General features: G+C 37.3%; 2 protein-coding genes across 5 annotated transcripts; both read left to right on the forward strand.

The window, feature by feature from the left end:
* The first annotated feature begins 597 nt into the window (after positions 1-597).
* gaa2 (alpha glucosidase 2) lies at positions 598-20,980 on the forward strand. Of its 3 annotated transcripts, none has more exons than XM_051703828.1 (20): positions 598-742; positions 5,463-6,113; positions 7,043-7,188; positions 7,883-8,048; positions 8,291-8,387; positions 8,870-8,989; positions 9,098-9,216; positions 9,495-9,626; positions 10,703-10,813; positions 11,473-11,586; positions 11,669-11,753; positions 12,959-13,076; positions 13,185-13,318; positions 13,793-13,944; positions 14,248-14,396; positions 14,669-14,810; positions 14,940-15,038; positions 16,068-16,232; positions 16,552-16,698; positions 19,608-20,980. In XM_051703828.1, exons 2-20 carry the CDS (start codon positions 5,472-5,474, stop codon positions 19,668-19,670), a joined length of 2,901 nt encoding a protein of 966 aa, XP_051559788.1. In that variant the 5' UTR covers positions 598-742; positions 5,463-5,471; the 3' UTR covers positions 19,671-20,980. The 3 variants fall into 3 exon arrangements, with proteins under 3 accessions (XP_051559788.1, XP_051559787.1, XP_051559789.1); XM_051703827.1 differs by having other exon boundaries at positions 608-750; XM_051703829.1 differs by lacking the exon at positions 598-742 and adding an exon at positions 4,613-4,779.
* A 7,614-nt stretch (positions 20,981-28,594) lies between these two features.
* On the forward strand, positions 28,595-59,521 carry micall2b (mical-like 2b). Of its 2 annotated transcripts, XM_051703831.1 has the most exons (17): positions 28,595-28,918; positions 31,010-31,058; positions 37,235-37,376; positions 38,058-38,206; positions 39,014-39,144; positions 41,822-42,277; positions 42,419-42,742; positions 44,212-44,378; positions 45,424-45,475; positions 46,617-46,807; positions 48,644-48,711; positions 49,049-49,166; positions 52,124-52,226; positions 52,335-52,408; positions 53,525-53,639; positions 57,092-57,138; positions 58,444-59,521. In XM_051703831.1, exons 1-17 carry the CDS (start codon positions 28,776-28,778, stop codon positions 58,527-58,529), a joined length of 2,415 nt encoding a protein of 804 aa, XP_051559791.1. In that variant the 5' UTR covers positions 28,595-28,775; the 3' UTR covers positions 58,530-59,521. The 2 variants fall into 2 exon arrangements, with proteins under 2 accessions (XP_051559791.1, XP_051559792.1); XM_051703832.1 differs by lacking the exons at positions 28,595-28,918; positions 31,010-31,058 and adding an exon at positions 34,572-34,748.
* The last annotated feature ends 84,658 nt before the right edge of the window (positions 59,522-144,179 follow it).

Below are 144,179 nucleotides of genomic sequence, written 5' to 3' on the forward strand. Positions count from 1 at the left end.
AGACACTTATTAGACTGAGCTGCCATCTGCTGGACTGATGTTACATAGACACAACAATGATGCGGCTTTTAACTCCGGCGTCCAACGACGTTAAAAGTTTGATTTCTCCAAATATGTATCGCAATCCCGGCATATATTTTTTTCTCTCTTAAAATTTGTTCCAATTTTCATTGCCCTTGTGAATAAGTAATGAAATATAAATGTATTTGTCATATTTTAAATAAACGCTCCAGTCTCCAGGTCGGCAGATGGCAGTAGTGTTCTCACAGACGTGTGAGTGTTACAGGCGAAGAACGCACTAGAGATGTCCGATTCATGATTAAATCGCTCTTTTCGTAGGTTCGTCTGAACCGATTCCCAAAGTGATATGAATCATTCGACTGAGGAGAATTTAGGGAGTGAAACTAATAAGCTCGAGACATGTTGAAACGATTTCTATAACGTATATGAAAATATGGTGATAAATAGTCAGTTCAACCTAATATCTGTTTCACCTCTAGAAATGGGGATAATTTGAAGTTGATGAATTAGTGAATCATTCTTAACCGGCTCATTTAAACGAACCGTCCAAACGAACCGATTCTCTAAAATGAATCAAATTTCCGCAGCTAGGACGCACATAACAACACCAACTTCATAAGACATTAAACACTCGTGTCACATGCACATCAATGTACAAACACGAGGATCTTCACTCGTTTAATGGAGTCTCTTAATTTCCTGAATATACTAACTACATAAGGTAAGAAGGTAAGTGATAATTAATTTGAGTATACTGAATCTAAATATGCAGGTTTGCTTATGTCTGTGCTGTTTGATGTGATATTAGTTACTTGTTTATGTTATGTGTATCAGTGCAACAGAAGTTGCCAGTATAATGTTGACCATTATAACGAAACTACAAGAATATATCGTTTGTTTACAATGTCTCGACCTGTCGATTTGCAAAATATAGTTTTACGCATCTCTTTCCAAGACTTGACTCATTTACATATACAGTATCGTTAATTTAATCTAGCTTTCCTTGTTTTATTGATCATGTTGCTAACCAGGCCTATATGCTCTTTTTCAGGACATATTTAACTTGTGGTTAATCCATACCATGTTAAAGTGACGGTATCAAATGGCTATACCATGGTACTTTGATGTATACCATGGCATTATATGATTACCACATTCATATACCCTGGTACCATGATACTGCCATGCTACATAAACTGTTGGATTCCTTGACTTTTCAATCATGGCAAAAGATTTAGAATAGTCAAGAAACCCCATTAAAAAGGCATCATTCTATAACCTAACCTTTTATTAAATAATATGAAATGGTTTGACATTTATTAGAAATTGTATTTAAATTTGTCAGTTGCTTGGATAAAAAAATAAAAAAAACCTTATCCCCTTCATCTGGTACACCACTTCTGTGACATTTACAGTTTATGTTTTTTTTTACTCATTTTGTTTTCTCAGGTCAAGCATTAGTGCAAGGCCTAACATCTGTGCAAAAAGCAAAATAAGTAATTAATCCTTTAAATAATTAAAAAATAGTGTTTGTCCCTTGATTTCATGTCATTGGTGTTATCAATATTAAAAACGTGTATTTTGAAATTACGAAGAGTTGTGGAAAAGAACTTCCAAGGTCAAAGTTCAGGGAAAGAAGAGGCTGCTCAAATGTGCATACAGTGATAATCCCACATGTTGAAAAAGATATTAATTTACATTTGAACTAAAAAAAAAAAAAAACACAAGGTTAATTTCAATATTTCAATGGTGTTGCTTTGTAACATTCATCTTTTAAAAGAATTTGTCACTGGTGTTACAACGTTTGCTTCATTCGTTAAACAAATTTAAATAATAAAATAAAGAGCAACAGTAAAGTTGCACTTTTCGAAAAATAACGGTAATAATGTCAAGATGTTAAAACAAATGTTTATCCTCAGCTTATGGGTGAAAACTGAACTGAATTGAAAATGTAAAAATTGTGTAAGTCGGAAAGTCTTTTTTTGAGAATGACGCTGTAATGGCCATTGTTTGCTTACTAGCTCTTTTCCACTTTCCCCAATGATTTTATTTTACCATTGTCAGAACAATATGAACAAATTCTAACCATATCAAATTACTGTATTGATCCACCTCTTCATAAAGAAAACAACATACAAAAAAAGTAGGTTACTAAAAATTATGTCTTCAGAATCACCGTTGTGTTTACACTTGTGAATGTGACATTAGTTGCAAGAGTTTTATTTAATGTTGGCCTGTCTACACTTTTTTTCATATAATTCTAACGTATGATACCTATGTACTTACAAAACATTTCTTTTAACATTAAATAGAATAACTTCTACAGGAATGTGAAAAATCCCATTTAAATATGTCAGTATTTGATACTAAAGCACAGCAGAATGAGAGATAATCAAGAGGGCTACATACTTTTTGAAGGCATTGTGAATCCTGAGTATTTTCAAACAATGGGAACATTTCTGTTTTGAGTCAATGAAATTCAATGGGTCCAATCCAACTCTCTGTGTGTAATGTATTAGGCTATGTCACAGTCTTCTTGTGGCCAGTCGCTTTAGTGTTAGTTGTTGTATCATTGTCAAACTGCATTTGACAGGATGTAAATAGAAATGCCAATTTTTGCCAAAGCCACAATTTGCAATTCACACAAAGTTCCTATTGAGACCAGTTATACTCAGACAGCCTCAGTTTTATGTAAAATATTAGATTAGTGTTTCAACTTTAACTTTGTGACCCAAATTGGCATTTAACAAACCAGTGCAACAGACATACTCCAGACAGGTTGAGCCGTTGTGCATATGCGGGAGTCGCAGATTTGAATCTGTACTACGTCGAATCCAGATCCCATTCCCTGCCCTCTCTTTCTCCATAATAATTTTCTATCTACTTTATCACTAAAATGTGATAAAACAAAAGATGTTTTCATAAGGGCTGTGAATCGATTAAAAAGTAATTACATCGATTTCTGTGATTTAATTGCGATTATTCATGGTACATAAAACAATTAAAAAATATTATAAATATATTTACTTTATACTTTGTCTCAAAGAACTTGCAAGATATTTGTAAGTCATCATTTATTTTAATTAATTAATTATATACATGTTTAAATGTTTTCTGTTTTCTTGCGGATAGTTGCATTTGACAAATGTTTACATGTATGAATTTTTGATACAAGTAAATGTTTACATGCCATAAAATCAGTGGACATGCTGTAATTAAAAGCTGTTTTCCAGTGGACTTTTTATAGTAGGATCAAATGGGCAGATCAATTCATATATCAAGCTTTTCTGGCAAGAAGTGTACACTGCCAATGCATTTTTAAATACTACAACAACAAATTGAATGCTAAAGTTTAATTTGCTGAAGTTTAAATTCTAAAATTATTTTCTCTGGCTGCATTTCAGTCTCTTATGCACACGTTGGGTCTCTCTGGTGCAGTTTCGCTTTTGAAACTGTTTAGGTAATGCAGTGAGTGAGCGAAGTGGGGAAAAACATTAGCGAAGTTTCAGGAAGTGTAAAAAAAAACAAAAAAAAACATACTGCGTTAATTAAAAACCCTCCTTTTTGTTTATTACGCTTTTTTATTTGACGTTTCAGATTTCAATTTTTAGAAAATATTGATTTTAATCTTACGAATATTGTCTATGAACAATGAAATACGGTGTTGTATTGGTCAACTCATGAGATTTATTTCCTCAAGTATCATGTGATAACACTATGTAACACAATTTTTGTTCCTGGGTTGTAAGTGTTATTTCCTAATTGCTTATGCCTCAAAAGTATAGAAAATGGCTATTATTCCCCACAAACTTTGCTTTTGTGACCAGGACAGTGATATTTTGGAATGTACCTATTTCCAATGAGAAAACAGGTGATTTGTGTCTTTTCATACACAAAGTCAGGAAAAAAAACAACATACGAATTCAAATGAACATGTATTTATACTAAAGTAATAAAAAATGAATACAAAAGATTTAGAAGTGAGTAGTTTTTCGAAATTTACGATTATACTGTAAATCACTTTCACGAATCAGCCCCCAAATGTACTCATACTTCAAGGTGTCCAGCAAGGTCTTGATGCTGTTGTAATCCTCTTTGAGGTGCACCGAGTGAGCCAGGGGAAGAGACAGGTACTTGTTACCATTATGGAGCAGCATGGCTTTGAGGCTTCTGGATGAGCTATCAATGAAGAGGCGCCGCTCATTCTGGTTACAGGTGATTCCGATTGCGTCGAACAGACTGGTCACATTGTGGCAGAAGCAGAGCCCATCTTGATGGGTGAAGAAGCTGGAAAAAGGTTGGTGAGGCTTCCTCTGATCTGCGACTTGCACACTTTCATCCAACAAGTTCCACTGCTTGAGCCTAGACGTCAAAAGCTCTGCATTGGACTTGGTGAAACCAAGATCTCTAATCAAGTCATTGAGGTCTTTATGGGTTTCTCTCCTCAGCTCCACCTCTGAAATTGTCATCTGGATCTACAATGTCTTCCTCGCTCTGACTTGCTGCTCTCTTGTAAAGATGGCTGCTCTCTCTCCGGAGGAGTGGGTACGGGGGCGATGGATGGAGGAAGGTCCGGATATGTGATAACAGGTGCATTCTTGCCAGTCTGACGTTTGGAAGGGTCCACCATGCAGAAGTAGCAGTTGCCTGAGTGGTCAGTGGGTTCCCGCAAAATTCTTGGGATAGCGAACTTCAAGGCTCTCTCTTCCCCTCTGTACCATCCTACAAAAACACATTTATTTCACCCATGACTAATGTGTAAGAGATTCTTGCAACATGTTTCATATATGCTATATTTTTTCAATAACATTGAAAATTGTAAAACATTTTACAAATTTTATTAAATAAAATTCTGAGCAGCAATTGTCCATCTTACCTTCCAGAGGTTTTTTGCAGTGTTAGCAGGTGAAATGAGGTGCCCAGGGTTTGTCTTGATCCCCGATAGGCATGCCGAAATATGCCTTGTAGGCCTCACACATCTTAGCAGATGCTTCCACGGAGTACTTTTTCACTCTTGTCTTGATAAATTGGCCGCAGACATAGCAAAATGCGTCTGCCGGATGCTTGCTGCCTCTTGATGCCTTCTCAGAAAAATGCAGATATGTATCCACTTAGGCAGCTGGAACTAAACTGAACTGGTGGGCTTAAGGCCCCTGTATTTATACTAGTATTTATATTACTGGAAAGTTCTAGAAGTTACTCCAAGTTTACTCAGCACTGAATCTATCTGGAATGTTCTGAAAAATAGGTACATTTCAAAATATCACTGTCCTGGTCACAAAAGCAAAGTTTGTGGGGAATAATAGCAATTTTCTATACTTTTGAGGCATAAGCCATTAGGAAATATCACTTACTACCCAGGAACCAAAAAAAAAAAAAAAACTTTGTTACACGGTGTAATAAGAAATTAACTTATATTTTTATATCCTATTTACCCACAGACGTTTGAAATGGTGTCGTACAAGCGACTTACCCCAGAGGAGGTTCATTTCTCGGGAGCTGCGTTATTAGATCCCTCTCCTGATGATTCAGCAGACCCAGAGGTGAAGGAATTAGACCCAGAACTGCCCCTGCTGCCCCAGAGCCCTCGCTGCTCCATCACTGCTGCCCTGTTGACACTCGGAGGACTTATTCTAGTGCTCTCTGTTGTTTGGCTACTGGGAACTATATTCTGGTTACATAATCCTCCTTCCACAGAACCTCATAGACCCCTACCGCCTGCTGCAGCTCCAAGCCCAGACAGAGTTCAGGGTTATGGGGCATGGCTGCAGCCGGAGTCCTGCTCTAAAGTTCTGGAAGGTTGGAGGTTTGACTGTTATCCAGAGAGAAGTGTGGTGGTTACAGAAGAGTTGTGTCATGCACGAAACTGCTGCTTCATAGCAGGATCAGAGGGTAAGAAACCAGGATGGAATGGAGTGCCATGGTGTTTCTACACACCTGACTATCCGTCCTATGAGTTGGTATCTATTAGTGACACTGAGATGGGGAAGGTGGGAAAACTGCTTCGGAACAAAAACACATACTACCCTAAAGACATCGACGTTTTGCAACTTGAAGTGCTGTATGAGGAAGACAACAGACTGCGTGTGAAGGTGAGAGAAATTAAATTTTTCATACTGGGCCCTATTTTAAGAGTGCTATCGCTAAGCGCAGTGCTGTGCCATAAGCCATACACACAAAGTCAATTTGCATGGCCATGAAGTTTTGGTGTTTTCGTGCAAGCATGTGCTAAGTCTAAGTGCTAAGTGGGTTTGGTGAAATTGCGCGCGCAAAACACTAATGGGCTGGATAAAGTGCAATTTAATTAGGAGGTTCTTCTCTGGCAGCATCTGCCTCCTATTATATAGTCCTTTCCCTACATACAAGACAGCAATTCATGAGAAGTTGGTAGTTTAAATTGTCTGTATTAAATGAATCAAAAGAATAGAAATATGGACTTGCGTTCTTTTGTGCATTAACTGCATCCTTGAATGTCAGGCATATTTCTGTGACAGTGACACGCTCCTATTATACGCATGGAAAATGTGGGTCTTTTCAGGATTTGGATTTACACCGTTAAATAATGGGTAATGTAAGTATTGTTAATCATTTTCATCTGACACAAAAACCATGGCTAGTATTAACAGTGATTGTATTGCACTTCACTTCTACCTAAAAATATTTCTAAATTCAAATTACACTTCAAACAAAACAAAAATATAATCAAAATAGCAAAGTGGTAAAAAAAAATCATACCAAATCCAAACATTTTAATTGTGCTTTGCACCACTTCATTAACATACAGTACACCCCCAGTTTGTGCACATACACCCACAGATAGCGCAAACACTCCCACCTACGCCCACTTGCGCTTTGCGCTGGCACGAAAATTGCACTTAGAATTGGCGCTCTCACGAATATTGAATAAAATGTTGTGCACGGTCATAGCGCCTAGCGCTGTGCTTTTTCACACTCATGAAAATAGAGCCCATTAGCTGCCTGTTATTTATATTGTTTCATAATGCTCCTTTGTGTTGTACAGATAACAGATCCGGCTCAGAAGAGGTATGAGGTGCCCATAGATGTTCCTGTGGTTCAGAAAAGAGCAGCAAACCCGTCTTACACTGTAGACTTTATCAAAGAACCATTCGGGCTGATTGTCAAGAGAACACAGACAGGGACTGTACTGTAAGCACTGTTTACTGTTAACCAACGTGAAAACATTGGCCCACTTTTAGACAAGTCTAACACCGTTTCCATCCAAGGTGCAAATTTAATTTCTGTGAAAAATCGGAATATCAAAAATGCAATCCCATGTGTTAAAGAGAACAACATTGTCACTTCTGGGCAATTTGGTGCAAAATAGTAATGAAAATGGAAGCTGAAGCCACTTTTTTTTTTTTTTTTATTAAATGCAATAAATGACTTGCAGTTTTTAGTGTTAAGCAGCAGATGCCCAATATCTGGACAGATCTGGGAGAGAATAGTAGTGAACAATTTTGATGACCGACTTTAGCTCTGGCATTTGAGAATAACCATAGCAACATTTGAGATGCGATAATATTGTCTGAGCGAATGATGTATTCACATGACTTGTTGAGGCAAAGTCACATGACTTTACTTGATGCGCATTTCTATATACATTTTTTTACATTGTAGTTTATGTGCATGTATTCTTACTAAGTAAAATATGTATCCACCTCAAGGGAGCGTATACATTTCTTATGTGCATTTTGGAAACTTAATTTGCATCTTGGTGATCTCAAAATGTGCAAAAAAATATGTGGATGGAAACCCAGCTATTTATACTTTTACTGATACTGTTTTTCAAACCAGTAATGTGATGGCTGTGTTACTAACATGCATGTTTATGTGCTGTAAGGCTGAACACTTCCGTAGCTCCTCTATTCTATGCGGATCAGTTCCTGCAGATGTCCACGTCTTTACCATCAAGTTTCATTTATGGTTTGGGAGAACATCGCTCCAGCTTTCTGCATGATGTCCAGTGGAACACTCTCACAATGTGGGCTCGAGACGTCCCACCAATGGTAACAACTCAAAAGTGTTTTGTCTTTTTACTTTAGATTCCATAAGTGCTTTTGATAACTCATAACAAGACATAACAAATTGAAAGCAAACATTTTAGCACATTAACAGTACAGCAAATATCACTTGATATTATAGCTAATGGAATGTGTAATTTTTTTTGAAGTTAAAATTCTTTCCTGCATCCCAGCTTAATACAACAATAGGTCTTGACTTGATTTATCAGCTTGTCATTTTCTTGTAGGAGCTGACCAACCTCTATGGTGTCCATCCCTTTTATCTCTCTATGGAATCTGGTGGAACAGCACATGGGTTTTTCATGCTCAACAGCAATGCAATGGGTGGGTTCAACAAACACACACACACACACACACACACACACACACAAGTACATTGCTTCTAGATGACTTGCATTCTTCACAAGCAATTAATCACAAACCTGATTGAAAAGACGAAATGGATCATATCAGCACCATCTCATATCCTCAAACATAAATGCCAGCTTCTCTAATGAAAACATTATTCCTTTACCTTCACAGGCTGGTTAATTTGTGCGTTGACCCGATTGTGCAATTTAGCTGAACAACAGGGTTGTTTATTCAAAAGTGTTTTCCTCTGAACAGTTTCTGAAAGATTCTCAATGTTTGCCTTATGGGTCCATGCTGTTACTGCTGTGCTAAGATGTTCTTTCTGTTTGAAAGCAGCTCTTTCCTCTGTAACAGCCTTCGGTTTTGAAAAGTAACCTTTACCAACCAAGTGTATTTGCTGCTGTCAGAAGAGTACAAACAGCATGTTAACAGTGTGTAAATAATCTTTCATGTAGATGTGGCTCTGCAGCCCGCCCCCGCACTCACCTGGCGTATGATTGGTGGAATTCTAGACTTCTACGTTTTCCTGGGACCGGATCCCAGCTCTGTGATTGGTCAATACCTGGAGGTCATAGGTCAGCACATATGTTTAGGAATTTCAAAGTATTAATTGCTGAAAAGAGCCAAGCAAGGAAATAAAATATAGGAATTCACCAACTATTCACTTTCCTTTTTCACATTAGGTAAACCTGCAATGCCAATCTACTGGGCTCTGGGATACCACCTCTGCCGATGGGGCTACAAGTCAAGCAACAAAACATGGGATGTTGTGAGAGAAATGAGGAATTATGGGATACCTCAGGTACTGCAGTTTTAGCTAATTTTCACACATGGTTTGGTTTGGTGTAGGTAGTTATTGTTCAGATTGGGTTCATAGACATAGTGTAACCCTTACTATAACAACTGATCGATTGAAATACAGTGCAGGTTTTAATGTCACTTTGTGAATGTTCCACAGCAAAAAAAAAAAAAATTAGCATTATTAACACAGCAATTATGACAGTAAAAAAATATGCAAAATTAGAACGTTTTCACAATTGCAATAATGCCATACTTTGTCATGTCATTTTAATCTTTCAGGATGTACAGTGGAATGATATCGACTACATGGATCGTGCTTTAGACTTCACTTATGAGCCTGTGAACTTTTCCACTCTACCTGACCTTGTAAAAGATCTTCATAGACATGATCAGCACTATGTCATGATTCTGGTACATATTTTGATTTACAGAATAAAATGTCTATTTTAAGCTTTTGCATCCGCAGCATGTTTTCGAAAACCCAAAAAGAGTTGCAGTGTTCTTTGCTGTACTAGACTTTGAAAGCAGACTGATCATACTGTGAATTCAGCGATTCAGTAGGTCAAAAGATCTGCTGCTGAAATCAGTTTTTATTTTATGCTCTTCGAAATTTGAATCGCTGCCCCCAGTGGCTGAAGCTGGAAGTGTTGTTGAACATATGGGCTCATGTGAGCTCACGTTTCCGGGTGAAATGTCCAGAGAGTGGCGCTAAAAGCGAGTTTATATTTAGTTGAAAATAACGCAGTTCTGTCCACAGGAATGCATATTTTATTAAACCTACCCCCTAACCCAAATCCCAATGTTAAACCTAACCATCAGTTGAGTAAAAATGTAACCTCTGAATCTCTGAAATACCTACTTGGGTGGCTGCACCCAGTTTGGTAACCAGTGCTGTATTGACACATTTTCTAATGAAACAGGAAGTTTGAGCAGGACATATTGACATACTTTTGTTTTTTTTTGTTTTTTTTTTAATAGCTGATAGCCTTAGTTACATTACAGCCTAGCAAGGCTGTGATTTACTACTTGCTATAGCTATTTAAATCTTGATATTTCTAATTTAGGGGAAGTAACATTCTCATTCTGTTTTATTAGACAACATTTATATAGTGAAAAATGAGTCGTCAATATATTTGGTCCACTTTCCTGGAAGAGAAAAACAGTACATTTTAAATGTGTATATCTGCTAAAAGTTAGTTTGATTGGATTGGATTCATTAAAAATGTCTCTCCTGCAAAACATGACAAAATCCATATGACACACTTCCTCATTTTGTCACCGCCTCTTTTGCGTTGATTAAGAGTCACATTGACAGTCATGAGGCTGATTTGGAAACTGCAGTTGACATGTTTTACCAAGCTGCATTTTACATTAAACTTTACTAAACCATTTGGATATGTCAGTGTGGATTTAATTGAAGTGTGTTTTATTTGTGCAACAATCATTTTAACAATACATTTGTGTGTATTTGTATTCTTACTCATCAGGATCCTGGTATTAGTAGCTCTCAGCCATCTGGCTCCTATTGGCCGTTTGATGAAGGGGTGAAGAGGGGCACTTTCATCAATGACTCGAATGGAGACATACTCATTGGGAAGGTATATACTGTAGCAGACCCCAAAAAACAGAGAGAAACATCACAACGGTCAAAGATGTCCATTTAACGCATATTTACATAGAAAATTCCAAAACAGTGCAAACAACATGTCGTGTGTGAACGGCCCCTTAAAGGGTTAGTTCAGCCAAAAATGAAAATGATCTCTTCATTTACTTGAGTTTCTTTCTGCTGCTGAACACAAAGGAAGAGTTTTAGAAGAATATCTCAGTCCATTCAGTGCAAGTGAATGGTGGCCAGAACTTTGAAGGTCCAAAAAGCATATAAAGGCAGCATAAAAGCAATCCATACAAGTGCAGTGGCTAAATCCATAAAATAGATATTCTTCTAAAAATCTTTGTTTGTGTTCTGTAGAAGAAAGAAAGTACTACAGAACTGGGATGGCGTGAGGGCGAGTAAATAGTGAGAGAATTTTAATTTTTGGGTGAACTATCCCTTTACAATGCCATGTTTAAATCTTAGATTTTAGAGCCACAAAAAAAAACTTTGAACTTGAACCTTTAAGAGTGCTTAGCCAGTAACACGTTAAAAGAAATATCTTCTCATCAATTAAATTAATCAAAATATAACAATAATAAACTAATATACAGTAATTGCCATATGTGACTTGGGCTTAAATGCAAATGTTTTGCTGTCTCTTAGGTCTGGCCAGGACTCACAGCCTTTCCAGATTTCTCCAATCCAGACACGCACGAGTGGTGGTACCAGAATCTGCAAAGGTTCCATGGCAAAGTGCCGTTCGATGGCGTGTGGATTGTAAGTGCATTTCTGTCTTTTCCACAGTGAAAAGTTGATTATTAATTTTTTACCCCCCTATTTCCATTCCATCTTTCTCAAGGATATGAATGAGCCATCTAATTTCTTCGATGGATCATTGAATGGTTGTCCAGAGAATGAACTGGAAAATCCTCCTTACACCCCAGGTATCAGTGTGTTTGTTGGGCAGGTCTACATTATGTAAACTCTCTTCCATTAATAAAGACAAATATGTACATTTCACTTTAAAAGTAAGTGTTTTGACAAGCGAAATACTGGTAAAACTGATTAATCAGTTGATATTTGGCCTTTTTGATATTATTGACATGAGAAAATTATTGTTTTCAATTATTTTGAGTATTTTTGTGTCAAATAAATGTGCATTTCAGCAATTTTGTGTCATTTGTGTAAGTTAAATATGCCTTAAAGGGATAGTTCACCCAAAACTGAAAGTTCTCTCACCATTTACTCGCCCATATGCCATCCCAGACATGTATGACTTTCTTTCTTCTGCTGAACACAAACAAAGATTTTTAGAAGAATATTTCAGCTCTGTAGGTCCATACAATGCAAGTGAATGTTGGCAAGAACTTTGAAGGTCCAAAAAGCACAAAGGCAGCATAAAAGTAATCCATATGACTCCAATGGTTAAATCCATGTCTTCAGAAGTGATATGATAGGTGTGGGTAAGAAACAGATCAATATTTAAGTCCTTATTTACTATGAAATCTCCTTCCTGCCCAGTAAGTGGTGACATGCACAAAGAATGTGAATTGCCAAAAACAAAAGGAGAAAGTGAAAGTGGAGATTTATGGTAAAAAAAAAAAAAAACAAAAAAAAAAAAAAAGGGGACTTACATATTGATCTGTTTCTTACCCACATCTATCATATAGCTTCTAAAGACGTATTTAACCACTGGAGTCGTATGGATAACTTTTATGCTGACTTTATATGCTTTTTGGACCTTCAAAGTTCTGGACACCATTCACTAGCATTGTATGGACCTACAGAGCTGAGATATTCTTCTAAAAATCTTTGTTTGTGTTCAGCAGAAGAAAGTCATACACATCTGGGATGGCATGAGGGTAAGTAAATGATGAGAGAATTTACATTTTTGATTGAACTATCCCTTTAATATGCTCTCTGTATAACTGTATCAATTTTTAAAAATGGCCAGGTGCTAGTTTTGATTTTACCTTAATTTCTGCTGGTTTAGACTGATGAATTTATCAGTTTAAATAGCTGTAGATTTAGGTCAGTGAAGTTTATTTTTTGAAATACATAATGATTGATGTCAACATTTATTATGACCTTGGAAGGGGTATGAGTTGAGCTTATTGTAAATACTGAGAGATGGTATTGTCTGCTGCAGGTATTCTGGGTGGAACATTAAAGGCCAAAACTATATGTGCATCTGCACAACAGAAAATCTCCTCTCACTACAACATACACAGTCTTTATGGACTCATGGAGGCCAAAGCCACAGAAAGGTGCATATGCACAATCACACACATGTACATGCATATAAGTGGCATCAATAATAAATAGTTTCATAAGGCGTATTAATAATGATGCATTCAACTTGCTCTGTGTCTCAGTGCTTTGAGGAAGATCACAGGGAAGCGTCCCTTTGTCATTTCCCGCTCTACATTTCCCAGTCAGGGCAGGTACTCTGGACACTGGCTCGGAGATAACAGGAGCCAATGGAAAGATTTGGGCACATCTATACCAGGTATATAAACATGCATGTTCTGTACCAAAACCTAGTGAGCTGCCTTGCTGCCTACATAGGCACCTTCTAAGGCAGCATAAAACTAAAATGGAAACTCAGAAGTGACTGGTTTGGAATGCTTTACAAAGGCAGCAACTCCATTAATGTGTGCCTTACAAAAGCACTCTAGAGTACTGCACAAGAAATGCAACAAATATTAGGTGAAATTTGTAATTCGATCTATTTAATGATACTTTTCACTATTAAAGTATATTTATAATCAATATTTATTACATTTCTCTTGACTCATTATGTTTCGGAACAGAGCCAACATTTAGCTTAAATACCAGAATATGTGTTAAAGTAACCACATTTACATAATTGCTGTGAAATAATAATAGAATTGCCTTATTTTTTTCTTAGTGTCTCATAGTTTTTTTATTGTATTACAGTATAACTTTTTTCAAACGTAATTTTTTTTTTCCTCTTTCCCAGGTATGCTGACCTTTAACATCCTGGGGATTCCTCTGATTGGAGCAGACATCTGTGGTTTTGGGGGCAGCACCACAGAAGAACTGTGCATCCGCTGGACTCAGCTAGGAGCTTTCTACCCCTTTACTAGAAATCACAACTCCATAGATGAACAGGTGTGCATTGTTACATCCACCAAAAACCTTTTATGAATGTTTTTCTTATGTTTTTATTTAAAGATTTAGATCTACCGCAAAATATGCTGGCAGATGGTAAAAAAAGTTTCTTTAGCAGATGCGTCCTACCGTAGGGGGGCTCTGCTTGGTTTTCAAAATGTTTTATCTGCAGTCTTTTATGTTGTCTCAAGGCATTTTTGTCTTCATCTGATTAGTAACCCATCTGTCTATTGCTTTGCCAGTACAATATTATGTTTTTATAATGTTTAATTATGGATTAACAGTTTTATAATTTTACAACAGGATCAGGAACCAACTGCATTCAGTCCTGCCGGACGTACAGCGATGAAAGAAGTCATCCTCCTCCGTTATTCCCTTTTTCCTCATCTCTACACACTCTTCCATCACGCACACATCAGTGGACACACGGTCGCAACGCCACTGCTCTTTCAGTAAGACAAACACACATGACAGAATCTGAAATCTGATAGTACACGCATACACAAAAATAGATCCAGGAATGTAATATGCATCATCTGGCTGTTTAAGTAAGTTCACAGTCACACTCGTAACCAAGTTTCCACAGTTTTATTGTAGTAAACATAACTAGTATGGTGTTTTGGTGGAAACTATGGTTACCATGGTAGATTTTGCAGGAGCACCTCATTATCTCCATTATATGCATTTGTGAACCACTATAAATTCAGACTGTGCTGTATTTCAGGTTCCCTACCGATAGGAAGACCTATGGTATAGATAAACAGTTCCTATGGGGAAAGAGTTTGCTGGTCTCACCAGTTTTGGAGTCAGGCGTGGAATATGTTGTGGGCTATTTCCCTAAAGGTCTCTGGTACGATTTCTACACGGTAAGTCAGATCTGTAAACAAAGACTCTGAAGAAACCCATTTGGGTGTTTTTACTCTGTATTCATTATTCAGAAACTGGCCTTATATGATTGCAGTGTTGATATTTGTTTGCATTTGTTTGACATGCAGGGCGACTCATTAGTCAGCAGTGGCGAAGAGATCAAACTTCACGCTCCACTGGACAAAATCAACCTGCATCTCCGAGAGGGTTCCATCATACCTACACAGGTTAATGCTAGTTCATCACTAAACAATGGAGAAAGACTTTCTTAAAGGAATGGATCACCCAAAAATGTTGGCCAGAACTTTGAAGGTCCAAAAAGGTCAAAGGCAGCATGAACTTAATCCATATGACTCCAGTGGTTTAATCTATGTCTTCAGAAGTGATATGATAGGTGTGGGTAAGAAATAGATCAATATTTAAGTCCTTTTTTTTTTTTTAACTATAAATTCTCCTCCCAGCCCAGTAGATGGCAATATGCCTGCAGAATGCGAATCGCCAAAGAATGCTTAGGATGGCTGTTTGAAAGTGTAGATTTAGAGTAAAAAAGGACTTAATGTATCTGTTTCTTACCTACACCTATTATTAATTGGATTTAACCACTGGAGTCATATGGATTACTTAAAAAAAAAATTTAAATCATAAGATGGAAATAAATGTATTTTAACAGGAAAAGTGTCAAATTTCAGCATTTTAAAAAATCTGTGATTAATCACGATTAACTACAAAAAATTTGATTAATTGTGATTTTAAAAAATGTAATCGACTGACAGCACTAATTGTTTTGTTTTCTTTCATAAGGAAATAAATGCATTTTGACAGGAAAATTATATATATCCATGAATAAATTTCAGCACTTTCAAAACCTGCGATTAATCACGATTAACTATGGAAAATTATGTGATTAATCGTGATTCAAAATTTTGTATCGAATGACAGCACTAATATATACTGTATATAGGGTGAATGAGTAAATTGGGTACTTTTTGTTTGCGAAATGAATGGCAAGAAGTGGTTCAAGTTACCTGAATTCACCCAAAAAACCCTTAAAAAGTAATTCTTTTCATCTAATAACAGGCCTAACTATAAGGCAAAGTTTGTATTTAGGTAACATGAAATTGTTTTTGTAACATTTGCAAATGCTTTATATATACAGTATATATAGGCCTTCCAATAACTACATCCTGTATACCTGTGTATATATAAGCATATTGCAATTGTATTCTGTATATTTAAGCTCTGTGTGTGTGTTTCAGAGACCTAACACTACTCTATGGGTGAGCAGTGGTCAGCCCCTTCATCTAATTGTGTCTCTTAATGAGGAGGGTCTGGCAGAGGGGGATCTGTATTGGGATGACGGAGAGACCCTTGACTCCTACGAGACTGATCAATACGCATACATCTGTTTCAGAGTAGAACAGGTACAGAGAGCATCACCGTTCACATATGCTGTAGCACATCATCATGCTTTAGATTCAGTAAGCATTTGTTTATTTTCCATGCTGCTTTCTCACATTTCATATCTCACCCCTATTAATTTTTCCCATCAAATATTCAATTGACGCCTGAGTGTAATTGCACTCAGTAATATTTTATTAAACACATCTGTTTGCTCTTAGCTACTTCTGTAAACAAATCTGGTGTCGGATAATTTGCATAATATGCATCAGTAACTACCATGCCTGATATTTGGGATAATTTGTCAAATGAATAATAAGCTCCTTTACTAATGTTCCACAGAACACCATGAGGTCAGAGGTGCTGCATAATCATGAAGAGGCCACTTACATCACCATGGAAACTGTTTCCTTTTATGGAGTGAAGGCGGAGCCAGAAAATGTAACCGTGAATTCCCATGAGGCAGCGTTCACTTACCAAAACAATCAGGTAATATATTTAAATAGCATGTTGCTAAAGGACTGGACTGCAGTCTCCAGGGCTATATGAACTAGCTATTTTATACACTACAGTACCATTTTTGTTCCTTTAAATTCAAAGGCTTACAAGTTCAAACCCCTAAACCTAAGTATTAAACCTCAGTGCTTAACTCGTCTCACACCGTTTGTGCTACAGACATGAATGATACTTCAAATTGTGTGGTTGTGTGGAGGAGAGGTGTGCTATTACTTTTCTAAGCCATTGAACATACAATTTTGCCTGGTAGATGATAAAACAGGCCAAACAAGAAAAAGGACCTGAGCTGTATATAGGGATGAGAAGGGTGGGTGAACCGACCAAGCAACCACACAAAACACCATAGCAACCACATAGAAATGTGTTAAAACCACTCAAAATACCTTAACAACCATATAAAAACGTGTTAAAACTAGTGGTAAACCGATATGGGTTTTTTTTAATGGCTGATGCAGATATCCAGAGAGCAGGGTGGCCTATAGGCCGATACAATGCCGATATATCACACAATTTAATATAGTAAATAACATAAACATAATATTGCTAAAAAAATTATCAACTCCTATTTAGCACTATATTTACTCAATTTCACACAAAACTTTGTAAAAAAAAAAAAAAAATTATATTGTATTTTAAATGGTAGATAGCAGTTTCTTCTGATTTCTGTTTACTCATCAAATTTTTGTAATTTATTTGCACATGAAGATTTGTTAATATATTAGGAAGAAGGAAATAACAGTACACACAGTAGTCCAGCAATCATGGATGGCATGTCCTTGTTAGCAATCGCATTTACTAAAAAAATACAGAATCAAATTGACAATTTACTTATAGCACACATGAAGCACTTTTACCTTGAAGTTGCACCAGAGACGGGCCAATTCTATTAAAATGAATGGGAGAAATTAGAATGCCCAACTGCAGCCAATGGTCAACAGATGTAGATAGGAAGTCCCACCTTACAGGTAAAAGAGCCAATCACCTTTTAGATACAGATATCACCTGTCAGTCAACTCGAGAACACGCATGCGCATTAGCTATGAAAGCTGGGAAAATTGCATTTTTCGTGTAATCTGAAGAAGCACCATTTATGAGACCAGTGTTGTCAGATTTTACTGCTGATTTGAAATATGTTTTTTGATTGTAGTCTTGACCAACCATTTTGTAGATTTTGGTCTTTCCCCATTCAAGTAGAAAGGAGCTGCACTGGCATGACTGGAAATAGCCTCCTGAGAGCGTTCCAAACATGGCCGACAGTGGACTGACTTGCTAGAAAGACTTTGGTTGCACTCACGGATCCAGCGAGCAGTAGCAATCTCCTGACAGTTTAAACAGCCTGGATCGCCTGCTTGAATTGTGACCACTGACCATTATGATTTGTGAACATTTGGTCCTGAAGTTTTGATTCTGGCTAATAGAATATGCGCTTCAGAGGAAGATATTAGATGAGCGCTCGATGGGAAGAAAATACTGGATTTTCGTGAGGTTCGTGAATTACATCTATTTAAACGAGATATCTGCTGCATATTTGCAAACAGTATATAATAGAAGTTTATTGATATTTGCCCTTTGTCATTAGAAAAGAAAGTTAAAAGAGGCGGATAGAATACGTGCTTTAGAGGTAAATAAACGAGCACTCCACAGGACGCTGGATCTGCTCAAGTTGTGTGAGGTTGGTTTATTACATCTGTTTAAATTAGATATGTGCATATTAGCAGATGGTATGTGATATTAGTTTTATTGATATTTGCCTTTTTATCATTAGACAAGACGGTTAAAAGTTACAGGGAACTGTTGAGGAGAGAGAGGAAGAATGAAACAGGCGAGCACTTTAACATTATGAGCTCAAAGGCATCTGCCGCGACTCTGATATGCGGACTGTTTAAATGACACTGTGTTGCACACCGGTATATTATTGTAGTTACACGATGCACGTAACAACAAAATGAACCATGACTGGTCTTTTAAGTGTCTCAGTTGCTTCATATGCAAGCAGGCGATTTTCAGCGCCCTCAAGAAAAAAATTGGCCAAACAGGAACATTTATCGGCCGATAATTAAAAAAAGTCAATTTCAGCCGATTTATCAGCCTCTACAATATATCGGTCGACCACTAGTTAAAACCACTCAAAATACCGTCGCAATCGCATAGAGACCCCTTTTCCACCTGGCATTACGATGCGTCTCTGGTGATCTGATCACATGTGGTCAAGTGAGACACATCGCTGTTTACATGTGGTCTCCTGTGACCACTTGTGATCGGATTTGGAGAAGAGAGTCTCTGATTTAATGATGACAAACATCAATCACTATGTCAGTGTATTACTGCATTATATTAAAGCACAACAAGGTCAGAAAAGACAAAGAAAGTGTGAAAAATCGGTGTACTGTTTCTTCCAGATGAGGTTGAAATTGAGTCCAAACACAAACGCAGCATGTCAAGCAGAATTATCCATTATTTTAGTATATTACCTGTATTAAAGGAGCTTCTGGTGTTCGTGCTTGTCACCTGTGTTGATAACTAAAAAAGATCTGTGAAGATCTCGTGATTGTGTATGTATCTTTTTTTTTTTTCTTTTTTCGATTGGATGGTTAGTTCCTTTAAGTCGCTTGTAAACGGCAAAGTTTAAACTCTTGTTTTAGAGTAGCGGTTGATTGACAGGTGAGGGGTGGCGCTTTACTGCTGCTGGGACACATACAGGACGGATTAGCGTTTGCACCTCAAATGCAATTTGGACACATGCGTTTTTGACCACTTTCATATGTGTTTTTTGTGATCCGATCACAAAACATTTTAGACCCCATTTAGAAAGTCATTTAGATGACTTTTGTACAAATAACCACCACCACCATCTAGTTCATTCACTTTTTCTGTCTCTTTAGGTGCTGAGGGTAACAGATTTGGGTCTAAACCTCAGTCAAAACTTCACTATCAGCTGGATGTAAATTTGTAAATGATCGGAATGCCGTTTCAAAGCTGCAAGCTGCTTCAGAAATCATGAACATGTTGTACATCAACGCAACATCTCAACTGACTTTATTCAAGTACAAAGACAGTGTTGGTTCTGGTTCTAGACTGGAATCAAGAATATTGCAGAACATCCCTTTGTTGTATATCTCATGTGCACTTTAAGTGTACTATGTATTATTGGACCAGCCGTAGTCAGTTGCACTCAGAGGAAGCGAGAATAAAGGAAAGAATTCAGTGTGTTTTGATTAAATATGTTGGTTTGATCATTTGAATGGATAGATATTTTTACCTCTGCATTTATGTACTGCCTTTTGTTGCTCATATTGTTTTTAGAGCAGGAAATTTCTTCTGTCAATTTAAGTTTTAGTGGTGAATTGTAAAAATCTTAATCAGGTTTGGTTTGTACCTAAAACTATATAAATTCAGGCTTAATTAGAAATTTTTTTTTTTTTTTTTTTTTTGTGTGTGTGCGTTGCACTTGACCATCAGTAATCATTATCCTCCAATGCATTTACAGATCAACTGTCTTGCAAGTTTAAAGGTGATCCTGCTGAACTAATGTTTCAGAGTATTTCAAATTATGTTTATCGAAATTACTTTTAAATCGCATGTGTCTATATTTTGTTTACAAGCATAACTGCACTGTTCAGGACATACTGATAAGACGGTGTGCAACAGAAATGCATGTTTGAGCTTTGGTATGTATCCATTTAATTATTTACATGTGCTGACAGACTGACAATGAATGTGATCCACTACCTTTAGTCAGTCAGAATTATTTTTTTGTTCTGATAAATTATTTGAAGTTTGTTTTAATGCTCAAAGGGAATCATTGTAAAAGTTTCACACTGCTGACATAACGCGAAATCATGAAAATATTATAGATATTCAAATGACACTATATAGTATTCATCAAGGCGTAAAGATGCATACATATGAGATTTTTTTTATTTGTGTCCGTGCTATTGATATTACAGCTCATAGCATAACATTGTGCCTTATATTTCATCAAAGCTGTGATTCAACATTTAGTGGCTTTACTGTGAATGTATAAAAGTCCTCTGTCAAAACACTGGGCTGCTTTAAACGTTTTAGCAAAATAAAATTAGTAACTGGAATTTAAAGGCAATGACATGTCTAAGTTCAAATGTATAGACGTGCTCCTAAAACGTAGGTTAAAAGGTATGTCTATGAATGTGCTAGGCTGTTAAATTGCCCTGAACAAACTAGTGTACAGAGTTTCAGAGACACACAGGGTAGGTGCAATAAACATTTGAAGTGTTCAGTTTGTCTTGTTTTTTTTGTTCCCATACCTTTTAAATTTCAGCTGGTTAAACTTGATTCATAAACCATATTTACTTTCTTAATACATGCCCATGGACGACTTGTGCTCTATTCATCAGTTTGGAATGCCGAACGCCCACTTTTGGAGTTTGATCTCATGAAAATTTTTGCTAAATTTTATTACGTGGTCCTTAAACATATCGCAGTAGTTCCAAGGTTAAATGTCCACTGAGTGGCGCTAAAAGCAAGTTACATTTCCTCCCAAAGAGTTGAGGTTTTTAAGGTTAATGCTTTATCGAGTTTTAAATCACCAAAGCCTACCTCCCTACCCAAAACCTTAAAAGTAATCCTAACTGATAGTGTCATTAAAAAGCCAATGTGACAGGAAAAAATGCAATTGCTGAAGCAAACACTTCAGTTTTTGGTGTATCTATGACACTTTCTGCTCACGTGTCGACTTGTTTGCACTTCAGGACTCGTATTCCGATCCTTTGCATTGCAGTTTAGTTTTCAAACAAGCTTGATATGTTATGTGAACGTTAAAATGCATCCCCTAACAAGTCCGGTGCTTTAGTAAAAGTGTTTTGATGTCATAAGTTAGCATTGTGTTGAGGAAAAGGGCAAAAAGTGTTTATGACCTGATAATCTGCCAGTTTACTTGTGATTTGTGGGAAAGGGAATAAACGTCATTGTGGTTGTAGCACCTCTAGTGTTCATTTCACCAGCAAACTGCTGTGATTTATTTTACAAAAATGCCAACATGGTAGGACACCATGAAGGAAGATGCTGCTTTCCAACAAAAACATTGCTGTGCACCTGAAATTTGCCAAAGACCACCTTGACGGTGAAGGGAGCATCATGATTTCAGGCTGCTTTGGGGCCTGCACCGCTTGCTATCATCGAGGGAAAAATTCATTCCCAAGTTTATCAAGATGTCCTACAGAATAATGTCATGGTGGTTGTGTGCCAGCTGAAGCTCAGTAGAAGTTGGGTAATGCAGCAGGACAATGACACAAAACATCGAAATAAATTCACTACAGAATGGCTTCAAAAAAGAAAATCAACCATTTAGAGTGGCCCAGTCAGAGCCCAGACCTTGACCCAATAGAGATGCTGTGGAATGACCTCAAGAGAGCCATTCAAACCAGACATCTTGAGAATATGGCTGAGCTGAAGCAGTTCTGTAAGGAAGAATGGTCCAAAAGTCTAATCCGCAGCTATCGGCTTGGTTGAGGTTATTGCTGCCAAGGGAGGATCGAGCAGTTATTAAATCCACTTTTTCCACAGCACTGTGAATGTTTAATGGGATGTGTTCAATAAAGACATGAAAGATCATAAGCACATTTAAGCACATTGTGCTTGTCTATACTTGTGACTTTGATGAACATGAAAAACCAGCTAATTTCAAAGGGTTCACATAAATTTTTCTTGCCACTGTATTTTATTCAGGCCGTGTGCAATCAAGCCCAACTATTAAACAGGCTATTGCATCACTGTCAACACTGTAGATGTGATCTAGTCTGAAAAATGGCTTCACTTCATTTTGTTTCTGCTCCTAACGCAGTGTGAGCATTATCAAGTCCTTTATCATAGAATTTGTTAGATCTTTCAGTGTCAAGCTGGTATTAACTTTAAAACCGCAGCATGTGCTCTGGGGAAATATAAAAAAGAGAACATTCTAGTACCCAGAACTTTAAAAAGTTGATTATTTTTATGTCTCACAGCGAGAGCTATAGTTCTAATATGGCCAGGTTATTGGTACATGATCCTAACTGCATTTTGAGGTGGTCTTTTCACTGACTTAAAGGAAAAAGGCATATTTCAGCACACTGAAATGGCCTGTAAACTGTTGCAAAAGATCCATCTCCATTACACTAAATGCATCTTTCTAGCATTATAATGTTATATTAAATCATTGATTCAGATTAGAAAGGTTTGTATTTTTATATAGACTATACCAAAAAATTACACAAATACTCAAGAGTCATTCTCTCAATAAATGTTTGTTTGTAGTTTATCAACATGACATTTTTTTCATTGTGTCAACGGAGCATTACAAATTACCTATGAGATTTTGTTTAAACCTTGAACAAGTCTGACACTGTTGTTTGAAGCAAAACGTGGTGTTTCTATCTTCAAACACACAAAAAAATATTTTTGTCGTTTAAAAAAAACTTTTTGTTGTAAACCCTGCGCTACAACTCAACAAATGTGACATCCTCTGGGAGTGGATCTACTGCCTGATTCTAAAGCTTTCTTCTCAAACTGACACCAGGGCTGTTTTGAAGATCAAAGCCAGACTTTTGCTGCCAATTGAACAAGAAAATCATAGTTTTCAAGATGCATTCTCTAAAAACAAATTTGAATATCTTGCAGTTTTGTTTCACATGTAACTGTATGTAGTTTTATGTAGTTTAATAAATGTTAAGGCAAAGACACTTATTAAAGGAGTGTTCCATTTGCTTACATTGGAAGTGAATAGGGCCAGTCCATAAACATTAAAATACAAACAGTTATTAAAAAAAACAAAAACAGTTATCACAAAAGTTAAACAGTAAGTTAACTGGAAATATTCACACTATTTGGCACTCAAAATAATGTTTCTTTTGGCAGTAAACACATAAGCTTTTCCTTTCTGCTTTGTTTAGACTAAATGTGCAGGACAATAACACAATATCATATACTCCCCCTCTATTTCTCTGTTTATGGAGGGCACGGCCAAGCAGCCAGAGGTTTAGAGATAACAGCTTCCAGATGTTCCACAAGCTGGCTGTTACATTGCCTTGCTTTATTTCAGCTGCCAAAAAAGTGACATTATTCCATGACTTGTTGTCTTAAAGTCAGTTTCCATCTGTCAACATGTTTAGGTAACTTAAAGGGCCTTCAAGAGGCAGTAACATTTCACATTCGCACACACACAGTAGGAGAGTGCATGGGAAATGGAACAATCATACCACGTGTTCTTTTAATGAGTTTAAAACATATATTGGCAAGCAAACTCAGCATCCCATTATAAATTAATTTCTCTCTTCCTTTTTATTGTACAAATTATGATAAAAGTATGTGTGGGCTGCTAAAAGAAATGAGTCAGGACATCTTATACGTCTAAATAAAACCTCCAGTCGGAGGGAATTAAAACATGATGAAAATTCATAAAACACCCAGTTTTGTGGGCTTCCAGTACTACAGGTGCATCTCAATAAATTAGAATGTCGTGGAAAAGTTCATTTATTTCAGTAATTCAACTCAAATTGTGAAACTCGTGTATTAAATAAATTCAGTGCACACAGACTGAAGTAGTTTAAGTCTTTGGTTCTTTTAATTGTGATGATTTTGGCTCACATTTAACAAAAACCCACCAATTCACTATCTCAAAAAATTAGAATATGGTGACATGCCAATCAGCTAATCAACTCAAAACACCTGCAAAGGTTTCCTGAGCCTTCAAAATGGTCTCTCAGTTTGGTTCACTAGGCTACACAATCATGGGGAAGACTGCTGATCTGACAGTTGTCCAGAAGACAATCATTGACACCCTTCACAAGGAGGGTAAGCCACAAACATTCATTGCCAAAGAAGCTGGCTGTTCACAGAGTGCTGTATCCAAGCATGTTAACAGAAAGTTGAGTGGAAGGAAAAAGTGTGGAAGAAAAAGATGCACAACCAACCGAGAGAACCGCAGCCTTATGAGGATTGTCAAGCAAAATCGATTCAAGAATTTGGGTGAACTTCACAAGGAATGGACTGACACACAGACGTGTCAAGGAATTTGGCTACAGTTGTCGTATTCCTCTTGTTAAGCCACTCCTGAACCACAGACAACGTCAGAGGCGTCTTACCTGGGCTGAGGAGAAGAAGAACTGGACTGTTGCCCAGTGGTCCAAAGTCCTCTTTTCAGTTGAGAGCAAGTTTTGTATTTCATTTGTAAACCAAGGTCCTAGAGTCTGGAGGAAGGGTGGAGAAGCTCATAGCCCAAGTTGCTTGAAGTCCAGTGTTAAGTTTCCACAGTCTGTGATGATTTGGGGTGCAATGTCATCTGCTGGTGTTGGTCCATTGTGTTTTTTGAAAACCAAAGTCACTGCACCCATTTACCAAGAAATTTTGGAGCACTTCATGCTTCCTTCTGCTGACCAGCTTTTTAAAGATGCTGATTTCATTTCCCAGCAGGATTTGGCACCTGCCCACACTGCCAAAAGCACCAAAAGTTGGTTAAATGACCATGGTGTTGGTGTGCTTGTCTGGCCAGCAAACTCACCAGACCTGAACCCCATAGAGAATCTATGGGGTATTGTCAAAAGGAAAATGAGAAACAAGAGACCAAAAAATGCAGATGAGCTGAAGGCCACTGTCAAAGAAACCTGGGCTTCCATACCACCTCAGCAGTGCCACAAACTGATCACCTCGATGCCACGCCGAATTGAGGCAGTAATTAAAGCAAAAGGAGCCCCTACCAAGTATTGAGTACATATACAGTAAATGAACATACTTTCCAGAAGGCCAACAATTCAATAAAAATGTTTTTTTTTATTGGTCTTATGATGTATTCTAATTTTTTGAGATAGTGAATTGGTGGGTTTTTGTTAAATGTGAGCCAAAATCATCACAATTAAAAGAACCAAAGACTTAAACTACTTCAGTCTGTGTGCACTGAATTTATTTAATACATGAGTTTCACAATTTGATTTGAATTACTGAAATAAATTAACTTTTCCACGACATTCTAATTTATTGAGATGCACCTGTATATGGCTATAGTTTTAATTTATCATTTTCTTGCAGTTTTGGTATCCCAAGAACAGTGTTGTGTCGTAACCCTAGGGAGAAGAAATTAAAGGGATAGATAATTATTTACATACTCTCATGTCACTCCAAACCCATATGACTTTTTTCACAAAATGGAATGTTAGTTAGGATGACAGCCTCAGTCACCATTCAGTTTCTTTATATCTCCTTACAAAAAAAAAGTACTTCTGGTTTGAAATGACATGAGGGTGAGTAAATGAAGACAGTATTTTCATTTTGTGAGTGAACTAACCCTTTAATTTGACTGGAATTATATATATCCATTATATGGATTGGAGTTCAACCAAAAATGAATGTTCTCTCATCATTTACTCACACTGATGGCATTCCAGATGTTATGACTTTCTTTATTCTGCAGAACACAAACAAAGCTTTATGGTAGAATATCGCAACTTTGTTGGTCCAGACAATGAAGGTGAATGCTGACCAAAACTTTGAAGCTTCAAAAAACACATAAAGGCAGCATTAAAGTAATCCATACGACTCCAGTGGTTTAATCAATGTCTTCTGAAGGGATCCAATTGGTTTTGGGTGAGAACAGACCAAAATGCAACTCCTTTTTCTCTTTATATCTTTCCATTGCAGTCTCTAGGCATGGTCATGATTTCAAGCTTGATTTCACTTCCTATTGCTTGATGCATGCACAGAGCACTAGATGGCGCTAGGAAGTGCAATCCAGCTTTAAATTATGACCACCTACTTATGATGTGAAGATTTCTAGTGAAAAAGGAGTATTATTATGGTCGGTTCTCACCCAAAATCTGACTAGATCACTTCTGAAGACATGGATTAAACCACTGGAGTGTGGATTACTTTTTATGGATTACTTTTAAGATGCCTTTATGTGCTTTTTGGAGCTTCAAAGTTTTGTTCACAATTCACTTGCATTGTATGGACCTACAGAGCTGAAATATTCTTCTAAAAATTTCAATGTGTTCAGCAGAAGAAAGAAAGTCACACATCTGGAATGACATGAGGGTGAGTAAATCACAAGAGAATTGTCATTTTTGGGTGAACTATTACTTTAAAGGTCTCTTGCTGACATCTAGTGGTCCATAAAGGATTGACAGCTCTCACAGCATTCTACAAATCCAAAACCCTCTCCAGTAAGATATTATGTTATTATCTCTGTAATTCATGCCAACTCAAAATAGGGACTAAATAAATATATGCATAATTTGATAATTAAATGTTAACCATATGGAAAACAAGTACACTTTGAAAGTTGGTTTGTAAATACCTTAGAGCAATTTAGTGTGTGTTGCTTTGTTGTTTCCTGCAGTGTGAGCAGGTGACTCAGCAAGATTAGACAAGTCCAACAACACCTACAGAGCTCGGGCAATTCAGACACACCCATCAAGACATAACGTACAATACCTGCAGCAATGCACCTATTACAGGATGTAAAACATGGTAGAAATATCCTGACAGCTGCAGGTATATAGATTTTCTTGTTGAAGTGTAAACACTATTGCCTCAGAAAGTTACAACACATACAAACAGTGGCCCCAAAAAGTATTTGGACATTTAAGCCACACTTAAAATGAATTAATTTCATTGCATTACAAAACGAAAAAATATAACCAAGTGGCATATTTGAAAGAAAGAAGTTTGCAACTACACCTATGGGTACTCAGCGATAAAATCTATGTGAATTTATAGGGACAGTTCACCCAAAAATGAAAATTCTCTCATCATTAACTAATTCTCAGGCTATACCAGATGTATTTGACTTTTTCTTCTCCTGAACACAAACTAAGATTTTTAAAATAATATTTCAGCTCTGTAGGTCCATACAATGCAAGTGAATGGTGGCCAGAACTTTGAAGGTTCAAGAAGTATATAAAGGCAGCATAAAAGTAATCCATATGACTCCAGTGGTTTAATCCATGTCTTCTGAAGCAATATGAAAGGTGTAGGTGAGAAACAGATCAATATTTAAGTTCTTTTTTGCTATAAATTCTCCTCCCTGACCAGTAGGTGGCGATATGCACAAAGAATGTGAATCGCCAAATACAAAAAAGAAGAATGTGAAAGTGAAAGTGGAGATTTAAAGTAATAAAGGACTTAAATATTTATCTGTTTCTCACCCTCACCTATCATATCACTTCTAAAGATATGGATTTTACCAGTGGATTACTTTTATCCTGCCTTTATTTGCTTTTTGGACCTTCAAAGTTTTGGTCACCATTCAATTGCATTGCATGGACCTACAGAGCTGAAATATTCTTCTAAAAATCTTTGTTTGTGTTCAGCAGAAGTCAGTCAGTCATATGGGATGGCAGGAGGGTGAACACATGATGAAAGAATTTCATTTTTGGGGTGAGCTATTCCTTTAAGGGAACCTGAACACTACAAATGACCTTGAGACAAGTTGGTGAAAAACAATTACAAAAATGGCTAGAAAAGTGAAGTTAGTTCAAATAAATTTTTGCAGATGCTACTTTGTTCATTATTTTGTAATCTAATGCAATTTATACAGTTTTGAGCAGGCCTACATGTCCAAATACTTTTGGGGGCCACTGTTGCGGTATGGCTTGCATGAACAAATTATTATAGGTATGACATTCACTAAATAAACTAAAGTACCAACAATTAAATAAAAAGTACCAAAACATGTACCATCATAGCACCTTGGTATCTCTAGAAGTACTTTAGAGTAACATGTAAATGGTACATGATTGTGCAGTAGCCTATATCATGGTGTAACATCAAGGTATGGGATTTTTTTGGGAGGGGAAGTCCTTATAAAGCACTTACCTTTAACTCCTCCCATGTGGACGTCATTATACTTCTCAGGACTTTCATGGGTTTCTCAACTTCGGATGACGGTAAGATCGCTTGTCGTGGAAGAGTGAAAACCAGAAGCGTTGGTAAAAACATTCAGCGATCCTTCTACGTGTAAACCGCATTTAAAGGGAGCCGAAAACACCGTCCACAGATTGTTGGAGTTTGAAGTGATATTAGTGGCTGTGTAAATCGCATTCGCACCGATGGCAGCTATAAAGGCTCTTCAACAATGGAGCAAAATCAAGTGTGAAGGATACCGGGATGTGTCGATCACAAACATGACCACATCGTTTCGGGACGGTTTGGCTTTCTGCGCTCTAATTCACAAACACAGACCAGACTTGATGTAAGTAGCAACCCCCCATTCACCCAAAGCGGGGTTTGTATTGTAATGCCCTGTATAAAGTACAACTTTAGAACGATTAGGACTCTCGGAAAGAAGGACGAGAGTTGCAATGCTTAAAAATACCCTAAAGTTTGTGTGATGTTCATAGTTTAAAGTTTTTACAACTTAAGACGAAAACTTTACTTAGAAGTTAGGACGCGAAGAGACCTTTTGAAATTGGATGACATCATTTGAGCTTCTACGTGATGATGAGAACTTAAAAACTTTTGGAATTTGGCACTTTCATTGCTTAAAATACTCCAGCTTTCATATGTTCATAATTTATACCTTGTAACAGACGTAGAAAAAGAAAACGTTGGAAAATTAGAAAGCTGGATAAGAACATTAGAGGGTTTTTCTTCAACTTTGGACACTTTTAGCACTGAGGACTTGTAGAAAGTCTCCTTAAAACATTTTTTCTCACTCTTACTAGTTTAAAGGGATAGTTCACCCAAAAGAAAAAATGGAAATTCTCTTATCATTTGGTCATCCCAGATGTGTGACTTTCTGCTGCTGAACACAAAGATTTTTAGAAGAATATTTCAGCTCTTTAGGTCCTCACAATGCAACTGAATGGTGGCCAGAACTTTGAAGCTCCAAAAAGCACATAAAGGCAGCATAAAAGTTATCCACATGATTCCAGTGGTTAAATCCATATCTTCAGAAGCCAATATAATAGGTGTGGGTGAGAAACAGATCAATATTTAAGTCTTCTTTTACTATTAATTCTCCTCCTTGGCCAGTAGATGGCGATATGCACTAAGAATGCGAATCGCCAAAAACCAAAGAAGAATGTGAAAGTGAAAGTGGAGATATGTAGTAAAAAGGACTTAAATATTGATCTGTTTCTCACCCATACCTATCATTATTGCTTTTGAAGATATGGATTTAACCACTGGAGTCCTATGGATTACTTTTATGCTGCCTTTATGTGCTTTTTTTGACCTTTTAAAGTTTTTAGCAACCATTCACTTGCATTGTATGGACCTGCAGCGTTGAGATATTCTTTTAAAAATCTTTGTGTTCTGCAGAAGAAAGAAAGTCATACACATCTGGGATGGCATGAGGGTGAGTAAATGATGAGAGATTTTTCATTTTTGGGGTGAACTATCCCTTTAATTCGCTGCTAACAATGTCCAACATTGGATGAACATGCACTACAGATGATTTGTAATTTTTTTTTTTCTGAAAGTCATGAACATTACCATCACGGTGTCATTTCCACCACATCTCTAAATCTGTATTGTATTTAATAGAATTCTGTGGTGGTAATGACAGTGATGGAGCTGACTTTTTTTTTTTTTTTTTTTTTAATAAAAATGTCAGACTCCTTTGCTAGGGCTAATTTCATAGCTAACATTTTATAAATCCTAAATATACACAATGAAATAATATTTTCAATTTTTTTGTATAATTTTTTTAAATTACATCTTGACTGAAAATGATGCCCAATAAAAATATTTTGTTCAGAGGTGATATTTACCTTGATTTTAAACTAACTTTGTAGTTGGAAAAAAATGTGTTATGGGCAAAATTAATTGAAATCATTTTCACACAAATATTGATGTGGTTTATTATTATGTCGCTTGTTTCGATTATCATAATTTTAAACATGCAATAATTTTTCATTTGAATTAAATTAGTATTAATTTAGTATAACTCTGCAACAAGGCTAAAACAACTAAATCTATACATAAAAGGTATTTGAAAAGTACCTAAAATAAATGAAGGCGTGGTAAGTCAGTTTTAACTTGATTGCCAAATATCAAAAAGAAAAAGGTTGAAATCTGTTAGTTTTAATAAAAATCAACCACTGAGACATGAAATTGCTTAAAGTTGAAGAAACATCCTTATTGCTGCAATATCTGCCATTTGTTCTCTATACCTATTGATGTGGCAGTAATGCACAGCTATGATTGTGTTTGATTTCATAGTGTCAGATTTTACAGCGCACTTATTGTTAATATTTGTTCTGGGGAAATCCCTATTGCACACTGATAAGTGTCATGTTCACTAATGCACATCTGTCTCTAAATGTTTGCTCTCTTGCAGAGACTTTGACTCTTTGAGCAAGGAAAATATTTATGAAAACAATCAACTGGTAAGACTGGGTTTGTTTTCCATTATGATTTATTTATTTAACAATTGTTATATTTTTACAGTCAGTAGTTGTTATACCCACATTTGGCTATAGAGTGGTAACATCGCATCCTTTTAGGAACTTCTAGGGTCTTTAATCCTAATGTCTTAAAAATAAACCCTCTTCATATCAAGAACCATTTTTTTTTGGCTGTATACGGTTCTTGAGTTGCGTAGTAGTGTATTGGCTTCTGGTTGCTTTAAAGCACCAATACATTTGTGGATTTCTAAAGAACTAGAAAATAAAAATATCTTTGTGGTACTTATACATGTTCTTCTACGGCATCAGCCAGTGAACTCCTTTTTGGTTCTGACTGCAACCTTTATTTTTATTTTTAAGAGTGTAGAGCAGCTCAGCAACTGAATCTCCAAGTTTCCTGGGAAATGCTTAATTCCAAGCAGATCACTACCCCGTCATTTTAACTGTGAATACGTTTTATTGACCCCTCATAGTGTTAAGTGACCTCTGTGTGGTTGACCAATGCTGCGATCTGACCGATTGGCTTAAGAATGCATTTTTTGAGGCCTATTCTCGTAGTTTGAGCTGTTCTTTGCTGCAGTTGAATCACATTTTGTGCTGTTTTAGACTATTATAAATCATCTACTGCACACTTTATTTGTTCCTGTTTCCATGGAAAAGGAATGCTGTCCAAATAGGGTATTTTTGTAAAAGAGAGAGAATAATACTAAAGGATAATGAAACTAATTGCAGTAGAAGCAAAGAAATGCAAATGGATGGGATTTTCAAAGAGAGTGCCATCCTAATATACAGAGAGAGTGAAAGCAAAGAGCCAGAGAAAGTGAAAGCATTATGAGAAGAAAAGATAAAGGAATGGGGTGGATTTAAGGGGTGGAGATTGTCTTGCTTTCTAACATATGAAAGGGGAAACTGGCATATCATAACATTTGCAGTTATTAGCCCGGAGTAATTTTGGCATGTAATGATACTTACTGATTACTTGATACACATCAAGTTGTGTTCTTAGAATTGCATTACCTGTTTTAAAACAAAACGAATATTTACGGAGAAATGCATCTTTGTTTTATCTAGATTTTCTCTCCTCGGTCATGTCTGCTCTTGTTTATTTTTGAACAAAGTTTTTTTCCCCTTCCAAAATCTTCTCTGTATAAGAAAGACAGGCCACATTCACATTTTTGTGTTTGCATAATGCCATGGTAGATGCCTTTTGCAAGAAAAATCACCAACTGACAAAGATTTGCCCAACTGTTCTTCATCATTGTAATGTTTTAGAACTATACAGAAATCATGCATAAAAAGTTGATCTACAGTAGTCACATTATATAACCATAATATATATAACATAATGTGACACTATGAATTGAGTAATACTGATCAAAATAGATGTGAATGTCTTGCATCCATATTTGGGAGAAACCTGTAGGTCTTCAAGTTAGAAATCTCTACTTATTCTACTATATACAGTTGAAGTCAGAAGTTTACATACACTTAGGTTGAAGTCATTAAAACTCATTTTTTAACCACTCCACATATTTCATATTAGCAAACTATAGTTTTGGCAAGTCAATTAGGACATCTACTTTGTGCATGACACAAGTAATCTTTCCAACAATTGTTTAGACAGATTGTTTCACTTTTAATTGAATCACAATTCCAGTGGGTCAGAAGTTTACATACACTAAGTTAACTGTGCCTCTAAACAGCTTGGAAAATTCCAGAAAATGATGTCAAGTAAAGAGGCACTGAGTTTGAAGGAAGGCCTTAAAATACATCCACAGGTACACCTCCAGTTAGGAAGCTAATTGGAGACAATTGGAGGTGTACCTGTGGATATATTTTAAGGACTTCCTTCAAACTCAGTGCCTCTTTGCTTGACATCATGGGAAAATCAAAAGAAATCAGCCAAGACCTCAGAAATGTTTTTTTAAAAAAAACCTCCACAAGACTGGGTCATTCTTGTGAGCAATTTCCAAATGCCTGAAGGTACCACGTTCATCTGTACAAACAACAGTATGCAAGTATAAACACCATGGGACCACGCAGCCATCATACCGCTCAGGAAGGAGACACATTCTGTCTCCTAGAGATTAATGTATTTTGGTGCGAAAAGTGCAAATCAATCCCAGAACAACAGTAAAGGACCTTGTGAAGATGCTGGAGGAAACAGGTAGACAAGTATCTATATCCACAGTAAAATGAGTCCTATATCGACATAAACTGAAAGGCTGCTCAGCAACGAAGAAGCCACTGCTCCAAAACCGCCATAAAAAAGCCAGACTACAGTTTGCAAGTGCATATGGGGACAAAGATCTTACTTTTTGGAGAAATGTCCTCTGGTCTGATGAAACAAAAATTGAACCGTTATGGCCATAATGACCATCGTTATGTTTGGAGGAAAAAGGGTAAGGCTAGCAAGCGGAAGAACACCATCCCAACCGTTAAGCATGGGAGTGGCAGCATCATGTTGTGGGGGTGCTTTGCTGCAGGAGGCACTGGTGCACTTCACAAAATAGATGGCATCATGAGGAAGGAAAATGATGTGGATATATTGAAGCCACATCTCAAGACATCAGCCAGGAAGTTAAAGCTCGGTCGCAAATGGGTCTTCCAAATGGACAATGACCAAGCATTCCTACAAAGCTGTGGCAAAATGGCTTAAGGACAACAAAGTCAAGGTATTGGAGTGGCCATCACAAAGCCCTGACCTCAAACCAATAGACAATATGTGGGAAGAACTGAAAAAGCATGTGTGAGCAAGGAGACCTACAAACCTGACTCCATTACACCAGATCTGTCTGGAGGAATGGGCCAAAATTCCAGCAACTTATTGTGAGAAGCTTTTGGAAGGCTACCCAAAACATTTGATCCAAGTTAAACAATTTAAAGGCAATGCTACCAAATACTAACAAAGTGTACATAAACTTCTGACCCAGTGGGAATGTGATAAAAGAAATAAAAACTGAAATAAATAATTCTTTCTACTATTATTCTGACATTTCACATTCTTAAAATATAGTGATCCTAACTGACCTATGACAGGGAATGTTTTGTTATGATTGTTTTCTACGATTAAATGTCAGAATTTGGCTAAAGTGTACGTAAACGTCTGACTTCAACTGTCACAACATTAAAACCACCTGCCTAATATTGTGTAGGTCCCCCTCGTGCCGCCAAAACAGCTCTGACCCGTCGAGGCATGGACTCCACATGGCCTCTGAAGATGTCCTGTGGTATCTGGCACCAAGACGTTAGCAGCAGATCCTTTAAGTCCTGTAAGTTGCAAGGTGGGGCCTCCATGGATCAGACTTGTCGGTCCAGCACATCCCATAGTGCTGGACCAATGCTCAATCGGATTGAGATCTAGGGAATTTGGAGGCCAAGTCAACACCTTGAACTCTTTGTCATGTTCCTCAAACCATTCCTGAACAATTTTTGCAGTGTGAAATGGGGCAGTATCCTGCTGAAAGAGGTCACTGCCATCAGGGAATACCGTTGCCATGAAGGGGTGTACGTGGTCTGCAACAATCTTTAGGCAGGTGGTACGTGTCAAAGTAACATCCACATGAATGCCAGGACCCAAGGTTTCCCTGCAGAACATTGCCCAGAGCATCACACTGCCTCCGCTGGCCTGCCTTCTTCCCATAGTGCATCCTGCTGCCATCTCTTCCCCAGGTAAACGACGCACACGCACCCGGCAGTCCACATGATCTAAAAGAAAATGTGATTCATCAGACCAGGCTACCTTCTTCCATTGCTCCATGGTCCAGTTCTGACGCTCGCGTGCCCATTGTAGGCATTTTCGGCGGTGGACAGGGGTCAGCATGGGCACTCTGACCGGTCTGCAGCTACACAGCCCCATACACAGCAGTTGTGTTCTGACACCTTTGTATCATGGCCAGCATTAAGTTTTTCAGCAATGTGTGCTACAGTAGCTCCTCTGTGGGATCGGACCAGATGGGCTAGACATCGCTCCCCACATGCATATATATATATATATATATTACACACACACCGATCAGCCACAACATTAAAACCACCTGCCTAGTAGGTCCCCCTCGTGCTGCCAAAACAGCGCCAACCCCCATCTAAGAACAGCATTCTGAATAGCCGTCCACAGAACTGCCACTCACTGGATGTTTTTTGTTTATGGCACCATTCAGAGTAAATTCTAGAGACTGTTGTGTGAAAATCCCAGGAGATCAGCAGTTACAGAAATACTCAAACCAGCCCGTCTTGCACCAACAATCATGCCACGGTTGAAATCACTGAGATCAATTTTCTTTCCCCATTCTGATGGTCGATGTGAACATTAACTGAAGCTCTTGACCCATATGCATGATTTTATGCACTGCACTGCTGCCACCCGATTGGCTGATTAGATAATCGCATGAATGGTTATTGGTGCCAGACGGGCTGGTTTGAGTAATTCTGTAACTGCTGATCTCCTGGGATTTTCACACAACAGTCTCTAGAATTTACTCAGAATGGTGCCAGAAACAAAAAACATCTAGTGAGCTGCAGTTCTGTGGTAGGAAATGCCCTGTTGATGAGAGAGGTCAACAGAGAATGGCCAGACTGGTTTGAGCTGACAGAAAGGCTACGGTAACTCAGATAACCACTCTGTACAATTGTAGTGAGCAGAATAGAATTTCAGAATGCACAACATGTCAAACCTTAAGGCGGATGGGCTACAACAGCAGAAGACCACGTCGGGCACTTTATTAGGACCATAGTGTTCCTAATAAAGTGCTCAGTGAGTGGACATACAGTATATAGTAATGCAGTTGAAGGGATAATTCACTCATTCCCATGTTGTTCCAAACCCATATTACTTTTTTCTTCAGTGGAATGCAAAAATAAATGTTAGAATGTTAGCCACAGTCACTGTTCAGTTTCAGTGCCTAATTTAATTTCTTCCATGCAATGAAAGTGAATGGTGAATGAGGCTAACGTTCTGCCTGACATCCCCTTTTGTGTTCCACAAAAATCTAACAGGTTTGGAACATGAATAGTTTAAAGGAATAGTTCACCCAAAAATGAAAATTCTCTCATGATTTATTCACCCTCATGCTATCCCAGATGTGTATGACTTTCTTTCTTCTGCTGAACACAACCGAAGATTTTTAGAACAATATCTCAGCTCTGTAGTTCCATACAATGTAAGTGAATGGTGCCCAGAACTTTGAAGCTCCAAAAAACTCTTAAGGCAGCATACAAGTGATCCATAAGACTCCAGTGGTGTAATCCATGTTTTCTGAAGCAATTTAATCAATTTTGTGTGAGAACAGACGACAGTATAACTCCTTTTCACTGTCTTTCACTTTCTTGCCATTGCAGTCTCTAGGCAATCATGATTTCAAGCTTGATTACACTTCCTATTGCTTGATGCATGCATGGAGTGCTAGATGGCGCTAGGAAGTGTATTCGAGCTTGAAATCATGATCACCAAGGAGACTGCGGATGTTAAGATTTTTTGTGAAAAGCAGTTATTATATTTTGGTCTGTTCTCACACAATCGATTGGATGGCTTCATAAGGCAAAGATTAAACCACTGGTGTCGGATGGATTACCTTTTATGATGCCTTTGTGCGCTTTATGGAGCTTCAAAATTGTGGTCACCATTCACTTGGATTCTAAAAATCTTTGTTTGTGTTCTGCAAAAGAAAGGGTCATACACATCTGGGATGGCATGAGGGTGAGTAAATGATGAGAGAATTTTCATTTTTGGGTGAACCATTCCTTTGTTTTATTTCAAAAAGTTTAAGTGAAAAAAGACAATCTCACAAGTGCAGACTAGTGTCAGTACCTCATCAACATGTCTCAAATGTTGTATGAATTGTGGCCTTAAATTTCCTCCAAGTTAGTTACATATTATTGTCAAGTTCTTTGTCAATTCCAAGTTAATATTTATCACCTGCATTGATTGCTCGAGTGCTTTCCCTTTGCAGCGTTAATCTACTGAAGTCTTTTTTTGTTGTTGTTGCAGCAAATCTGGCACTTGATAATAGGGTTGCATTTGTTTCAATAGAAAATCATACAGTTGTGCTGCCACACTGACCTTCAAGTGATATTGTTCCACACATTGAAATGCACTTTTTACAGAAAGCTCAATCCTCCTCATATAATTCTTACCCCACCCTCACATATTTTCATTTCAGGCTTTCCAGGTGGCAGAGAAGGAGTTGGGTATACCTGCCTTGCTGGACGCAGAAGACATGGTGGCTTTAAAAGTGCCTGATCGTCTTAGTATTCTCACCTATGTCTCCCAATATTACAATTATTTCCATGGACGCTCTCCTAGTAAGACACATGCACATAAATATTAGCATTCAATGCATAGCTGTTACCTAACAGATTTAGAAAATTTGGATTGTTTTCAAACTTACAGAAGCCCACAGTGGCCAAGAAATAAGAGAAAAAAGACTAGTTATAATCAGAATGGAATACTAGCATACTGCGTACTGTACAGTTTACGCTGAATACGGCCTGTGCATAATACAATGTTTCAAACATTAGTATGCTTCATTGTTGTTACATGACCCAAATTGCATGTGTATTCAGAAGTGTCCAGTTATGCATTTTAATCCAGTTTTGTGTAATTTAAAAAAAAAATAATATCAATGTTGATATTATTTTTGGTTCATTTTTCATTATGCTATACAGTACTTGGTACAGTGTGCTCTGAAGTTTGCTGGATTTTGGCAAATGTAATGGGCCATACATGTATTCTATCCATACAGAAAATTTGCATACTGTATACACAGTATATTGTAGACAGTACCGTATAATGTAGAAATAATAGGATGGTAGTATGCTATTCCTAACGGCCAATAAAATATATTAATAATGCATGGACATTGTGAGCTTCTGTATGTTTGGAAACAATCATTATTTCACTATTGCAAATTTGTTGCCATAATTGCATTACTTTTCTCATTTTTTAGCATTGACAAAAATGTTTCACTGTGTGTGGATGTGCAGTTGGAGGTATGGCAGGGGTGAAAAGACCGGCTGAAGAATCTAATGAAGAACCATCTGGGAAGAAGAACCAACCTGTGACAGCTAAAACTTTTACATCGCCTAAACCAGCAACAGAGATTAAGACACCAAAACCAGCAAGTGAAATTAAGGTACACAATATAACTCCTCATAATTGACCTGACACTTTCGGTTCTTTTAGGAACCATTGTTTATTTCAATGCTTAGTAATTAAATATGTTGGTGTACTGCGTATTGCAAATTTCTAAAATTAAAGGAATAGTTCACCCAAAAATGAAAATTATCTCATCATTTACTCACCCTCCGTGCAATGCCAGATGTGTATGACTTTTTCTTCTGCAGAACACAAAGATTGTAGATTTGTAGAAGAATATCTCCATTCTGTAGGTCCATACAATGCAAGTGAATGGTGACCAGACTTTTGAAACTGCAAAAATCACATTAAAACAGCATAAAAGTAATCCCTAAGACTCCAGTGGTTTAATATATGTCTTCTGAAGTGATGCAATCACTTTGGGTGAGAAACAGATCAACATTTAAATATTTGCTTTCAGAATGTGAAAGTGAAATTGGAGATTTATAGTAAAAAAATAACTTAAATATTGACACCTATCATATCACTTCTAATGTCAGATTGAACCACTGGAGTCATATTGATCACTTTCATGCTGCCTTTGTGTTATTTGGAGCTTCAAAGGTCAGGTCACCATTTACTTGCATTTATGGACCTACAGAGCTGAAATATTCTTCTACAAATCTTTTTTTGCATTCGACTGAAGAAAGTCATACACATATGGGATGGCATAAGGATTAGTAAATAAGATAATAAAAATTTTGGGGTGAACTATCCCTTTAATTGCATTAATTTTTTACCTGAAGTCGAGAGTGTATTAGCACGACTGATCGCACAGATTTTTGTCATGTTTTGTTATTTCCAGAGGGAAGTTCTGGTTGAGCGTGCTAATAAAACAGGAACTCTGAGCAGCAGCTGTGGTGTGTGCAACCAACATGTTCACCTTGTGCAGCGCCACCTAGTCGATGGCAAGTTGTACCACAGGAACTGTTTTAGGTGAGACACACCAATTCACACTGCTTTCAATGTCAATGACTCTTTTATTCACTTGTTATTTTTAGCTTTCAAGGTAAAAATAGCTCATTCATGTGAATGCATCCATCTCGCATGAGTACTGAGTCATAATCATGGGTGTGTTGTGGTGATGTAATATTTTTTTAAAAATCTGTCTTTTTTTGGTTTAATTTATTTTCTAAACAGCAAAACATTACTGAAGTATCTAAGTTTTATTTGCAACTATATCATGTAGTACAATGTTTTTTCCTAAGTGTCTCCATGAATGTATATACAGTATGAGAACAAAGACAACAAGACCGTAGAGAACAATAAATGGGTGTTTCTTCAATTTTGGGCACTTTTAGCACTGTGGATTTGTAGAAAGTAAAGACTTGTTAAAAAAAAAATGTATACTCTTGTGTCTACTAACAGTGCCCAACAGTGTATGTACGTACATGCATTAGAGGATATTTTTAATTTTTAAAAAAAAAATTTTTTTTTTTTTTTAAATAATATGGTCCTAGCATTTGCGTTGCTAAGGCTAATTTCATAGCTTACATTTTATGTATCCTAAATACATAAAATTGAATACGTTTTTCACACTTTTTGTGTGAATTTTTTTTTTTTTGCCAAAATTACAGCTTGATTGGAAATGACACTCAATAATACTGGAAAATAATAATGACACCCAATAATATTTAAAAAAATACTCTGTTCGCAAGTGATATTTGACTTGCTTTTTCTTCAAACATCACTTGTCTTGTGTTTCATCTCAAGCATGCTCTTCACTGATACTTTAATTGACTTTGGAAACAAGTACACAAATGAGGAAAAATCTATTAAGAGGAATTTTGTTTGTTGTGGTGAAATATTTTGTAAATTTGATAGAAATAATTTTCAAACAATAAATACTGAAATGGTTTATTTCACTCTTTGTTTATATTATCATAGTTTTAAACATGTAATAAATTGTATTTTTATAATGTATTTTCAATATAAAATGTGAAAATCTGAATACATTTTAATGAAACCTTCATATTACAAAGAAAAACATTGAAATGTGTTTGCTTTCCTGGGACATGGAAGTGCCCGAAGTTTAAGAGACACCCAAATAAACAATAGATACATTTATGTTGGTCATATAAAAGATACAGAAATGTACATAGCTCATTATTTTAGTATATAAAAATATAACATTTGTATTCACTCATTTTCAGAATAATAATTTGCTCCTATTTTAGCATACTTTATGAACAATATTAAAGAATGTTATGTACTTAAAGCTGCTCTATGTAACTGTGCTCTCTAGCGACATCTGTGGTGAAACTTAAAATTGCAATCAATTGTAGGAAGAACACCTTACGTCAGTCGTGTTTCGCACTGCTCTTCTGGCGGATGAAGCTCATGATTTGAGCTTACCAGGACATCGCCTGTGTGTGATCATGACTGATATTATGCTATACAATTAAACATTTAAAACTGAAATATTTCTTGCTTTGATGGAGATAAACAACACTCCTATTTATTAATTTTGATTGAATGAATTTTATACATGTAGAGCTTTTCTGACACTACACTCAAAGCACTTTTACATAGAGAACAGGGGACTTAATTACTTCAATCACCAGCAGTTACCAGTATATTTTAATAGATTATTCAAGTGTTTTATCTACTATTAATGTTTGTATTGTACTACACTTATCAATTTAAGAGGTGAAACTCGTGATATGGCTGATACGAGTTCAATGGAAGACTTTATTATTATTATTATTATTATATTGTACAGCCTCTGTTGATAATGCAAGTAAACCGTAACACTACAATAGTATGTCTATGCAATGCACACAATAACACAGTAAACTAAAAACAAGGATTCAGTAATGATGGGGATAAAATATACTTTATTAAACGTGAAAATAATATGCTTAAATATAACAATAACAAGAAGTCAATTTCAGAAGTCATAAATATTAGTAAACATGTCACAGTAACTTCCCCCTATAACGTAGATACATCATGATTGGTTAACACACGAGTAATGTTCAATTCATACAAGCATGACAAGCAATATTAGCTTCAACAACCCTACCAGAAAAGTATTATAGCAGGTAAATTTCGCCAAACAGATAACAGATAAACATCCATCCAGATTGCTGCAATGCTGTCCTGAAATGTGTGCGTGTGACTGAACTGAACGTAGTTTCTCCAGCTGGAACATGAGACAGCCGCTGCTACTTTCCAGTGTTTACAGACATGACGTAAGGATGTAACCCAGCGATTTCGACAGCTCAAAATACAAATAACTTGTATAGGCTTACCGTAGTGAATCGGGGTATGGTAAGGACATTGTTTTGAAGACTGATTGTTTATGTACACAGTCAGTAATGGCAGTTTGTTACTTTTTAACCAAAAAATCTTACGTAGTGCAGCTTTAATATAATAGGACATATCACTGTATTAATAACAGTGATTTAGCCCAGTTTAAGGGTCACTGCATTAGATATTCTAATATATATATATATATATACACACAACCAAAACAAAGAATTGTTAATTTGTTAGACAAAACACTGATTAAAATACTTCAAAAGAAAACTAACACTTAGTCTCTTAGACCTATTTTTCTGATTGTGTATTTTTGCTGTTAATGGTCCATTTCAAACTCCCTTTTCAACAGATGCAAAGAGTGTTCCAATATTCTCCTCTCCGGTACTTACAAGGCTGGAAAAGTACCAGGCACTTTTATCTGCAAGACACACACAAGCACTGAGAAGCCTCTGACCACCCAGAGAACGTACATCACAGGACCACCACAGAAAACACAGTCTAACGTTATCAGCAAGAGCACAAACTCCACCCTGACTGACCAGAATGCTTTAAGTGGAGGTACTGGAAAGGCTGGTTCAGCGCCTAATGTATCTAAACATGGCTGGCTGACCAGTAAAAGTGACCGAACACCCACTCGTTATCCTGCTGCTACACCGTCCCCAGCAGTTCAGCTCACACCAGCACCAAAAACAACTCCAACACCAGCAACTATGACCATGAAAACCCCCATTAACCTCAGAACGCCCACTGAGATGCCTAAACCCATAAGCAACAGTGTACAGAAGAACCAAGAAGTCAGAAAAAGGTAAATGTCTATGAATTCAGTATTCTGATTTCCTGTTGATTTAATATATTGATGTTTGAAGGGGCAGTTCATACAGCAAGACCTTGAAATGGAGTCTTTTAATGATGGTTTTTATGGTGTTTTTTTCTCTTCATTGAATAGATTCTTTGATTCAAGCAACAATTCCAGCAGTGTTGTTCCTGCCAATAAGAGCACCTCAGCAGACACATCTACTACATCAGTGACTCCAGGAGGTCCTAAAACTTCTACATCAGAGCACACAACACCTGGCACCACTGCAGGAAGTGGAGCAAGCAAAGGTCGAGTCCTGCTGCGGGTGGGAGACTGGGCGAAAGTGCAAGAGAAAGAAAAAGAGAAGGAGAATGAAAAGGAGAAAGCCAAGGCTCTGATCTGCAAGATGGTGACGGGGGATAAAAATAACAGTAACTCGTCTCAGAGTCCAGCTGGGCTGAAAGCAAATGGCAGGTGAGCTATGTTTAGAGCACTACTGCATTGGGCTGGATGATATATTGAATATTCACAGTTATTTTATTGCCGATATAAAATTGGGCAACATAAAATATGATGATGATTTTAACGTACTTTTTATTTGGCCATATGTTTTTTTAAAGAGTGCAAATAGACTTTTTTTTATACTTGTGTGAGAGTATTAAGTCAAAGGTTTTAATTAGTGCTGTCAGTCGATTAACATGTTTAATCGCAATTAATCAAATAATTTTTCATAGTTAATCACGATTAATTGCAGATTTCGAAAGTGCTGAAATTTGACTATATACAGTGTCAAGAAAAATATGTGAACCCTTTGGAAGTACCTGCATTTATGTATACATTTGTCTTAAATTCTGGTTTTTAACTAATAACACACAAATTATTGTATTGTTCTTTTACATATTGAATACATCATTCAAACATTCACAGTGTAGGTTGGAAAAAGTATGTGAACCCATAGGCTAATGGCATCAACAAAAGCTAATTAGAGTCAGGAGTTGGCAAACCTGGCATCCAATTAATGAAATGAGATTGGAAGTGTGGGTTAGAGCTACTTTGACTAATAAAAACATTCAACCGTTTTGAGTTTGCTATTCACAAGAATCATCTGCTGGCGTGGACCATGCCTCTCAAAAAAGAGATCTCAGAAAACCTACGATCAAGAATTGTTGCACCGCATAAAGCTGGAAAGAGTAACAAAGTAATCTCGAAAAAGCGTAGTTATTATAGTCCACAGTTAGACAAATTGTCTATAAATGGAGATGATTTATTACTGTGGCTACTCTCCCTAGAAGTGGCCATCCAGCCAATATGACTCAAAGGGCACCCCGCAGAATGCTCAATGTGGTAAATAAAAAAAGAACCCTAGAGTGACCGCTAAAGACTTGAAGGAATCAAGGAAAATCCACTATTGGTTGTCCTTCAGAAAGCATGCCTTAAATATTTTAATGCTTTTGTGTGTGTGTAATTTTAATTTATCAAATTTTACTGTTTTAGTTTTTTCATTAATCATTTTGAATATGCTTGGCAGCAGTGACTGGTCAAAAAGATGCTTCCCCTGATTAAAAAAAATTACTCTTTAAAGCCTTTTCAGAGCAAATGCAGAAATATCGAGAAATATATCAAAATATCGCCAAAAAACTGAAAAAATATTGCTATATAGTTTTTTTAGCTATATCATCCAGCCCTACTAATACATAAAATAATTTATCACTTGTTTTCATAGGGTGGGGAAGTAGTAAGATCATGATAAATGAAGCGGAATTACAGCCTGTATGTACACAGTCCTATTGAGTCTTGTTTGATTTCCTGATATATTGTATGTTGAAGTGTTTGTTGACGTGTTCCTGTACAAAGACTTTTATTGCTTATCTCAAGTCATGTAAATGTTGCTCCACAAGGACAGCTGTCATTAACGCTGTGCCCTCTCGCTTTCATTTCCATAGTAATGTTTCCTCTGCGGAATCGGGTGTTAAAGGTCCTCTTGGAAGGGTGCGTCTGAAACCACTGGATGTCAGCGTGGAACCTACTGCCCCTGCTGCTGGAACACCATCCTGGATAAAAGACAAAAGCTCATCCAAGCCTGCAAACTCGCTGTCTACAAACAGCAAGGGTGAGGAAGTTCAAACTCACTGTTTGTATCCACTGTCTGAAATTTTCCATTTAAATGCAATTTGGAATGTTTGTTTTTATGAAGTGTTTGCAGATGTCATTCTTTTTCACTTTGTATATTTCTGTGCCTTTGATAAATTGACAGAATTTTACGTTTAGACACTGTTTAATTTAGGGCTGTGCCGAATCGATGCAATCATAAACAGTACGTTTATTGGATCATTATATTGCGAATTATTTTTCTTTCTTTCTTTATTTTTCTCCACACTGTTAAGTGATGGATATGCTCTGTTGTTCTCACATGATTTCTGTCGTGATTCAATTATGATATAATGGTGACATACCCAACTCTGGAAAATCACATAAAGCCAGGGAATAATTAAGCAATATAACAGGAGTGCTGACAAACGGAACAACAGCATTCTTGCTCATGTGATATTGCTTTTATATGACCGTTCAGCTAGTAAATAATATTAAAAAAAACTTTAGTTTCAGACAAAATATTGGCCAGCTAGTTTGTGCATTTTAACTAGTGAAAACTAGCAAAAACGGTATTTAACAAATCTAAAAGTGTGAACAAATCTTTCTCATTTACTTCCATTGTGTAGGTGGTGAACAAATGTTTTTTTTTTTTTTTTTTTTTTTTTAAACAAATCATTTGAATCAGCGATTGAATGATTCACTAATAACATTAAAGACTCTTATTTGTCGCCACCTGCTGGAGTGAATTTTCAATCTCCAGAAATGGTCACTGAACGAATCCATATCGGCACTCTCGAAAGGCTGCTCATCCAATCAGACTCGAGGACCAGAACTAACTGTTGTAAAACTGTTTTTAAGACCTATTTCAGATTTTTCATAAAATTATCTGTGCAATGTCCATTTCTGAGGTTGTGACAAAATAACCTGGAAGCTTTATAAGCAGATTGATGTCATTAAAATTATAGGTTGCCGATGTTTTCAAACCCTCAACCTTAAAACTAATTGTAACTCAATCAAGGACATTGCTGTTTAGTTATTGTTCAAATAATGTGATCTAATTACAGATAATGGTACCGCACCATCTGACTGGAGGACCATGCTCAAGCCTGTTTCAAAGTAAGTTTTGTTCTGCTCAAGACTGTTCTTCTGTTAAATGTCTTGATATTTCTTTACTAATTGAATCACCAGATCAGTTTTTTTAATCTAACATAGATGAAGCATTTTGCATGTTCTTTCATAGTGAAATTATTTTATAATTAGTTTTCTCTGTATTATTTCCCTAATTATTCTTTTCTTTGCTGCTTATACAGGTTTATTCTCCAGTCGCTCTGTCCCTCCAACTCCTTCACGCTCTATTGTGATTGGTTGTTTTTAGAGCCGACCGTTATGGGGTTTTTGATACCGATTTTAGAGAGGGAAAATTCACAGATTGCCGATATGGTGGCTGATATATTTTATTTTTGAACTGGAATGAAAACAGACCTTTTCTATGTGGATTTTTCACCGATTTTGCACCGATATGACTATGCAAAAGTACTCATAAGGCTGCATTCTTAAACAAATATTTTTATCAAAGCATATTTGACATTATTATTATAAATTGTCAACAAATTCTAGAAATGAACACTGAGAAAATAAAGAATAAATAAAAATACAATAAATAGCTTAATAAACATCAGTACTGTATGTTTAGTATAAGTCAATTGCTGACCATTTAAATAAAGAATAAATAAAAATAAAACAGATACCAAATAAACATCAGTACTGTTTAATATCAGTCAACTGCTGACCATTTAAATAAAGATTAAATAAAAATAAAATAGCTAAATAAACATCAGTACTGTTTAGTATCAGTCAAATGCTTAACATTAAAATAAAGAATAAAAATAAATAGCTAAATAAACATCAGTACTGTTTAGTATCAGTCAAATGCTGACCATTAAAATAAAGAATAAATAAAATATCGGCCGACCGATATATCGGTCGGGCACTAGTTGTTTTGATGGGCGTACAACACTGCTGTGGCCAATAAGACCAGCGCTGGGTTGTGTCTAATAGTCCCCAAAGCAATAGAGCTCAGTGCACAAGTACTCTCCCTGTGAAGGTCTTTCACCATTACCCCTCTTACCTCTCCTGCCACACCCTCCTAACTTTCACCCCATCAGAAGTGAGAGAAGCGATGCTAAACATTTATCGCCTCAGAAACACTACAGAAAATCCTTATATCTTTCGCTTGTTTCCTCTTTGCCTGTATTAGAACTGTCAGTTCCATCGAAAGCACCAGTTCTCTCACCAAGCGGCCAGAAGCAGCTTTTTCTCCACAGACGAAAGGGCTCGGGATCACCCAGGCTTCTGTTCCTGCCCCACCTACCACCAACTGCTCAACTGATGTCAACTACCCCAAAACACCCTCACCTAGCTTGCTGAAAAATGGGCCTAGACCTAGTGGTAAGGCAGTTGATGGAATATATGTGGTTGTATTAATACAACTTTAGTCTCCTGTAAATATTTCTTTTTTCAACCAACCATAACAAATTCTTATTTACAAGAAGGGTCTAGTAAAGAGTCTTGTTTGTTTGTGATTTAATGTCTGGTCTGAATTCAGAGTATGCAATACAAATGCCTATAACAAGTTAGAATTTCTAAAATGTATTTAGTGAGTGGGTTATGTTTATAACAAGTACGGAAATCTCATTTAAATAAAATAATACATTTATTTAGGGTTATGCTAAACCTAAAGGAAAAAAAAATCTAAGAAATAACTTACTAAATTTAGTGATGGTTGAAACAAGTCAGAAAATCTAAAATAAAATAATTTAGTGGGTGGGTTATATGCTTAAAAAAAAGTAAGAAAATCAACATACATTTAGTGAAGCTTATGTTTGTAGCAAGTTAGAAAATCTAATAAATAAAATAATAAATATAGTGAGGCTTATGCTTATAACAAGTTTAAAAAAAATCAAATAAATAAAATAATACATTTAATAAGGGTTATGCTTAGAACAAGTAAGAAATAAAAAAAAAATGTAAGCATAACGCTCACTAAATGTATAAAAGATCGAAAATCTTAGAAGTAAAATAATAAATATAGTGAGGTTTATAACAAGCTGAAAAATCGAATAAATGAAATAATACATTTAGTAAGGGTTATGCTTATAACAAGAAAAACAATTTTATACATTAATTGAGGGTCATGCTAAAAACAAGTTAGAAAATCTAAGAAATACAATAATACATTTAGTGAGGCTTGTGCTTAAAATGAGTTAAAAATCTAATGAGTAAAAAATTATGTACTGAGAGGTATGCTTATAACAAGTTAGAATATATTATTCTAATATATATATTTTGTGAGGGTTGTAACAAATCCTAAAATCTAGACACTTTCTCTAATAAAAAAAAAAAGTATTTTTTTTATTTTTTATAAGAAATGACCCTCACTAAATGTATAGAAGTTAGAAAATCTAAGAAATAAAATAATACATTTAGTGAGGGTTATAAAAGTTAGAAAATCTCAATTAAATAATTTAGTGAGTGTGTTATATTTATAACAAGATTTTATATATATATATATATATATATATACACCTTTAGTGAGGGTTATGCTTAAAACAAATTAGAAAATCTAATAAATAAAATAATAAATTAAGTGAAGCTTATGCTTATAACAAGTTAGAAAATCTAATAAATAAAATTTATTTAAGGGTTGTAAAAGTTAGAAAATCGAAATTAAAATAAGTTAGTGAGTGGTTTATATTTATAAGAATTAAGAAAAATAATTTTAGTGAGGGTTATGCTAAACAAATGCTAAAAAAAAAAAATAAAAAAAAATTTAATGATAAATTTAGTATGCTTTTTTTTTTTTTAATAACAAGTTAGAAAATCCAATAATTAAAATACAAATTTTAGTGAGATTATGCTTAAAATAAGTAATAAATAAATAAATAAAAAATCTCCAGATCTGCATGCATATTCAAGATACCTTCTCTGAAATCTAGTCTTAATATCTTATGCAAATGTATCTTTTTTTTTTTTAAATTATTATAAGATATTGTTACTGTAAAACAAGACAAAAATAAGATACAAATTAAGATTAAGATTTTATATATATAATATATAATATAGAATTATCATGGGACCATGTACAAAAAAACACTGGGACCAAAGTTGCCATGTACCACCAAACCTGCATTCAAAATGTTTGAGAAGAAGCATTGCCGACAGTTCATTTTTGCTTTGTTTGATCATATATCTTTCTTCCTCTGTTTCTCTCTATCTTTCTTCCAGACTCCAGCAGTAGCAGCAGTATATCTTCTGTGAGCCCCTCAGGGACTGAACCTCACAAATTGCAAAAGGTGTGTGTCAAAACAGTAATTAAATGTGTTATATGGTCTTGTACGTTTCTCTCCGCACTGATATATGGAAGCACAGAGGGATTACTTTGTCAAGGGGCCTATTTAAACTATTTTGAAAGATCAGAATGACCTTTGGGGAACAGTTATCTTTGAATAGACAGAGAAATCAAAATAGAGAGTCTTCATTATTTTTAAATAGTGTCTTCAACTCTTTTAGAATTATGTGTTTAACTTCTACATAAGTATTGTACAGACCCTCAATGGTTCACTTTGTTTTCCATTCTTGTGTTCAGTTCACATTTGACATACTGTATATACTTGTATGTCTTTGTTTTAGCCGGATTATATTCCTAAAGAAGAGATTACAAAAGAACTGAAGGAAATCGAGATGAATCTGAATGAGCTGGAGAAGAGTGGAGTAGAGCTGGAAAAACAACTCAGACAGTGTGATGAGGGTTTGTATATACATACATACATACATATATATACGCACACACAATACACACATCTAAAACAGCTCACCTTTCAGAATTAATCAACATTTTGACAACTGAATCACACATGACCTGCACTGAACTTTTTCATGAGATTCACTTCCAAGTAAAGTAATTTATTTTTCTATTAATGGTCTTTCATATTGTTGTGTATTGTTTAGGTAGTGATTTCTTTGGAAGAGTTTGTTAATGGAAATTGATATAGTGAGAAAGTTACTTTGAAAAGGAAGGAACATTTCTGTTGAATGGGGAGGATCAAATGCAAACAAGTGTATATATTTATATACATACAGTACTGTGCAAAAGTTTTAGGCACTTATGAAAAATGTTGTATAGTGAGGATGTCTTCAAAATTAATGCCATAAATAGTTTTCATTTATCACTTAATGTCATACAAAGTCCAGTAAACATAAAAAACATAAAAAATTTGGTGTGACCACCTTTGCCTTTAAAACAGCACCAATTCTCCTAGGTACACTTGGACACAGTTTTTCTTGGTTGTTGGCAGAGTGGCAAGCTTCTTGGAGAATTCACCACAGTTCTTCTATCTATTTAGGCTGTCTCAATTGCTTCTGTCTCTTTATGTAATCTCAGACTGACACAATGTTCAGTGGGGGGCTTTGTGGGGGCCATGACATCTGTTGCAGGGCTCCCTGTTCTTCTATTCTAATCTTTTCTATTTGCAAAAGTAATGTTTGGGAGTCTAACATTTACATTTCCTATTGACTCACTAAATCTGAAGATATAGATAACCATCTTAAGCTTTTGTGAAACATCTTATGTGCCTAAGACTTTTGCACAGTACTGCATATATAAACTCAGCAAAAAAAGAAACGTCCTCTCACTTTCAACTGCTTTTATTTTCAGCAAACTTAACATGTGTAAATATTTGTATGAACATAAAAATATTCAACAACTAAGACATAAACTGAACAAGTTTCACAGACATGTGACTAACAGAAATGGAATAATGTGTCCCTGAACTAAAGTAACAGTCAGTATCTAGTGTGACCACCAGCTGCATTAAGTACTGCAGTGCATCTCCTCAAGGACTGCAACAGATTTGCCAGTTCATGCTCTGAGATGTTACCCCAGTCTTCCACCAAGGCACTTGCAAGTTCCCGAACATTTCTGGGGGGAATGGCTCTAGCCCTCACCCTCCGATCCAACAGGTCTCAGACGTGCTCAATGGGATTGAGGTCCGGGCTCTTCGCTGGCCATGGCAGAACACTGACATACCTGTCTTGCAGGAAATCACGCACAGAACGAGCAGTATGGCTGGTGGCATTGTCATGCTGGAGGGCCATGTCAGGATGAGCCTGCAAGAAGGGTACCACATGAGGGAGGAGGATGTCTTCCCTGTCCGATGATGCTGTGACACACCGCCCCAGACCATGACGGACTCTCCACCTTCAAATCGATCCTGCTCCAGAGTACAGGCCTCGGTGTAATGCTCATTCCTTTGACAATAAACACGAGTCCGGGTGAGACAAAACCGCGACTCATCAGTGAAGAGCACTTTTTGCCAGTCCTGTCTGGTCCAGCGAAGGTGGGTTTGTGCCCATAGGCGACCTTGTTGCCGGTGATGTCTGGTAAGGACGTGCCTTACAAAAGGCCTACAAGCCCTCAGTCCAGCCTCTCTCAGCCTATTGTGGACAGTCTGAGCACTGATGGATGGATTGTGCGTTCCTGGTGTAACTCGGGCAGTTGTTGTTGCCATCCTGTACCTGTCCCGCAAGTGTGATATTCGGATGTACCGATCCTGTGCAGGTGTTGTTACACGTGGTCTGCCACTGCGAGGACGATCAGCTGTCCTTCCTGTCTCCCTGTAGTGCTGTCTTGGGCGTCTCACAGTACGGACATTGCAATTTATTGCCCTGGCCACATCTGCAGTCCTCAGCCTTAGGCACGTTCACGCAGATGAGCAGGGACCCTGGGCATCTTTCTATTGGTGTTTTTCAGAGTCAGTAGAAAGGTCTCTTTAGTGTCCTAAGTTTTTATAACGGTGACCTTAATTGCCTACCATCTGTAAGCTGTTAGTGTTTTAATGACTGTTCCACAGGTGCATGTTCATTAATTGTTTATGGTTCATTGAACAAGCATGGAAAACATTGTTTAAACCCTTTACAATAAAGAAGTTATCTGAATTTTTACAAAATTATCTTTAAAATACAGTGTCCTGAAAAAGGGATGTTTATTTTTTGGCTGAGAGGCCTGGGTAACTCAGCGAGTAAAGACGCAGACTACCACCCCTGGAGTCGCAAGCTCGAATCCAGGGCGTGCTGAGTGACTTCAGCCAGGTCTCCTAAGCAACCAAATTGGCCCGGTTGCTAGGGAGGGTAGAGTCACATGGGGTAACCTCCTCGTGGTGGCTATAATGTGGTTCTCGCTCTCGGTGGGGTGCGTGGTGTGTTGTGCGTGGATGTCGCGGAGAATAGCGTGAAGCCTCCACACGTGCTATGTCTCTGCAGTAATGCGCTCAACAAGCCACGTGATAAAATGCGCGGATTGACGTCCTCCGCCACCCGGATTGAGGCGAGTCCTACGCCACCATGAGGACTTGGAGTGCATTGGGAATTGGGCATTCCAAATTGGGGAGAAAATCCAAAGCTCCAAAAACGACAAAATGATAAAGCACTTTAACCATAACAGATTATATTATTTTATATATTTTAAAAAGCTATTTTAATATATTTTAAAGCTCATTATGGTACCTGAATAAAATTATTCATCATTACGCATATCACTGACACAGAAAAGCCAGTGAGCATCATTGAAAAGAGTAGATGACCTTCTCTAGTGCTCCAGTAGGTGGAGACAAATATTACAGCAGATTCTACTGTATATTGTGAGTTGCATTACTAGCCCATACAAATGAAATGAAGTGTAAAGGAATCTTGTTCTTGTCTTGTCATCAGAAGGAGAAGAGGATGCATTAATGAATGACTTGATGGTGGACTGGTTTAACCTCATCAGAAACAAACAGGTCTTCATGAGGCGTGAATCTGAACTTGTGTACATGTAAGGATGTGTAAACAACTCTTGAATCACTGGAAATGCAGATAGAGAATATCCTGTATTTCTGAATGATTTGTGTGCTTCTGAATAACAGTGTTTGTGTTGTGATAGTGCCAGAACGCAGGATCTAGAGGAAGAGCAGCCCAGTGTTGAGGCAGAGCTCAGGAGACTGCTTGAGAAACCAGGTTGGTGGGACACTAAAATTGTAGAGGCTCTCTCAAAGTTAACATGCACAATTACAATCCACACCACCTTCAAATTTTTTATCACCAGGTCAAACTAGATCTCAAGAGGCTCTGCAGACTGAAGTGATGGCCCGATAAATCAGCCAGGCCCATAAATCGGACAATATTATGTCATTTTGTTAGGCCATTTAATTAGTTTCATTTAATTAAGTTAAATTTCAGTGTATATGTGTGTTGATATTATGCTATAATTAAATTAGCCCATAGTCATATACACTCACTGAGCACTTTATTATGAACACCTGTACACCTACTTATTCATTCGATTATCTAATCAGCCAATCATGTGGCAGCAGTGCAGTGCTTAAAATAATGCAGATACGGGTCAGGAGCTTCAGTTAATGTTCACATCAACCATCAGAATGGGGAAAAAAATGTGATCTCAGTGATTTTGACCGTGGCATGATTGTTGATGTCAGACAGGCTGGTTTGAGTATTTCTGTACCTGCTGATTTCCTGGGATTTTCACACATAACAGTCTCTAGAGTTTACTCAGAATGGTGGCAAAAACAAAAAGCATTCAGTAAGCGGCAGTTTTGCAGACAGAAACACCTTGTTGATGTGAGAGGTCAACGGAGAATGGCCAGACTGATTCGAGCTGACAGAAATTCTACGGTAACTCAGATAACCACTCTGCACAATTGTAGTGAGCAGAATAGCATCTCAGAATGCACAACATGTCGAACCTTAAGGCGGATGGGCTACAACAGTAGAAGACTATGTCTGGCACTTTATTAGGACCATAGTTTTCCTAATAAAGTGCTCGGTGAGTGTATATCTGTATTATAATGGCCATCGACCACCATGCTTTCTAGTTAGCAGTATCGGCCTTGAAAAATCCATATCGGCCAACCACTAATAGACTGTAGCAGTAAACACTTCCTATCAGTTTAGGAATGCATTTACTACTGTCTTTTTACATTGTTGTTGCCTGATAACATGATTTCTAACCTGTCCTTTCATCAGAATGGTATGCAAATGCAATTTTCCCAATTATGCAACAGTGCAACAATTAAACAACAGTCATTTATTCTTTTTTTTTTAATTATTCTGCAGAGCATCTGAAGACCTTTTGGGATCGTAAACAAGAGGAAGAGCTAATGGCCAAACTGATGGAGATAGTGAACGACCGAAATGCCATAGTAGAGGGGCTGGATGAAGACAGACTAAGGTAATGCTGTAGATAACTTGTGAATAACACTAAAGGTTAACTTTATCTACAGGTTGTTAGATCTAGAGTTCTGCCGGTTGTAAATCAGACACAGATATTAAGTGGTGCGATAAGATTACATTTTAATTTAATGAATTAAATAAAAAAGCTGTACGAATAATTGGAAAAAGGTTTTTTTGGAGAACACACTCTGTAAAAACTCAGAATCCAGAAATAATAGCCTCATAATGTAGAAGGGTTGGCAACCCTAAAAAATTTTAATATTTAATTTCTAACCTTTGTCAGTATTATTATTAATGAAAAAACGTGCGTTGCAGATGTGATGGTTGTAAAAGGGGCACTTACAAGATGAGGGAATAACCATTGGAAATGCTCTGAAACCTGCAGACATCGGTATGATATCCATTAAGGCTGCACGACTGATTTATTGAATTAAGAACAAAAACGCAGTATGGCCTTGTGCAATTACGAAACCTCAAAAAACTGCGTTTTATAAAACTGTCTTCATTCAGCATTTCAGTCAGCGATGCATGAACAAGCGGCGCCCTCTCGTGGGTGTGTGCTGAGCAGTGCAGCAATATTAGATTGTTTATCATATTACAATGAAAATTGTCTTGCTGGACAGCGAAAGATGCATTTGATTGGTCCCGGTTTTCTTTTCTCCCCCTCCATGCAAAACATACAGTTGTGCTCAAAAGTTTGCATACCCTGGCAGAAATTGTGAAATTTTGGTATTGATTTTGAAAATATGACTGATCATACAATTAGTGCAATTAGTGTCTGTGTATAAATAGTCAGTGAGTTTGTTAGCTCTCACGTGGATGCACTGAGCAGGCTAGATACTGAGCCATGGTTCAAGGAGCACAATACTTGAACAAAAATGAGCTGCATGGTCGAGTTGCCAGAAAGAAGCAAATGCCACAAAAAAGCCTGGTTACAATATGCCCGACAACACCTTGACATACCTCACAGGTTCTGGCACACTGTAATTTGGAGTGACGAGACCAAAATAGAGCTTTATGGTCACAACCATAAGCGCTATGTTTGGAGAGGGGTCAACAAGTATTATGCTCCTTGAAACAACCACACAGTCTTTTTCCAGAGCAGCCTGTATTTCTCCTGAGGTTACCTGTGGGTTTTTCTTTGTATCCCGAACAATTTTTCTGGCAGTTGTGGCTGAAATCTTTCTTGGTCTACCTGACCTTGGCTTGGTATCAAGAGATCCCCGAATTTTCCACTTCTTAATAAGTGATTGAACAGTACTGACTGGCATTTTCAAGGCTTTGGATATCTTTTTATATCCTTTTCCATCTTTATAAAGTTCCATTACCTTGTTACGCAGGTCTTTTGACAGTTCATTTCTGCTCCCCAAGGCTCAGTATCTAGCCTGCTCAGTGCATCCACATGAGAGCTAACAAACTCATTGACTATTTATACACAGACACTAATTACAATTTAAACCTGTGTGTCACCTTGTGTGTCTGTAACAAGGCCAAACATTCAAAGGTATGTAAACTTTTGATCAGGGCCATTTGGGTGATTTCTGTTATCATTATGATTTAAAAAGGAGCCAAACAACTATGTGATAATAAATAGCTTCATATGATCACTATCCTTAAATAAAAGACAGTTTTTTTTGTATGATCAGTCATATTTTCAAAATCAATACCAAAATTTCACAATTTCTGCCAGGGTATGCAAACTTTTGAGCACAACTGTAGCTGAAGGTCAAACCATACTTTCCTTGCAGCCCTATGGATTTGTAAAGCCCCGTACACACACACAGCGAATTCCAGCAAGCAACAAAGCAACTCGATCTCATTCATTTTCAAAGAGAGCTGGTAACAAGCGACAGCGACCTTTGGCGACTAGACGTGGCCGTGTCCGTTAAACTTTATGCAAATGAGGAGTGACTTTTAGGAGGGACAACCAATAGGAGTGAAGAGAGCATCAGTGGAGCTCACGTCATCCATGTGCTTTGAGTTACTGGAGTTATTAAGTGCAGGAAAGGAAGACAAGTTAAAGTTTCTGTGAGTGATTTCACTGTTACATGATTCTTCTGCAACAACATGCATTGATATAATAAAAAAAATAATTGTGTAGAAAAGAAATGATCAGCAGTCTGAATGAGTTTGTTTGATTTATTGTTCGTGTTGTTAATGATATAATGCAATGAGCACTGCTGCAGTTTATATAAAAACATTCTCCCCTGCAGAATGTTCATTTTTGGTAACAAGAAAACCGATTCCTTGTCAAATTAGAATGATATCTTTATTTTACCGACAGTATGCCTATTTTTGATCAGATTTTCAAGAGTTGGCCAGACGTGCAGTCCACCAGTAATGCTAGAGTAAAAGCAGTAGGAATGCCCTAGAGACTTCACAGTCAAAAGACTAGCAACATCAAGCAATAAAGTCGCTACATGTGTGTACAGGGCTTAAGAGGAGAGTGCAGATGCATTCCTAATTATCTCCATGTCGGACTAACCAAATAAACAAACAAATGGACATGAAATATTGGTTTTGCGTTTAAAATTATATTATTATGCGAGTAGAAAGAAATCGCTGAACAGCTGAATACCACCTCCGGTTTGCGTAGGAGTTCTGTTGGTGTTTATTTTGTTAAAATGAACATCTGACTGCTGCATTAGCCAGCTTATTACAAGACTGCTTGCCAAATAAATGGGTAAATGGACATGAAATATTGATTTGTGTTAAAAATGGTATTATGTGAAAAAGAAAATCGCTGAATTGCTGATTTGCACCTATGGTTTGCGTTGGAGTTCTGGTGGTGTTTATTTTCAAAAATTGCTGTCTGACTGCTCATTATCCAGCTTATTACAAGACTACTTGCCAAATAAATGGACATGAAAAATTTAAATTATTCTACTTGATTACTTGTAGAGATCAAATCCCTTTATTGTCACTCAACAATATACACAAGTGCAACAGTGGGTGAAAGTCTTGGGTGTTCCAAGCAACATAGCAGTATGACAATTACAATAAACATCTGATTTACACCCAACACAGTTTACACATCTTGTTACACAATACAATATACACCTAATAATATACAGTATACACAAAATAAGAAGACTGTATACAAAAATAATATACAATATACAATATACACAAAATAAGACTTATCGCAGAGTGATACGAGAAGTAGCAAAGATGGCTCGCAAAACCCAGATAACCGGTCTGATATGTCCTAATTCCCGGATGTGTGGTTGTTACTCAGAAATATCAGACCGCAGGATGGCACCATAGACCAATCAGAATAATGTATTCCAGAGACCTGTGTAATAAGCTGTTTTAACGCACACATTCCAGCCAATCAGAATCAAGTATTCCAATACACCATAGTCATTTTTAACTAGAATGTGGCTCAAGTCACTGATCTAATTCTGTACACATATGAAGTACCTTTGTAATTTCATTCTGTGTCCACAGGGAGGAAGAGGAGGATGTGCAGCTGAATAAGATGATGCAGAGTCTTGGTAAGCATAACGATTATCAGATTGTTTTTCACATAGAATCGAAACCTGAAAATAAAAAATATTATCCCATAAGCCTTTCAAAAAGGTAGATAAATAAATAAATAATATTCAGGGAGGCATAATTTTAAAAAAAAAAAACTACCCCCAGTAAGGATTTTAACATAAACTACCACATAAATTTCCCCTGCATTTCTTGAGGAAGCTCAAACTGATTGTTTTCCTTGCTAGAAACTGATTAGTGTGCACCAGCTGGTCCCGTTTTAAAGAGGCAGAAATTTGCAGCCAACTCTTAGTACAGTCTATTCTGCTGATTGACTGAAAACAAACATTTCTTTATGTTTGCAAATAATACGAGGTTGGCACTAGTGAGACAATTGTTTATTGTCACCATTTGTTCAGTGATATCCATACAGCTGCACAGATGATTATGTGCAAGGCTTATTGTATGTTTTCACTCAATACAATGATAAAAAGCTATATTTAGTGTATAGTTAACACTGTTAGGAAAGCCAAACATGCAAGAGATGTTGTTTGAGGGCAGCAATGCCATTTAAAAACATGATCTATATGTAAAGGGGATGCTTTTTTAAAGACCAGAAAGTTTTCTAATATAAAGATGCACTAATTGCACAATATAGTTTGAACTTTTAACCAAGCAGGTGAGGACAGTTGTTTTTTTCTTTCTTTTGAAGTTTAGATCACTGATGATAAAACTAAAGTTTCCTTGTTGGAATCACTGATACCTGTGCGACCCTCCACCCACCACTCAAGCTAATCTTAGGAGTAATTGGTCTGTATATGTTTATATAGTCCATGTTTTAAAAGGCCATTATGTGAGCAACGGGAAAAGTAATGCGACCCATTTGATTTAATGACCGCTAATGGACACCATCGGTATCCAGCCATGGCTAATGATCTGCCCGCTTTTTCAATGCTAAAATGAGTAATAATAAAATGTATAATTCACCAACCCAATTAAGCCAACGCAAAAGTCATATCCATTTGCAATTCATGTCATAAAAGCAGTCTGAATGTTTTGGAAGCTGTTATGGAAATTGCAAGCTACCAGATGAAACTGTGGTCACTATAAGAACTGCATTTAAAAGTCAATGACCTCTTAGTTTCTCTTGAAATTAGTGAACTTTCAGATAAAAGGATAGTTCACCCAAAGATTAACATTTGTCATTTACTTGAGCACATGTTGTTCCAAACTTGTATTACTTTCTTTTTTCAATGGAACACAAAAGGAGATGTTAAGTGAACTATTTCTTTAATTATGGATTCTGCTCTACATTTTGCAAACAGATATGAAGAAAGACAAAATCAAAAGAAAATCATCCATATCCCAGTGGTTTAGCAGGAAGAGCAAACAGACGCCTGTGGAGGACTGATCCTCACGGAGGGTGTGTCGGTGTATATGTGCGCTTGTGTGTATTTGTCTCAAACACTGTTTTCTGCTAATTATCATAAACACTGCAGTTTGAGGCCGGATCACAAAATCCAAATTGCAGTCACACAGTCCTTAACAGATGGGATTATGGAGACTCATGGTGTTATATATTTTCACACTCCTTTCTCATGTACTTTTCTCACATTTATCGTCTGTCTCTGCATCCTTCTTTGTGGATGTGATTTGTGCACTTGTTAGCAAAAGTGGTGCACTTGAATACTTCGAATTATGCCGATTCTATCTATCATTATGTGTTTAATCAGGGAACTGGATGCAATGTTGAGAGAAGAAAATGTAAGTCATCTTGATTCATATTGGATCAAAACTGAAAATGGACGGGTTAAGGTCCAACTTTTTACACTTGACACTTGATTTATTTTTATAAATACATTTTAATTGAGAATGTAAAATTATTTCCTTTGGTGTTCTTCTTGCTGGATTCTTACTCGATTGCTATTTTAATTATCTATTAGCCAGACACACTTATACTAACTCAACAGCAGGGGGCAGACAGTGACTGCTTTTAGCAATTTCGCATTCAGTATCTTGTATTTGAGCAGTCCGATTCAACTTTTTAAAGAATTAGTCATTAGATTCTTTCATTATAATATGAATCCATCATGATATATCTGCCACTAGGATGTTTTTTTTTAACCACTGTCCAGATAACTTTTTTCTTGCATTGAATATGAGCTAAAGTTAAAATTGTCAGCTTATGATCTCCTGAAATTAGAGCACTTTCTTTTGTTTTTCATATGTTGTAGCTCTATCTTTTCCCTGTATTTGATCAAATATGTGATTTAAAATTCTGTAAAGTGCTGTTTGTACTAAAAGAGTTCCTTAACTGCTTAAGTTTTTAATTTAAGCCAAAAAGTATTTTGTTTTCCCAACATGTAAATTAAATGCATTACTTCATACATTGTACAAAATAAATTTCAATTTGCAATATAAATACCTTTCTGTTGTCCATCTACAAAAATTCAATACGATAACATTCTCCATAAGCTGACAGTGCTTTTCATGCGCTTTAGTGGCCTTTTTCCTTCTATGGTACAACAGTGATTTATGTGGTTGCTTACATTTGTTTCCCCAGGATTGCTGTTTACATATAATAGATACGATAGAGACAGTATAGGTATATGATAGAGAGAGAGAGAGAGAGACCTATAATTTGTAATTAAGGTGTCAGTTGTGCATTTTCATTAGAAAGTATATAAAATCTCAGCCTTTGTTTTTACTAAAGTGAAATACCACATACTGGTATTTAACTTTTTCATATAATGGTAAAAAAAAAAAAAAAAAAGTCTTTTCTGATATAGATTTACTGTTAATGAAGATATGTACCATGAGGAGTATGTATAATAACAATGATTCCATCAATAATTTGTTATATTTAATAGACAAAAAAACAAAAACAAAAAAATGCTAATTATGGTAAAATAACATTTGGAAATTTATAACATTTGAAATGTGTCCCTCGTACAGGTTTCCTACACCTTTTGACCAATGAATTTCCATGATTTTTCCATAACTTTTCCAGTCGTTCAAGGTTTCTGAATAAGGATTTCAAAAATTATTTTTCACTCAAATTTGATTCAATCATGTACAGTGGTTCCACATGTTTGAAATGAGTTTTCTTAACTTAAAAATTATGTAATCTCAACAAAAACACTGTGTAGAAAGAACCTAGTTGAATTGGGAAAGTCCAACAAAATTAGACATGTCAGTGTAACTCAAATACATGTATTTCATTTCTTTATGTATTAACTAGTGAATGTAAATGTTAGCATGCTACATACTTGCTGGTTGGAAGCACTACAGAGTGTAGTTTAATAACAATGATATGGTAAACACAGAAATCTCTCAATGAAGCAATTAATTTCATGCATGACATCTACCTGTCCTTATTGTTAGCTCAAGCTCCATTCTTTACCATAATGGTAACTCCCAAAACTAACAAAACAAAAAACTCTTCATCTTGCACGAAAACATAAAATAGCATTTCATTTTAATATTTACTCTCCCTATCGAGTCCCATTTAAAGCATGCTGGGAAATGGAAATCCCCTGCCCAGTTTCATCAATGCTAGATTAACACCACAAAAAAGTATTCATGTAGTCCCAACTCAAATGGATTAAGTAAACTTCCTTTTACAAAATTAAATTACTTTGTGACCAGTGGCATCACAGGGTCATTATTTAGTGTGGGGCACGGTCACTTAATCAATTATTTGACCGATCTTTGAAACATTGATGAATCATTCAAAATTATGTCTGTCATTTTGTCAGATAAAAAAGAAACAAGAAAAATATTTTAACCTAGTGCATCTGATTTCATGACTGCATACATCAATCATTACTTCAGTGTGTTAATGTATGATAATAAAGTACAAACTGCTTAATAACAAAAAGAAAACACAAAAAAGCAGCGCATCATTTCAGCCAATTATGCATGCATTTAATAAGCGCAAACATCATGTTTAGAGCAGAATTGTCCATTATTTTAGTGGAGTAACTGTGTTAACTGAGCTTCACAGATGTGCTTCTCATGTTACATTTAGTTTACATCAGGGACTATAAAGTTCTGTGAACTTGTGCATGTGTTTTAACCGGCAAAGTTTAAAAACCTCATTTTAGCGCAGTGGTTGATTGACAGGTAGAAGTTTCACACTAGAACTCATTGGTTTCACCGGACTCAAACAAGAGGAGTCAAAAAATCTATAATAAAAGCCTATCTACTGTCACGTATGTGCCATTATAATAGATGCTACGCCCCTCAATGCCCTAGTACTTATAAAATGAAAACAAGTATGACTGATAAAAATAGATCTTGACATATATTTTACAGAGAGTGACGAATAAAGAAACATTTTTGGGCAACCTCGAACATGATGCCACACAAACATCCCTAATAATTTAATCTTAGCATAAAACACCACTAAGACGTGCACATCCATGTCAAAAAGCTCAAGTGACCATGAAAGTAAACCACAAATAGGCAAATCATCAGAGGGTGTGCATATTATCTCACTAACTCAAATGAACAGCATAACAAAACTAATCAAAACGACACACTCCAAATATTTAGCAGTAATTTATATCTAATACAAACCAATGCACCAACAACACAACACCTCAACGCAATGGCATACAATTCAATGACATGATGAACCGTGCTTAACTAGTCCAACCAACAGCACATTAGAAAAAGCAATGCTTTTAAAACCGATGCTCATGTCAGCAGCTGACATAAATATGATCAAAGCTTTTAAATGGTTCAGGGGCAAAGGCAAGCTAGCCCCTCATGCCATCGTAGAATGCTTGTTACACATGCGCATTGCGTTCTCCAGATCTCCGTTGATTAACATTGAGGATGAAGGGCTAGTCCCACGCATAGAAAATGAGAACGATTAAATGGCTTTTACGCAGCATACCTTAATAATAACAGAATTATTTCTCAAAAGAATATATACTTTTTTCTTGTATAATGGACATAAAACACGTTTAAGTTGCGGAAAATATATTATTTCTTCAAATAAATTTATGATGATGCCTTGCGATTTGCACAACAGCGCCACCTCTGGTGGGGCTTAGCCCCACTTGCCCCAAATGTAGAGACGTGGCTGGTTGTGACATTATGTTCTAAAATTGTGTTGCTTTAGTTAATGGTAATTAAGTAAATTAGCAAGCAGGAAAAAAAAATCCCTTTTTGGAGTGTATAGAAAATATTTTAGAACTGAACATAACTAGAAATAATTAGAAACTATATGTAGAAAAATAAAGAGAAACTTCCATGACTTCTCAGCGCTGGAAAACAAATTTTTTTAAATTCCCTGATATTTTTTCCATGACTGTAGGAACCCATTTTTTGACATATCACTCACTTAAACAAGTGAAAGATTTTCCTAAAAAACATCTAGCAGCAGTCCTTTGTCTATGAATAAACAATGTTTGACCTCATTTTAAGGATTTCCTTGTTTATTACGGGTATAGACAATGTGCATATGTGTACTGACCAAGATTGTTGAAGTAGGTTTTGTTGAAACAGGCCTGCATTTGGGTATCTTGCTTCATGTGTTTGTGGGCTTCTAATGTATACAAATTTATTCCGGTGCGATCCGTGTTTGGCTTTGTCGTTGTATGAAGAAATCGGCTGCGACACAGATTATACAGTATGTGAAGCCACAAGAAAAGGAATGCTAACATATGCTAATGTATGTGTTGACGCTCTGTCAGTGCTGATAGAGTGGATTACCTGTGTTTCTCTACATCTGATCCACTGCAAGTGCCAACAACAGAGGACACCCAATTGAGCTTTACATGTTACACTGCGTTTGATATGCATTTATGCTAAGAGTCTTTTTGTGTTGCTATTTGCATTGATTGATGAATGTAGGTTTGCACAAGTCCTGCAGTTTTCCATATTTATTGTATGTGCAGATATTAAGATTTAATGCAGTGGTTTTCAACAGATTTTGCTTCAGGACCCTAATTTGATTAAGTTGCAACCCACTGCATAAAAAAAGTACTTTAAAATCAAAGATTGAATTGTATTTACAATTCCAATACTCTGCGTAGAGCCAACAAGAGGTTGAGCATAATGAGGACAAGTCAAGCAACCTGTCAATGTTGGCATGTGCCTAATTTATTTTGCTATCCTAAAACTATGCATGATTATATGGTTAGTTATTTTAATTTTCATTAAGCATTTTCCCCCATGTCTGCATCACACCAGTTAAGAACAACTGATTAAATGAAGGTTAAGTACAATTAAAACAATTTTAAGTAAATCCTATTGTGGCTTATTCTACCATATGTTTCTAGCATATGTTGGAGGTAATGGTTGTAAAAGAGACATAAAGAAGTTCTACTTTACAGGCATGTACAGTATATGTAAAATTCTGTACGAATATGTGTGTAATTGTTTCTTTTCAGTAGGTTTACTGTGCTGAGTAGGATAATTTATTGTCATAAAAGGCCTGGGTTAAATGAATTTCAGTGTGCACACACACATAGACATCTAAGGTGGAATATAAGCCCTTCATTGTGAGTGAGGAGATTTCTGGGAAAGACATTAGAGATGGAAAAGCTATCTACACTGACCTGGAGTGATAGCCCTTGTCAAAGTCAGCTACCATGTGCAAAGACTTCCACACACACACACACACACACACACACACGTATTTGAGCCAGGTTTAAACTCTGCATTGAGTGTGATGGCTCAATAAAAGAGTAAACACCCATGAGGTGCTGTGAACATACTGTAAATATTGTTTCCTTTTCATGTGATGATCAAGATTTTCAATTTGTCAAATAAAAAGGTATTTTTAAGACTGCAAAGGAGTGCAGAGGTACAAAACGAAATATGGAAGATGGCCAATTTTGGTTATTAGGGCCTACATGAGGCTGGATTGATACGATTGAGAAACATCAGCATTTATACACTGGTTGGCCAACATAAAAGTCCCATACTCTAATATTTCGTTGGACCACCTTTAGCTTTGATTACAGCGTGCATTCGTCGTGGCATTGCTTTGCCATCCTTATGCAACGTCAACATTTATCCATCCAGAGTTGCATAAATTTTTGGCCGAGATCTTGTATTGATGACAGGAGAGTCAAACCACTCTGTCAAGTCTTCTCCAGCACATCCCAAAGACTTTCAATGGGGTTAAGTTCAGGACTCTGTGTTGGCCAATTCATGTGTGAAAATGATTCCTCATGCTTCCTGAACCACTCTTTCACATTTTGAGCATGATGAATCTTGACATTTCATCCTGGAATATGCCCGTGCCGTTAATTGATGGGATTACCTGGTCATTCAGTACATTCAGGTTGTCAGCTGACTTAATTTTATTGCCGCATAACGTTTTTGAGCCTAGACCTGACCAGTTGAAGCAACCCCAGATCATAACACTTCCTTCAGAGGCTTGTACAGTGGGCACTATGCATGATGGGTGCATCACTTCACGCACTTCCCTTCTTACCCTGACACGCCCATCACTTTGGAATAGGGTAAATCTGGACTCATCAGACCACATTACCTTTTTTCCATTGCTCCACTGTCCAATCTTTATGCTCTCTAGAAAACTGAAGTAGTTTTTTCCAATTAGCCTTACTAACAAGTGGTTATCTTGTGGCCACACAGCTGTTTAGTCCCAATCCTGTAAGTTATTGTTGCATTGTGCAAGTGGAAATGGTTTTACTTTCACTAATAAACATAGCCATGAGTTCTACTATCGATTTGTTTTACGATGTGACTTCAAGCGTTTTAATGATCTCCAATCAAGATCATTCAAGATTTTTTTCCGACCACATTTCTTCCACGAAGCTGACGGTTCACCACTATCCTTCCAGGTTTTAATAAAGCGCTGGACAGTTCCTAACCCAATTCCAGTGATTTCAGCAATCTCTTTAATTGTTTTCTTTGCTTGAAGCAGGCCAATAATTTGCCCCTTCTGAAACACAGTAACATCTTTTGCACAAACACACCGACATGGTTGTTTAAGAAATGAGAAGCTACATACTGCATCAGTAAGGGTTAAAAGAATTGTTGCCAGCTGAAACATATTAATCACTGCAATAATGATCCAATCATAGGCTCTTAAGTAATCTGTTTATTTAAATCCAAATGGTGACTTTTGTTCTGGCCAGGTAGTGTAGCTATTTATTCATCTTATGTGCCAGAGAAACTAGCGCACAGCCATCTTGAAAATTGTGTCATTGAACTTCCGGTCTAACGTTTTCTAGATATCTGTGGTGTTGATGCCAAAGTGCAATTAGCCAGCGAAGTGGATTTACAGGTTATAGAGTTGCCAAAAGTTATCATGAGGGTTATCATGACCCCTTTAATGAAACTGTGTTTGTCCTGGTGTGTATGTAAAAACCGTTGTGTTTATTCTTTATATCAGACAAGCTGTTACTTTTACTATCACTAAAACTATAGAGACAGCAGCGTTTCCAAAAGTGGCACAGAAAATACAAAGGAAAGAATCATTACAGGAAACAAACAAATCTTTGTTGTTTTGTGTATTTAATCAGATAACACCTCCCACTTCTTTCTTTACCTTGATAAACAATAATCAATATTAATGATAATGTTCAATTGTAGTGTTGGTACACATCTTTGGTGTTGTGACGAAAGGGTACTTGAGTCTTACTGATGGTGTTTGTGATGTTGTGGGGGCTCTTGAGACACAAAGGTTGGGAAACTCTGTCTTATGACATCAAAACACTTGTACTATAGTGAATGACTTTTAAGGCGATACATTTTAATGTTTGAAATACATAACCAACTACGTTTACAAGATTATTCAAATGCAATCAAGTTGCGTGGTAGCTCAACTGATGGAGCATTGCATTTGCAATTTGAAGGACTGGGGTATGACTCCAGCAGAGGATGCGAGTCAACACATTTTCCAAATATAGGATACGTCTATTTTAATCTGATTAGAGTTGTTTTCTTGAGAGATGAACCATTTTTAGTGTGTGTGGGCAAGCGCAAAGCTAGCATATCACTCAGTTCCACTTGTTTAGTGATCTCTATTAGCTCTCCAAAGCAGTTTACATCTTTGTAGGATATGAGAGTGAGTTTAGTTAAATCATCTCACCTCTTTTTCCTTCTTGCAGGTTTTTTGCCCTCTGATACTCACTTTCCACTCTTATTAGCCTCGTGTGTGTGTATTCTGTTGTGTAGTTCAGAGCGGTTCTGCTTTTTCACTCTAAAAAGGTTGTGAATCACCTCCATTGATGCGAATGTCAGAGTGCATGAACAATTTGTAATTTGTCTCTCTCACACATATAGACTGTCCGAAGCGATAACTTAAAATTATGGTGGAGGAGGACGAGTCGCCAAACCTAACATTGCTCTAGCATAATTATCGCTTAAAAGACGTGTGTGTTTGTGCGCAAACTGACGTCAGTAGCAAGTGTATTTTCTCTCTTGGTATTTTTGTTTTGTATGTGATTAAATGTTGTGGCTCGTGTGCGGTTTCGTCCGGCACTCTGCAGTCTTTCTGTCTGAAGGCAGACGACTGTGACTCAAATGAGAATCTGGGTCTGATTTTGGCCTTGTCATTCATCGCAGCCATCATTTTGTGCTGACGTTTATTACTTTCTGACTAATCATCTCCCAAGAAAACACACTGGCGTCACCACACCAACAAGGCCAGGCCCAAAATGTGACAACTTATTCAAGAGTTATTCCATCCTGTATTATTCCAGTTTATGATGTATTGTCACATTAGTCAGTTAAATATCAAAAAGAAATTAGAATATGACAGGGTTTTTTCCAGTAGGCATATTAATTTAGCAACAAGGACAATTGTCCTGCTGCTGAGAGTTTTAACAAATCCACTGTAAAGTGTGCTTCAAAGCTAATTCAAAGGTTGAAATATTATTCAAGTTTACTTTTTTAAAAATCACTTATTTTTAACCTTCTTCAGAAGCTTCAGACCTGTGGCCTAGCAGTTAAGCTGTGTGTATGCAAAGCTGCAGCATAACTATCGCGATGAGCCTTCGATTTTGCTGCGTGACAAGACTACAGTTATAAACAGAAAATAAAGGGATTTCTGGGTTACAATATTATATATTTTTCTTTAATAATGACCATAAATTATAAAAATGCTATCCAGCATTTTCCTAAATCATTCCTGTCCCAAGAAACCCAAAATCACAAGATTTAACTACAGACCCGTCAATCTGATGTCTGTAGTCATTAAGTAATTTGAGAGACTGGTGTTGGCCCACCTGAAGGACATCACTGGACCCTTTCTAGATCCCCTTCAATTTGCTTATCGAGCAAACAGGTCTGTGGATGATGCAGTCAACATGGGATTGCATCATATCCTGCAACATCTGGACAGACCAGGAACTTATGCAAGGATCCTTTTGTGGACTTCAGTTCAGCTTTCAACACCATCATCCCAACTCTCTTTCCCCACCTCTATCGGTCAGTGGATCACAAGCTTTCTGACAAACAGGCAGCAGCTAGTGAGACAGGGGAAATTTACTTCCAGCACATGTTCAATCAGCACTGGTGCACCCCAGAGATGTGTGCTCTCCCCACTACTCTTCTCCCTGTATACAAATGACTGCACCACCAAGGTCCCCTCTGTCAAGCTCCTGAAGTTAGCAGACGACACTACTGTCATCAGCCTCATCCAAGATGACGATGAGTCTGTATACAGAAGGGAGGTTGAACGGCTGGCTCACTGGTGTAGTCAAAACAACCTGGAGCTGAAGGGGAACACCCCAACATTGAACCCCCCTCACCATTCTAAACAGCACTGTGGCAGCAGTGGAGTCACTAAGGTTCCTGGGCACTACTATCTCACAGGACCTGAAGTGGGAGACCCACATTGACTCCATTGTGAAAAAGGCCCAGCAGAAGTTGTACTTCCCTCACCAGCTGCCACAGTAGCTGCTGATACAGTTCTACTCAGCAGTCACTGAGTCTGTCCTCTGCACTTCAATAACTGTCTGGTTTGGTGCAGCTACAAAATCGGGTATCAGAAGACTATAAAGGACAGTTCGGACTGCTGAGAGGATTATTGGTTGCCCCCTGCCATCTCTTCAATAACTGTACACTTTCAGAGTAGGGAAAGGGCTGGAAAAATCACTCTGGACCCCACTCACCCAGCTCTCTACCTTTTTGAACTGTTGCCTTCTAGACGGCGCTACAGAGCACTGAGCACCAGAACCGTAAGGCACAGGAACAGTTTTTTCCCTCAGGCTATCCATCTCATGAACAGTTAAAACTGCCGCATTGAGCAATAATTATGTGCAATACACAGCTTAGTGTATTTATAATTATTTGACATACCATCCCTACCATACCATTACATTCCCTTGCTTCTGTATATAACAGATTTGTATTTGTATATATTTTATAAGTAACTGGAATACGTATTTAAAATACAAAATATAAGTAACTGAATTCCACTACAGTTACAATTTAAATAATTGGTATTTAGAATACAGTTACATTCAAAAAGTATTTTGATTACTGAAGAGATTACTTTGCATTTTATTGTCATTTGTTTCATTTAATATTTAGTCCTTTCAGATGGAAAAATATATACATATAAATGATCCAAAGTGCATTTGAACAGCGGTGAAACACTTTCTTATGATGTGTCACATTCACACGAGCAGACAGAGAAGTAAGTTTGAGGTAAGTTTGGAGCAGAAGAAATAGAAATAAACATTGTGTAAATTGTCAGCTTTACGCTAAGCTAAAATGCTTTTTCTAGCCATTTTACATGCACGTTACCAGGCACGATCATATTTTTTTATCAAGAAAATTCATGTTGGATCATAATTTCTTTTTTCTAGTAAGACCTTTGATATTAGGGCAAAAATCATATTTTTTGATAATAATTTTTGTATTGTTTTCCTGTAAAAAATATCTAAAAATCCTTAAAACAAGATCAATTTGATCAATCTTGTTTTAGAAACAACACTGCATAAGATATTTAGGTTTTTCAGAGAATGTATTTTTAAAGTGTATTTTGTCTTACTGTACTGTACTGAGTTTTGACTATAAAAACAAGTGAAAAAATCTACCAGTGCTGAAGAAGTAATCCAAAGTATTTAGAATACATTACTGACCTTGAGTAATCTAACGAAATACATTACAAATGACATTTTACAGCATATATTCTGTAATCTGTAGTGGAATACATTTCAGAAGTAACCCTCCCAACCCTGTATGTGTGTGTGTGTGTATATATATATATATATATATATATATATATATATATATATATATATATATATATATATATATATATATATATATTGTCTTATTGTGTATTTCTATATATACTTAATTTTCTATCAGTTTTTATTATTATTATTATCTATGTCTTGTTGCTGTATTGTTTGTGCACTGGAAGCTTCTGTCACCAAGACAAATCCCGTATGTGTAAGCATGTGTAAGATTCGTTCCACAAATCATAACCGATATCTGTTTTCATTTTCCAGTCGCCAGTGTTTTCACTCGCATCGGTCTAGGTTCTTAGTAGACAATGTGATGTTTAGCATATTAAATTTGTAAATTTGAATACAAGTAAGCTAAACTGTTTCTGCTGTAAGTGTGGTTTGTTGCCTGTACAGCTGCAGTTGAGCTTACTGCCCCCTTGTGAAAACATGAAGATACTACTTTTAGCTTAAAATGCTCCAGTGGTAGGAAAATTCCTTATTACAATCCAGGTGATATAATAAATTGCCGTTATTTTTTATGCAATTCATTGTACTGAAATAGCATGTCAATTCGACAACCTTACTTAAGATATATTGTACAATCTGACAAGTCAGTTGATGATGTCTGTCTCAGCTTTTATGCAAGATTTCAACCGCCCAATATTGTACAGTCCAGGGACGTGCCATCCATATAAGCAAGGTAAGCAGTGCTTACCTAACAGAAGGGTGAAAAGAAAAATGACACTATGAAATATTTAAATATAACTTAATATAAACTACTGTTTTCATCAAATTCGTCATCTTTCGTCTCAGTTCAGCAGACAGTTATTAATTTATTTGCTTTGGCGCCACCCTCAGGTATAAGCACTTTAAGTTATGCTAAGATTCGAAACATTTGTTTTCCGCCCTTTCATTCAACACTGTACGTTCATTTAAATTGAATCGTAAAGTTGGCCAAGTTAAGCATGCTAATCAAAATTAGTAAGCCAATCAGAAGCTCCTTCAGTCATGCTATCAGATAGGCTAGATTTTTGTTTGGGGTCAGCAGTTCAAATTTACATAACTTATGCGTTATTAAGCGCTAAAATGGATATCTGCAGTATAAGCATTTGGCATAGTTGATTTCAATGGAGTCGAGAAGGTAGGCTATCGAAACTTCAACAAGCGGGTGACTTTTATAACAAAGCGACAGAGATGTTCATTCGCAAGGAGAGATGCACGGATTTTGTGTTCAAGTAAAGGTAAGTTAATATATTTATTAAAAATTTGTGTTATTGATAGGTCATAAATACTAGGTCATTGTTTCTGGTTAGTCTGATGCTATGAAGTGGTGATCTGGCAGTCATGTCCTTCTTGTGTTATGCTCTTTCTGTTTTATAGTTCTAACGTTAGGGCGCAGTGTCTGTTTAAAAAAAAAAATTTTTTTTTTTTAAAGTCGAGCAGGTCCGACTTGGGGTGGCTTAGCTCATTTTTAGGGTGGCAGCTGCAACCCCGTGCCACCCATCTGGCCCCGCCCCTGGGTCAATGTCAAAGTTGGAGTTTCGCTGAGTCAGGTCAGAGGTTTCAGCTCAAAGATATTAATTTTTCACATCTAGCTACCAACTTACCTCAACAGATCAATGGAAAATGGAGAATCGTCATTACTGCTCAGTAGATGAAATCAGCTGAAAAAAAAAAAAAAAGCCGAAATGAAGACGTGATTAAGTCTATTGTTGCCGAACTTACCAAGTTGTGTAACCAGCGCACAATGGTACAGGTTCGAGAAAATAAAAAACTGCGGGCACAGTACAAATCTGTGTTCATTTCGAAGGCTAGCTAGTCTCCAGAGTCTGGTGCCTCAGCTTGAGTTTCCCTCTTGCTTGTGAAATGGTCAGGGTGTGTTGGCAACAAGGGGGTGTATTAAGGTTGGGTTTTAGGGCAACGCTTGGGGACTATTGGCCCGATGGTGGAAATGAAGATCGATTTTGGTCTCACGGCTCGAGGTCCGAGACTATTGGCCCCGGCTGACCAGTTGAGAGCCCTGGCTCGCACTGGCCCAATAGTGGAAAAGCAGCTTCTCAAAGTTTTATTTGCCTCAAAGATGTGAATGTCAATTTCTCAATCAAAATCATTCAGTTTGAATGGGCATGATGCCTCTGTTTCATATCAATAAAAGTGGTAATAGGCTAAAAAAATGAATTCTACAGACATAAACAATACTCGCTTCTGTCCTTTCATTTCTCTCCTGTCTGCTGTCTATCCTCTTCATTACACCCCTTTCTCCATTACTACCTCTCTCATTTCTTCACTTATCTCTCTTTATTTTCTGCTCTTATTACACCTCCTCTCCTCTTTCTCCTCTTGCGTTCCATCTTCTCGGTTCTAAGCTAACCTGATTTCAGACCATGTAGTCTGCACAGATAAAGACAGATTCTGCTCCGTTTAGTGGATTAGATAGTTAATCACAGTGTATTACAACCTCTCTGTTGGCTTCCCATTGAAAATGAGACACCTCTCTCAGCCAAAGCACATTAGACGGCCTAATCAGATCTTCCCTCCCTCTATTACAAATTGAATGATATAATATTCCTCAGTTTTCAATATTTAAAAAGCCCCCGACCTTTTAGTTTTGCCTTTCCAATGGCCGTGTAGAACTTCATCACGCTCCTATGATAGAATTACCTGATATCTGAGCTTCCCGTTTCAGCATGTCTTCATGCCATATAAGCTTCCTCTAAGGCTGGCTGATTGAATTTGAGGCAGGCTACACCAACCACTTAAGGATTTCAACACGCTCCTGATTGATTATGCCCTTATCGTATCATCTTGCCTGGAGTCGTTTGATAGGCCCGCTCTCCATACTTCTCGCACTTTCTCTGTTTCTCTTTGCGAGTAATTTCGCATCTTCTTTTTTTATGCCTTCAAGCAGCATTTCAGACCTATTTCTCATGATTTGTGTGCACGAGCCAGATAGCAATGAATGGCTTGCATCCTCTCATATAGAGGAACGAGGCATACTCCCCCTCCAATATAAGATACAACACTGTTGAAGAGTTAAGCCTAATTTATACAATGGAAGAAGCCAAAGTCCTGAACAAACTAAAGCACCCTAGGCAAACGAAACCTTGGTATATACCAGTGTTTCCCAACCTTTTTTCTGACACAGCACACATTTTACGACTAAAAAATTCTACAGCACACCACTATCCCACGTAGGCTAACCATCGTCATGTCTTCTGTCCATCTTAGTAGCATGTTTACTTGTAATGTTTGAAAAACAAGTCACATAGGTAAGCTACGCTGTGTGAGGTCACAGGTGGCAAGAGCGCTAAATGGGTAATGAAAAAACTAAAAATGTGCTTCTTTTCTAATATGTAGATTTGTTCTCGCAATGCCACAACAAATTACCGGCGAAAAAGGTAAGACAATCACTGGTCCATGAAAATTTTTTCTGCAGATATTTTTTTAAAAGAATAAACTAAAAGCACCAATTCCAGCTATTTTAGTGATTCAAGTTTATTCAAGTTTACAATTGTGCAGAATTAGCTGCAAAATAAAGAGTATTTTGGTAAGGCTTGCTTCTGTTTCACTAATTTGTTCAATTTTATAAACTGATTAGTTCAGTGACCCCTTCTGGAAATGTTACTAGGTGGCAACAAATGAGTGTCTTATGTGCTATGAGTGAGTCATTGAATCATTTTGAGTCATTCATGACTGTAATCTACCAAGAGACTTTATAGTGTTTAAGCGTTAAAAGAAGAAAGCAGATCTATAGTCTTCCTTCAGTCTGAGCATTATTTTTCATCCATAAAGACAACAATAATAGTCTAATAATAGTGCGTTTCAATAACGTCCTTACCTTCTCCATTATAAAAACTTGCATGACTACAAATCTGCTGACTTCAGTATAAGAATTATAAACACAAAGCAGATCTACAGAATCATTTTCCTACAGTAGCCTATTTAAACTGTTGAGCATGGCTTTTATCAGAAAAGACCACAATAATAGATAAATAATAATAATTTTGAGTTTCAATAATGTTCTTTCGTCATTGTAAAGTGCATTTCACGTGAGTTGAGTCGACGCATCAATGCTCTGTTCAACGCCAGCGTCAAGCACCGCATTGCCCTCCACATGACAAGAGTTGCAGAAAGCGTCACAGAGGGGCGATTTTATGAGTTTGCCACGTAAAAAAGCGGGAGGTGTGCACAATAAGCATTGAAAACGTATTTGGAAGAGAGAAAACAAGCTTGGTGGCAACAAGGGGGTGTATTAAGGATGGGTTTTAGGGCAACGCTGGGGGCTTTAATAGCAGAAAGTAATAAAAGCACTCATTTATGTTTAGGTCTAAGCGTTTTCTTGGTGAATTAGTTCAATAACTGAGGTCTCTGATATTCGTTAACGATAAGGTAATATTTAATTAAAAGAAATTATGAGACATTCAATGTCTTCACAAATTTGGACAGTTTTAAATATTTCTTGTTGCTTAGTACTCTCAAAGACATTATTGGTGAAGCAAAAACGTGTGTGTGAAAAACATTTTGGTGTAAAGTGGCGTCACTTCATAGATTTCAATGTATTCTGCAGCGCTGACGCGAGTCATGTGAAAGACCCTTAACGCGTATAAATATCAGTCACTTTTGCACATTAATCATTGCTCTTCACAATCACAAAAGTGACCGATTATTGTTTCAAAACGGCGCATTTCATGCATTTATTTATTTTGTGGAATTTGATAATTTTCCACGGCACACCTGACAATCTTTCACAGCACATTAGTGTGCCACGGCACAGTGGTTGGGAAACACTGGTTTATACTATGGCATCGTTTTAAAATTAGTTTGTTGAGGAAAATAAATAAAGACCGTCATTTCCAAACCACAATGATGATTAATTTTAACCAATCATCAACACTTTTCGACTGTTTGAGTTCTTTTAGGTCAAGAATTTCAGGGATGTGTGTGAACACGAGAAATATTACCATAAGCACGCCTTAGCAGAGCAAAAACGTCAGTGCATTTCTGCATACTTTTTAGGTGAACTAAAAGAAGCCTGTTCGCCCAGTAAGTATAAATCAGTCTTTAGGCTAACTCATAACCAAAAGTTATGAATGGCCTATAAAAGTATGATTGCAGATGGAATCATAAGATACTGCATATCTTTGGGATGTACTGTACTATCTCTTGTACTTTAGATCCAGCAATAAAATGGCCCAATTTCTAACAACATCCAGATTATGTTGATTAGATAGTGAGAAGGATTGAGTCTGTTTTATCCAATAGCAAAGCTGATTTTCATAGTTAATCGTCTGTTCTTATGTTGAGTTCAATGTGCAGACATTTTTCATTATTTGGCAATGGGTCAGTTTGCTCTAAAAGATTATTAGTGTGCGTTCTAAGGCAAGAATCACAATTATTATTGTTCATACTTAAGAGTTGTTTTTTCCCCCCAAACCTCTAACCCTATAAGTATCAAACTTTGACACATTACTCATCCTGTCCTGTTTGTGCAACTGACATGAATGATACCTTAAATTGCTTGGCTTGTTGAGGAAAGGTGTGCTACCTTTCTAAGCACAGACTGTGAATTCAGTGACAGTAAATCAAATGTTCTTCAGCTGAAATTGGTCTGTGCTTACCAAATTTCGAACCACTGCCCCCAGTGGCCGAAGCTGGAAGTGTTGTTAGCTTCTGGGTGAACTGTCCACAGAGTGGTGCTAAAATCAAGTATTTTTTGTTGTTAATTATATTATACAGTCAACAGGAATGTCTGTTTTATTAACTCTACCTCCTAAACAAAACCAAAACCCCAAACCTAAACCTAACTGTTAGTGGAGTAAAAATGTAATTTTAGAGCTAAAATGCAACCTCCAAATCACGCTTGTCCTTGTTTATGTGAACGCGATTACTTCCTGGTTTCCAAGGGTCCAGAACCCGTGTCTTGAAGGTTGCTTAAAAACACGCTCTAAATAGCAACAGAGGGAAATGTGATCACGTTTGCTTGAAAACCTTTTTTGCAAATTAATGAAGCGATATGATATTTGTGGATGAGAACATATGCACAAATAATGCAAATTGACAAACACAAAAGAAGTAGTATGTGGAGATTAATAGTAAAAAAAGGACTTAAATATTGATCTGTTTCACACCAACACATATCATATCGCTTCTGAAGATATGGATTTACCCACTGGAGTCGTATGGATTACTTTTATGCTGCATTTATGTGCTTTTTGGACCTTCAAAGTTCTGGCCATAATTCACTTGCATTGAATGGACCTACAGAGCTGAGATATTCTTCTAAAAATCTTAGTTTGTGTTCTACAGAAGAAATAAAGTCATACACATCTAGGATGGCATGAGGGTGAGTAAATGATGAGAGAAATTTCATTTTTGGGTAAACTATCCCTTTTGGATTTCTGTCTTTTGGATGACAAAGTCCTATCAGTTTACACTGAAGGAGGGACCCGAGCCATATCTTGGGACCAGCATATCAAAAAGATTTGGGGTGGGCCACTAAGTTACCACCCAGCAACCACCTAGAACACCAACCAAATAGTAATGCCCTCCCAACCCCTTACAGTTTTTTTTAAAGAAATTGTACAAATCTTTAAATATACATTGAAGACATTCAAAGGCAATTACTTTCATGTAAGCCTTGAGAGCATGTGTGTGCATGTTGTTTATGTTTGTTGCGCACTCATCAGTGAAAGGTGTGTGTGTGTGTGTGTGTGTGTAATTTGGTGTGCATTTTGCTTGTACAGTTGTGCCAAAAGTTTGCATACCCTGGCAGAAATTGTGAAATTTTGGCATCGATTTTGAAAATATGACTGATCATGTCTTTTATTTAAGGATAGTGATCATATGAAGCCATTTATTATCACGTAGTTGTTTGGCTCCTTTTTAAATCATAATGATGACAGAAATCACCCAAATGGCCCTGATCAAAAGTTTACATACCCTTGAATGTTTGGCCTTGTTACAGACACACAAGGTGACACACACAGGTTTAAATGGCAATCAAAGGTTAATTTCCCACACCTGTGGCTTTTTAAATTGCAAGTGTCTGTGTATAAATAGTCAATGAGTTTGTTAGCTCTCACGTGGATGCACTGAGCATTCTAGATACTGACCCATGGGGAGCAGAAAAGAACTGTCAAAAGACCTTTATAAAGATGGAAAAGGATATAAAAAGATATCCAAAGCCTTGAAAATGCCAGTCAGTACTGGCATTTTAATTTGGGGATCTCTTGATACTAAGCCAAGGTCAGGTAGACCAAGAAAGATTTCAGCCACAACTGCCAGAAGAATTGTTCAGGATACAAAGAAAAACCCACAGGTAACCTCAGGAGAAATACAGGCTGCTCTGGAAAAAGACGGTGTGGTTGTTTCAAGGAGCACAATACTTGTTGACCCCTCTCCAAACATAGCGCTTATGGTTGTGACCATAAAGCTCTATTTTGGTCTCGTCACTCCAAATTACAGTGTGCCAGAAGCTGTGAGGCGTGTCAAGGTGTTGTCGGGCATATTGTAACCGGGATTTTTTGTGGCATTGGTGCAGTATAGGCTTCTTTCTGGCAACTCGACCATGCAGCTCATTTTTGTTCAAGTATCGTCGTATTGTGCTCCTTGAAACAACCACACCGACTTTTTCCAGAGCAGCCTGTATTTCTCCTGAGCTTACCTGTGGGTTTTTCTTTGTATCCGGAACAATTCTTCTGGCAGTTGTGGCTGAAGAAATAAAGTTCCATTACCTTGTTACGCAGGTCTTTTGACAGTTATTTTTCTGCTCCCCATGGCTCAGTATCCAGCCTGCTCAGTGCATCCACATGAGAGCTAACAAACTCATTGACTATTTATACACAGACACTAAATTGCAATTTAAAAAGCCACAGGTGTGGGAAATTAACCTTTAATTGCCATTTAAACCTGTGTGTGCCAAACATTCAAGGGTATGTAAACTTTTGATCAGGGCCATTTGGGTGATTTCTGTTATCATTATGATTTAAAAAGGAGCCAAACAACTATGTGATAATAAATGGCTTCATATGAACACTATCCTTAAATAAAAGACATATTTTCAAAATCAATGGCAAAATTTCAAAATTTCTGCCAGGGTATACAAACTTTTGAGCACAACTGTATCTGCGTGTGCGTGTTTCATTGGGGTTGAGACAGACCTTCTCTCCTCTCCTCTGCCCGGGCGTTAATTAGTACACAGATAATCCAAAACCCACTCAGCACGAGAACAGACCGATTTGGAACCTGCCATCACAAGCACACTAATACACACACGTACACTTCCTAAACACACATAGACTGGTAAACACACAGGACAGGTGCTGCCCTATCCCCATCTAATCATTTCAAATGTTTGGAACTTCCATTTTAATGCTACATTATATTGTTTATTGGTAGGCATTGCTTTTCTCTCTTGTCAGTTAATAGCTTAAAGTCAACACGAAACGGCATTCGTAAACCATACTCCCCTCATGAAACATGGTAGGTTTGGTTTTGAGGAGGTTTTTTTGATCGGAACATGGAGGCTGAAGGTCAAGTTCTCCCTCCAGAGCATCTTGACGTATCCGAATGGTAGTACTTATTTTTCAAATGCATTATTTTTTTGCTATTATTGCAGTTACCTTTATATTTACGTTAACTGGTATTAGATGATATAACTGACTATTTGTTTAACAAGGCAATGGTTGGCCTAGGCAATGTCAGCCGAAAAAGGAAAGTCGTTTTAGAGGCAGAGAAAGTTATTACATTCAGATGAAAGATTACAGAGAGAAACTTTGCACAATAAGACCAGGGAGATGTGTTAAGAAATTAAATAGGGTACATTTTAAATCATAAGAAGTGACAGATTGGTGGAGAGTGAGAGGAGAGAGGTCAGAATAGAATAAGAAAACAGAGTGGTGAATTATGGGACCTTACAAACTCACTGGCCAAGTTACACACAGTGATTTGCATGCATTATGTATGAATGAGGCATATTTCATCCCACTGTTTGGACAGTGATTATTATAACAGATAGACTTAATTGCTTCATTTTGTCAAGAAGGGAAAAAAAATGGTAGCCTCTTTTAAATGGGTCTTTTTAGTGCACTCTCACTGCTAGAAATTTAATAAACAATTATTATTACTGTTCCAAAACCTAGTGAGCTGCTTACCAAGACTGTATTTTAAAGGTTCACTCAGTAATTTTTTTCCTCATTTGAAAGTTTTAATAGTAATTTTGAAACATATGTATAAAATTATGACCACTCATGTGAGATGAAGAGTTCAGTCATATCAATAACCTTATAAAAGCTCTTTTATTCTACATGGAGCAGGGGCGCCTCATGTGTGCAGCCATGTTAGCATTACATGACCAGCTGAATACTACTTGCTTAATCTCAGTAACTGCCCTTTTATTGGATACTTTCATTCATGGATTAAATTAATCCTGGTTTACTGTGCATAGTAAATTTCTACAATGGCATTAACAACTAAAAACTACTGTGTTTGAATGATGCAGCATCCAGGTCACTAGGTGTCAGTGTAAGCCAATGTAAGCCACTTCAACATACTTCAAAAAATTACTAAGTGCATCTTTAAGGCATCATACTAGGCATGCTCCAAATTATGCTACTTTATAAGATGCCATGTTTTGGCTGTTTTTTCAGGCAGCATTGCATGTCTCCGTGGATGAGGCAATCCTAATATGCACTGCAATCAGTTGAGTGAAATTTTTTTTTCAAGATGGTGGAGTTGAGAGTTATATTGGTTATAAATATATTTAATTCAATACTGAAAATTCTAGTTCACTCTCAATCAAAATGGACTGTTGTACACATTCTGGTGTCTGCTACGCATTTTTGTTAATGCTTCACATGACAAGCGGATGTGCCATGAGGAGTTCCTGACTATGTATTCCATGCATACTTAATATTTGCATACTATGCACAGTATACATAATGCATTCTACTTTCTTTCCACATTTAGATTCTATACAAGAGTTTTTCTTCTATTTTTAGCACTGTGGATTTCTAGAAAGTAAAGTTTCGTCAAAACATTTTTCACAATCAAATTTTTTTATTTTTATTTGTCTTCTAAAAATGTCCAACAGTGTATGTACATGCATCACATGATATTTATATCATTTTTTTTAATTTTTTCTGTCATGAAGTCATGTCATGAAAATTCCCACCACAGCGTCATTTCCATTACCTCTTAAATTCTGTGTTGTGTTTAAAGGAATAGTTCACCCAAAAATGATAATTCTGTCATCATTTACTCACCCTTATGTCATCTCAAACTTGTATGACTTTCTTCTGCAGAACATAAACGAAGACATTTTAATGGACATATGTTGCCTGTTTGTCCATACAATGCAATTGAAAAGTGATCAAATTTTCTGGGTAAGAACAGACCAAAATGTAACTGTTTCACTATAAATCTGGCCATTGCAGTCTCTAGGCACGATCGTGATTTCGAGCTCGATTACATTTCCTAGCTCTTGACGCATGTGCAGAGCTAGATTGCACTAGGATGTGTAATCGAGCTAAAATCATGATCACCAAGGAGACCACTGATGTCAAGATTTATATTGAAAAAGGTGTTATATTTTTGTCTGTTCTCATCCAAAAGCGATTGGATCACTTCAGAAGACACGCGCTGCATCCAAATATCCATACTTTCGATTTCGGATGCAGGGATGGATTAAACCACTGGAGTCTTATGGATAACATTTATGCTGCCTTTATGTCCTTTTTGGAGCTTGAAAATTTGGTCACCATTCACTTTGTATGGACAAACAAACAACATACTGTATCTCCATTAAAATATCTTTGTTTGATTTCTGCAGAAGAAAGAACGTCATACAAGTTTGAGACGACATAAGGGTGAGTAAATGCTGAGATTTTTGTGTGAACTAGAAAATAATTCTGTGTTGTTCTATTCTAGTTCTGTGATGGTGATTTAAAATTTAATTTGTAATGTTTTTGAAATAATATGGCAGACTTCTTTGATTTGCTAAGGCTAATTTCACTACTAAGGCTAAGCTAAGGCTAATTTGCACTTACAAATGGACATAAATAATTTTCTCGCAAAAATATTGAAATGGTTTGTTTGTTTCACTCTTTGTTTATATCTTTATAGTTTTATACAAGTAATAATTTGTATTTTCACAATAGATTTTCATTGTTTAATATTGGAAATGGTAAAAAGTTTCCAAATCGGTTTTAATGAGACCATCATATAACAAACAGAAAAGAGTTGAAATCTGTTTGTTTTGATGAAAATCATCCCAAAGGACATGTAATGGCCCGAAGTTGAAGAATCACCCACATACTCATACAAAGGCTCTTCATAAATTATATCATATGGAATTACTGAGCTAAAAATCAAATGAGTCGAGTTACGAACCCCTTGTTTAAATTGTGATTATAGCAAAATGTCCTCTCATTGTTATAGTCAGACTGTTGGGTCAGTGGGGTTATTTATTTTTGTCTTTTGAAAAACCATCAGGACCAACCCTCTACACAAAAATAACAGCACTCAGTATACTTGCACACATGGTAAGCCTCATCTTTATCACCACCACAGATCTAATGACAAAAACAATTACCCACCCAGCAGCTATTCACAAGCAAATTATGTCACAGACTCACACACCCATTCTGTGACACACACATTTGCTGACACTCATGATGTATGCACACACACAAATCACAGTGCAATCCTGGCCTTAATGAAGTCCTTTGAGTTTAATTAAGTAGCTAAATTATCAGCAGTAATGTTAGCATTAATTATGCCAAATTACAGCACCGGAGAGGCGGAGGGTGAAAGAAAACGAGGGAGGAAAATGTCAATTCAGCTCAGCTCACTTGCAGGGTGACCGAAAGAGGGATGGAGGGAGGGGAGGGCCGAGTGTGCGGAAGAGAAAAAATGTTGGCATACTAACGCAGATTTAAATACAGCGACAGATGACATATCTGTCATTGGAGTATGTTAAACCTATGAGCTGTCAAACGTTGTATCCTCTTTTTATGTTTTCCCTTGTCACATTTAGCTTCAGTTTTACCATGTTTTTTTATTATTATTATTTTTTTTTTTTAATGGCACTACTGGTAACACCATGGTTTCTTAGACAATACCATGACACCATGAACCTTGAAGTACCTTGGACTACCATGTAAATAGCATGGTATAAATATGGTATTATTGTACCAGTTATATATTAAATTTTAAATTGCCACATTTGTTTAGACATGATACCATGGAAATTCCTTGGTATTTGAACATGTGCCATGTTAGTACCATAGTATTCTGTGAAATACCTTGGGATATCATGTAAATACCATGGTAAATGTTAGTATCATTCCATGGTAAATAGCAAAGTACCATGATAATACCATCTGATACCATCAATGTACCATGGTACCAACAGAGAACTTTGTGTGTAATATATTGCCACATTTTTTTAGACATGATACCATGGAAATACCATGGTTTTTGGACATGAGCATGTTAGTACCATAGTATTCTGTGAAGTACCTAGGGTATCATGTAAATACCATGTTATATGTTAATATAATTCCATGGTATATAACAAAGTACCATGGTAATACCATCTGATTCTATCAATGTACCATGGTACCAACTCAGTACCTTGTGTAGAATATATTCCCACATTTTTTTCAGACACGATACCATGGAAATACCCTGATGTTTGAACATGTGCCATGTTTGTACCATAGTATTCTGTGAAGTGCCTTGAGATATCATGTAAATATCATGGCATATGCTTTAACAGTACCATGGTATATATCAAAGTGCCATGGTATTACCATCTGATGTCATCACTGTACCATGGTAGGTAGGTATTACCATGTTTTTTTAGGGATATGATACCATGGTAGTATTACCATGAAAATTATAATAATTTAATGAAATACCATGGTACATGATTATTATGGTAAATCACAAAAAGTACCCTCATAGTACCAAAAATAACCATGATACTAAAATAGCAATTTTTCATTTAGACCTGTGAACACATATTTATGAACCTATTTTGGGATTAAAACACTAAACAACAGGTTTATGTAAATATGATAAATGATTCTAAAAAATAAATTATCAACACAGGCCTGTGAACAGGCTGTATGTGTGTGTGTCTGTGTGCCTGCCTGCCCGCCCTGTCGGTGAATGTCACAGTTCTTTATCTCATAGATGCTCCCTCTGTGGACAGCCTCAAATGCTGCGTTATTAAATTATGAATATTAATAAAAATAAGACATGAAAAAGGTAATAATTCTGCTGGCGTGCAGAAATAATGAACCTAATTTTGATAAATGGGGTGATAGCACAGCAGCCGAATATGGAGGCGAATTTATCTTAATTAATATCGCAAACCTGAACACTGTACTAGGTAAATGGGACCGCTGGGGCTGGGAGCAGTCGATGGAGCACACACACACACACCCTCCTCTGTCAACATAAATTTTTCATTCTTTCCTGCACAGTACATAGAAACAATAAAGACACTAAGCTTAGAGAAACATCACACTGTGTAGTGTGTTTTGAATGCTTGTGTTGGTTCTTTTGTCTAACAATGTAAATGCAATGCGAGTGTTTGAATATGGTGTCAGTGTGTTTGTATGTTAACCATATTAAATGGTATCAAAGCGCTGGGTGCGCACTTCTCTCACTCTTTAAAGGATTTGCCTCAAGCAGCCTCAATTTTATGCAACTTAAAAGAGGAAATGGTGCATCAACGAAAAATGGAAATGACATGGATTTGCCCTGTGGTCAACTTTACAAAGAACAACAAAGGGAAATCAAAAAAAGATAAATGAGGCTAAAGTGAAATGGCTACAAAGTATCCATTTATTAGAAAGTGGGACAAATGTAGTCAGAATAAATTAATTAATCAGATGCTTTTAATTGATTAGTTTGGAGTCCAGGCACTCTGTGTGATTATGCTCAAGTGTTTAATTACGAATAAAGATGAGATGATGCTGTTTAATTAGTCTGGCCGGCGAATGAGCTTTCACACTCTTCTGTGTAATTAGCATTTTGAGTATGCATTTGTATGTGTATGCATGTATTTTTCAATATGCTTGTTGCAACTGATGTACATTTCTTTAATATATATCCAATTAAGTAGAGTTGTAGTAGTACACACAAATAAGACACATAGTGTAATCTTTTTTTTTTTTTTTTTTAATAAATTGCATGTATTATTTTTAAGTTTATTTACTGATGAATACAGTATAAATACCCTTTCGCCATTATGTAGCCACATAGGCCAGCTAACTGATGTGAAAATGTATATCTTAAGCCTGAAACAAACTCAACGCAAGTACGTAAACATTTGCTGGATTTCCATCCAACTATTTTTTTATGCAAATGTAATTTGCGCTTAAGAATTTTGTTTTTATTAGAAACATTTGACATGCGCATAAACTCTCAAAATAAGCTTAAAAGTTTTTGCACTAGGCCAAGGTGGATTTTATAGAGTTTCGCACAAGTCAAAATGCGTATTAAGGTGATGGAAACAGTTCATTCACATTTGTATTTACCATTGTGCACCTGTTTCCGCTCCTTCTCAAAACAAAGCAATTCTTTTTACATAGCCCTTGACATTTGAAATTGTTTAACCCACAGCTGGTCATTAAATTGGGTGCTCACAATCCACCAGAACAGTTTTGAGCATGGGCACTCCCAGGTATACAGTATGGAGGCTGGTCCTCACTATACAATATATTACACACATTCTGCGGCATATTCTGGCAGCATTTAATAAAAGTATGTATAATTGCTTCCATACCACAAATACAACTCTCCCCAAAGCAAGGAGGCCATTCAGCTGCTCCATCAGGATAATGTGCATGACGTAGTGGATGGAAATGCACAATGATTCGCATCTTCTTAAGTTGAATTTTTTGTCCATAAATTAAGCTAAACATTTGGAAGGAAACCTAGCTAATGATGCTTTAACTGTGCAAGCTTGATTTTGTGTATCATGCATTCCGAAATTTGTCAGAATGCAATTCGGAACTCAGCGCAATTATGTGTTTCATTCTCAACATTGCTGCAAGGGGCGGTATAGCGGACATTAGTTTGAATTGTCCGCATCTTCGGTGAGTTTTCTCTTTTAAGTCAACTACTGTCATGGCAGAGCATCATTTTGAAGAGAATATCGCTGACAAAGTTTGTTAATGTCAATATTTGTATACAAACTTATTTGAATAAAACACATCGGTTTTATGGCACAAACTTTTAAAAATAACGCCCCCTTGAGAACTGAGATTAGTATGTTCAGCATGACCGTGCATTGACAATGTGTTGGCCAAGCACCCAGGTCTGTTTTCGCATACAGTTGTAGTCAGAAGTTTACATACACTTAAATTGAAGTCATTAAAACTCATTTTTGAACCACTCCACAGATTTAATATTAGCAAACTATAGTTTTGACAAGTCGTTTAGGACATCTACTTTGTGCATAACACAAGTAATTTTCCAACAATTGTTTTCAGAGAGATTGTTTCACTTTTAATTGACTGTATCACAATTCCAATGGGTCAGAAGTTTACATACACTGTGTTAACTGTGCCTTTAAGCAGCTTGGAAAATTCCGGAAAATGATGTCAAGCCTTTAGACAATTAGACAATTAGCTTCTGATAGGAGGTGCACTGAATTGGAGGTGTACCTGTGGATGTATTTTAAAGCCTACCTTCAAACTCAGTGCCTCTTTGCTTGACATCATGGGAAAATCAAAAGAAATCAGCCAAGACCTCAGAAAAGAATTGTGGAACTCCACAAGTCTGGTTCATCCTTGGGAGAAATTTCCAAATGCCTGAAGGTACCACGTTCATCTGTACAAACAATAGTATGCAAGTATAAACACCATGGGACCACACAGCCATCATACCGCTCAGGAAGAAGATGCATTCTGTCTCCTAGAGATGAACATAGTTTGGTGCAAAAAGTGCAAATCAACTGGTGCACTTCACAAAATAGATGGCATCATGAGGAAGAAAAATTATGTGGATATATTTAAGCAACATCTCAAGACATCAGCCAGGAAGTTAAAGCTCAGTCACAAATGGGTCTTCCAAATGGACAATACCGCTAAAGTTGTGGCAAAATGGCTTAAGGACAACAAAGTCAAGGTATTGAAGTGGCCATCACAAAGCCCTGACTTCAGTCTGATAGAAAATTTGTGGGCAGAACTGAGAAAGCATGTGCGAGCAAGGAGGCCAACAAACCTGATTCAGTTACACCAGTTCTGTCTGGAGAAATGGGCCAAAATTCCAGCAACTTATTTTGAGAAGTTCATGGAAGGCAACCCAAAACTGTTGACCCACGTTAAACAATTTAAAGGCAATGCTACCAAATACTAACAAAGTGTATGTAAACTTCTGACCCACTGGGAATGTGATGAAAGAAATAAAAGCTGAAATAAATCATTCTCTCTACTATTATTCTGACATTTCACATTCTTAAAATAATGATCCTAACTGACCTAAGACAGGGAATGTTTTCTACGATTAAATGTCAGGAATTGTGAAAAACTGAGTTTAAATGAACTTGGCTAAGGCATATGTAAACATCTGACTTCAACTGTACTTGCATGAAGTATGTTTCTGGCCTTACTGTGCAAGTAGATGTTACTCTCCTACAGGTTGTTTCAAAAATATTTTCCTTGAATTCCATATTCTTGAGTCTTTACAACTTAATACAGTCGAATATTGTTGAAATATAATATATCTAATATAAAAGAAAATTGATTATTGTGCCTCCATATTTTGCATCATAAGTGCAACGCTCTATCAGTTAAGCTACCACGCAGTTTGATCACAACCGAACCAGCTTGTAAATGTAGTTGGTAATGTAATGCAGATGTTAAAATGTATCGCCTTACAAGTCATGCACTATAGTAAGTGTTGCTGATGTCATGAGATAGCATTTTGTGAGGAACTGGGCAAAAAGTAAGAGTTTATGAACTGATAATCTGCTGTTTTACTCGTGGTTTGTGTAGAAGTGAATAAAAGTAATTGTTGGTGTAGCACCTCTACTGTTTATTTCACAAGGAAACTGCCGTGATACGTATGACGAGCCACGCATAAAACATTTAGCAAAAATGTAAGTGTAGTTATATGATTCTGCAAGACCAGGTTGGCATCATCATGACAGTGTCCAAAAATCATGGTACTTTATTGTTAGTGTCATGCAACGCTGTAAGCCACTCATATCAGTAAGTTGTCCTGGAGCCTCCAAATTCTCCTCAACAACTTTTTTCAAAAGTCAAACTGGGTCCTTTGAGATATTTGCAACCATGTCTATCTGAAAGAGTTTAGCCCTTTATTTTGATTTCTGTCACAGGCTGTGGTGGAATCTGGTCCCCGCAGTGAGGGGGTGTAAACCAATCATCCGGAGTGCTTTTTATTCCATGCCTTTCAGTGCAGTAAAAATGTGTGAAACGTACCATTGAAACAACCTTTATGAGTGAGGCCTGCTCAAAATATATTGTGAGTGAATGTATATGAGAGAAGTGTGTGTGTGTATTTGTGTGTAAGGTGTAATCTGTTGTGTCTGGCTGTCCTGTGATCCTGAAAAATGCGAGCGTGTCATTGAATGCAAAATGCATGTCTTGCTGATCGATTTAACTTACAATTATGCTGTGTGAGGAAATGTGTATGTATACACATGCTGTATTTTCTTAAAGCTCAAAGCAAAGAAAAAACGACTTTTACTCTTCTTGGTTTCAAACAAAGTATTTCATGCTTTACACAGAACGCATTTTCAGTGTGTTTACAAGTGTATCACACTCGGACATCCTCGATTTGATAAGGACACCACACTTCTGAGCTGGTTGGTTTTTGTGCAAATGCATGGGTATTTTTATTTTCAGATGTTGTACTGCAGCATTCAATGAAAATTATATCCATATAGGAGATTTCCAGGTCCTGGAAGGCGTTTTATGTGTCTCAAAGTTTTTCTGGAGTTTTTGGAATACTGTGTTTGTGGTTTTCTGAAAAGGATTACAGTTTGGGCCAGGGGGATTACAGGACAACAAAAGAGTGCTTGAGGAGGAGAAGAATAGGATGAAAAGCTGCCATCAAACTGATTTAATTCAAGTCCTCTTTTAAAGAGATTGACAAACAATGCTCCCAGTATAGCAATTGTATGCTAATGATGAGCTGCTTTGCTGTGGTGTTTGTGTTGCATCTGTGTGTGTGTGTGTGTGTGTGTGTGTGTGTGTGAGAGAGAGAGAGAGAGAGAGACACTCTTGTTGAACATGAAACATCTTTTTGAATAACCTCAGTGTTGTGATAACCTCATTATAGCAGTTTAATACATCCACTGAAAGCATTCTGGTTTCAAAAGCGTCCGAATTAGGATGACTAATATCGCTCTTGTTGCACAGAAACAAAACGTAATTGTTTGGAAATCCTTGATTCGGCTCGGAAATTGAGGGCTGCGTCACTTGCTATTCTTTCTTTCCTACCTTAAAAGGTTCTTTTGTAGGATCCACAAGGGAATGTTTATTCAAAAGATTATTATGATTTGTTTCCTTCCCAGCCAAAATACAGGATGAAGTAATTAACAAGCAATAAGAGACAAACTCTTGGCCAGGGAAAACTGTAAACCTGCTTTTGTACGTATTGAATTTACAGGGATTTTCTGTATGAATATTGCAAGATGAGTGTGGGTTTAATTTGTCCATTTCGTTCACATAGTTCTTCCAAACATTCCTAATTTTGAAGCATCTATTGAAAAAGCTTTTGGTATTTAAACCAGTTTTCATGCACTTCAGCTTAACTATTAGCCTTTCTCACCACTGCAGTTTTTGTGTTGAATGAACGTTACTATGTAACATTGTCTTGCACTGGTGTAGCTAGAAAGATTTATGAACAACAAACAAGTCCAACAATTTATTTTGGGAAAAATGGCAGCAGATTAATGTTGTGAAATCTTTCACTGTTTTAGAATATCATTGTTTAGCCTACCACAAAAACTGCTATATTCCCTCTTGGAAAGATTTCGCAAAAAAAAAAAAAACTTGTGAACAGGCTGTAAAAAACTTTGTTGGACTAATTTCACTAGATTGTATAAACCTTAATCCGGTTAGACTACATTATTAAGTTAAGTGAATAAAAAACATGATCACATGGGAAATTGACATGTTGCTTAAGAAAGTTAGTATGTACCCTGAAATGTACCCTGAAATCGACCCCATATAGTAGAATTACTGACAAGCTCTTTCCCTTTGCACCCAATTTATGCATCAATTCAACTATGGTCACCTTTTCCTCTAGCGCGAGGTTCGAGACACGGGCTCTAGTCCCATGGGAATCAGGAATAATTGCGTTCACATAAACAATGGTAAGCGTGATTCCGAAGTTACATTTTTGCTATAAAATTAAATTTTTACTCTACTGACGTTAGCTTTAGGGTTGGGGTTTAGGTTAGGTGGTAGAGTAAAACAAAATATGCATGTCTGTTAACTGTATTGTATCAATTACAACTAAAATTAGAACTCGCTTTTGGCGCAACTCTGTGGACATTTCATTTCACGTTCAACAACACTTCCAGTTCGGCCACTGGGGCAGTGGTTCAAATTTCAGTGAGCACAGACCGATTTCAACTTTCGACCTACTGCCGTAAATTTACAGTGCAATCTACAAGGCTTTGAGGGATAGATTTTTTTTAAGTAGTTTGTTCCAAGGACCGGTACACCATGGAGGCCCCCCATAATGTGACTACGTTCACTTTTATGCGCTATAGGACGCTTGCCAGATTTGGTTGGATTTTTCAAATTGATGGAAGAAAAGTTTGGAGCAATGTCTTAAACAGCCAGTTATATGTACTTTTTAATAATGAACCAATCCAAATCATGCATTATTTATAGGGATATGCATGGTATTCAAATACCAAAATCATTCTTCGGTTATTCTGCACGTGTTTAGAGGTCTTCAACCCTATCTGAGTCCGATGGTACCTGACAAACCAACAGGTTTTGGGCCAGGTTCGGGTCAGTTTTTCAAGTAGGCTATATGGCCAGTTACGGGCTGTTCACACGTGCATCGAGGCCATGTAAACATGCACTGGATGGACATCTTTGATCGTTGTGCCACAACTCACACAATATTTATATACACATCTCAAGACACCTGTGTTCTGTTTTACAATTTGTTGTGCAGGACCGTCGCATTTTTATAGACACTGTTAACTTAAAAATAACTTCAATATTTATTAACGCATCTCAAGACACCTGTGTTCTGTTTCACCATTTGTTGCGCTGCATCAAGCTTTTTCAGCGCTGGTGTCACAAATCGACATTCTGATGAAGTTCATGTTACAAAGAGGACTTAATGTGACTGTTACACATGATTCCAGATTGTTTTTCACCTGGCAAAGTTTCAGCGTTTGATAAACAGTGAGCCAATGTTTTTCCCCATTTTTCTCTGGTGTGCAGACTATAATTACACAAGTTAAATGCTGAATCATTTAAAAATCAAAGCATCCCGAAGAAGTCCTATAACACTATGTAACACAATTTTTGTTCCTGGGTAGTAAGTGTTATTTCCTAATTGCTTATGCCTCAAAAGTATAGAAAATGGCTATTATTCCCCACAAACATTGTTTTTGTGACCAGGACAGTGATATTTTGAAATTTAACTATTTCCAATGAGAAAACGGGCAAATTTGTGTCTTTTCGTTCACATAAAGTCAGAAAAAAAAAAAGAAAAAAAAATATATATATATATATATATATATATATATATATATATATATATATATATATATATATATATATATATATATATATATATATTTTTTTTTTTTTATATGAAAGGGGCCCAGAGCAATCTACATTCAGGGGGCCCAGAATTCCTTGCTACGGCCTTACTCGTTGCAATGGAAACACCAGGCATCGCTCATTCTTATATCACAGAGAGCGAGATGGGACATAGACCTGGAGGAGCGAGCTGAAGTAAGAGGGTGCTGTTCCATCGGCTGTCCTGAAGGCCAAAGTCAAAGCCAAGTTATTATACAAATCTAAAATCGTGACACATTATCACAGAAAAGGAGGAGATGACAGTGTTTGACAAAATTTTAAATAAGGAACAATGTAAACATTTTAATAAACACTGCACTTTCCACCAAAATAAAGACTCCAGGTCTGCCAAAATAAAAGCTCCAAGTGAAGGTGAAGTAAATACTACAGAAATATATTACTATTATATAAAAGAAAATCTAATCCTCAAAATTATAATAATTAAATTGTATATTATAATTATAAACTTGACTGGGACCCACAATGATAATATTATTAATAATAAAATCAAAACATATTCAAATGGGTTCCAAAAAAAAAAAAAAAAAAAGTGAATGAAGTTGTTTTTGCACATCCTGTTAATTCTCAAAAATTAAAGCACCACTCATACAGGTTGAAAGAAGATATTTGCCAGCTTTTTCAAACAGTGTTCCCCAATATAGCAAAAATATAGCTCAGGTAAAGCAAAAAGTTTTACATGTGGCATGACAGCATATACTGTATACTTCGATATGGTCTAGCTCAAGGAGAAGCTTGTAAGTAGTGTTAATAACGCATTGTAACAGTATAAAGGATGGGCAAGGAGGAGGCGGGAACCGGCTGAACATTTAACATAAAGTTTAATGGTAAATTTAAATCAACATAAAACAAACATAAACAAACACAGACACACGTGCAACGCGGCTGCTTGCGTCTCTCTCTCTCTCGAGCTGGTGCCTCCAGCTACTCTTTATCCCCCTCCCGGCTGATTAGCCCGATCCAGGGCTGGCCATGTGTCCTCACGGCCCAGCCCCGCCCTCCTCCTCGTCACACGCATGCAGGGCCGTTTGTGTTCGTGTTTGACGAGAGCCTCAAAGAGTGCACTAAAAAACAAAAACAAATGTTTATGTAAGATTTTTGGAGTGACGTCCAGTCGAGGTACCTTGTGTATAGTATGAACATAAGCAAAAGTAATTAACTAATTACTGTAGATGTCTGCATGAAAATACACAAATACATGACTACGTGTCATTTTCAAATGTGACTTCATGTTGCATCTAGTGGTGGGTAAGTATATGCATTAACCTTGATAGTGATTTAAGTGAAGTGCCGGTCATAAATATTTTTGAAAAGGTCTTATAAAGGGTATTAAAATGTATTCAGTTGGATGTGCTGATACCTGCAGAATCCCTGATTTCAAATATAATTTAAGCTCTATCAACAGCATCTGTGGCATGCTGTCAATTGCTGCAGGAAATATTTTGGAATGGAAAACTCATATACAGTAATACACTTACAATAGAAGCTTAGTATTAAAGTTCTTTACTGTACATGCAATTTATCATTCATGCAGTTCTAAACTAGGAAACTAGGAACTTTGGTCTTAATGTATAAAGACCAGACCAATTAGAATCTTTGCATGCTGAACTCTTCAGGAAACAGTGCAGATTTCCACAGAAATGGATTTACATTACCTGTCCCTTGTATGTTTATTTAATATTTGGACTCATTTGATAATGCTGCAGCTAAATACAATAAGTGCTACACTCAATAAATGTGGTAAACTTTGCTTAATTTTACACAATTTACCATGTTTAAATCCATTACGCAGACAATGCAAATTAAGTCTGCAGATTTTTTCGGGGCCTGATAATGACTTTGGTACCCCAGTGTCAGGCAGGTATTTGTGTATGTGTGTGTGTTGGTTAAATGTTTGCTAGCAGGTGATCCTGTAGTTAGCAGATGGTGTTTGCAACTAATGCTGTGTCTCAGCAGAGAGACCCCAGGAACACTCACACACACATGCACACACAATTAGTCTGTGACTTTGTCACTTTGTGAATGGAGAAGAAAAGTTAGAAAATTACAAGTGAATTGGCTGACTGACAGATAGACAGACAATATAATTAAAATGACCAAAACAATGAATCCCCCAGTTCAACTATAGAGGAGCTTTGGAATGAAGAAAACAAGAAAGAGTGTTTCTTTAGCATGTTGTACCTGGCTGTAGTCTCTGAAAAAAATAGACCTCAGATAGTACACATACATCTCCGAGATGTCTGTTTAAAAGCGTTTCAACGCTCATAACTAGCAAAGTACATACTTGTAATGCATAGTAGAAGTGTGCAAATTTTGACACAGCAATTGAGACTTCCTTTTTCTAAATTTATTAAAATCAGCAATGCTCTCTCTCTCTCTCTTTCTCTCTCTCTCTCTCTCTCTCTCTCTCTGTAATTAAGCTTTTAATTGCAAAGTGTCTCTTGATTAGCTTTGGGGAATGGAGACTGGGCTTTGTGTACATTTTAGATCCATTTACAGCAGATGACACACGCACGCACGCACACACACTCAAGAATCATTTTGAGAAGTTATAGCAATTTTTTTCTGTCTGAACCCATTACAGCATTAATTTAATTTAGAGTGAGCTGCCATTAGCTGATTAACACGTCTAATTAATTCATTGACAGCACTATTAAGATGTCTCCTTCAAAATTGGCATCTGGTGTGTTCATCTGTGTACTGTGTGTGTGTGTGTGTGTGTGTGTGTGTGTGTGTGTGTGTGTGTGTGTGTGTGTGTGTGTGTGTCTGTCTGTCTAAATTTGTGTCTGATGGTTGGCAGAAGAGGTTAAGATGACAGATCAGGTGGCAAAATATGGAAAGTGAGAGAAGGAAGGAAGGAACTGAAAGTTTTCACAGATTCATCTAATTTCCCATCATTAATATGAACCACATGAAACCTTAAAATTTTGCCAAACAAACAGAATTATTTTCTGAAGAAATTTCTCATGCTTTCACAGAGTTTATTCTAATTTAATCTCACCCATTGGTCAATTTGGTACATCTACATGCTCTCCACAAAAAAAAAAAAAAAAATACAACAAAAAAAAAAAACAACAAAAATAAATGCTATTCTGAAAGATCATCTTTTGGTAGTGTCATGGGTATTTGTAAACATACAACACTGTCATGGACATAACCTTTGAAAAGTAAAGGATGCTGTTATAACAACATAAATAAAAATACAGATGTTAACAGGGGAATTGAATCCAGGTTGATATGCATGGTTAGCAGACACACTTCCACTAGACCAGTGGAGTGATCTGAAGTGTATAGGCCAATTATTGAGAGATTTCAGCCTGTGATGCTTTAATTTTGCAAATAGAATAATTCCACTTGCTATTTACTGCTCTGACAATTGTAATCACCAGTTCCCATTCAAACCAATGTCCCGATGTACTTTTTCGCTAAAGTAGTTGCAAATATCAAGGCGTGAAGATTTAAAGTTGCAGTGCGAGATTTGAGAGGTTGTAAGTGCTGATTTGTGGTTGTACTGCAAAAATGAATTAACAAGTACAAAAGTTAATATGTAATACAAGTTTGTGTCTGCAGTTGTATTTATTTGAATGAAATTTTACACATTTGTGATGACTTGTCTGCAGTTGTAAATTCAGAACACAAGCTTTGAATTATTGTCTGTGAGTGCAGATTGCAAAATTCAACTTCAAAGTTTTATTTTATAAGTTTTCACATCGGTGCTCTGAGTGTAAATTTCAACTTACAAGTACAAATATTTATTGTACAAGTTCTCAAATCCAAATATGCAAGCTTTCGAGTTTTGCTATTGATTTACCTTCATAGAAGCAGATCGATTTTGGTCTTGCGGCTCTAGGTCTGAGGCTTTTGGCCCTGGCTGGCCAGTTGATAGCCCTGGCTTACACTGGCCTGATAGTGGAAAAGTGGCTATTGTGGTGAAGAGTGGAGCTTAGATTGAAGACTGGTTCTTAAACATGCTGTATGTTGCTTTACTTACTATTTAGTATGCTAATTGATGCTTTTGCTAGCTAAAATTTAATTAACTAGCATAACATTACAACGTAAATCAGTAATGACAAAAATATTATGTTAAACTGAGGAAAAAACTATGTTAGGCAAAAATTTAAATCACTTTGAGGCTACTTAAATGTCATTTAAAAATAACATTATTCCATTATGTTGAAATTAGTAAAAGAATTAGTAAACTAGACCAGGAGGAAAAAATATGTTGATGTAACTTAATTGATTCATGTGGAACCCATGTACATGATTAAATCATGTCAATTCAAAGCATTTTTTCAGTGCATATTTTATTGAGACTGTATACACTTCAGTTTGTTATATACTATAGAGATTGCTTCACTACACACACACACACACACACACACACAGTGAGAGAGAGAGAGAGAGAGCCATGTTTAATGGGATTAACTTCCTGCACTGGCAGGAAGCTCAGACACTCGGAAACAGGTGCCACTCACAGAGAAGCATCTGTAGGGAGCAAGTGTATGTGTGTGTGTTGTGCTCCTTCACTGTGGGGACCCACCATTGTGATAGCAGGGGTGATGTCACCATGGCGATCTCAGTGCACATCACTATAGCTACTTGTGTCCCTGTTCAATCTACCCTGTGTGACTGTGATACCGTTCTGCCCTGTGTGAGTGAGAGCCAAAATCTCTCCTAGTGCAACACTGTTTCTTTTAAGCAATATGGTGCAAGAGGCTATGCTGTATTTGTAAATTTTGGGACAGCTAATGCAATTGTAAGAAATAATTAGTATATACATTTTCTTTCCTATGGGTTCCTATAATACATTTAAAATTTGTGTTATTGTGTTATAAATATTGTGTAATTATTTATTCAGATTTTGGTAAATAGCATCTGTAAATTGTTTTGCATGATAACAGTATAATTTGACAGTGTCATCTATCATATCATATGACATTAGCAAGTAGAATTATAAAATTATACTGATGAAGGATCTGATTAATGACTTGCGTGATTAGTGTATCTCTCTCTCTCTCTTGCTGTTTACTGTTCCTGCAAAATGAGATTTTTATCACTCTACATTTTGTCTGTTTCAAACATCTGTCTGAATCGTGAAAAACAAAGATTTGACTAATAGGTGCCAAAATGTTTTTAAACATGCAATAACACACTGCTAATCAACTTTCCAACTGTTTTCTCAAACAAATTTGGGCAGAGATGTGTAAATTATGTAAATTGGCTGTTTTAAACACAGAGTAAAATGTGCAAATTGACAAAATGCCACCCCAGCTTATTGTGCAAGTGTGTGTGTTTATATAGGCTCCACACAAACTTTCATTACTCTTTTTCTAAGTAAATGTATGTTTTTATTTGTTTGTTTTTTGTGATCTCTTATAAACATAAAACCTCTAAATTTCAAAAAAGGTAACATGGATGTACCATGGAAGTAACATGTTTCAGTAATGGTATCAAATTATGAAATAGTGTTTACAATGATACAGCTTGATTACTATATTCATACTGTTTAATAAAACATTCATTCCCCTTCTGTCACTCACTCGACGTTGTGTCGACGTAGTGACACCAGGGGTCGCCCTTGGGAGCCCCAAACACCTCAGATCTTTGAGAAAAGTGCCAGTGAGAATTGGCGAGTGGAATTTGCATGCCACTCCCCCGGACATACGGGTATAAAAGGAGCTGGCGCAACCAATCTTTCAGATTTTTTCTTCGGAGCCGAGCGGTTGTGTGTCAGCAAGCTGTCTTCCACTACTGGTCCATTCACCTCCCAAGAAGCGTTTGCTGTTGGATATATGGTGCATTCCAGCGGCTTTTCTCTCCTTCTGCACAGATCTGTGCATATTACGCCCCTGGGCGCTTCGACCGCGCTAAGAGAGTTTATATTCCTGCAAAGAGTATATTTTCTCTATTAGAGCAAACACATTGACGTGAATGTCTTGTTAAAGACGTGTCTTTTTCAAGATGCCTTTCCATCTTTGTGTGATTCCTGGATGCGGTCACTGTCTCTCCACTTCCGACGGCCACGGGCGCTGCCTCACGTGTCTGGGTCGTAATCGAACTGAAGCAGCGTTCGTGGATGGTTCATGTTCTCATTGCGAGAATATGACCATGGCAATGTTGCGGTCGCGGCTTTCCTTCTTCTGGGGGAAAGCCACTCTAGCCGCCCCCCGCGCCGTGCCTCCTACCTCCGGGTACGAGGCCGGCCCAGCTGGCACTGGAGGGCACCTTTTTCTGCCTGAAACCAACCTCCCAGCTCGTCCACTCTCACTAACCTCGATGTGGCCCACGGGTATACGGAGGTCCCTCAGGTGGATAAGGCAGATGCGGTGCACCTGTGCTCACAAAGCGCAGCCACCTGGCGGGATCACCCGGCACTCCCTTCCAAAACCTGTAGGACGACGTCCTCTCTGATGGCCAAAGCCTACAGCGCCGCTGGTCAGGCCACCTCTGCCCTGCATGCCATGGCCCTCCTGCAAGTACACCAGGCCAAGGTACTAAAGGAACTGCACATGGGTAGTCCTGATCCCGATTTGATGCAGGAGCTGCGCTCGGTGACCGACGTGAGGGACGAGGAAAAGGTTCGCTTTCTCAACGCCCCCATCTCCCAGATCAGCCTATTCGGCGACACCGTCGAGGACTTCACCCAGCAGTTCTCGGTGGTGAGGAAGCAGACGGAGGCTATACAACACATCTTGCCCTGGCACGGCTCAAGATCCCGAGCCCAGTTCTCGGCACCAGCGTAGAGACCCCCCGCAGGAAGCTGACGACCCCGCCTCACGGGCCGGCACGAGGACTCGGATGGCTCCTAAGCGCCCCTGAGATGGACGACCCAGGGAGCGAGATGTCTGCTGCAAACCCAGAGCTGGTATCCAGACCACTCCATCCCCCGGTGGATGGGCCAGGAGGTAAATCCTTGGTTTCCTTTTCTTTTATGTTCGCCGCACCCCGAACGGGCTGCGGTACCCACATTCTCAATGAAAGAGCAGTTTCCTCACTCCCTGGGTCACAAAGCCAGTGTTTATGACTGCCGTTATCACGGCAATCGGGCACTGAGCACCTGCGACTTAGACGCTGCGAACGTGGGCCCCCCGCCTTCGCGCGTCTGGTTGCACCACACTCACACCCATGGCCAGGTGGTTGTAATGGACTACGAGGACAGTCAAAAAGTCCCTCCTCCCCTGTCGCCGACCCCCCGACGCCGGGTACATGGAGCAAGGTAAGTTCTTTGAGGGTCCCCTCAGCGCAGCCACAAGTTTGAGATGAAGCAAGGCTCCTCTACGTGGCATCCCCTGCTCCCTCCCACCCCGAGGCCCCACCCACAGGTACATTAAATGCAATCATCCCCTTTAGTGCCCCTCGCCCGGAGCTTGGACGCGTGGCTAGCACTTTCCAACCCGTTGCGGTGGTTGGCCAGGGCCATCCGACTTGGTTACGTGATTCAGATACGCCCGGTTCAGCGCCGTCCGCTTCAATTTGGTGACGGGTGAGAACACCGCCACCTTGCGTGTGGAGATCGCGACCCTTCTGCGCAAGGGCACGATAGAGCCTGTCCCTCCAGCCGAGATGGAGAAAGGGTTTTACAGCACTTACTTCATCGTACCGAAGAAAGGCGGTGGGTTGTGGCCAATCTTGGACCTGCGAGTTCTGAACCGGGCCTTGCACAGACTCCCGTTCAAGATGCTGACGCCAAAGCACATTTTGTCGTGTGTCCGGCATCAAGATTGGTTCGCGGCAGTAGACCTGTTAGACACGTACTTTCACGTCTCGGTTCTACCTAGACACAGACCCTTCCTACGGTTTGCTTTTGACGGCCGGGCATATCAGTACAAGGTCCTACCCTTCAGCCTGTCCCTGTCCCCTCACGTCTTCAAGAAAGTCGCTGAGGCAGCTCTTGCCCCGTTAAGGGAAGTGGGCATCCGCATACTCAACTACCTCGACGACTGGCTGATTCTAGCTGATTCTCGAGAGTTGCTGTGCGCACACAGGGACCTCGTGCTCAGGCACCTCAGCCGACTAGGGCTTCGGGTCAACTGGGAAAAGAGCAAGCTCTCCCCGGTTCAGAGCATCTCTTTTCTAGGCATGGAGTTAGACTCAGTCTCGATGATAGCGCGCCTCACAAGCGAGCGTGCACAGTCGGTGACTAAATATGTCTAGAGATAGACTAGATATGTCTCTTCATCCCCCCAGGGATGTGGGGAACTATACAAAGTTTTTTGGGGCGTTGGGGGAGGCTACATGCAGACCGGTACACCTGCTACTACACATGCAGTAGCTTGCTTGTACCTGCACCGGCAGTCCACGTAACACAGTTCAGCTAGTTGTGGCGTTTCGTATAGGGACCCCTAGTGTCACTACATCGACACAACGTCGAGTGAGTGACAGAAGGGGAACGTCTCGGTTACTGTCATATCCTCTGTTCCCTGATGGAGGGAACGAGACGTTGTGTCCCCCCTGCCACAATGCTGTACTACCTGCTGAAATGGCCGGGACTCTGTCTCGGCTCCTCAGCACAAAACCTGAATGAGTGGTTGCGAGCCAGCTCCTTTTATACCCTTATGTCCAGGGGAGTGGCATGCAAATTCCACTTGCTAATTCTCATTGGCCTTTTTTCAAAGATCTGAGGTGTTTGGGGCTCCCAAGGGTGACCCCTGGTGTCATTACATCGACATAACGTCTCGTTCCCTCCATCAGGGAACAGAGGTTACGATAGTAACCGAGACATTATATTTTATAGTAGTGCTTTAAACAACCTTCTAACACTAAGTATTGAACTTCAGTGTATAACATGTCCCACACCATTTGTGCTATAGACATTAATGATGGCCCAAATCGTGTGGCTAGTTGAGGAGAGGTGTGCTTTTCTTTTAATAAGAGATCACATTTACAATATTCCCCTGGGGGACAATAAAACTGGAAAAGTCCCGTAAATTTACATTGAAGGAGGGACCCAAGCCAGACCAGAGACCAGAAAATCATTGATATCGTAAAAATCAAAATCAGTAAAAGGTATCAGAAAATGAAAACCTAGAAAATTTAGTGTTGGTACACTGAAAAAAAAGGGAAAGCAGCTCTATTGAAAATACTAAACCAGTACACTTGAAATCAACTTAATACATTTATGTGTGACATGAAAACAAAATTATACCGCGTAAAGTCCAAGTGTCATATGTTTTGAAAAATGCAACATTAACAGTAATATTTGATTAGCTTTATTGCATCAGTGCCGTCTTATAGTATTCCATCATGAGCTTCAGTACTGAAGCATACCAGACCAATAAGAGCAAATAATGAACAAAGAAGGTGTGAGTGTTAGTGTTAGTGTGTGTATGTTTGGACCGTACTGTCTGTTTAGCACTTCATTAAACATCTCCTTCAGAGAGACATGATTCATCTCTCGCTCTCTCTCTCTCTCTCTCTCTCTCTCTCTCTCTCTCTCTCTCTCTCGTTGCAGCTGTAGTAATTAACCCCTCTCCCTCTTGGGTCTCATTAGTGGAGAGAAGCTCCTGTTAAAGCTGCATATGGCAGCAATTAAATCAGACATACACTGAATCAACATCTCTGTCTGTCTCTCTAACATATCCCAGCAAATGTCATGATGGGTTTGGAAATTCCCACTTTGATGTCCATTGATCTGATTTGTGTTCCATATTATTTCCCTCTTTTTCATTAGAGGCCGGTCATGATGACTATATCCTTATAACCGGCAATACTGAGGAGATGAATATTTAGTACCACACGTCAGAAGCCAAGACATGTATTTGTTTGAAGAATGTTTTACAATTGACTGCAATGAACCAAATTTACAAGCCAAATCTTAGGTTGTGATGTTTATTAATGTCAAATCTTAAATGTAATTTGATAAAAGAGATTGCCTAGTGAGGGGTTTAAATTATTCTATAAACTGAGGAATAAAAGGGTTTTAGATCTCATGAATTAAATGAAAATTATACATAAACAGTTGCTCGAGTATTTGGACACTTAGCCCACACTTAAAATGTATAAATGTCTTTGCATTAAATAACAAAATTTCCTTCTATTAGCTGTTGTTTTTATTTATTATTATTATTTTTAGTGTATTTATGAAGTTTGAAGTCCACATACTATTTGTCCTAATTTTTAACAGTATATCTCTTGTTTTATCAATTAAATTGAACAAACTTGTTTTTATGAAGTTTTCTCCTTGAAAATTGTGCTTGTGCCCTTTCTTTTAAGTAAAGGCCACTTTTATAAATTCATACATTTTAAGAACTTAAACATTCATACATGTCCAAATAGTTTAATGTGATCTCATGATAATTCATATGTATTCTTACGTAAAGTTTTGTTCTAGCAAAGGTACATTCTCATACGTTGCATAGACACCGAAACGTACAATATTGACATATTGACAGCATCTAAACGTCATCATTTTAAATATTAACACTTACAGAAACTTACAAATGTTTACATGCACTGTTTGAATTGATTAATATTGAATAATTCATAGATTTAATCAGTTAATTAAATTTAATTTATAATCAGTGAGACTAGATAAATGCCATCACATTTATTTAATAATGTGCCACAGCCTCTCCCCCCCTTACGTCACCCTGATGTGGAGCTGACGAAGAAGGCCCCAGCTCCGCCTCCCCTGCCAAAGCATTGCACATTTCACATCTCGCAGCTTTCGTGCAGGACACATCCGCACACATTCCCTTTAACATATTTTTGAATTCTGGCTAATTAGTTCCCAGAATCAGCAGATAGGTGAGGCGGGATCTAACCACGGCCTCCTCTCTATGCTTTGTTCCCTGAAATTTAATAACGAGGGTCACCACAGGGTAGTTGTGAATATCCCCATGTACACATTTCACCCTTTTAGTTGTGCCCAAAGCCTCGTGTTGAACCAAGCATTGGTGGATAGTGGTCTGGTTACAGCCTGTGTCCACCAAGGCTTGGTGTGTACTCCCCTTGACTCTTACCGGTATCCTGTACCCTCCAGCCCGATCAGGGGCAGCCTGTGGAATGTCGGGGATCCGGACCACAGTTCCCAGCTCCGTCACAGGGCATTGATCCCAGAAGTGCCCAGGTGCTCCGCCCGCACCTGCGTCGGCAGGCACATCCACCTGAGGGGGAGAGCGGTGGGGCAGTGCAGTCGCCGAGGGAACAAACCACGCAAACGGGAAGCCGGCTTCGGCGGTGGGATTCCACGCCTCCATGGAACTGGGATGACCTGTGGGAGAGAGCAGGGGGAGGGGGGAGGGAGAAAGGATCATGCGAAACACAAGGGGAGAAGAGAGAGAGCAGGAGGGCTCTTCCGCCCTCGGGTACGCCGACATATGGACCGCTTCTTCCAGCGACGCCGGGCGATGGCACTGGACCAATTCCACCGTCCCCTTCGGTAGTTGACGAATCAGCTGCTCTAGCACCACCTGGTCGACCACTCCCTCAACGTCGTGGTCCCCCGCCAACAGCTATTTTCAGCAGGTGTCTCGGAGTCGTTGGGAGAAGACAAACGGTTGGTCTTTTCGAACTCCATTGACCGGAAGAGCTGACGGTTCTGTTCTGGACTTCGACTGACCCGCTGCATGATGGTCTTCTTCAAATCGCTGTAGGCCAGAAGACTAGCCGCTAGCAGTTGTTGAGCAGCAAGTTTGGCTTCCCCGGACAACAATGGAATGAGCCAGGCCGCCCACTGTGCATGTGGCCAACCCCAGATTTCAGCCGTCCGCTCAAAGAGGTCGAGGAAGGCTTCTGGGTCATCATTCGCCCCCATCTTTGTGAGCGTGGGCATGGGGTTGCTGTTGTCCGGGGTTGCAGCTGGGGCTTTCCCCTGGCTGAGAAGGCTGTGGATCACCTGCCGGTCCTCTGCTTGAGCTTGGAGGATCTCATGGAAGCGGCGGTCTTGATCGTGTCAGAGCTCAAGCAGGGCCTGTTGGTGAGAGGCCAGCGAGGACTTGAGGACTTCGGCCAATGATGAGGACTCCATGAGGTGTACCGTCTTCGATTCCAGTCCTGGGTTTCAGGACCAGTGTAATGGAGCTTCACAGCAGGAAGACACAGGAGAGCGGTTTCTTCACAAATAAGGCTTTAATTAATATACTCCAGCGCTTTACATCTTCACAATGACTCAACAGCTTCTCAATAACTCATCAGCTTCACAATAATAATTCATCAACTTCACAACAATAACTCATCAGCTTCACAATAAGGTCACTTGTCCCTGACTCTCTCTGCTTCTTGTCAGTGGCGTGGTCCTTTTATACTGCTCTCCCCAAACTCACTGCAATTAGAAACAGGTGTTAATCATAATCTGGCTCAGGTGTATGCACCCTTACTGCTTTCTCTCTCTCCGGGCGGACGCTCGACCACGCCCCCGCTGCCACAAATAGTAAAGAGAATACTCAGGGGTGCAGGCATTATGGGAAGATTTGCAAAGAAAAAGCCACTTTTGAAACAGAAAAACAAAAAGTTAGAGTGGGCAAAGAAACACAGACATTGGACAACAAATAATTGGAAAAGAGTGTTAAGGATCTTAACCCCATTGAGCTTTTGTGGGATCAGCTAGACTGTAAGGTGCGTGTGAAGTGCCCGACAAGGAAGCATGGGGTGAAATGTCACCTGAGTATCTGGACAAACTGACAGCTAGAATGCCAACGATCTGTAAAGCTGTCATTGCTGCACGTGGAGGATTTTTTTGATGAGAACTATTTGAAGTAGTTTAAGTTCTGAACATTTTTTTCAAATTGTAATAGTAATTTTTCATGTTATTAATGTCCTGACTATACATTGTGATTAGATGAATGCCACTTTGGTGAATAAAAGTACCAATTTCTTTCCATAAGTGCAAAATCTCTACATTATTTCCAAACCTTTGGCCGCCAGTGTACATACATACAGTATCAGTTCAAATGTGATTTTGTGTTTGATGACCTTTCAAAACACCACAATCAAATCAATTTTCATATTCTGATTCATTAAGTAAATTTTCTTAAGTGCATTTAAGCAACATAATGTTAAAATAGTATAAATGATCCTGCTCAAATGCATGTGACATAAAATAAACAAGTTAGGTCAGAGGTAATCCAAAAGTAATTCTAAAATAAGCAGATGTATTTACCTAAAAAATCTAATCCAAGAGATTACGCTACTGATTGAAAATGTAGTCATGTAACTTGTTATCAGTATCAGATTACAGTTCAGAAGTAATCTACCCAACACTGTTTATGAATTATATGGAGAGAAAATGTATAAGTGCTTGTTGTGCAAAAGTCAGTCCAGTCCACTTACACTTTTTAAACTGTACACCAGAAGTGTAACATAGCATGTAGTACTTTTTAATACACCAGTACCAAATGCAATCAAAACAGCAAAAATAAAAAGTTTACTTGGAGTGGTGACAAATACTCAGTGGGCTGCAAGTGATGCACAAAGAAAAACTTGGCAATTTGAATAATTTCTTTTCCCAGGTATTAAGCAATTAAACGTGGTTTAAAATACAGCTCTAATCCACAGAGAGGATTTTAAATCCAAAACAGCGCTCTGAGACTAATAAAATTCCTTAGACTAATGAGCTCGATGAAAATGTTTTCACCTGTGTATTTGGGTGCCTGGATACAAACAGCAACAAATCTAACAAACTCTTCCTATAACAGCATTGGGAGATACCTGTAAATGTTTTTATGATTAGATTTACTCAGAGGAATAAAAGTGAAGTGCCTAGATGCCATACATTTGTGCGCAGACTTTAAAAGCAACAGCAGAAAAAACGTCTGACAGATAAACAAATTCTTGATTATTTCAGATTATTTTTTCACTTTGGAAAGTTGTACAATGCCATTTATGAACTCTAGTATGTTTTAAGTTATTAAAGTAATTGGTTTTAAAGTAATGCCATGACAACTAAATATGTCTCTTTAACTATCACTGTACTTAGTTTTGTCCTCTGTTTTTCCTCAGCTGTCTGTTAGGAGATTAATTGTGTTCATTTATGCAATCCATTGACAGTATTCATATTATATATACATCATCTACCTGTCCTTTGTATCTAGGCAGTGTTTAATGCACAGTGCAAACCAAAGAAGGTTTTGTGATGAGGCAGGCGAGGAATGAGAATCTAAATGCAGCTTTAATGAAAACAAAAGATGAACACTGTAACTCAGAATAAAACTAAACAAAAACACAGGAAACCAGGCACAGAACATGACAACACATGTGAAGACTGACAAAGAAAACAGGGAAAACAAGGGCTTAAATACACAGGGGCAAACAAGGGAACGAGAAACACCTGGGGAAACAATCAGGGGAAAAACAATCATGAAAAGAAACTACAAAGGACTACAAAACCAACAGGAAATAGGAACAAAACAAGAATTTCAACATAAAAGTCTAAGCAAAAACAGAATACATGACAGGTTTAGTCATATTCCATAATGACATTTTTCATTGAAGACCAGAAAATCTACGCAAGTATGCAAACGCAAATGTGTCTAGCTATGCAAGCTCAATTTTACATTTAGTTTTGTTCTGAAATGTGTCAGCACGCAATTCATAATGCAACACAAATGCAACCGGTTTCATGGCACAGACTTTTGAAGGGAACTATATCGCCTGCCACTAAGTAATGCAAGAACAGAATGATCACTCTGTAAATTTGACAACAGTAGGTCGAAAGCTCTACTTCTGAAATCAGTCTGTGCTTACCTAAATTTGAATCACTGCCCCCAGTGGTTGAAGCTGAGATGTCCACAGAGTGGCCCCAAAATTAAGTTGTATTTTAGTTATAAATGATGAAATACAGTCAACAGGAATGCATATTTTATTAACTCTACCCTCTAACCCCAACCCCTAAACTAAAAAAAACCATAAGCGGAGTAAAAAATTTAATTTTAGAGCGAAAATGCAACCTCAGAAACGTGCTCATCATTGTTTATGTGAACCCGTGTCTCTGAGGTTGTTCGCAAAAAGTGTTATAAGTAGTGCTCGATGTAAATGTATTCATGCCTGAATTGATGCAAAAATGTCTTATGGGGGATGGCATTTGTCAGTAATTCGGCAGAATGGGGTTGATTTCAGGGTACATGTACTTTCGAAAGTAACATGCCAATTGTCTGTGTTATCATATTGGCAAGGATGATGCTAAAGTCAACATGAAAGCAAAAAAGTTAATCCTATTTACTTTCCAGAATTGTCCTGGTCTTATTTTGCATGATACAATGCACATTATTCCAAAGTGTTGGGTTTAACCTGATTAATAAATAATTAGTTACTGTAATCAAATTACTTTTTTAGAAAAAAAAAAAGTAGTGTAAAACATTACATTTAAAATTTGAGTAATCATATTACAGTTACTGAATTTCAATTAATTTAATTATTCCTAAGTACATTACTTGGGTTACACATATTTCTAAAATAATACTATTTATAAATAATACATTTAAAACTGGAGAGGAGAAATGTCCAAGTCACATCAGCTAAACACTGGTGTTCCTCAGGGATCAGTGCTTGGATCTCTCCTCTTCCATGATCTACACAACATCACTCTGACCTATCATAAAAGGCACATGGCTTCTCCTATAACTGCTGTACAGATGTTACGCAACTCCACCTGTCATTCCAGCCCAAAGCTCGTCTCAGCTCTTATTTCAGCCTGCTTTCTAGATATCTCAGCCTAGATAAAGGAACACCTCCTTCAGCTCAACCTTGCCAAAACAGAACTTTTGGTAATCCCTGCGAATTCCTGTTGACCATAACCTCACAATTCATCTTGGTTTAACAATACTACTAACACCTACCAGGACTGCCAGGAACCTGGGAGTGGTGTTTGATGACCAGCTAAACTTCACTGGCCACATCTCGTCAACCGTCCAGTCTTGCAGGTTTGCCTTTACAACATCAGGAAAATCAGACCTGTCCTGTCTGAAAATGCCACACAAGTTCTGGTCCAGGCTCTTGTAAGATCAAGATTTGACTACTGCAATTCTCTGTTGGCCGGCCTCCCCACTAGCACAATTAAGTCTCTGCAGTTTGTCCAGAATGCAAAGAGGGCCCACATCACCCCCCCCCCCGCCAATCTCACTCTACTGGCTACTTGTAGCTGCCTGCATCAAATTCAAGGCTTTGTCTTTGACCTTGAAAGCATCCTTTTACTTCAACTCACTCCTCCAGGTCTGTGTCCCCTCTTGCTCCCTGCGATCAAAGAATGAGCAAAGCCTGGTGATTCCTTTGCAACGAGGCACAAAGTTGCTCTCCAGATCATTCACATTGTCTGTTCCTCAGTGGTGGAATGTGCTTACAACCCCCATCTGATCTGTTGAGACCTTCTTAACATTCAAAAAACAGCTGAAGACTAATTTCATACTTTTCCCATGACACATCACATACTTTTCCCATAAAGTAATGAGTAGTGTAATCTGATTAAACATTTTTTAATAATTAGTAATTTGTTGTAGATTACATTTTTTGAGTAACTTACCCAACACTGTTATTCCAAATAAAATAAAAAAATGTTTGTCTTGTAATCTTTTATCAAAATTTTATTTAGGCTTACATCATGAATCTCTCTTACTTTTGCAGCCCCTCCCCTCCAACCCCTTGCTTTATTCTGGTATGTAATTCAGTACTGAATTTCAGTATTCTGGAAGTCCTGCCCTACATTTTTCCCTCACTGAATATTTCATTTCATAAGGAAATTAAATGGATTTCATATTGACTTTAAATATGCACAACAGGACTGTGGACTTGAAATGTGTTGGCCAAACATGTGTCTGAGTTTCCATACTGAGCTTCTCTTCAGTATGTTTTATTCTACGGCCTTAGGCCTCTTTATCGCACGTGTCAAAAACACATAAAGGAACAGTTTTGTCTATTAAAAAAATCTGATCATGTTTCCAGCATTGCCCACACAATTACTTATCCTGTACATTAATTTTTACAGTCCCACCCTTACATAAACCTGTTGATCATAAAGACAAAAAGGACTGCATAACATCTTTTGATTATGCTTTACTTGTGTTTGTGTATGACAAAGACTCGTTTTTGTTTTGCATTTGTGTGTGAGCTGTTTGCTGAAATTGTTCTCACTAAAATCCCATTGGCCAAGCGTCTAGCTCAAAAGCCCATGGGTAATAATGTTACCATACATGACTTCCATGGTAGCGGCACATAGGTCACAGCAGTGTAATGTCTTGAGATGTGTGTATAGCGAGCATGCTCATTAGGAAAGACTAAAGCATCACTGTGTTTGGTCTAAAACAGCGTCTCTTATTAGTTATTATTAGTTAATATCTTTTTACTGTCTTTGTATTTACCTTTACAATTAAAGGTGAAGTGTAATTTTTTCATGCAGAGACAACTGAAGTAAGCCAGAGTGGTGGTGGGCTAAAGCACATAACTGGTCATCAGAAGGTTGCTGGTTCGATCCCCACAGCCACCACCATTGTGTCCATGAGCAAGACACTTAACTCCAGGTTGCTCCAAGGGGATTGTCTCTGTAATAAGTGCACTGTAAATCACTTTGGATAAAAGCGTCTGCCAAATGAATAAATGTAAATGTAAGCCATTTGCAGGTTGATTTCACAAAAAAGTGTACACACTGTGGCTCTGTGGCACTATCCAAAAATTTCGAATTCTGCAACAATAGGTCAAAAGTTCTGCTGTTCACATTGGTCTGTGCTTACTGAAATTCGAGCCAGTGGCCAAAGCTGGAAGTGTTGTTAAAGATTTGGGTATGGAAGAGCTCCAGTTCCCATGTGAAATGTCCACAAAGTGGCACCAAAAACAAGTTGTATTTTTAGTTGTAAATGATGTAATACAGTCAACAGGAATGCATATTTTATCAACTATATGCCTTAACCCAAACCCCAACCATAAACGTATACCACATATGGCATTTTTAATTACATAGATTTTAAACTTCTGACATAAGACTTCATTGCATCTCTTGTAAAATTAAGTTAATTTAAATTTAAACAAGTGTTACACCATTACTCTCATATCAGTTTAGCTTGTAACACTGTAAAAAATAAAAAGTTAAGTAAACTTACAAAAGTAACTGGCTGCAAAGCATTTTTGAGTTTACTTAACTTCAGATAAATTAGTTCAACCAACTTCACAATTCAAGCTGGATTGTAAGTTCCATTATCTCAATACAATAAGTAACTCGAAAATATTAATGATTTATTTAGATCTATAAAAACTTTTTATATATTTTCATAAATTTAACGATTTTATATGTGTTTTTAAGTACAACTGACCATAATTTCAATATTCTTGATTCTTGATCTTAAGCAGATCTACATTTCTACATAAGTTCATGTGTCAGCCCCACCAAGAAACCGAGTAGTTGGTACAACTTAAAAAGTTGTGAAGGTAAAAATTACTTAAAAATTTTAGAAGTTCAGTCAGATAAATAACTGAAGACTTTTTTTTATCAAAGCGAACACTAATCACCCTGATGGTGACTTCATTATATTAAATAAGAAAATATTCCTTGTCAAGCTAGACATTGTATGTGCTCACTGTTTAGAATTTAAGTCAGTTGCTCTGACTTAAATGGCATTAAAGCTGATTTTCTTTCTTTTTTTATTTTTTATTTTTTTTTTGCGATTAACATTTTTATTGATTCATCTATTAGAAAGGAACAGCAAAACTACCGGTCAAAAGTTTTAAAACACTTACTCATTCTTTATTATAATTTTTTTCACATTTTTGAATAATAGTAAAGTCATCAAAACTATGGAATAACATAAATAGAACTATGGGAATTATGTTGTGACTAAACAAAATAATAAATCAAATAATAAATCAAAACTGTGTTATATTTTAGCATCTTCAAAGTAGTCACCCTTTGCCTAGAATTTGCAGAAATGTACTCAAACAACACATTTTCTCAAACAACTTCGTGAGGTATCACCCTGGGATGCTTTTTAAACAGTATTGAAGGAGTTCCCATCTATGTTGGGCATTTATTGGATGCTTTTCTTTATTATTTGGTCCAAGTCATCAATTTCAAAAACTTTTTTTTTATTATTAAATTTTAGTTTTATAATGAAATAAATTAATATGGTGGCACAATTATATTTTTGTCTACAAAACTAATTTCAAACGTTTAAGCATACGCCTTCAGATCAAAAGATTTTTAAGATCATGAGAAACATTTCAGTCGTGTTTCAAAACTTTTGACCGGTAGTGTATATATACAGAATCAATATTTAACCCTAACTATCCCCTCCTCCCAATCCCCCACCCGACCCCCAACAACACCCCGGTGGTCACATAATTATAGACACACAACAAACAAAAAAATATAAATAAATAATTAAAAATAAAATAAATAATAAACTAATCACACACACATCCCCTACACCTCTCTCCACTGTCCCTCCCCGAGAGCACTCCAAAAAAGACAGATATTTTCCACATTTCTCCCCAAACAGGTCTAGACTCCCCAGTCTTCTGGATATCCCCTCCTCAAGAGCTGCCACTCTGGCCACCTCTGAACATCACTCCTGAAATGGGGGCGATATTAGTATCATAATACTAGTTAGGACCCAGTTTTTCACGTGCTTATTCTCCAAATTAATGACTGCCCCATCTCCTAAGATACGGAGTCTGGGGCAGAATAAAATTTGAGAGGCCAAAACCTCGCACATAAAACTCTGAATCCTCAAACAGAACTCTTGAATCTTAACACAACCCCAAAAGACATGGGTTGTGTCTCCATCTTCTGATTGACATCGCCAGCAGGTGGGTGTGTCTTTAAGACCAAGCCTATGCAATCTAGAGGGGGTCCAATAGACTCTATGTAAAATCTTAAATTGCATAAGGCGAACCCTTGCATCTCTAGATGCAGATTTGACGTTTTTTAGAATCCTAACCCACACTCCCTCCTCCAATACCAAGTTTAGATCTTTCTCCCATAATCTCTTAAGAGAAGCTGAAGTTCCGTCCCCCAGACTCTGAATTAACAGGGAGTAATACACCGATGACTCATGACCTTTTCCAAAAGCAGTAATCACCACTCCTAGAGTATCTGCTGCTTTAGGGGGGTGTAAACCACTCCCAAAAACAGTACAGAGCAGGTGGCACAACTGCAAATACTAATAGAACTGAGATCTGGGAATACCAAAAAGTTTAACCAAATTTTGAAAGGATCTCAACACTCTACTCTCATATAGGTCACCGAGTGTAGTAACCCCCCTCCCAATCCATTCTGACCAGCAAAAAGGGGACTTGTTGATTCATAATTTGGGGTTCAGCCATATGCTCGAGGCAACATTTATATAAATGTCTGAATTAAACACTCTGGACACTTTTGTCCACACTGAGTTCAAATGCGAGATAACGGGATGTAACTTAACTTCTCCGATTAATTTGATAGAAATGCTCTGCAATGGTGAAATAGGGGCAAGAGCTTCCTGTTCTATACAGAACCAGGGAGGAGCTCTCTCAGGTGGAAGTGACCAATGAGCCAAATGTCTGAGACCAAATGCATAATAATAAAATAAAATCTAGGGTAGGCCTAGCCCACCTTTGTCAATCAGCCTCTGTAACTTATTGAAATGTAATTTGGGACACTTACAATTCCAAATGAAGGACTTCGCTATGCTATCAAATTGCTTGAAATAAGAGAGGGGGACATCTGTATGGAGAGACTGCAGCAAGTAATTGAATTTTGGAATACAATTTATTTTTTATAACATTAACTTTCCCGATCATAGATAAATGCAATGAAGCCCACCTGTCCACATCGCTCAAAAAACGTTTTATTAAGGGGTCAAAATTAACTCTAACTATATCACACAATCATCTGCGTAAAGCAAAATTTGATGCGCCATACCTCCCGCCACCACCCCTGGAAAATCCTCCTCCTTTCTTATCACAGCTGCTAATGGTTCCAGGGCAAGACAGAACAATAATCGGGAAAGAGGGCAACTCTGCCGAGTGCCCCTATTCAAAGAAAAATAATCTGAAATTAATCCATTTGATTTTACCGCCGCTACAGGGTGTCTATAAAGTAACTTAATCCAACCAATAAATGTACTCCTGAACCCATATATTTCCAAATTGTTATTAAAATAATCCCATTCTACCATATCAAACGCCTTTTCGGCGTCAAGTGAGATGGCAGCAACCGGAGTCTGATCATTTGCCACTGACCACATGATATTGATGAAACACCTAATGTTATCAGAAGAGCTGCGGCCCCAAATAAACCCCACCTGATCTATATGTATAAGAGATGTCATAACTTTACTTAATCAGTTAGCCAAAATTTTTGACAGAATTTTTACATCTAGCTGGATCAGGGAAATTGGACGGTAACTCTTACAATCGCTTGGATCTTTGTCCTTTTTAAGAATCAGACTGATCCGGGCTTGCATCATGGTTGGCAGAAGCTTTCCATTCTTTAATGATTCCATATAAACTTCTAACAAAAGTGGAGCCAATTCTGTACCATAAGATCTAAAAATTCAGCTGCAGAACCATCTGGCCCCGGAGCTTTGCCTGAAGGCAAGGCCTTAATTACCTCGTCAAGCTCCTCCAAGTTTATTTCAGAATCAAGATAATTTTTTTGCTCAGTTGTCAATTTAGGGAGTTCTAATGGTTCCACAATTTTCTAATATCTTCATCAGTAGACGAAGACGTGGAATTATAAAGATCAAGATAGAATTCTTTAAAAGCATTATTAATATCAATGGCTGAGGTAAATATTTCACCACCAGCAGATTTCACTGAGGGAATGGTAGAAAAAGACTCTCTCTGTTTTATATCTCTTGCCAGAAGCTTCCCTGCTTTGTCCCCCAACTCAAAATATGACTGTCTTGCCCTAAACAAACAAAACTCCACTTTCCGCGACAAAATAGCATTATATCTATATTTCAATTCGGTCAATTCTCTGAGGCCATCGGATGACATTCGGTGTTTCAGCTCTGCCTCGGCACTTTTAATATTCCCTTCCAACTCCACGAGTTTACATGCTTTGGATTTTTTTGGTGAATGAGGCATATTGTATGATCCGACCCCTAAGAACTGCCTTAAGTGCCTCCCAAGCCATGCCCACAGAGGATACTGAGGACCAGTTGGTCTCCATATAAACATTGATTTCAGCCTTTAACATTTGTTGGAAATCAGGATTTTGCAAAAGGGATTAATTAAAGTGCAAACTATAAGATTTATTTTTCTCTGTATGTGGCAACATCTCTAAACTCACCAGGGCGTGATCTGAGACTAAGATGTTTCCAATTGAGCAGTCAACAACAGATGAAATGAGGGATTTAGATATAAAACAAAAATCTATTCTAGAATAAATCTTATGAACTGATGAGAAAAATGTATAGTCCCTACCAGATAGGTTTAAAAGTCTTTTGCACAAAAATATTTTGGTGCATTTGCACAAATATTGTGAGGCAAAATTACATAACAGAAAATACTTTGTAAAACAGACCCCAGCCAACAGGCAGAATAAACACAAAGAACATGTAGATTCATTCACAGAACTGTCTTGAAGGTGTGTTCCTCCACAAAACACACTCTCGCTGATATGAAGCCATTCAGTTTCCTCGGACAGACAGACAATTGTTAAGTGAGCCGGCTGTTATGAGTGCAGCAGATGACGTAATCATTCTAATGTCCCTTAAAAATACTCAACAAAAACAAACTCCAGCCAACAGGAGGCGTAAGCACAAAGAACGATCAGATTCATCCACAGCTGACCCGAAGCAGTATTATTCAACAAAACAAACTCCAGCCGCTAGGCGGAGCCAGCACATAAAGAAACAAAACAGGAATCCTGGTTCCTCGGATGATCAAGAGTCAAATTCACTCAGAGGCCACGTAAAAAAAAATACACCATGACTTACTCAGTCCGTCAACTTTATAAAAGACGTCCTTTATATGAGCATGTAGATATTTTGTGGTCATCCATAGTGTCCATTCTCAATCTGGCCAGGAACTTCAGCGTAAAAGCGATCTTCCGTCAATGCAAAAGATTCTTGGAGTGTCATGCCACAAAACAAACTGCAGCCGCTAGGCGGAGCCAACGCAGAAACAAACAAAAAATGGCGCCCAGCTTCTTTAGACAGTCGAGACACTGAACAGCGAGTCAGTCCACTCACATAAGAAATGCCCAATGGTTTACTAACCTATAGTTTGTATGAAGGCCAGTGCCTTTTTGGGGCATAAAAATACTTTGCTGCCGTCCTTGGTGTCTATTCTCAGTTTGGCTGGAAAAATCAGTGCAAAAGCGATCTTCCGTTGATGTAAGAGTTTCTTACATTCCTTGAATCGATCGCGTTTCTCTCTTGTTGAATTCACAAAATCCCAGAACAAGAAAATATTGTGATTGTTCCAAGAAAACTTTCCTTTGCTCCTCGCCTCGTGTAACACAAGATCTTTATCGGATGATCTCAGAAATTTGGTCAGAATTGATCGGGGCCTGTCTCCCTCAGCAGATCTGTGAGTCGGGACTCTGTGAGCTCGCTCGATTTCCAGCTTATGGCCTGTTATGTCGAGCAGACTTGGGAAGAGCTCGTCCAGGAATTTCACCATATCTCTGCCCTCTTCATCCTCAGGAATTCCAACAATTTGTATATTGTTCCTTCGATTCCTATTTTCGAGATCTTCTAGTTTTTCCAAAATATATTCCAAGTCTGTTTTGTACATGGGCAGATTAGCGGATAATTCCCTTTCCGATGACTCCAGATAATCGATTCATTTCTCAGCATCTGCCACTCTTGTGACCAACTCAGGGAATTTTGTTTCCATCGCCGTAATCGATCAACGTATTACAGCGAGGTCCTCCAAATCAGCAACAACCTTTATCGGCATCACCGAGATGTTGGACAGTTGACACTGGATTTCTTCTCCCGACGTGCCGTCCAAATCAAGTCCCCGTCTCGCAGGGCTGCCAGAGGTTTCAGCTTGAGCATGTAAGTGTCTTTTAATGTCTCCAGAATCTGAGGATTTTGACTTTTTTGCCATGTTTATCTCAAAGAGCAAATATGTAACTGGGTGTATCAAATCTCATCGGTTATAACATGAAAATAATCAAAAAACCAGCAAAGTGCACAGAGCTAGCCGCTCACACGTCCGCTTCTCGCATGGCGTCACGTGACCCCAAAGCTGATTTTCTTGATTGTTTTAAGTAATTTTAATTTTTCTACATTAGATAGTTCAATCAGCTTTTAAAATTGAGTTTATCTGACAAAATTAAAGTTGGATTTTTTACAGTGTAGACAAATAAAATACTAGAGAATTGGAGAATTGTAACTGTACATAAATATTTCATGATGTGCACACTCACAAATGAACTATTCAGTGATTTGTGTTTTAAATGTTTTAAATAATATAGCAACAAAACCAGTGAAAATATGTACATCAATTAAGTGCACAAGAAACTAACTGAAGGTTGAGTGATTGTCTTCAAATTTTTTTTACAGTACATACCATTTACAAAAAATTATAATAAAACAGTCATATTAGGAGTACAACCAAAAGTACAAAAATCCAACAATAAAAGTGGAAATAGACTAAAAATAACACATATTTCTATTGCTTGGTATGTAAATGCTATAGACACTGGTAATAAAGTAACTGTCTCTTTAAGAAAATGGGCTTAAATACCAGATGATTCTGTATAATACGGACAGTTGGCAACCCTTGTTATGTACACACATTACTGAAAGTTTATTAATCAACATTTGCTCCTTCTGGCCCAATTTATAAGCGGCCCACCAGGAATTCTCCCGATCCTCCCGACCCTCCCGATTAGCCACTCCGGCCCTGGTGAAACTGCAACCTCCAAATCGTGCTCACTGTTGTTTAAGAGAATGCGATTACTTCCTGGTTTCCATGGGACTAGAACCTGTGTCTTGGAGGTTGCTCGCACAATGCATTATTAGTAGCACTAAAGGGAAAGTTGAACACATTTAAATTGATGCAAAAATGTCAGTAATTCAGCAGAATTGGGTCGATTTCAGAGTTCCAAAACATTCAGAAGTAAATGTTGATGATTTGTTTCCGACTGGTCTGACACAGCAACACTGGCTCAACTTATGGTGTCAGTTTTGGATGGGACCATCTGTTTTCTGATTAATGGCAGATGGGTGGAGTGTTCAGGAAATCTGTTTGAAAACAATAATTATTTTTGCAATTCCGTTTGGTGACACTCTTTCCTTTTAAAATCCCTGAAATATGCTGCTGAATAGACACTCCATCAATAAAACACTTAAGTGCAAAACCATCAAAACCATACACAATATTGACATACTCCTAAAGTAACCATAAAACCATATAATCAGTCATATCAGAGCTGCATCTGTTTGGACACTAGTTCTTCTAAATTATGCCATAATTGTTATATCCAAGGTTTAGCTTTACTTTTATTTGTTTCAATGTATGTGACACTGGTTCTGTTATATATTAGTGCAAATTATGGTCATCTAATTTCACAAGTATGTGTTGAATCCTTTAGACCTTCAGACAAAGAAACATAGATATTACTGTTTGTTCAAAAGAAGTCCCATCGCCCACACTCTGCCAAAAACACATACATCACAAGTTGTGGGTTACAATGCTGCTAATTTGGTCTGATTTCCATATTGCATAGTGGAAAGCCAAATGAAAATAAACAGAGGCCAGAACGAGAGAGAGAGCAAGAAATAGAGATATATGCATGGGGAAACCTCAGACTGAAATATCCCTGTCAGCTCTGTGCCAACACAAATGAAGCACTCATGGCCAATGCCAATTCTAACCGGGATCCTCTAGCATTTCTGTTGTATAAATTTCCGTGCTTTTAGCCACAATTTGAAATCGGTAGATCATCTATTCTCACAGACTAGCAGGCCATGTCAAGCTGAGCAATTCCAGCAGTGCGGATATCTTTTGAAAATTTGTTCAAAGATTAGTTAATTCACAGTTACACTAATGAGACTCTTTGTTAATGACATGAAACCTGCGTGTTACATTTTAGGGATCATTGAAATGCATTAATTTATGATAATTGATTCAGTGCTGAGTCATTATGTTTACACCAAGTAATACTTACAAAAAAGTACCATGGTGTTACCATGTTATTTTGGACATGGTTCCATAGACATACCATGGAAATACAATGATTGCTTTGGATATGTACCTTTGTTATAGTGTTCATTGAAGTACCTTGTAAAGGAGTTTTATGTAAATATCAGGGTATATGAATAGGGTGTCATTTAGCGCCTTGTGAAAGTACCATTGTACCACTAGTAGCATCATTGTAACATGGTACTGTCACAATACATTTTTGTAAGGGATAAACTGCAATGCCCATTTTTTAAAAAAGAAATCATATACAACATAATCTAAACAAAGTTAGTATGGGATAATTTGTAATATTAATAAATTGTGGTGTCTTTAGTGTAGGTTTTTTGCTAGGCATAAGACATGTTTTTAAAAGGTTTGTGAACACTATTTTCTTTTCCTGTTTCACGTATTTGGTGGTGAAACACGACTTTGAGTTGGGGGCTTGTTTTGCTGTTGTTGTTGTTGTTGTTTTTCTTTTGTAATAGCTAACAGTCTTTAGTTTGTATTTATGGCAATTTTCAGTCTAGAAAGAATTTTATTGAACACAATTTTTTATTATGCCTCTGTGTTTAAGATGAGCCATCAATATTTTTGAAAAATTTCCTGAAAAGGAAAGAAATATCTTATTTTAAACACGTCAAGTTTGTGGAAATGTGATCTCTGTGTCCATGTTGGTTTCATCAATTTTTTAAAAACATTTATAGCAATTTTGTTTTACAAAAAAAATTAAAAAAAATTAAACGATTTTAAGGAATATTGTGGGTTCAATAAAAGTTAAGCTCAATCAGCATAATTTATGGCTTTATATAGATTACCACAATTACAATGGAAGTGAATGGGGCCAGTCCGTAAACATTAAAAAACTCACTGTTTCAAAATTATAGTCACAAAATGTAAACAATATGTGTGTTAACATGAATTTACTGTGATAAAATCACTTGCTAACTTTTCTGTGTAAAGTTATAGCCAATTTTACAACTTCATTGCCATGATGAGGTGATGTCAGCAAACCCTAAAACCCTAAAATGACTGTAAAAATGTTTATCTTGTATTGAACCTGGAATATTCCTTTAATTACTTAAAACTTTTCCAGTGGTGTAACCACCAAGTAAAAGGTATTCAAATACACTACCAGTCAAAAGTTTAGGGTCACTTACTCATTCTTTATTGTTATTATTTTTCACATTTAAGGATAATAGTAAAGTCATTAAAACTATGGAAGAACAGAAATGGAACTGTAGGAATTATATTGTGACTAAAAAAAATCCAAAATAAGTCAAAACTATGTTATATTTTAGCATCTTCAAAGTAGCCACTGTTTGTATAGACTTTACAGAAATGTACTCTTGACATTTTGTCAACCAACTTCTTGAGGTATCACCCTGGGATGCTTTTTAAACAGTATTGAAGGAGATCCCATCTATGTTGGGCACTTATTGGCTGCTTTTCTTAATTATTTGGTCCAAGTCATCCATTTCAAAAAACATTTTTTTTTTTTTATTTTTTTTTTTTGTAATGAAATAAATTAATATGTTGGCACAGTTATATTTTTGTCTACAAAACTAATTTCAAACATTTAAGCATACGCCTTCAAATCAAAAGGTGTTAGTCGCATGTTAGTTATACGGTCACAATCAAAGTAAAGGTGTATTCAAGTAATTGTTTTGTGTGAATTGCATTTTTTTATGTATTTTGAATAATTTAACAGATATAGATACAAAATATAGCTGCAAGCAGCAATACCAGGGTCAAGCCAATTATCGGCAGCGAAAGAAGCATCGTGACACATTTTATGTTAGAATTCTGATGAATGCTGTAGGAGTTAAAGATAAAAAACAAATATCTATGGCCATGTTTCTCAAGATACACTACTGTTCTATTTGCATGTACTTGTTGCACATTAAAATCTCTATCAGCGGCAGAACAAAAGTGCTTGCTCTTTTGGCTATTAGTACATTGATAAAGAGCATTTACTCAAGGTTGTGCAGAGGGTGTTAAGTGCAACATTGCACACTATACATTGTTTTGTGTATTCTCAAGCACTTTGTAGGATTTTTTGGAAAAAAATTGGAAAAGTCAGTTTTTACATCCATAGAGTTATATGCAATACATTTATAGACATATATGCAATATTTAGTTTAATCCAATTTAAACTAAAAAATGGTTTTGATTATTTTCATGACACTAACTTAATTGAAAACAATTTGTCTAATTGATTTAAATATTTCAAGCAAGCACATTTAGCCATTGTTTACTACAGGGCATCCAGAATTCACAATGACCCCCCAGGGCAAGGTCCTAAAATATTTTCATTTTACTAAGCAAATGCAACAGCCTTTTTTACAAATTTGGTGCTTTCAAATTTGGTTGTGAAACAATTCTAAACAACAAAAATCTATTTGCTAATATTTTCAGGCATGGTCTGCAAATAATCAGCAGATTTCAATTTCATGTTGATTGGACAAATGTTACAGGAGTAATAGCAACAACAAAATGTTTACATAAAATGAAATCATGGCCAACCATGGTATTGTTCTCTGCATGACCCACACAATCTAACAAGACCAGTCTCACAAAAATGCAAATATACAGCCTCAAGTCCATTTTGGTGTGCTCAATGTCAAATTTGTTGATGATTGGCCAATGGCTGCCATGTTTCTCAATATATGCAACTGTCCTCAGGATCAATGATGGTAACTCCCACAAAGACACTGAATGCAAAGACACTGCATGCAAATTTTGAAATTAATCGGACCAATGTTTCTATATTTAGAGCCACTTTCATATTGTTCCCTGTTATAGCGCCACAAACTGCCAAACCCCGCAACTTTTTTTGTGTGTTCTCAGATTGAGCCCTTATATAAGTGTGTCAAGTTTGGTGAAAATATCTCATTTTACTTAAGAGTTATATCAATTTACGTAAAAGCAGAGACCACTTTTAAAATTCATTGGCCTGTTTTTGGCATTTACGAGCAAAATTTTGCCATGTTCTCTTTTATTTTAAGAAACTTACTAATGACGCTTCTTATTTTGGTGGTTTTGTTCCGATCGGATGAACGACTTTGAAGCAATTCACTAAAGTAGTTTTGGAACTATTTTCGAAGTGGCAACAGGCCATAAGGCGAACCATAGCAAATAGGGTATCGTTGCGCTCTGCAAGTCCTCCCGAACTTAAAGAGACCAGTCCTGTGAAAATAGACCAACGCCACTAAAATCTTTGTTGCGCTCTGCAAGTCCTCCCGAACTTAAAGAGACCAGTCCTGTGAAAATAGACCAACGCCACTAAAAGTTATAAGCTCACAAATAAAAATAAAAAAAAGTTTTTCCACCACTAGGTGGCGCCGGACCCAAACTTCTCATGCACTTTCAGGGCATGGTCCTGATGACACAAACAAAGTTTCGTAATGATACGCCAATGCGTTCTTAAAATACAGCATTTTGCGACAAAATTCAAAATGGCCGACATGGGAAAATTGGGTATCGTTTGACTCGGAATGTTTCACTGAATCTAAAGAGAGCAGTTTTATAATTTTTGGCCAAACCAAACCAACAGAGTTATAAGCCAAAATAGCCGTTTTTGCTATCTCCTGACCAGTAGGGGCAGTGTGGCGAAATGCTGCAGGTGACCTCAAGGCATGATGGCGATGACACATACCAAGTTTTGTCACAATCCGTTGAAGTGTTGCGGAGATACAGCATGAAGTCCATTTTGGCGGGCTCGCCATCAACTTCGTGAAGCTATTTCTCAGGAACGATTTCAAACATTAAAAAAAAGTGATAAACTTTGTGTAGCTCTATCTCATGATCGCTTTGAAGCAATTTTTTGTGGAAATCGGACAAAAATTGTAGGAGGAGTAGCGAAAAAACGTGTTTCCTTAAAATTCAAAATGCCGGAAAATCTAGTCGGGTGGAAATCGAAACCAAGGTATGCATTCGACAGGAATCGGGGAAAAAATAATTTTGTCTCTAGGACTTACAGTTCAATAGTTATTAGCGTAAACATGAGTGAAACTTTGACCTGTTGGTGGTGCTAAAGGGTTTGAGTTACAGACTCCAAATTTGCTGTGATATCAGTTCAGACTGTCCTCTAGCTGTGTGCAAAATTTCATAACTTTCCTGCAAACGGTTATATGGGCTGCCATAGACTCCAATGGCAGAAAAAAAAATAAAAAATAATAATAATAACACTAACAATTACAACAGGGGTCTTCGTAATGCATAATGTCAGTGACCCATATACAGTATCTCCTAGGTTAGTTTAGTCAACTTTTAGAAGCACACTTGCATAGAGATGGCTTGAAAGCTTAAAGAAGTTTTGGGCATCCAAAATACACAATTTTGGGTACATTTCTCTTTTTGTCTCTTGGTCTCTCTCTCTCTCTCTCTCTCTCTCTCTCTCTCTCTCTTTCAGCTCATCTGTCAGTAGCATTTCCTGCTGAGTTATTGGCTCAGTACCGCTCTGCGTGGCATATGTGCTTCAGTGCAGTCCACACACCTCCAATTAGCCTTGCATCCATAGACAAACACATTGATTTCACAATATTCTCCCTCACACACATGCTCCCAAACAAATTGAGGCTCTTTCAGGCTCTGCAGGACAGTCAAACACTGCGTATCCTTTTTCTCATGCATAACATTTGTCATGTTTTTCTCATTATACCCTTCTTCAATACGCTGCGGCTAATTAAAAGAATTACATGGCAAAACAATTAGCTAGTCATTCTTAAAGCGATCATCACATTTGTGAATAATGCTTTTCATACCAGTGACAAAAATATGTACTTGGAGATTAAAACTTAAGTAAATGAAAACTATATACAGGCTTTTGATTGAAATTATTTGTTTGAAAATATTTTGAGTTCTGATATGATGTACCCAACCAAGTGAGGGTTTTAAACTATACTAAATTAAAACTACAAACAGGCATTTAATTGAAATTATTTGTTTAAAAATATTTAAAATTCAGATATGATTTACTCAACCAAGACAATATATATATATATATATATATATATATATATATATATATATATATATATATATATATATATATATATTAATACTATTAAAAATATGCTAAATGAAAGTTATATATTGGCATTTACTTGATTTGTTTAAAAAAAAAAAAAAATCAGATATGATATACTGTACACAATCAAGAAAAGAAAAACATTTTTTAATATTATTTAAAATATGCTAAATTATAGCTATATATGGGCCATTCTACAGTATTGGTGCAAACTGCTGTCCCACAACTAAAAAACACATTTAAAAAGCATATAAGTATTCAAATCTTAGATGTTTACTAAGATCCTTCTATTATCTATTTATACCCACAATAATATTTAAAATATCAGTAAGCTTAATATATATATAAAATCAGCATTTATTGGGTACTTTCAATTGGGAGGTGGCTGTCCCGAACCCTAACCCCTAAATTTCAACTTATGAAAATGATATTGAAATAATTTTTGCATTTTATTCCATTGTTGTTTTTAAAATTTAAAAAGTGAAGTAAAATATATATATATATTTTATATTTTCTTTGTAAATCATGAAACTTTCTGTAAAAAAAAAAATGTGTCCCGCATTTTCATGTCACTACGGAAACAGTGTATGTTTTAATCCATTGGCTAAGACTGATTTCAACCACACCCCTACATTTTTGATCAGGAAATATTCCTGTGTCCCTCTCTCTCATAGCTACGTGGTGAGTAGATAGTTCCCATCATTTTGAGGTAAATGTGTTCAAAAGTCTGAAAATCTGTGTGTAACTTTAAGGAACGTCACTACCAAACACCTTTTTAATTAAGCAATTAAGCAAACTTTTTTTGGGTGTTATTCCATATAATTTAGTTTTTATGTGTGTACAACTGTTCAGAACTGTGCTAACTAACCATGTGCTGATTAGCATCTTTGAGCTAGGCTCAGAAGTATCTAAAATTGTCACTAACAAAACAGTCACGACCAAAGCATGTGGTTGTGACATCATTGTTTTGGTAGTGACAAAAGGGAACACTTAATCCTTTATTTGGGGGAAATAAACAACATTTTAGTACAGTTATGCAAATCATTAGTATTTTAGTATGTTTTAGTAGTGTTTTAGTATGTGAGTTAAAATTCTGTAATGTGATGTGGTTTAAATTCCAGCTGAAATATAACACTTACTTAAGGGTGCAGTCTGTGATACTAGCGAAGGGTTGTTAGGTTGTTGTCAGTAATGTTAATTTCTATGGTTTACTTAACTGGGAGAGTGACATAAAACACCAACATGCCTAAACAAAATGGAAAAACTAGAGCAGAGAGATTGAGAGAATAGGTTGAAGGATGACCCAGTGAAGTACCAGGAATACTTAAGAAAAGAAAGAGAAAGAAATAAGAAACGAAGGGAAGAAGGAAAGTGAATTATCTGACAGGGAGCAAAGACATGTCGGAAAAGACAGCAAAAACACAGGATGATGGTGAAAAGACAAAAAGAGGTGGAGACATTTTGCAGGGCTTCCACACCACCTAGCACTTCCAGTGAGGGTGATCAGACACCAGTGCACATACACACTGGGATAAAAAGAGCAACCAGTAAATATAGAACATGTCAGAAGTTAGAACAGAAGATCAAAGAAATGCAGAAGAGGGAAGAAAAATATATATCTGAGATGTAGAAATGGACAATCAGTTAGGAAGAAACAGAATTTGAACAAATAAAACATGAAAGAGTGGAATGGAGGTTAAATGTGTTCCTTGACTTACTGTAATTTTAGGCTATAGATGGAATCCATTTTATTTGACATTAAGTGTGACCATTTTTGTACACTAAAATAATCCTGCTGTCTATTATAATGGACATTCTGTGAAAATAAAACTGAAAGTGATTCTGAAACAGTCTACATTGTAAGATGTTTTTTTTTTTGTTTTTTTAGGTAGAAACATCTGTGTGCATACCTCTTCTCACTTGCACTCTCCTTAAGACCCAAAGTATAGAATAGCTCTTCAGCTAGGTGTTCTTATCAGATATTTACTGTCAGATGTGCGTCTGCTATATGTGCTGGCTGCATATGTGCAACATAGTTAGTTATTTGTATTAACATAAAATGTTGACAGTCTGATTCAGCCATGGCAAACTAAATATTGTGGTCACTACCAAAACATTACTGTCACTACCAAAAATATGCAGTCACGACCGAAACATGGGATGTTTTGTCAAAAATAAAGTATATTGAATTATCAACTAAGATGTTAAGATAGTGTTTGGTTCAATGTATATTCAAGCTAATGAATCCTTAACTTTCAAATCAGTATGATCAACTTTATGCCTTTTACAAAGAAAGATTGGAATCAAAATACAACAAATCTCATAAATTACACTTGAAATATTGTTAAAATTGTAATTGTTATTTACTTGTGAAAACCTTTTAATAAAATAGCAAAAAAATATATTTACAAGGTAGATGTAAACAAAATCTTAATAGGTCAATATAACACTTCTTATTAAATTATATATTATTGTGTTTCGTTAGTGACAAATTTGGGGAGAGGAAAAATATTCCAAAACTTTTTAAAAATACAATATGAGAATTAACTGCACAATTACTAGAAATGTGTACCTTGGATATAATACAATTTGCATACATACAAAATTTGTGGAAAAAGACACATTTTTATCAAGATGTCTCCAACTCTGACTTTGAACCAATTCTGTAGAATGGCCCATATATAGGCATTTACTTGTTTTGTATAAAAATATTTGAAATGATAAAGACAACCAAGAAAAACAGTTTTATAGTAAACTATATACATGCATTTAATTAAAATTGTTTAAAAATATTTAAATTTCAGAAATGATATACTGTACACAGCCAAGAAAAGAAAAACAGTTTTTAATACTATGCTAAATTAAAGCTATATATATATATATTTACTTGATTTGTTTTAAAATATTTGAAATTCAGAGATGATTTACACAACCAAGAAAAGAAAAACAGTTTTTAAAACTATATAATATATGCAATTTATTAAAAAAAAAATTTTTTGTAAAAAAATATTTGAAATTCAGATATTATATACACAACCAAGAAAATAAACAGTTTGAATAAATAATAAAAATATGCTGTTACGAAGTTCAATGGAAAGGAGGAGACGAGAACCGGCTTAACAATATAAATAATAGTTTAATAACAAACTTAAACAAAAAGACAAACACAAACCCATGCTGGGCAGCTGCCCGTAACTCTCTCTCCCTGGAACTGCTGCCTCCGGTCACCTTTATCCCTCTCGAGGGCTTGATTAGCCTGATTAGGGTCCGGGTGTGCAGCATCACGACCCGGCCCCGCCCTCCTCCCTGCCACACTCCTCCCTCCTGTCCTTCAGGCCGGGAGCCCCCGGCATGACGTACATCCCCCGCCTTTACGGCCCCATCCCCTTCTCTTTGGACCTGGGAGGGTGACAAAGGGAGGAAAAAAATCAACAACAAAAAAAACAAGAGGGAAAGGCCAACACGGAGCGACAGCGGGAGAGAAAAAAAAAAAAAAAAAAAAAAAAAACCAACAACAACAACAACTTACTCGCTGGTTCTCCGATACACCGTAGCCTGGTCCTCGGCCACTCCTCCACCCTCTAGTGGACGACAGCCGCACCTCCCCGGACGGATCAGAGGCAGGCGCGTTTTTGGTGGACGGAAGGGGTCTCCCCTGCCCCTGGCAGCGGTTCTCCCGCTCCAGGCGGTCGGCCAGGAGCCCCTATCCACTCACGATCAGCGGTCCTCAACCCTGCCACATTTTAGCAGCTGGTAGGGGTCTCCTCTGCCCCTGGCAGCGGCCCTGACCGCTCCAGGCGGTCGGCTAGGAGCCCCTCCTTCTCTTCACGGTCGGCGGCCATTCCTCCGCTCTCAGGCGGCTGGGCTCCTCCGTCCCCCGGCGGATGGCCGCTGCTGCGCCGTTGGGTGGATGGTAGTGGCGAGAACTCTACCACAGCGCATCCCTCCTCCTTCCTGTGTTGCAGCACCAGTGTAATGAAGTTCAATGGAAAGGAGGAGGTGAGAACCGGCTTCGGCGGCAGGTTTGCACGCCCGGGGTGCAGGAACAGGGCCTGGAGAGAGGACAGAGTAAGAGGAGAGGGGGGAGTGGGAAGAGATGGGAAGAAGCACAGGGGGAGGGGAGAGAGAGAGGACTCTTCCGCCCATGGGCACGCCGCCATATGGTCCTCCGCCAGCTGGACCGCCGCCTCTGGCGATGTCGGGCGATGGCACTGGACCCATTCCGCCACCCCTTCTCGAAGCCGGCGAATCAGCTGTTCCAGCACCACTTGGTCAATAATTCCCTCGACGTTGCGGTCCCCCGCCAGTAACCATTTCCAGCAGGCATCACGGAGACATTGAGAGAAGGCAAACGGGCTGCCAGTCCTCTCCAACTTCATCGACCGGAAGAGCTGGCAGTGTTGTTCTGGGCTGTGGCCAACCCGCTGTAGGATGGTTTTCTTCAAGACATCGTAGGCCAGGAGACTAGCCGCTGGCAGTTGTTGAGCTGCGAGCTGGGCCTCCCCGGACAACAAAGGGACAAGCCGGGCTGCCCACTGATCACGCGGCCAACACCAGATCTCGGCGGTCTGCTCGAACAGGTCGAGGAAGGCTTCGGGGTCATCTTCCGCACCCATCTTCATGAGTGAGGGCGGGTGCAAGGGACTAGTGTCATCCGGGGTCGCAGCCGGGGCTTTCTAATGGCTGAGGAGGCAGAGGATCGCCTGCCGGTCCTCTGCTTGAGCCCTGAGGGTCTCATAGAAGCGGCAATCCTGGTCCTGACAGAGCTCAAGCAGGGTCTGTTGGTGAGAGTGGTGCAGGCCGGCGAGGGACTTGAGGACTTCAGCCAGTGGCGAGGACTCCATGGGGCGTACTTCCTTCGGTTCCATGTTCCTGGGTTTCGGCACCAGTGTAGCAAAACTTCACACAGGGAGGGAAGGAGGTCACAGGGAACCGGGTTTCTTCAGTCTCAGGTAAGGCTTTTTAATTGTCAACTTTCTGAGCTGACTCAATAGCTTCACAATAACTCATTAGCTTCACAATAACTCTTTAGATTCACTTCACATTAACACATCAACTACTCAGCGGGACTCTAGATCTCTGGCTCTCTCTCTCCCCTTCTTGTCAGTGGCGTGGTCCTTTTATACCGCTCTCCCCAAGCTCACTGCAACTAGAAACAGGTGTTAATCATAATCTGGCTCAGGTGTATGCACCCTTACCTCTTTCTCTCTCTCCGGGCGGACGCTCGACCACGCCCCCGCTGTCACATATGCTTAATTAAAGCTACAGTATATACATGCTTTGAATGGAAATTATTTACTTAAAAATATTTAAAATACAGACATGATACAACCAAGAAAAGAATAACAGTTTTTAAAGCTATTAAAACTGTAAATGAAAACAATATGCATTAAAATGGTTTGTTTAAAAAAAAACTGTTGTGATATACACAAGGAAACACATTTAAAACTATTAAAACTATACTAGTTTTTATACAAATTTTTAGAATTTAGATTTGACATCTAAGAAAAGATTTTGTTGTTGTTGTTGCAGTGTTTGTGTTGATAATTATCATTATGACATCACACAGTATATGGGCTTGCTGACAATTTTCAACGATAATACTCTTTGCATCAACTTATTAATTTTGACAATAACAATGAAAAAAATGTTGCTGTCTAATATCCTGTGTTTCTGCTGATAATTACCATTATGACATCATACATGGAATGCATCAGGATTGGTAGCCCATACTGCTCTCCCTCATTTCTCTTTATGACATCATATAGCCTGGAGCTTCAGGCTAGGTTAAGCCAGGCAATTACCTACCGTTTGATTTTAAAGGCTCAGTCTCTCATTTCTCACACGCACGCTTGTCTCATTGACTTTAATGACCCTGGGGCTTTGCAAGTTCTCATTTCAAATCAGTTCTCTCACTCTCTCCCCCCTCCCCCTTCTCTCCTCTACTCTTTAACCCCTCTCTCCCTTCTTTTGTGTGTTTCTCTGCCTTTCCCCTTTTCATTTTATCATTAATTATTAGTCACTCTCTTTTCTCTGTGGTGCTGAGCTGATGACAGCTAATTAAGTGTTGGCTGGTGCCAGCCCCCCCATCCCTACCCCATCTCTCTAAGTCGCCCTTGCTTCTACGTTTTCACTTATTTGTTTCTTTCCAATTTCTCTTTTTTCTTTACCTCTCTTTACTGTCTTTATTTATTTTTTTTAAATCACTGTCCTTTGCTTCTAAAGATCACCAGTTGTGCACTGCACCGTCCCATGGTTAATTACATCTCCTATTATGCTCATTCACTGCTGCAGGCATTGTCAGACAATATCATATTAACTCTCACACTGACAGTAGCGTGTTACACTATCACACTCATTTGTCACGCTAACATTACAATGCCATTTGTCACCATATTAATGCTGATGTTGCCGATATTGCCAAACGTGTACTTGAAATGAGTTGCAGCTGTAGGAATTGTCATGTTACTTAAATGTAATTGAAATGCTTTTATTCTTTGACCTGTCATTAGTAGTTTCTTTCTATAAATGGGTAGTTTACATTTTTATTTATCATCAAGGTTTTAGGTTTAAATTTGCAAATATAAATAAGGTAAAGTGCTTTAACTCGCCACCGTTTTTTCTTAAAAAACGTCACTAGTTAATTTTATTTAGAAAAGTTTGAAATTACAAAAATGACAAAGGGATACTTTACCAAAAATCTAAATTCTGTTATCATTTACTCACCCTCATGTTGGTCAAAGCCTGTATAACTTTCTTACTTCTGTGGAACAAATGCAGATTTTAGGCAGAATGTTGACAGCCTCAGTACCCATTCACTTTTATTGTATCGAAAAAGAGCAACATTCTACAAAATGTCTCCACTTAAAAAAGAAAGTCATATGGGTTTTAAACGACATGAGGATGAGTAAATGTCATAATTTTCTTTTTGGGGTGTACTATCCTTTTAAAGGGATACAATGCAAGTGAATGGTAGCCAGAACTTTGAAGGTCTAAAAAGCAAATAAAGGTAGGACAAAAGTAATCCACTGGTTAAATCCATGTCTTCAGAAGTGATATGATAAGTGTGGGTGAGAAACACATCATTTTAAGTCCTTTTTTGTACAAATCTCCACTTTCACATTCTCTACAAATCTCCACATTCTTCTTCTTTTGTTTTTGGCGATTCACATTCTTTGTGCATATTGCCACCTACTGGTCAGGGAGGAGACTTTATAGCAAAAAAGGACTGAAATATTGATCTGTTTCTCACCCACACCTTTCATATTTCTTCTGAAGACATGGATTTAACCACTGGAGTCATATGCATTATGCTGCCTTTATATGCTTTTTGGACCTTCAAAGTTCTGGCCACCATTCACTTGCATTGTATGGGACTACAGAGATGAGATATACTTCTAAAAATCTTCATTTGTGTTTAGCAGAAGAAAGAAAGTCATACACATCTTAGATGGCATGCTGGTGAGTAAATGATGAGAGAATTTTCATTTTTGGGTGAACTATCCCTTTAATATAAGGTCATGAAAACATATAATAACTTGAGAAAAATTTGAATATATTGTTTAAAATAGTTTAGGACAAATTTAGCATGTCACACTTTTTAAAAGTCATGCCTAATACCCAAATATGCTTTATCTTTCATCTAATACCCAAATATACTTTATCTTTCAGCTTTCATTGATTATAGTTTTTTCTGTGAATCCTAAAACTATTTTTATTACTCATATATTTAAGGCAGGGAGTGTTTGATGAGATAAATTGGAAACAAGACTGGGAAACAGCTTAAATAAATTAAAATAACAGTGTGTCACATTAAGAGCCAACTAAGCATACATACAGCAAAGCCAGCTGGACAAACAGAACTAAAGCACAAAACTGGTTTTGGTTAGTTTGGTTTCTGAAGGGAGGTAAAATTTCAGAAGGTTGAAAGAAAAAAAGTCAACTCTGGACCGTAGGTGGTGGTGAAAAAAATATGTCATTTCCAATGGAAGATTACAAGTCAACATGTTCACAAGACATATCAAGAACTGCATAAATTAACAACTGAAAAAATTCTATACAAACTTAAGTATGTTTGATTACCTCTGGCCATTTGTCTGTAATTAGTATACAAATAAGATCCACTGAGAGCAGTAGAGTGCATTATGCTTTATTCCATTTTTTAATTCTGTGCATTTGGTGTGCATATACTACAAACACAGAGTAACATGGAATTGAATAATCAACACTACAGTAAAATCAACTTTAGCCATGTGTATTTATGTATTATGGAGAAAACGAAATCAGAAAAATACTCTCATGAGAAGATTCACACTGTATGCAATGTTTTGCTTGGTACTAATTACACTTTCTAACAATTTGTTCTTCTCTCGTACTTGTATGTGTGTTTGCAAGTTTTTTTTTTTTTTTTTTTACTGGATCACTGTATCGAAGCCTACATTGTAAACTAACACTATCTGCAATGATATTTACACCTTTTGATGTTCATTAAATGTGAGACAAAAAGAAATGGAGAAGTCTAGCTGGTAAACTCTCTCAGTTTGCTGAATGGCTCTCTCTTGCTTTCATATTCTTTCCTTTTTTAAAGTTTTGGCTTGTTCTAACTTGAACATTTTAACTAGAGTCTTGAATCCCACAGAACTGAATCTGAAACAGCTATGGAAATGGATTTTTATGGATAATGCCAGAAGCCAAATGAAGCATATTGACATTATGTCCCAAAAATAGAATATTCCACTATAATCAAGCCTTATTTCTGTCATTATTCTGCAGAAATACTTAAAACATGGAAAATACTGCTGAATTTCTTGATCTGAACCTCTATGGGTGAATCACATTTAAATGGCTGTTATTACTATTCAGCCTATGAGTGTTATGCAGTATCTTTTGTGATCTGTACATTTTTATTATTTTTTTTTAATTTATTTATTTATTTTTTTAATTTTAAATGTATGCTTGTGTTGTAATTTAAGGAAATATTTCTATAAAAGGGTATACAATAAGATTTAGAAATATGCTCCGGTTAAGCTCTGACACATAAACTGTATTTTTACAACTCAAAATAAAGAGATAAGGTTGTTCATTGTTCAATGAAGGATTGAGAGTTAGCTGGCATGTGGATATCAACTTGAAGTTTACATTTTAATAAAATTATACCAATTTTACCACATAGAAAATATCTTTGTACTATGTTTTCATTTTAATGAATATTAAATTTCTCAGTATCATAATTCATGTTAAAATTACTGTCCCATCTCTTATGGAGCAGTGCAGTAACTGCATTGTCACGTGGCACTTGTTAATTTTCTGAGCACTGTTCAGGATGCACCAATCACAGTCGTTTTTGATCGCAGAATATAAAATCATTTTCTGGAGATTGCACGGGCAAATTTCCATTTGTATATTAGGTCCAGTCCTTGAAATTAACAGATTTAAACAAGCATAATTTTCGTCTACAAATGTTTTCTGTCTAAAAAAAATAAAAAGCTTCCTGGGTTTTGCGTGTTATCATTCTTTTCATTCTATCATTCTATCACTCTTTCTTTTCTATCTATAACTTTAGAAACATGCTAGCATTGCCTAGCTATATGCTAAAACATGCTGGCAACACTTTGCAATATGCTAAGACATGCTACCAGCATGCTAGCAACACCTAGCTTCATGCTAAACATGCTAGGCTGCATGCTAAAACATGTTAGCAACATGCTAAAACATGCTAGCAACATGCTAAACATGTTAGCAATGGAGGAATCTGTTTTTACGGCCGATAAGCGCCCTCTAAAGGAAGACACCTTTAAATTTGAATGACTATGCCAGGTAAGGGGTAAAATATGTGGGAGTGATGAGAGTTGGAAAGTAGAAAGTAGGGAAAAATTTAAAGTCTCAACCATAATTTCTGCAGATGTACACGTAACTTGTTAATTTAGCCAAACTTTTGTTTAGATTTCCATTTGTTTAATGCTGTATAATAATACATTTTACAGAATGTCACTTTGTCTCTTCCCTTTATTGTTTTCTCAGTGTAAAAACTGTTATTTGATTTTGACACATTAATCGGTTTATTGCACCGTATATCGCCATCATAAAATCCGAAACGATTTTCACATATGGCACTTTTCTTCCATATCGGTCAGCCCAAGTGCTCAGTTCAAAACCTGTTTTTTTTTTTTTATATAAAAAAACAACAACCAAACAAAAAACAAACAACCAAAAATCAGAATAATATTTAAACTGGTGGGCCAGAGAAATGGGAAATGTGATTGTTACATATATGAGGAAATAATGTTATTTTGCCTATAACACCAGACTGATGTTCTCGCATTTTCTTAAAACCAACATTTTGAAAATTATCCTCCTTGTAATACATGTATGTCCCTACCAACTTCCAAACCAAACCTATGCCCTTGCATTGATTTTCCTCTTAAACTCATAATAAGGTTTAGGGTTTGGGTATGGTATTACACTTTATTGTTATGATTAGGTTTAGGTTAGGGGTTACACTACAAATAATACATCAGAGTTGCTCCTTCAAACCCCCAATGTTTATCTTTTTCCTTTGGTACACAACAGTAAAATTTTTATGTTTTGAACAAGCCAACTCGTAGAATATCTGATTTTGCCATCTCATTCTTCCGACATGTCATGAGATCAGGTGTAGTAGGGAAATTATTTAAAATTCACCCCTGAGTTCACTTATTTGTGAGATTATGATTAAAGAAATAATTTTCATATTTAAAAGTTGTGAGTTAAAGTTTTTAATACATTAAGACATGATGGGGGCATAAAATTTACTGCATAATTACCCACATTGTGTTGTGTTAACTGACCACAAGATGGCATGAACCTCTCTGCAGTCCAGCTCTTTGTGAGTGTGTGTGTTTCTGCGTGTGTGTGAGTGCTTTTTTGACACCCACCGATGTCCAGCTGCTGCTGTCAGCACGCCCTTACAGCATGTTACCCACCACACACTTTCTCTTCATGTACTCCACACACACACACACACACTCATAGACAATGGGAGGGGTGGGGACTGCGTGAACCGTGACTCCCCCATAATTACTATCCTCCCAGTCTCAAGCTGCTCCCACTTTGAGAGAGAGAGAGAGAGAGGGGAGGGGTGAATGGAAGTGTAAAAGAGTCTGACCATTGGCCTGCTTCACCCGTTGTGTGTGAGTTTGTGTTCATCTGACACAGATCTTGCTGAATCTCTGGTCTCTGTTAGAGCATGTTAAACATGCCTGGACGCAATCAATTCCCCTTTAGCCCTCACACACACTCACACAGAGAGAGTAGCCTACTGATACACAGTCTTTAATAATCTGAGGGTTCGAATCACTGATCAGGAATTAGAGACTATAAACTTTATACCTTTATATCTCCGTTTTAAGACTGTTTTAAGATTGACTTTAAATATATTGAAGTAGTGGTAGTGGGGCTTACTAAGACAACCGTCATATTACCATTGCTCATTCTTAGGGTTAAAGATTCTAACAAACCCCTAACCCTTGTTATTGAACTTCCAGGTATGAGTTCTGAAGAGTCAATATGTGAGCTGAAAGTTTTCAAAGAAGCACCACAAAATGACAAGGTTGTGTCAACAATTGCGTTTTTCTTGTCATATTTGCTTTTTATGACACTATCATTTAGGTTTAAGGTTTCGGGTTGGGAGGTCGGTTTTGTTAATTTTGTTGCCACATGATGGACATTTTATCTTGGAACTGCTGCAATACGTATAAGGAAACAAGTAATATCATTACGCAACCTAGTCTCATAGAATGAACGTTACTATAACTACATTTTTGCAAACTGAGTTTTACGTGCCACTTTCTACGTTTTGCTGCATTTTCCTGGTGAAATTAACACTAGAACCACTAAAACAACTGTGCGTTTTATTCACATGAGTACAATGACTGATTATTACTTTATACACATACATTTTTTTGCTCTAATACTCAGACACTGCTATGTTATAATATCGAAACACTTTCACTCTAACGCATCATTTGAAGAATGATATATTTTAATGCTTGTGTTACAGACCCACCTAAATTAACACACGTATTCCAGCATGATTAGCTCACGCTCTAGTTTACCTGATAGAGTGATGGACTTTGGATTTTGAGACCGAGCCTCAAGCCCAGTCAAAGATGCTCGGAGTAAAAGTGAAGTGAAAATGCCATAGAAGCGACACAAATTGATGTGGTTGCTTCAGTAAATGTGCATTTTTCATGTTGAATTTGCTTTTAAAACATTATCGGTTAGGTTTAGGTGTTGATTTAGGGTAAAGATGTTTGTTTTGTTCACCTCTCATTTATCTTTTAGGACACTATTGGTTAGGTTTACTGGTTAGGTTTACAGTTTTAGTTTTGGGAGGTATGATTTACTAATTAAAACATCCATCTAATATTCACCTAAATACTGAGCCCCTAAAGGGTCAAGGTGGTGGGGAAAAAATTGGTTGGGTGGGGGAAAAAAATAAGCAAATGTTTGTGTGTTCTTTTGCAAAACTTTGCACTCTCCCGATAATTTGTACGTGCTCTAGCAAAACGTTTCAGTTCTCTCGCAAATTATTTTGCATTTTCTCGCAAAATGTGCATCATTATGACAGTCTTCTGCTAGCTCTCCTTTGTGTATTCCAGCATTATTCCAACTTTTGAGTTCAACATGAAGAGAACAACAGTGCAATGAATAATGAAGCCCAAAAGACAATACTTAGGCAATGCACAAATCATAAACTTCAATTTAGGAATGTGTGAAAATAAAGACAACACAGTTAAAATTACATGAAATGCGAGTGTTCTAAATTAAATGGAATACTTTGGCGCACATTTGAATTGCATATTATTATTGTTTTTGTTGTTGTTGTTATGGTGTTTCCCTCTCCATTAATAAAGCAATAAAAAATGCTTCATTATGTGTGGTGGCTGAAGGTTTTGGGCTTTAAAATAACTGCAATTCGGAACTCACTTTTAAATCATTAATTTGTGTTTGGAACAACCTTTTAATTTGTCCACCATGATTGCTCTTCCTTCGGAGTGCCCTGTGGAGGCATCATTTATGCAGTTTGGTACATGTCAGTGCTGAATGATTGACTCACTCATAACACAATTGTCACCATCTGCTGGTGCATGATAAATGGCCACATAAACATATGTACATATAAAATAATAGTTGATATTTGAGCGTATGATATTCAAATTCCATTAGGCCTGTAGTTTGAGTAAACCTTCACACATCTTTAAATGCATTTTTAAATATATTGCATTTAGAATTGCATTAAAATCATATATTTTCTGTTGTTTTTTTTGTTGTTTTTTTTGCATATGCCATATGTCAGATTTATGTATGATGTAATGATGCAATACAGAAAGGAGTCACTGTATCTTCTCACTCTTTAAATGTTTACAAGATTTTACAGTTTTACAGTTTTCCACAAAAAGTAGGCACCAGCACCTGTCATCTTGACTTATCTCTCATAAATGCAATAGCCTGCAGAGCATTCAGGTGCGGGAATGCATATACGAGAGCACAAGTTTTGCGAGAGAACACAAAAAAAATTGGCAAGAGAACGCAAAATAATTTGCGAGAAAACGCATTGTTTCTGGGGGGAACGAAAAAGTTTTGTGAGTGCACACAAAGTGCTCCGTACCTTAAAAATCTTTTTCACTCATTTCACTCGCTTTCGGCACCCCCTGCTGGACATTTCACTAGGAAACTGCAGCCAAACGTGTAATGAAGTACGTAATTTTGGTTTGCAAAAATGTTGCCATTGTCACATTTATTTTGTGCTGCTAAGGCTGCTATTACTCAATTAAACAATCAGACTTACAATTTTCACCTAACAGATGAAAAAATAGGTAAAAAAAAGCCTATAGACTATAATGAACAAATCTAAAGGCCAGTATATTATAAAGACTTGGGGTAGAGCATTTTTTACTTGGGCCAGAAAGCAACCACCCAGAACACCCTAGCAACCGCATAGCAATTCCTAAACAACCACTCAGAACACCTTAACAACATCATAGTAACACCCTTTCAATCACCCGCAACTCCCTAACATTCAGATGGCTATTTTTTAATGTGAAGAAAATATAAAAATCCATCTTTTTTTTTTTCATATATTGTTTAACTAAATCATGATCACATTCAGATTAGTGCATTTGATAGATTATCTTTCTTCGCCCTTAGAAGGAAGCACTACAAAGATGTTAAAATCTGATTTAAGAGTGATTTGCGGTAAATCTACAGTCAAGAAACACAAACTGCATTCAAACACGAGTGAATGTAACGTGTTCATGTTCAATTACTGTATTTGTTGGCTCATTGATTGCCTGAGCACAAGACGTCTGCTTTTATGATGATGAGAGGCCTTCATCTGGGCTTATTATGGTTAGAATAAGAGTTAAGTGTGTCAATTTGCCCAAGAAAAACTCGCCACCCAAATGGGGTCAGGCCCTGAGATGTGAGACGTTTCCCTCCACTCTACGCATAATTGAAAAATCTATTTTACTGAAATGAAGGGAAAGTGGTGGAGGCAAGGGGGTTGGAAAAGAAAGAAAGGGTGAGACTTAGGCGGGTGTTTCTTAAGGGGGATGGGCCAAAGGATGGCGAGAAAGAAATGAGGGTGGGGTTTTGTTGTATGTTCAGTTGTTTTGGTTTTCATAACCAATAGAATAGCCATAAAGTTTGTGCTTCTTGAAAGTTATAGTTCATTGTGTCTCTGAGTTAGCAACTGCTTTAAGGGGATTTTCTATGAAAATTATATTTCTAATGATACACTGTATTGTAAGGAGAGAAAGAGAGACATAGTGGGATAAATACACCTGATCTTTAGTAGTCCCCAGGCTGCCAACCCTTATTTGTATCTTAAGTTATAGAACCAAAACCAATGCATGTACTAGAGCGATACATTTTTTTTTTTTTTAATAAATGCATTTTACTATTAACTGTTTCTTTTCTTTTTTCTTTTCTTTTTTTTTTTTACTTTTATATTCAGGATTTCATACCATAAAGATTTTTTTATGTTAAAATAATGAGATAAATAATAATGTTCCATTCCATTTTCCATCTTTCGATTTGTACGTTTAGGTAGCATCAATATGAGAGAGTAAGAGTTATCATAAAACATCTCTCTTTTTCTCTGTTTCTTACTATGAGGGAAATAGGGGGAGGAGCTGGTGGTCACACCCTGTGCAGCAGAGATTAGTTAACACACCTAATCACCACTTTTACATGGCTAGAGATAATGGAAATGAGAGGGAGGGGCAAAGAAAAAAAGTGTCATTGCCCACCAATGCTAATTCTGCTCTAAAAAGATTTCAGAACACTTTCAAATGATTTACTCTTGCCTGATTAATTCCTCTTTTTATTGTATTTTCAATCTCTATTAAATATTCCTACTCTCTGATCTTATAACATAATTACTGAATTTTGTCTTTGGTGTGAACTGCTTAAGACAGAAAATAAATAAATTTTTAGTATTGTTACTAAAACAAATCAAAATCAAAGACAGAAAGGTGATGGGTTATTAAACACCCCAAACATTTTATAAATGACCCAGTATATTAGCCTATTCATATATTACCTGTGTAATTATTGAATGTTTACATGTTATTATAAAACAATAAAACAGCATGTAGTACCACACCTTCATGCACCACTTTCTAACCACAAATGTTGTGTAAATACACATTAGTTGAGGAAAGCTGCAATTAAGTGGGAGAGAACCATTATTCTTATTAGCTCAGAACCTTTAAAACTTTGTATAATTTTATTAAATAAATATCAACCTTGTCAATCTTCAATCTTGTCATGAATAATATGAAATCTGCAGTTGTACCTTAAGGATCTATTTCTATCTGATCTGGCCCTTAAAGCCTAGTAGCCAGGTTGATATATATATATATATATATATATATATATATATATATATATATATATATATATATATATATATATATATACACTGTGTATATATATATTTGAATACACCGATCAGCCACAACATTAAAACCACCTGCCTAATATTGTGTAGGTCCCCCTCGTGCCGCAGAACTGCCCCTCACTGGATGGTTTTTTTTTTTTTTGACACCATTCTCAGTAAATTCTAGAGACTGTTGTGTGTGAAAATCCCAGGAGATCAGCAGTTACAGAAATACTCAAACCAGCCTGTCTGGCACCAACAAGCATCCATGCGATTATATAATCAGCCAATCATGTGGCAGCAGTGCAGTGGATAAAATCATGCAGATAAGGGCCAGGAGCTTCAGTTAATGTTCACATCAACCATCAGAATGGGGAAAAAATGTGATCTCAGTGATTTGAACCATGGCATGATTGTTGGTGCCAGACGGGCTGGTTTGAGTATTTCTGTAACTGCTGATCTCCTGGGATTTTCATACACAACAGTCTCTAGAATTTACTCAGAATGGTGCCAAAAACAAAAAAACATCCAGTGAGCAGCAGTTCTGCAGATGGAAACACCTTATTGATGAGAGAGGTCAACAAAGAATGGCCAGAATGGTTCAAACTGACAAAGTCTACGGTAACTCGGATAACTGCTCTGAACAACTGTGGTGAGAAGAATATAATCTCCGAATGCTATTCTGAGATGCGGGTTGGTGCTGTTTTGGCAGCACGAGGAGGACCTACACAATATTAGGCATGTGGTTTTAATATAGTGGTTGATCGGTGTATATCCTGTATATATATATATATATATATATATATATATATATATATATATATATATATATATACCACAGACTAATAATATTAGATATACTTCAGATACAGACTAATAATATATAAGCAATATTGGCTTATTTTGTTGACTGTTTGAACTACTTAATTAAATCTTTCTTCAATTCTTTACTATTTTTATTATTTTTCTGATTTTAAGCTTTCATAGGCTGCCAGAAACAGATTGCTGGTCAAAACGTGCCTTTCACCTGAGCTAAAAAGCAAAAAGTGATGAGAAGAAAGAATTGTTTTTCCTTTTGCCAAAGGCTCAGCATGGAAAACATAGATTTAGAAACCCAATGAAATCAAATGATAAAACTAATATTAGCTCCCCTTATATCAGAGGTGTTAAAACATTAATGGAGGTGGGTCTCAGTTACAGTATATGAGCGGATGATATTAAATTAAACCTTGAATGTCAGTAATATCTCTATATGCGGTAAAGGGCAACATTTTATTTAAAAAGCACCTACGAAAAACTCAATAATGCATCCATTGGACAGTCAGTCCTAAATGATAGCTCATTTTACATTGTACAGATAAATAAATTATAGTTCCGTTTGCAATGTACAGATTTATTTATTTATATGTTTATGTTAATGCCATCTTGATAAAGGTCGAACAAGATTGCAAAAATGTACTTAATGTAATCTGTCATGTAAAATGTACATCAACATTACTTAAAAACCCCTTCAACTCAAAAACGGGGGCAATATATCGTGAAAAAAGTTAATGCTTAAAACGGTAAAGTCTCCATATAAATAAGTCAGGCATTTGATGTATCATTTGAAAGCTTAGAATCTGAACATTTCAGAAATACCATTACTTTCACATTATGTTACATAAAATAACAAAATATGTCATGAAAACATTCACGTCACAAATTAGCACCCCCTAGAGGTAATGTGGTAGAAATATTAATATGAATATAAAATGTTTCACATAGCACTTAAATGAATCATACATCAAATGAAAGCTCTCATTCTCATGAATGTGACTATATAGTTTATTTTGTTGCCCTTATACCACAGTTCAAAAGATTTTCAAAAGAATCACAAAGTAAAATATGATTTCTGTAAGATATCAAACACAAACGTCCCTTTTATGCACCGATCATTGCTGTTGTAAGCCCCAATTAGCCAAAAACGTTATATCTGTTCTTACCTTAGGTAGTTTTCAAAAAATGTCAATTTATACATGTCTGTGAGCTTGCTTGGCTGAATAATCCAATGTTTATATTAGATGTCCAGAACAAAATATGCCATTGAGCTTCTAGTCCATTCAGAGGCCGAGATATTTGATGAAACAATGAGGGTGGTGCATGAATTGAAAATTAGACTGAATGTCTATGGACGAGCACATCTGTGAGGGCTAAAATGCGTTAGAGCGCCATCTACATTTTAGATCTGTATATTGTGATAGAATGTGATAAAGAAAAAATATGTGTACATATTTACAGTTGTCTTTGGGAAATGTCATCTTTCATTTTCAGAGTTGAGCTCAGCTGACGGTGTAAAACTTTTTTGTCAGATAACCTAAAATGTGCTTCAAGTGGTAACATCTAAATTAACAGATTCTATTATGACAAAAATATTATTTATTTAAAAATGTATTTAATAAACCTGAATCAGCCTGGCTACATTAGGTTATACCGATTAAAGTACAATTTAAGGGTCAGATCAAGTAGAAGTAGCTCTTTAAAATTCATGTGAATCTCTGTTTGCAACACATTTTACTTCTGTAATGTAATGTATTTCTGAATGAAACAGGATATTTAATGATTTTATTTATTCATTTGTAGTTAATTCTCTTTTATTTCACTTGATTTTATTCATCTAGAATTGATCAGATTGTCAAAAGTGGCCATTACATACCAGAATGTAGCCAGACCTGCATTTAAGTTTACTAAAACATTGCTTTGTCATCTATTTGGCTATTAATTATAATTATCCAATAGCCCATGTGGCCTAAGTGACATCAGCAGAAAAGGAAAGTCATTACAGAGAAAGAGCAAGTTATTACATTTTAATTAAAGATTATGAAGACAAATTTGTATTTTTATTTGGATTAACATGCACCAGTGAATCTTTCACAAAAGACCAGAAAGTAAATAGAGGCAATTTTCATGTCAACTAAAGATTTTCACTTCACTGTTGGTATTAAAGCTGTCAAACATTTAGATTTACACATCATATGTGCACCAACAAGCTAACAGTCAGCAAGCACAGAGAGGTCTGGTGACAATATTGTGTCTTAAGTAAACGACAGTTGTGTGTGAACCAGGTTTGACCTCATTTGCCAAATCAATGGTTTTAGCAGACTCTGCAGTCCATGATAAAAACGACGCAGGTCAGTTACCACAGGTTTCAAGAGAGAACAAGGAAAGTGTGTGTGTGTTGTTTGAGTGTGTGTCACAGGGAGGTGTTGTTAGACTCCTGTGGAGAGAGCTTTCGAGAGTTTACAGCCCACAATGAGAAAAACACACTGAATGCTTTAGTGGGCAACACACACTCGGATTGTGACATATTTATGACCATATGCATAAGCATGTGTAACACACTAATGGATCTGATTATGTCACATGGCAAAATAAGATTATTTTATTGTGTTCAAATTTTATGTCCATGTTTGTGTGTATAGGTGTATGTTTGTTTGTGAGACATCGCTGTAGATGGGCTTTCTTCACTAACAAAAAAGTACCAAAAAGCACACTACGATGTTTTTTGGACACAGTACTATGGTAAAAATCCATGGTGTGTGTGTGTGTTTTTTTTTTTTTTTTAATTCCATACAGTTAATACTAGGGCTGTCAATTTAAATTGTTAATTTAGTGTGATTAATTATATAAAAAACAACACACTAAAAATTTAACGCAATTAGCCATGTCTCCAGACCTATATGTACATTTTGTAATAAAAGTATGTTTTCTGAAAGGTGCAGGAAGCAAATTTATTTGTTCTAGAATTTCCCCAAGATGAGCTGTTGGATTAGCCATGCCACTTTTTCCAAAACCCAGACTCCAAAGATGCCAAATGAGCTTTATTGTGACCGACGCCGGGTTCACACATCCTCCGTGAGTGTGGCATGAGCGGGGTGGTCGCGTTGGACGACAGCAACGTCTCGGCGCAGGAAGAAAGTTATCTATAGGGTCCTACGCCACATTTTTTCTTTAATAAGGTTTAATAAGCTGAGGTTATTGCTGCTTCAAGGACAACAGCGGGCAGTCACGTGCATTTCATCTTTGTCAGCACACTTGCTTGTGATTGGTTAATGTTGTGTCTAAACTGTACACCTATATACACAGAATGGCAATAGGTCCGGCAGTTTATTAATTCTTTCCTTTATTAAATTATTTTATTGAGTTTACTTGCATGCAGACATATAAATTGTAGTGTATTATAGGTTTGATTTGAATAATTTTGATTTGCTTTTGTGTCTATTCTATAATCTCCTGATTATTTCAGTGTTGTACTGCACCCAGAGCCGCTGAGCTCAGCATAAGCCACACGGGAAAAAATAGGCTCAACGCCGAAACTATCTGCTCACTGCCGCGTCTGGGCCGCTCTGGGACACGTCAACTCACGACTCATGCTTGCAGTGTGAACGGTGTAATCTGTTAATATGGGCGCCGAAACGAAAATGCGCCGCTCACGCCCCACTCACAGAGGATGTGTGAACCCGGCGCGACACAAGCAGAAACGTTTGTCAAAAACAACAGCAGAAAAATAGCGTCCTAAACTGACAAATGTAACGAGCAATATGGCATAAAAATGGAAGTAAGCCTCAAAAATTTGCTACAACTACAATACTATGAGAACATGCAAAATAATTGACAGGCAGGCAGCGTCATTGACCGCTGCTGGCGGCACATTTTTGTTTGCTGTTTACAGAGTCTAGAGCTGTAACAGAGACAGGTGAGATATCTCAGGACACTTATTTCATTAATATCTTCAGGGAGTAGTAAAATGTTTTGCATACATTTCCATGAAAAAAACGCTTACAGCACTTTTAACATCGGAACACATCGAGCTTGAAATGTGTTTTCAAGCACAACAGAATGCAGGGATCTCGATATGGGATTTTCAAATCTTTAACTACTTACTAATTATAACCCCCCCCCCCCCAAAATCTACGCCCTTGCACCGCATTCTAACAATGTGACGTTTATGACACTGAAAAACAGTGAGATGCTCCAAAAGCACCGTCTGCAAATTTTATTGAAATATTTCAATTATTGTACAGGATATTATTTATATTTAATAATTATTTTATTTGTGGGCCTTTCTCAGAAAATATTAATATAGGTCTATGCTGTTAACTTGAATAATTAATCGGCATGTCATGTAATTAATTTGATTATAAAATGTAATCGATTGACAGTCCTATAAATACCATGAATATGGTAATCAATCAGTACCATATTATAATCAAAGTTCTTTGGTATTACTATCTAATACAATTATGATACCATACTGCCACGGTATTTTTGTAAAGGTTCATGGTGATCTAAATTGTTAATGGGTATTGTATTTCCACTGCATCTTAATAGTTATTACATAAGTAACCTACAATGGAAAAGTAGGTATGCATTATATTTATTGCACTTACTGTATGTATCATATTACAATTGCACTCCTCGCCTGGAACACAATTACACACCTAATATGTGTAAAACATACTATATATTGTGTATATCTATCGCTTAATGTTTCATATCAAGAGGCATGTGGCATATATATTTAGAAGCAACTTACCAAGCCAAATTCATTGAAAGTGTGATGTACTTGGCAAAAACATTCTAATTTTTAATTCTATACTAAAAGCTCATAATGACACGAATTTGCATAACCATACAGTTGATAAAAAGGGTCTGTTGGGCTCATATCTGCAGAGATGTTGTAATATTTGAATAAAGGGGGGAAAAAACCTTATAATAATCTTACATTATAAAGGTGCACTTGTTTCGTGAGTTTTTTTCTTGTCTGCCTATTTGCAGAAGAAAGGGCTAAAGTTAATATGTGAAGATTTGCTCACTGAAAATTAAGGAGAGCTCCGCTCTACTTTTTCCCTTCGTTTATTCAGGGATGGGAGGAAAAGAGAGAGTGATTGATTAGTCAGACCTGTCAGACTATCAGCCAAGTGTAACTCGCAAATCTCCGGTGTGTGTGTGTGTGTGTGTATTTGTGTGTCTGTGAGTGCAGTTTTTTTTTGTTTGATCGTGTAATCCATGAAAATGTGTCCCTTCCTTTTCCGCTAATGATCAAAGCACAAGCTGTCACCCTTTAAACACCTTCTGACCCCCTAAACACACTGAAATCACACACACACACATGCAGAAACTGTTTTCTCCATTTCGGCAACTACTTAACATTGCAAATCATTAAGAAAACTTTTAGGATGAAACCTATTACATGTTAAAAAAAAAAAAAGATACAGTGAACACTGTCGTGATGTGTGTGTCGTGAAAAATAAAGCTATTACTATGTATTGATTTGATCAATATTAAAGGCTATAGGTTACAGAATAATTTTAACTCTGCAAATTACCCAATACACAAGCCAGAAATGCTCAGTTTAACTGCACTGTAAAATGTCTTATTCCATTTTAAAAATTTTATTTAATCTTAACTACTACTACTTTCGGCTGCTCCCATTAGGGGTCGCCACAGCAGACCATCCGTAATCTGCATATTTGACTTGGCACAGGTTTTACGCCAGATGCCCTTCCTGACACAACCCCCAGTGGCTGGGGGAGTCTCACTCACACCTACAGGGCCATTTAGAGTCTCCAATTCTCTTAACCTGCATGTTTTTGGACTTGTGGGGGAAACCGGGGCACCTGGAGGAAACCCATGTGAACATGGAGAGAACATGCAAACTCCACACAGAAAGGCCTGAGCCGGGACTCGAACCCATGACCTTCTTTTTTTTAATTTATTATTATTTTTTTATCCCCTTTTCTCCCAATTTGGAATGCCCATTTCCCACTACTTAGTAGGTCCTCATGGTGGCGCGGTTACTCACCTCAATCCGAGTGGCGGAGGACAAGTCTCAGTTGCCTCCGCTTCTGAGACCGTACATCCGCGCATCTTATCACGTGGCTCGCTGTGCATGACACCGCGGAGACTCTGCATATGGAGGCTCCTGCTACTCTCCGCGATCCATGCACAACTTATCACGCACCCAGCTCCCAAGCAACCGGGCCGATATGGTTGCTTAGGAGACCGGGCTGGGGTCACTCAG

The sequence above is a fragment of the Myxocyprinus asiaticus genome, chromosome 7 (genome assembly GCF_019703515.2).
Source record: "Myxocyprinus asiaticus isolate MX2 ecotype Aquarium Trade chromosome 7, UBuf_Myxa_2, whole genome shotgun sequence".
NCBI classification, from domain to species: Eukaryota; Metazoa; Chordata; class Actinopteri; order Cypriniformes; family Catostomidae; genus Myxocyprinus; species Myxocyprinus asiaticus.

What these genes read in the sequence shown, in the direction of transcription:
- gaa2 (XM_051703828.1), top strand. Translation starts at nt 5,472, where the DNA reads ATGGTGTCGTACAAGCGACTTACCCCAGAGGAGGTTCATTTCTCGGGA. An exon ending in TCAATACCTGGAGGTCATAG is followed by an intron (nt 8,990 to 9,097) that starts GTCAGCACATAT and finishes TTTTCACATTAG; the next exon opens with GTAAACCTGCAATGCCAATC. An exon ending in TTTGGGCACATCTATACCAG is followed by an intron (nt 13,319 to 13,792) that starts GTATATAAACAT and finishes CCTCTTTCCCAG; the next exon opens with GTATGCTGACCTTTAACATC.
- micall2b (XM_051703831.1), top strand. Translation starts at nt 28,776, where the DNA reads ATGGCAGCTATAAAGGCTCTTCAACAATGGAGCAAAATCAAGTGTGAA. An exon ending in GCTGTCTACAAACAGCAAGG is followed by an intron (nt 44,379 to 45,423) that starts GTGAGGAAGTTC and finishes ATCTAATTACAG; the next exon opens with ATAATGGTACCGCACCATCT. An exon ending in AACCTCACAAATTGCAAAAG is followed by an intron (nt 48,712 to 49,048) that starts GTGTGTGTCAAA and finishes TCTTTGTTTTAG; the next exon opens with CCGGATTATATTCCTAAAGA.